Source organism: Pelecanus crispus, chromosome 9 (assembly GCF_030463565.1).
Source record: "Pelecanus crispus isolate bPelCri1 chromosome 9, bPelCri1.pri, whole genome shotgun sequence".
Classification (NCBI taxonomy): domain Eukaryota; kingdom Metazoa; phylum Chordata; class Aves; order Pelecaniformes; family Pelecanidae; genus Pelecanus; species Pelecanus crispus.
The window spans coordinates 26,041,181-26,183,549 of record NC_134651.1 but is presented as its reverse complement, the minus strand read 5'-3'; the positions used below and the strand labels follow the sequence as shown (position 1 = coordinate 26,183,549).

General features: G+C 43.7%; 4 protein-coding genes across 5 annotated transcripts; 3 read left to right on the top strand and 1 right to left on the bottom strand.

Annotated features, from left to right (window-relative positions):
• Nucleotides 1-9,925: 9,925 nt before the first annotated feature.
• On the top strand, nt 9,926-10,984 carry GPR148 (G protein-coupled receptor 148). Its single transcript, XM_009480701.1, has one exon. The coding sequence runs from the start codon at nt 9,926-9,928 to the stop codon at nt 10,982-10,984; it is 1,059 nt and encodes a 352-aa protein (XP_009478976.1).
• A 6,281-nt stretch (nt 10,985-17,265) lies between these two features.
• KLHL6 (kelch like family member 6) lies at nt 17,266-39,746 on the bottom strand. Its single transcript, XM_009480699.2, has 7 exons — nt 39,487-39,746; nt 34,253-34,418; nt 27,777-28,226; nt 25,125-25,362; nt 21,496-21,698; nt 20,349-20,562; nt 17,266-18,268 (listed from the first exon to the last, which is right to left on the bottom strand). The coding sequence occupies exons 1-7, from the start codon at nt 39,744-39,746 to the stop codon at nt 17,967-17,969; spliced, it is 1,833 nt and encodes a 610-aa protein (XP_009478974.1). The 3' UTR covers nt 17,266-17,966.
• A 22,931-nt stretch (nt 39,747-62,677) lies between these two features.
• On the top strand, nt 62,678-74,916 carry KLHL24 (kelch like family member 24). 2 transcript variants are annotated; one of them, XM_009479859.2, is made up of 6 exons: nt 62,678-63,663; nt 69,201-69,385; nt 70,581-70,699; nt 71,794-71,982; nt 72,415-72,603; nt 73,805-74,916. In XM_009479859.2, the coding sequence occupies exons 1-6, from the start codon at nt 62,744-62,746 to the stop codon at nt 74,003-74,005; spliced, it is 1,803 nt and encodes a 600-aa protein (XP_009478134.1). In that variant the 5' UTR covers nt 62,678-62,743; the 3' UTR covers nt 74,006-74,916. The 2 variants fall into 2 exon arrangements, with proteins under 2 accessions (XP_009478134.1, XP_075572061.1); XM_075715946.1 differs by lacking the exon at nt 71,794-71,982.
• Nucleotides 74,917-85,161: 10,245 nt separating this feature from the next.
• Nucleotides 85,162-135,535, top strand: YEATS2 (YEATS domain containing 2). Its single transcript, XM_075715945.1, has 30 exons — nt 85,162-85,261; nt 88,398-88,495; nt 88,607-88,699; nt 91,725-91,967; nt 94,181-94,296; nt 95,469-95,630; nt 97,367-97,478; nt 99,149-99,193; nt 100,246-100,432; nt 102,112-102,351; nt 104,263-104,421; nt 106,800-106,903; nt 109,502-109,609; nt 110,689-110,862; nt 112,069-112,327; nt 113,110-113,271; nt 114,825-114,940; nt 116,980-117,135; nt 117,858-118,031; nt 121,368-121,566; nt 124,539-124,670; nt 124,945-125,043; nt 126,090-126,201; nt 127,370-127,443; nt 129,067-129,146; nt 130,121-130,322; nt 131,681-131,907; nt 132,792-132,866; nt 134,306-134,379; nt 135,224-135,535. Exons 1-30 carry the CDS (start codon nt 85,162-85,164, stop codon nt 135,330-135,332), a joined length of 4,191 nt encoding a protein of 1,396 aa, XP_075572060.1. The 3' UTR covers nt 135,333-135,535.
• Nucleotides 135,536-142,369: the final 6,834 nt, after the last annotated feature.

Below are 142,369 nucleotides of genomic sequence, written 5' to 3'. Positions count from 1 at the left end.
CGAGAAGAGAAAAGGGATTGTCTGGAGGCAGAGGAAGGAAATTCCAGAGCGGATGAAAATGGAGAAAAACTTCCAGATTAGGAGGAGTCCTTAGGAAAATAAGGTGCATGACTGTAGGAACATGTTTCTTCCCACTCTTCAGCAGACTAGATGCTGCCTAACCTCTGATCGGCTCTCTGTCAGGTTAGAGATCTTCTTGTGCCTAAACAAAGAACACAGGCTGCTCGTTCCAAGGCTGCTATATTAACTAAAAACAAAACCACTGAATTACTTAGTAGTTCAGACCTGCTTTTATTGGGCCTCTTGCTGGCAATCAGTCCTGATTATGCATAAATTACCAGAGAAGCTGGTCATTTATAGTGTGCTAAAACCAGACAGGACAGTATGAAGGGTGGGTAGGAGGAGCTGATGCTTCTCCAGTTAATTTACAAAAACAAATACCTTTTTATAATTCTGTATCCCTGCAGACACCCTGTGAAGCTCCAAGGACCCTGCTTGAGTCAGACAAAGGGGGAGTTAACCCACTGCAAGCTGCTCTCTGGCAGGTTGAAAGACTTTGCTTGGTGGGGGGGAAGGTCCCCAAGCTGGTGGTTATTGATGGCTAATGATGGGACAGACCTCTCTCTATTTTGGGAACAGGATGGGTGGGCCTGGAATCTTGCCAGTAAGCGGCTTGGGGGTGTAGCCTCCAGGGCCCTTACCTTCCTCTGGTCTGTCCTTACATGCCATTTGTCTCACTTCAGGGCTGAGGTCACTGCTTCTGTAATGTTTTTAGCAAAGTGTCAAGGCAAGACACTTGCTGGGCAACCAAATGCAGACCACGTGGCAGGCAGCTCCTATGTCAGCCCAAGCAGACAGCAGGAGTTCAAGAACATTTGGTTTATGTGAAAAGCCTGTACTACCGGTAGTGCAGATTTGAGGCTATGGGAGCAGAGGGGCGTCCCCTTAGGCTGAGTCCTCAGCTTCTCAGGCTGCCAACAGCAGAAACAGCCTTAGATGCATGTTTGCTTTGACTAAAAGTGGGGCTTAGTGATGCATATCAGAAACTGCATCACAGAGGGTGTTGACAGGAGCTGAAGTGGTTCACATATAGACAGTGTAGGAGACTTTCGGGACAGATAGCTGAGGATGAAAAGCAGCATTATGTGCCTCGTTTTCACCATCACTTCAATCTCCAATAGCAGGCAGGAGAGAGAAATAAGTAGAGAGACAGTGGAAGATGTGGAAGAAATCAATGTGGAAGAAACTGGCGTGATACTTGGCAGGAAATGGAGGCACAAGTGGCAGGGGTTGAGGTGGCGTCCTGGGGGACAGCACACACAATTCCACAGCTGCTGCGCTAGAGCTGTAGCTGGCACTTGACGTAGCAGCGCTGGTTTGAATACAGCTTGGGCAATATCCAAAAACAAGAGAATATTGGGGGCTTCCCAGGGAAGCCAAGTGTTTGAAAGGGGAAGGAGTCGTGGGGCGCTCATGGGGTGACCACCAGAACATCCCATGGTGGTAGCACTTCCAGGAATGGGAGCTGCACAGGGCTGTGTGCCCCTAAACTGCCTCAAAGCATCGCTGGGGGACTTCAGTGGGTAACTGGTGCAGTTCTGATCTGGTTCAACTCACAGCTCATTAAAATGGCTCATTAAAATACGTTGGTAATTCATTTAAGTTTTCTTCCTGTATATGTTGTCTTGCAGCTTGTGTGATCTGTAGCAGTTTTGTGCATCTTTATATTCCTCTTGGTTGCTATCTGTTGTGGTGGGCTGGCACTGAAATGTTTTCTTCAAAGCAAGAAACTGCTGCTTCATGGGAGGAAAAAGCAGCTCAGTTAAAAGGACCTAGGAATTCCCGGGAAAATGCTGAGAATGGATTAAAAAAATTGTTTGTTTTCTAGTAGCCCCCAGTAGCTGTAAATATAATGAACTCTTACAGGATGGACATTTGCCTGCGGACAGATGAGCAATATCTGAACTACCCGGAGGAAGCTTGGAGCTGGCTACCATGCTAGTAGGTAGCAAAGCTTGTGAAAGTGTAGAGAGACTGAAAAGGGAGTGGGACATGTGTTGGCCCTGAACCAAGACTCAGGAAATGAAATTCTCATTTCTGGCTCTGCCGCTGCTTTTCAGTATGATTTGTGTTAAATTGCTGAAAATGCATCCGGCCTCAGTTCTTTATCAGATACCGTTGTACCTTTGTTCACAGAGCCTTTGCTGAGGACAGTAGTAAATGAAAAGAGAGGACATAACTTCTCTGGTGTTCCTCATGCACATCCTTTAATGAGCTGGAATTTGGACTGGAGAAGAAACAAGAAAATAATTAAACTAGAAATAAAATTGACTGTGTTTTAGTGAAGATCTCAGCCTTGCTGGCTGCCTTCAGCAATGTTCTCTCCATGCCTCAATCTCTCCCTGTTGTGACCTGTAATTCTGCCAGTTTGGTGAGAAGTTCCAGGCATATCAGGGGGTGATGTGCCCTCTGCCTTTTGCCTGTGGAGGTCACCAGGAGACTGAGACTGATGTAGGCTTATGTAACCCAAACACTTGTAGCCTTGCCTAAAAAAAAAAAAGAACAAAACTCTTTTCTTTACAAGTTCAGAGCATTTGTGTTCCAACATTTGTGTTCCTCCTTCCTCCTTAACATTGCTTTCCTGCCATGAAGTCTGAATCTCCCGCGTGGGAGGCCAGTGTATTGCTATGGAAATGAGTGGGAGCAGTACAAAGCCGCTGTTAGGAGAACAAGGCAGAGCAGGCCTCATGTGGAGAAAAATCTAATTTTTAAGCACCTGTGCTGCATAAGTAACAAAGGAGCTGCTGGGGAGGGACAACAGAGCTTGTGAATGGCACTGTGTATGTGACCCACAGCACATCCCCTGCTTGGCTAATAAGAGATTGTGACTCTGATATGGCACATGCTGGCAGTTAATCTCTCTGCCATATGGCAGCTGTGCCTGGCACCTGCTTCATCAGTGTGAGATAAGGTCAGCGTCTCCCTGTGGGCAGAGGTATTTCAGAGAATCAGTGTTGCTTCAGTGTCTTTGCCACCCGGGAATGACTGCCGTTCCTAGGTACAGTGCTGAGAGCTGGGAAGGAGGATCTTAACTTTGGCATCGAAGCGCCTCCATCCGCAGGATGGTGCTGTGCCTTGTGCTAGTCCATGCCATGTACAGATTGTATCCATTCATTCACAGTCTGTCATCAAAACGCATGAATAGGAAGAGATAACATGTATTGTCTTTCACACTTTTTTCCCCTCCCTTTTCTCTGTTTCTACTCCTAGCATGTTTTCTTCCATCTTGATTCCTATACTGTCTTTGCCCCCCAGCTTGTGCAGTGCAGGCCAACGCTTCCCAGCTGTCACGGAGGAACTGTGACACTGTACAGCTGTGGCTGGGGTCTTCCTGTCTGCTGCATCACCATTAAAGCCCCTGCCTGTCTGCCTGTATATGCCAACCTGTCTCTTCTATACTTTTTTCCTTTCATCTCTCTTCTGGTATTTCATTTTATCTTGTACTTCATGCTCTCCAGCCAGCTGTCTTCCTTCTCATCAAATCATCCTTCAAGGAAATACCATGCAAAACCTCTCCTGTACTGCCTGGCTTTTATATGAGACAAAACATGTTAAGACAGGGACATAGCCAGACAACTTCTGCTTCTGCCTGCCTACAGCAGTCCTTCCTAGGTGATGTCAGAGATCGTTGCTGATGAGACAGGACAGGGACAGAAAACTTTCAGTGCCAGCCACAACCATAAAGACAGACAGCCTGAGATGGAAGGATGCTCTTAGGAGGTTGGTGGATGTATGTAGCTTCCCCATTTGAGCAGCTTTCAGGAGAAGGAGCTTTCTCCCTGACTTAAAGGAGGACTCAAGGAGCCACAAATTCAGATGTGTGTTTCAAGTTCTGCTCATGATTCTGTGTGATATTGAATGTGGGTTTAATCTCTTCTGATAGTTGCTAAATCCTTAGATAAGTGATATGGTATTGTTCTTTACCTAAGGCCCTAGATTTCTGCAGGTAAATCCTGTTAGCGCCAATGTTGTGTAGTCTTTGAAGTTCTTTTAGAAAGGTTCCTTGCAAATTAAACTGCTTTAGGAAAGAAGGCTGATATTTTAAAAATAGGCCTTAATTAGTAGGTCATTTCTCCTCTTTCACAAATGCATTGTTGTGAAAAGTAGGTAGGCAGGAGAGATCATTAAATCTAAGAAACAGTCTGGGGTGGCTTCTCTTGGTGACCCATGAATCTGTCCCAAAAATGACCATGTAAACTAGCAGTTGTTTGCCATAAATCCTTGGTCATAACTGCAGCTTGTCACATGAAGACATGTTAGTGGATGAATCATGTAGGTCCTTTCAGCATGAAAGAGGCACTATGGCAGAGGAGGAAAACCTGTCTTGCTTTGCCTTGCCAGGCATAGGAAATGAAAATGGGTGAGTTCTGCTGGCTGCAGCTTGCAGCACTCAGGGCCAAGCAGTGACCTGCAGGAAAGCAGGTGGCATGTGGTACTTACAGGCACTTCTTTTTCTCAGGTTGTGTTACTTCTCTAACCTTTTGTTGAAATATTGTCAAATATTCCAAAATTCTGTTCTTTTGACATCCAGCTTAATTCTCAATATTGCACCTGCAAGGCAGATTTGGTACAAAATTTACCTTGGCTTTGTTATCACTGTGGCCTGATGGTATTTGGAAATAGAAAAAGTGATTCAGGGATTTAATGCTGAGTCCTCCCAGTCTCCCAATGTCCTCTCTTTTGTTTGGGAGCCTCATCAAAATGTCTTCAAACCAGCACTTTCTAATGCCTGTTTTCTTTTGTTGCAGGTTTCATTTGACCTTTAAAATCATTGTAATATGAGCTTAGTTTTCACACCCATTTCTTTACTTCCTTAACTTTAGTAATTGCTATGCCTAATTTGTGACCTTTGTACAGTTGCAAAAGCAACGCATATGTTTCTTATCTATAGCAAATAACAAGCAATGTGCTGAACAATAGTTCTGGAGCCAAGTGGAGACAGGTAGCTGAGGCGTGGAGACACTAAGACTAGGACAGTCAAGCTGTACCTCTCCCCTGTGGGTCCTGACCCTGAAGAGGCTTGCAGAAAACTTTAGAGGGAATCTTAAAGGTTTAGAAGAAAGTTTTCTTTTAATTGACTTTCTATTTAAAGGAGAAGAAAAAGGGAAAGCTCAACCAGAAAAACGATACAGTTAAACTGTTCTGATTACTTGGTTTTTGACTGATAGCAGCTCATTTCCCCCCGAGTGAGAATATGGATACAGGCAGGAAATAATTACAGCTGGTTCCCTGCCCTGCTGGGAGGATCTGGCCTGCTCATGGGCACTTGGCTATTCATGGCTGGGAGAGCTTCACCAGCAAGAGAGATGCCTTCTGGACCTAGATAAGCCCAGAAGGTGGGCATTCTTGAAGAAACAGCAATAGCATGTGAAGGCTTCTGAGCTCAAGGCTCTGTTACTAAACATGGCTGGAAATATGCCCATGAAACAACATTCCAGTGAAAATGTTGATTTGTTGGACCCAGCTGTCTCATCCAAAACACTTGTGTCCAAGGAGCTGTGATGGACTCTGAGGAGGCCTTTCTACGCTGCTCTCCCTGGGCTCCTGGCCAGGCAGATCAGTCTCTGGGGCAGACCCAAAGCACAGTATCATTTTCTAGGCTAGGACCTGGTGAGCGATGCTGGAACAGGCAGCCACATCAAAGACTCCATGCTCATACTGAGACAGTGATGTGAGGGCACCCAGGGAACCTCAGAGGCAAACGTGAGCATGCAATTTAGTCACACACTTCCTCTGGGTATCCCCTCCTAATGTCTTCCCTTGGGATGAAGGGCTGGGGAAATCTTAGCATTATTCTGGTTGGCTTCCCTTTCTTGTATGGTACTTCCCTGTCATGGCAGCAGTGTGCTTGTTGACTTGTTGAATCGGTTAGACTAAACTCTTTGTGAAATAGGAAGCTTCCCTATGTGTGTACACAGTTAAGTCCATACCAATTTTTGTAAGACAGTAATATTTCTGACCTTTTCTGTTCAATTTGACAATACCTGTTTATAGTCAGTAACAGAATATGATATAGCACAGTCTGCTGGACTTACAATGTTCAGTATGGCTGAATGCATGCTTTCTTATCCCAAACTCAACAGATAACTAAGCTTTTAGTGGGATGTTGATTGAAGCAGAAATGAATAAAGTAATTAAGAGTGTGTGGTTCAGTTTGAAAATCAATACAGACTGTACTGAGCCAGAAGAGGGGTTGCTAATACTGTGAGTCTGAATCAGCAAGATATATAAAAAGTGCATCCATCTAACATAAATTTACCAGAGAGCATTTTAAAAAAATCTATAACTAGAGCATTAAGGCCAGGCTTACAGGAAATTGCAGGAGAATCATTCAGATTGACACCACAAAATATTGAACACTGAGACACAATGGCAAGGAGCTGTCTAAGTTCAGTATCCTCAGGAGTGGTCTTCAGAGCTGCCATCCCCTTGCAAACGGTCCAGATGTGGAAATGCCTCCTAAGCTCAAGAAAATGAAAAGAGACAACAACCAGATATTCTCTAGAGCCACCTCTTCTGGGTGTATATTCTGGTGCCAAGACACCAACCTTTTAAATTTTTAAATCTAGCAGAACTATACTGAACAGTTATAAGACCCTGTGGAAATCTGAGAGCGGCTTTGGCTGGAGTTGCCCAGGTCTGATGGGGTTGAATCTGTCTTTCAGTTATTTGCTGTTTTCCATTTTTGTAAAACTAAAGCCTGCCTGTGCTCCTAAAATTTAACAGTAGCACAGTCAAAGCTGAACAAGCTCATGCCATAGGGCTTACTCTGCCATCACCGGCTGTAGCAGATGAATAGTTGAGCACAGGAAAAGCAAGGCTGTGAACTTGTGATGTCTCGTGGGCTCTGTGGTACTCTTTGCATGCGGACTAAATGAGAGAGAGTCATGAGCTACTTTGCATTTGTCATGAGGATCTCTGAGCTGAGAGAGAACCTGCAGCCAGCTACTGCAGAATAATTGGCAAGTTCAGACCTTTGCTTACCCTTCACATTATTTACCTTACATTATTCACATTTACACTTTTATGGCTGTAGAAGTGGATTTTTAAAAGGCGGTTAAGTTGAAGATTGCTAGAGTTACCACTTTTGCTTTGTACTTTTCAGTAGTGAGTGTGTCCGTGTTTGTTACCCTCCCAGATGTAGCCTGGACTTCTAGCCCATGATAACTAGCTCTTTTATCCAAGACAAAGAAATAGCTCTGCCATAAGGATGTTGTTTTCAGGCATCAAGAGAAAAATAATTAGCCTGAAAAAATAAAAACTACTTGTTAATTGAACAACTAGACATAAACAACAAGCCCTTGAGATATATCTTTTCAGAACTTACAGTGCTGTATAACATCACTCTGAAATAGTTGGCTGCATTAGACACTCCTATAAATGCCAGCAGATCATTGTATATTGTATTTGCATTTATTTTTCTATCAGCCAAAAGTCTGCCGCTGAGATGACAATGAACTCTTTTGTCTGTTCACATTTAATCCTAACTAGCTGGTGGAAAATACAGTTGTAGATTTATATGGAAATATGCGAATCTGCCCATTAATAGGACATCTTTGGAATGCCAAGAGCTGTGAGGCAGCAAACACTTCCACCATTAACAGAGGTCTGAAATGATAGGTGGAGGTGATTCATACACACTTGAGTTTTCATCGCTTCCCTTCCATTTTGTGATAATAGTATAATTCAACAGTTTGGGTGTTTGAGTGCTACCGTCTACTTAAGGTATTAACTGTGTTGTGACTCATTGATAGATGCAGGGCATGGTCCTGAAGCCAAATGTGTAATTGCATCAATATTGTTCACACGCTTTTCAGTGGATGCAGGATTGAGCAAAAAAAAATCACCACCTGTTTTGCCTGCCCAGGCACCATAGCAACTGAAATGCTGTGTTTAAAATTATCATTGGTTTTTCCTCCTACCCCTTTGTTCCATATGGTGCAGCTTGTCAAACTGTCTTAACATACAGCTCCATGGATGCCAGCTATCAGTGTGTAAGGAAATGAAATGTGCACAGGATTTGAGGACTGATGCTGAGTTTCATAAGCTGTCTGCTTTGTTACTTGGCATGCCCTGAGACAGCATGTCCATGGCACAGCACGACTTTCTGCAAGGTGAGACTATGCACTGTCTCCCATGGATGGAAGCATGCTGCATTGCTATATGCTGTCAAAGTGTTCAAGCATGCTGGTAGTGCTGGGGAAATAATGAATACAATAAATGCCATGTTAAGTAAGGAGCTGCGTTCCCTCTGCTCTTGTAGCGTCAGTAGTAGAATTCACATTACTTGAGAGGAGAAGGAAGGTCATACTTGAAACAATAATTAAAGATTTGACCATGCTGGTGAACATGGGAGGTCCTGGTAGACTTGTCAGAACTGCCGAAAGGGTTGTCTCAACTTAAACATTTTTATTTTTAGACACCTAAATAAATAATATAACTTCAAAACAGCTGAGCAGCCAGCAGATTTCATTGACTACTTATTCTGACTATTTTATTAGACTTTTGGCTTGTGCACACACTATTTTTCAAATACTGGGAGAAATCCTTTGATGTTTATCATTACTTAAGAAGCTCCAGGATACCCCTGCATCACTGGTGAGAAGAGCACCTAGAGCTCTTGACAAAGCTGCATATTCTGCAGATCTCTTGTCTTTGCTGCTTATATCCTGTGTAAACAGGAAAGTAATGTGATGTCATAGCAGTGGTGCACTGCTTTGTGTGGTGTACACAGGGGTAAGCAACTGCAGGAGGTGTAAGCCATGAAATAAAATAGTGCTGCTATGCCTACTTTGCATCACACAAGATGATGAACAACTGCATCAATACAGTCTCTTTGATTAAAACTAAAGCAATATTAGCCAGTGTTGAGCCTATTAAAAAAAAAATCAGCTTTTCTTCTGATCAGACCGTGCCTGGAAGAACTTGAAGATTTCCTTCTCCACAGTCCAGATCCTTCACAGTTCTCTCATTGCACCCTCAGCTCTGATACTGAGATTTGATGGTAAAAGCAGTGCAGTGCAGCAGCAGCAGCATGCTGGCCAGCAAGCCAAAATTTGGTCTCCAAATGGACATTGGAAATGCCAAGTCTGCTGTAGGGTATGCTGGTACATTATAGTGTATGTCACTCATCCCAGACAAGTCACAGATTGACTGTAAGCCTGCAATAGATGGGAATTCAGTATTTGTGCATCATGCATTAAAAAAAGGCAGGGGAAGGCTTATAATCTATAAATAACATGATTTGATTCACTGAAGCAAAAATGTCATCTATAAATAAGATAATTCCATTCACTAGAGCCACTGTGATACAATTTTACAACAGGATTGAGAGCCATTTTTATTGATCGCTTCAAACAGATTGAGTTATTGCGTACAAATTGGTACAAAACATCACCCAATCACATTTGTGACTCTCCTACATCAGTACACTTGGAATGTTGTTCTGTATCATTGCATATTTGTTTAATCAAGCTAATACTTCACCTGCCTCATTGGAGTGATAATGTGATGAGAACAAACTCAAATTACTGAAAACGATCAACCCATTCATTTCTGATTAAAGAACTAGCTGAAGGATTTAGACTTGTTTAAAGCACAGAAGGATTAATTCTCTTTTCCAAACATTAGATTTTGCAGAAAGAACAGAAAATCTCCACTTTAGGCAAAACCATTTTTTGTCACCACAGAATTCACTTACAAGTTTCACCTTTCTGTCCTTGAGAAGAGCTGGTAGAATTGGCTACGGAAATCACATTGCTTCCACAGGCTTTTTGCATCCTCTGCTTCATTTGCTGCCCTAAGGACTCAGTATAGAAGATCTTGCTTTCTCCAAGTCAGACAATCAACCCAAAATCCTGAGGAAATGGACTTCTCTGGCTGTGCTTTAGTAAAGAGAGCAAATGCAACTGCATGCTGCCACAGGGAGACAGAGTTCAACAGTTCCTCAAATTTGGATGACACTTCTTTGTACTATTTGCTGGAGGAATGGGCTCTCAACCCATCAGGCACAAACATGAAGATGTTTTTAATTCCTCCAGTTGTCTGCCTCGTGGCAGCTGTCCTCATCATTCCTACCATCTTGTTTGTGATCTTCTCCAGGTTTAGCATCCATCAGGAAACAAGGTACATGCTGCTGGGAAATGCTCTGCTTTCTGATCTGATATACCTTTTGTTCTACACCGTGTCAGCTGCTCTCAACACAGCACATGTACATCTCCCAAAGGAAGCCTGTGTTCTCCTGCTATTTTTGCTGGCAGTGGCTTACTGTGGAGGATTGTTCACAGCTGCTGCAATAGTCTTGGACACATACATAGCTATTTTGTTTCCTTTGCGCTACATTGCTATTTTGCCTCCTTCACAAACTAAAAAAAATATTGTATTACTATGGATGTGTTCTGGGGCTTTCCCTGGGATTTTCTTTTTGGTACTGTGGAGCACTCACAGCTTTGTGCCCTGTGCCCTGGAAATGTGCTCGGTTCCAGTAATACTAATATTAACTCTGAATGGGACTGATGCTGTGAAACTCTGTTTCTGGCTTTCTACCACAGTTATCTTTCTCTGCCTGTCTCTAATATTTTGTTGCTATGCTATTCTGTATTTTAAAACTAAACAATCAGGTATATGGGAGAGCATCTGCTCCAGAGCCAGTGTAACCTTCTTAATGCACAACATTGTGTTATTTTTTTACTTCTTTCCACTCTTGGCCCTTTTTGTAGGATCATTCTTGTGCATTAACTTTGTCGTCAGACTGCAGGCAGGAATCTGGGTCTCCCTGACAGTCTGCAATGTCCTGATGATCCTACCTAAAGTTTTGTTCCCTTTTCTGTATGGGCTTCGATACAGAGAGATCTCAGCATCTCTCAAATCCATTGTCAGAAGGAAGCAACTTCACCTGGTGTCACCTGCTCCATCACCATCCTGAGCCAACGCAGAGCACAGCCACAGCAGAGGAGTTGTCCTTACCTTGTTAGCACGCAAGCCTGACAGCAATCACTCAGCTTCTGAAGAAGTGATCAACCCATGTCGGAGAAGACATGGGTTGATCACTCTGCCTCCTTGGTGCCAGAAGGCCACAGATCTTTCATCACATCACAGCTGAGAATACAGCGAATGCTACCCTGGATGAAGTTCCAAGCTTTGTTCTGATGTGGGAGGGCAGTATCTTTTGGAGGAGATATTGAATCAAGACAATTTTCACCCACCTGTGGCAGATGCTTTTCTGGAAAATAGAAAATGAAAAATAGATGGTGCACAGCAAAGGGGTGCAAAACAAAGAGGGTAACCACAGGTCTCTTGACAGCATCACCTACAGCAGAGAGGATCCTTTAACCAAACATGCTGTGAACACAACAGCTATTTCTTTCACTCACAGTGTATTCTTGCAAGGTGGGTAGCCAATGTCCTGTTCTTTAAAACATACACTGAGAGGTGCCTCTGGAAACCGCTGTACTCAGTAAAACGCTGTGCTTCATCTTGTGCAGTGTGCTAGCATATCAGCTGCCTTACGGATTCTGTCTGACAATCTGCAAAACACTGAATTTTCATAAAATCTCAGTCTGATGGGAAGTCACCTTTCATCAGTGTCTGTTGGGCCGCCCAGCACATGATGCTGTCAGGGGGGAACAGAGATGGGCTGCTCCGTGAGGGAAAACGGGAGCAGTGGGTGGCAGTGACTCCCTGCAGGGCGCAGTCCCGCTGTGCCCGTGCTGGGTGAGCCAGGCGGGCGGCCGTGGGGGAGCCTGGGTCAGCCCAGAGCCCTGATTCCCTGCTGAGTCCATACTGATGCCACCAGGCCAAGGCTGAGCGCAGCAGCAGGGCAGGAGCAGCGAGGTGTGAGGCTGGGCACAAGTGCACCCATAGCACGGCTCAGACACGACCTGGGGTGATGGACTAAGTGTAAACAGTGTTCCTGAGTCCCTGCTGAGGCATTTCCCAGGTCTGTCTCACATAGATCTTCTCCAGCAGCTTGATCCCAGTTTATAGCTGCACCATATCAGGGCTGGTGTTAGGCACCTGCCACCAAACCCCTAGGAAGGTCAGAAGGAGAGGCTGCAGAGCCTGTTGATGTATTCAGGGGCAAGAAAGAGGGTATCTTGTAAGAGTATTTTAAGTTTTCTAGATCAGCCACCTACCTACAGAAGATTAGTGAAACGTATTTCTGATCTTTAAAGAAACCAAAATTTCATTAGATATAAATGTCAGTGTGGGAAATACAAATTGCAGTGCTGTTCCTTGGACTTGAGAAAGGAGCTTTTGTATTTCTGAAGATAATATTTTTAGAATTTGTTACGTTTTAAGCAAAAATACATTTGACTTAAAAAACACAGAGGCACTAGAAAATGACCCTTGATTTCACTCTGTGCAATATTTTGCTTGTGTGCAGAATTTCTCCACCTTCTGTTTGCTTAAAGCAATACAAGTGCTGAATGCAGTTTTTGGGTGTTTCACACTAATCTGAAGAATTCCACTAAGTGTGAGCCAGAAGAAGATCAGTGTCTGGTTGCATGGGGTGGTTTTTGGCAATGAAGCCTGTTTGAGAGGTTCCTGCTTATCTCTTTCTCTCCTCATTTCCAAACTGCTTTCTAACTCTCCTCATATTGTAGTGTCTGCTCTCCCCAGTTTGCTGATACAACTGCTTCTGGGGTTGCAGGGTAAAAAATATCCCTCCAGAGAGAAGTGGTGTTGTTTTCATTTTAACTGAGATTATCCCAGCGATCTGTTTTATAGCATGTTCTGCAAACAGCTGTGTCCGTACAATTGAGGGGGGTAACAAATTCCAGTTCAGAGGTGGCAATGAGCAGGGGCATCTTAGAGGTTGGGCTTCTAAGGGATACTTCTTGTGTAAAAGCGACTTTAAGGTAAAGTTGTTGCAGGTGAATAAACTGTATTATTGTGTATTTGCTTTAACCATGGTTCAGTGCTTCCCCTATTTTGACCCAAAAGAACACTAAACTACTGAGCAATGGCTTTGTTTTCCAGGAAAAAAACACATTCCTTCTCAATCCTCTTCAATAAAAAAATTAGGACCTAAAAGTTGCTTTTTACTGGGTGCTTTTATTTTTCTCCAAGATGAATGGACCATGGACACTCTGCACACAAGCTATGTTTGTGTAAAGACACTAGTTTCAGCCTATAACAGGGCTCTTCCATAACACCAGGAAGGATGGGGAAAGTGTCTGTATACTAGATGAGGTGCTTTCTGCTAAATCCCTTTAGCATGCAGTATGATCAAGGATGGAAGAGGTACTGATAACTCCTCAAGCCACTTGTATCCTGGGACAAATCTTTATGCCAGTGCCCATTGGCAAAGATGCCGATAACTTACAGGTTGTTTTGTCCATGCAAGATTCTTTCAAGCTTTATCACCTGAAGTTTGCCCATATTGTTAATTTTCATGCTAAGTAGTAAACATAACTGTGTAAATAGTATAAAGTAAGGTAGTTCTATATACAGCCATAGGTGACTTTGAATACCTGCAGATTAATAGCACTTGATCTTCCTGCTAACCTTTGTCAATTATGAAGTTAATCTCCAGGACAGACTCAGATAGGATTATATTGCCAATTCTGTAACTTTTTCTTACATATACATCCCCTGGATATATTTAGAGACAGCTAGAAGTTTGCTGACATAAAGGACACTGAAAGAAGGAAGAAGTGAGTTGGTGATCACGGCAAGTTTATGTATGTATGAAATCTGTCTACAGTGATATAAAAAACAAGCAAAAATAACACTGCTTTGTGGAAATGATCTTCTAAGAAAGATAACTAAAATAATCTTATTCACATCCCTGAAATTGTTCCTTAAAATGGGTGTTTGCCTAAGAAAGATTTTAGTTGAACTGAAATTAGTTAAGTTGAACAGAATTCTGAAAACGTCATCTGCATTGCAAGTTGATGACATTTTATTAATCCACTTTAAGGTGGTTTAACATTAGGTAGGTACATTTTTCTTAAGTGACTGCTTGTAGACAACTTCTTACCATGGAATATTACTGTCCTGTTTGGTACAAAAGCAGTATGTTACAGCATGTGTAGAAGAGACACACCATACACCTGAATCATTTGCCTTCGGGGATTTCCCCAATCTATCTGAATAGGACCAAAGGAGTCACCAGGGCAACGTCACAAGCACTAGGTTCTTAAAATAACCTTTTCATAAATGTCTTGAGTTTCATCTTAAAGATCGTTAGGCTTCTTTATTTGCCAGCACCTCATGGCTGTCGTGATTAGCAACCTTGTAAGGATGTCTCCAGATAAGCCCTGGAAATTCAAACTGAGACTATTTACTAGAGCCCGGCTATCGACCCCTCTGAGGTCACATAAGTGAACTTCTTGGATGTCACTCTGCCTGCCCAGCATTTTAATTTAAAGTGTGATGGAGAGCAGTTGACTTTATCATGTGATTTGGCAGCTGGGGGCAGTAATCCTTTAATAAATTGCAATAGCATGAATCACTAAAGGTATTCTAATTTATAGCCGAAATATATTCCTCGTCAGTTTTTCCCCTCTTTTCTTATGCCAATATTGTCACTTGGCTTACCACTGCTCTCCTCCCTCTCTCAGCTGGATTTACAGTGCAGTTGACTGCTGTCTGTAACCTTCAGACCGAAGGGAGTCAGACCTCATTCCCGGGGCTGGGTCTGTGCCATGCAGCACTGGAGAAATAACTAAATCTGCAGTTAAATCCGTGCCTCAGATGAGATCAGTTTCAGTGTCATGAGAGACGGAGAATCTCCAGGCAGGTAAACAAGCACACAACTTTGGATTTGGGGCTTCGTTCATTTGCAACCATTTGAGGAATTATTCAGTGAAATTAATTAACCTCCTGCAGTTTTAGTAATTAATATTGGAGTGTCTACTCTGGCTCCATCAGTTGGCTGTGTCATTTTCTAAGGGAAGTTTAATATAGTAATAGGTCAGAAGGAAAGTGGCTTTTGCCTGGTTGCACTCAAGGCGGCCCCGAGACCCCCAGGGCTGCGTCCCCCAGGGGAACAGCACCGGCTGCCCTGAGACAGGTCTCGCCGCTCCCGCAGGGAGTCGCCTGCTCTTTGCTTTGCTAGTCACTGGGTTTGTACACCGAGACACTGTACGTCCTTTGGACAGAAACCGTGATTGTGGCCATTCCCCGTGGGAGGTGGGTGTGTATGACAGATGAGAGAGAACCCGTGACAGGAAAAGGAAATTGCAAGTTTCCTTGAAACTTGATTTCTGTTGTCTCCTGTCTCCACCCCCACCTTGCTGCTGGTAACTGAGGGCACAGCACTGCCAGTTCTTGCCATTTTTTCACAAACCTCGTGACTTTTGGCATCTTGGTAAAACTACTGATCCTGAATGGTTTTGGTTTGCAATATGCCTGTAGTCCTCTAGACTGCAACCTATGAATCTGAAAGGTATGAAGAGAAGGGAGGCAAATAAAAACAACTCGACATGAACTCCTCTTAGAATGTCCGAATTTTCGAGAGACTCTCATGAGTTAGGAGAGGGAAAGGAGCCAAGCTGTGGTTGTGCCATCTCATGTTTGTCAATGAGAGATTGTCTGGCTCATGCTTGCCCAAGGTCTGCAGGTGTGGCTGGGGAACCGCCACAGGAGAGACAAGAGGCTGTTTTCTGTCTCTGCTATGAGGAGTTAAGATTATTTGTATTTAGAATTTTCTTTGGACAATGTTTTTCCAACTCAGTGGATTATCTTCTCTCAAGCAAAAAAATGTAAATTTTGCTACTGACATCGCAGGGAGAAAATTGGCAACCAGCTCCTGAGGGCTACTGGTTTTCAGGATGATTCCCAGTAGGAAGAACTGGTCAGCTTCAGCAGCCGCTATCATTACTTCTGGCAACAGGTGAAGATACAGAAGTGCAGCACCTCAAGGGGAAAGGGAGACCACCCCCATTCATCCACCTTCTCTGTCCCTGTAGACCAGCCAGTACTGCTAGCCAAGTCAAAGCTGGTAACTGCTCTTCACAAAAACCTTTTTAAATGAAATACTCTTTTTAGAGGGCATTTCTTCATGCCCTCTGAAAAGGAGAGCGGGATGGGATAATCTGGGCCAGTGGGGAAATGTAAGTGCTGCACCCTGCAGAACGACAGGAGCATTCCACCCCTGGAAGTGTTCAAAAAACAGGTAGATGTGGCACTTTGGGACATGGTTTAGTCCAGTCTGCCCTTGATTGGCTTAGAGTAGACTTGGTAGTGTAGGTTAATGGTTGGACTGGATGATCTTAAAGGTCTTTTCTAACCTAAACGATTCTATGATTCTATTCTATGATAAGAAGGAAGAGGACCAATTAAAAAAATAGTTGAAAATGGAAGGACTGTGGGAAGATTAGAGTAAGAAAATATGGAGATTGGCTGGAATCACAGAAGTGAGTTTCAGGGCATGGGGAAATTGCAGGAGACAGGATTTCTCGCAGTCCTTCTGAGGGAAGGGCACTGTGGAGGCCTGTTGAGGGGCATACACCTACCCCACGGTCTGCATCTGCCCTGCTCAGCCCACACAGTTGCAGCAGACTCACCAGTACGGTCTGAGGCCCCACCGTACCGCTGAGCACTCTGGCATTAGTGTGCCGAAATTCAGGAACCCGCGTTCTTTTCTCAGCCCAACATGAGAGAAATATTATTTTTAATACTGTATAAGGCAAAAGGAGACATTTCAGAGAGGGAGAGAAGCTGGAAGGAGTCACTGCTCTCTGCTTGGAGAGATTTGTTTTGCACAGTGTTTTCTGTCTTGATTTAATGGTGAGTTGGCTCTTTCCAGCAACTAGGCAGGGGAGGAGGGATGGGAATATGTTCCCAGCCTTTGGCCAAGAGTGTCCCAGGGCGTCCCGGGTTCGACCTCTTCAATGTTTATTTTTCTTTCTCTACAACTGACCCAGATGCTGGGACTTGAGACTGGGGCCCTCCTGGCCTGTTGAACATTTGCCCCTTCTGGTACAGCATGTGATGGTCCCAGGAATCAGGCTGGGAACAGTACCTGGAACTGTTTTTCTGTCCGTTTGCATTCCAGGAAATCAAAACCCGTGAGAAAAAGCCTGGGAGAGCACTGCCACCCAGCGGGGATGGCGGCAGGGATGCGAGCGGTCGGGGCACCGGTGCACCGCTTGTGTACAGCAGCAGAGAAAGAGCAACAGGAAAAAGCCCTTCAGGCAGAACAGTAAACCACCCCAGAATAGAACAAAAGGGAAATTAGGTTTTGGTCTGCTTTATTAGAAAACAGCTACAATGAATGTTCAGTGGAACCAGATTAGCGTTCATTTCTATTTGTAGCCTATACAGTCTCTTTCTTGGGAATGACGGCAAGGTTTGCAAACTGAGATGGATTTTCTTGGTCACGCAGAACTGAAAAACTAACAAAGTGTCTTCAAGCAAACAAACAAACAAACAAACAAACCAGTTTTAACTTAATCTAATGTGCCAACCACTGGAAAAAAAGCACAGCTTTGGAGGAAACGACATTATGTTTCACCAAAATTACACAAAATCTTTCATTCCAAAAAGCATCTTGTCTTTTTCACTAGTAGGTGCTGCAAATCCAGCTTAACACAATAAATAGTTGAACAAACTTCAGGACCAGGCTGAGCCAGTTCAAGCATGTTTCAGGGCAGATATAGCTGGGAAGTAAATTTCCCACCTACACATCACATTTCTTTGCCTGATTGGAGGTATTGTGTTGGCAGGAGTAAACTACAGCTGGTCCCTTTGTTTTTCTGTGGAGGGAAGGAATTAAGATAATTTAAGGATATACTGTACAGAGGAAATGCAAGGGCTGAGCATATATACAGATACTCCCCAGAGGACACTAGTGGTGGTATTTCCATCCATGGCTACCTGCAGCTAAAAAACATCATCATTGCAGTCTGTGCCACAGGGGCATGGAGGTATTGGGTTTCTTTGCAGTTCTCCTACTGTCAGACAGAAACTGCCCCAGGCACAATCCTACGGATGTGCGTGTAAGACTTCCTGAGGGTAACGCTCCCGTGATGAGACACCCCCCGAGGCAGGACACACTCCTCTGTCAGCTTCTGAGTTTCAGGGTCCCAGCACAGCACTGTTGCAATGACTTCGTTCTTTTCATCTCGGCCCCCGGTGATAAACAGCTTGTTGTTGCAAGGAGAAATCCCACAACTGGCTCTCTCATGGGTGAACTGAGTCACCAGGCACCATGTGTCTTCCTCGGGGCTGTAGGAGTAGAGTGCTTTCATTGCCCCACCTGGAAAGGAAATGGATATCAGTTTGCACCAGTTGTTCCTGTAAGAGATTTTAACTAAACCACCCACTTCAACAAGGCTCCGTTCCTGACATTCCTAAGAATGATTTATGCCTCAAAGCTAAGAAAAACCAGGGTCACAGGATACTTTATTGTTTTGAAAGCCAGATCTGCAGAAGGCCACTTATTGTTCATATGGCTGTGGAATTTAAGGCCAGAACAAACTGCTGTGGTCATGCAGTGTGAGCACAGTGCACCCAGCAACACACCTTTCTCATACCTGCCGCTTCAGCTAAGGACACAAATTTAGGAAAATACAATCTTGTTTAGAAGGGCTAAGATCATGAAGGACTAGGTGTGGTCAGCTGTCACTATTAAAAATGGGTACATGATTTCTTCACTGACTAACTTCAGTGTCCATCTACCCATTAAACCTTCTTCTGCCGGGAGCTGGCTATTTGCAAAATCCCATTCCTCGTTTACGAATGAACTCGTAATCTTCTTATGCATAAGCTAAACAGAGAATGACCTTCAGTTTCTCCATGTTTCCCAAATCTGCAGTGATTCTTGAAACTTTCTGTGCACATTTTCCAATTTTGCAGGGTCCTTTTCTTTCGAAAAATGGTCAGTACCTCAGTGCCCAAGAAAGCCTATGGAAATATATTTCCTCCTGAGAGTACCAACAGCTGAATGGTTCTTATTCTGAAATTTGCAGGGACTGGGTCTGTCTTCAACTGCATAGAGTAAGGCTGCAGAAACCTTAAGGCCATGGTCTTATTGATGAGTTGCAACAATGCTTGGGATGCTCCTACCTGTTGGCAAAGTGAGCATTTATGTATTGTAGTTATAATAAATATTGGTTTTGACAATACTAATCCAGTACTTCAGGGATGATCAAGTCACTGTCAGGTGACTTAAACAAGTTTTATTTCCCAATTGGAGCAGACTGAAAACATACATATTAGTTACAGTGATTCATCTGGCAGTTGGTAGTTCATCAGTCTGCGTAATTTGATTGCCTTGGATGCAGTAACCAAATGCTCTTTTATCTTTCAAACCTCAGGTGGGGCTGATTTCTATCCAGATTGAACTGGATTTGTTTCTCAGATAGGGAAACAATAGGTTTACTGCTGGAAAATGCTGAATTAATGTAACTGGAGTATCGTGTAAAATTTTATCAGGAGTTGTATCAGCTAGCCCGTAAGTTGTGCCTTCTCTTTCTGTCTCTCATCTTGTATGAACAGGGTGATGTCAATCTCTGTGCTGAGCAGAAACACAAGGTATTTACATACACACAAGGTGCATGCATATATATAGATATATATGTGCACACATATGCACCTTATAAATCTCCCTTCAGAACACCATTTACTATTTGGTGATACCTTGGCTCTATGCCAGCCCTCAGCACCTTATTGATTATACTGCAAGTGAGAAAATTTCTGTGCCAGGGCTGGGGTGAGGGAGGGAACTCTTCAGATCTCCTGTTTTGGAAACAAATGTTCCTCTTTCCTTCTTTTGGTTTTTCCAGCACCACCTGGAGATGTGTGCAGGCTTCCTCCTCCCTCCACAGTTCAGCTCACCACCATTAAACCCTCGTTCTTCCATCTTTGCTTCCAGTTATGGGAATTGACTGAATTAACCCCAAGCGCGATCTAGTGAAGAGGTCTGGGTCTTTGGGTATCAGTGGCTTTACTCCCATGAGCTGTTCATAGTACTCATATGCCTACATAAATCACGTATGCAGTGGACGGTATAATGCACCTAGAGAGAAGAGGGGTCATAATGTAGCCTTGAGATCATGCCCTTGCCACTATGAACTCACCAACTCACCTTTAGAGGCTTTAAGTTGTCTCTGGGCTAGCTCCAGCTTTCCAAGATACCTACCACGCTAACAGGGAGTTTGACTTGCTGACTCTTCACTACTGTTTGTGAATGTGCTGGATTCCCATCCCTCACTAAGCTCAACAGGAAGAGCCATCTGACCATTTGATTACAATCCATAGAGTTTGTGGGTAAAACTAACACACAGAAACAAGCCCTGCTGTGTCTAGACAAGAAGGAACATTAATGCTCCACCTACCCACAACGTAAATGTGATCACGAAAACTTGCAGCGTTGATGCATTTGGCTTCTACTGGCATGGCAGCTTTCAGGCTCCACGTGTTGGTCGCAGGGTCGTAGCACTGAGTCTTGTCCGTCGCCAGCTTCCCATTGGGTCCTCCTCCAATTACATAGAGTTTCTTCTTGTAGCTCGCTGCTGCAAAGGAGCTTACGTTGACCATGAGGGGAGCCGCCTGTGTGACCGTAAAAAATCATTAGTAACCATTTTGATTTCAGGTAGTTAGTCGGACTGATGCGTATGGGGTGGGAGCCTGTGGGTTAAGTCAGACATCCCTTTTAAGACGATCAGTAGGGTTCAGAAGATGACATTTCTAGGGATAAGGGAGAAGTATACTTCAGCTTTTTCTTAAGACTGTAAACCCCTTAATAAAAATATGCTCTGTTCAAATGGTGTTATTAAAATTACATTGTCAACAATTCAAAAGCTAGGAAATGTCAGAAATGCCCCAAATCTCCTTTACGTACTTATGTACATTGAAAAAACATGAGAAACTTGTTCATACTGATCTTTCTACTTGCAGCTGTGATTGTTAGATTCCTCTGCATTGCTTGGTATCATCTAAAAAGTAGGGTTTGTGTCTGCCATTATGATGCCTAATCTCATTAATTTCATGGATTAATTGGCTGCCTAATACTCTCCTCATTGCTTGAAGTACAGTTAGTAGAACTGGGTTTTTTCCATTCTGTTTACCTTGAAACCTATACCTTCAACTTAACTGTATAACCCATACCATATATAATGCACAGGTTGATAGACACATTATATATATATTACTTATCAGAGCAGTAGTTTTCAGCCTGTGCTCTGGTTCATGTGTACTATATTCTTACTGATTTATGGACTACTAGCTTTAAAAGCCAACTAAGAAAAGGAAAGTTACGCATTAGATATCTCACAGGCAATGATTGGTAGGAAATCCTGTGATTTTTTACTTTCTGAAGGATACATATTTCGATAGAAAAAATATTTAGGATTTTTACAGACCAGAAATACTTAAAAGAATTGTACTAGATCCTGTCTTGTTCATTTTTACGATTCAAAGCCCTAACATTTTCTGATTAAAATGTTCCAAATGAGTAAAATGTTATGTGATGCAGTATCTTACCTCTGACCAGCAGTTATGAAAGGGATCATATGCTTCCATGCTGTTGATTCTCTGCATGCCATCGAAGCCTCCAATGACATATACTTTGCCACCCAACACAGCCATTTTATGTCTCCATCGCCCAATATTTAGATACTCAATTTGTATCCATTTGTTGATGGAGGCGTTGTATTTCCAGACATCATGCTTTGTTTCTTTGCCACCTGCAGTGTACATGACACATGTAAATATAGCATATTTGTAAATAATCTAAATTATGTCAAATATGTAAATATAGCATAGTTTGTATTTACTCAAAATCTCCGACATGTTTAAGTTTAGAAGTGTTCTTTCACAACAGAAAATAAATCATTGGTCCTTATTATTAGCTTCTTAATTACCTATACCAATGGCCTGGCCCTGTTACACAAGACAACAATTTCTGCATTTAGTTTACTTAATAGCGAAGGAAACTCTGAACAATTTCTACAGCCAGATATTCAATAAAGATAAATCACTGTTCCCCACTTTACCAGACCACAACCACTTTCATTTTAATACTGAGTGAATGACCAACCACACACAACATTGTGATATGCAGGTGATTTTTGCGCACTACCAGAGCTTTGCAGGATGCTGGGAAGTGACAAATAAACTAACGTGATTTAAATAAGATAGTGGATGCTGCTGCTGTTGGTAGTGCCAAATCCCTCGAAGACAGGCCTGCACTGGGCAGCTGCCAGTTTGCACCGGGTAGATCCAGTCAGCTAGCCTAGTGGTTTACATCACAAAATAGAAGACCTGACTCTGAACTCTGAATCAATAGTAGTCCTGCGTGACATGTTAGAAGTTTTATTATTCAACCTTGGAACAATATGGCTGGGATCTTGTTTTTGTACCTCTCCTTCTGATCTCTGTCTCTACTGACTTGGATTTGCTTCATATTTATAAATTGAAGATCAGAATTTGGCCCAGCAAATTCATTCTAGAGCTGACTTGCAAGTGCATAAAGATTCATGCTAAAGTGGAAAGAAATGTTTTAAACAAGCACTTTTGTTTGCATATAATTTTTGGTGTAACTGCAATACAAATTGAACTAGTTAAGCCTGAAACCGCATTTACAGACTGAGTAACTTATTCCATCATCTGCAACCTGATTAAACATTTGCTTCACTGGTGAATATACTGAAAAGAGAATTCATATTCCATTGAGAAAGTGTCTGCCTTCATTGGTATTCTGTACTGCAGCCAGATCACTGCAAAGTGATGGAGCTCATCTCTGGGCCAAATAGCAGATTGAATAGGAGATAATTAGCATGCTAGAAAGAGTCGTTTGTAATGCTTTTGTCTCAGTATTTTTCACATGTATGCGTTGAATTTTATTTGCACTCAAATAGCTGAAGTGCCTGAAGGGCCTGAATGCAGCATTCACAGTTACAATGGGGCTGAGAGACTGCAGGTGTTCCCCTTGCCCTCCCTTGAAATTTCCCTTTTACATCAGCTTGTTCTTTCCTGCACAGGCTGAAACTCTGGCAGGAGCCTGAGCTGGACTGGGCGCGTGAATTTGCTGCACATCAGGGGGCAGGGAGAGATTTTTGAGAGAACTGGAGGTTTATTTTGTTTCTGTTCTTTCTCTAGACCACAGTTCTTTCTAATTTGAGGAAAAATTGTGACTAAATTCGTAAAAGTAACAGAATGGTGAGTGATAATTCAGGTCATTTTTAGTTACGCTACAAATGTAGTGTTTCAGTCCATCCAGTCAAAGCATTTAAACTGTTCAGGGAAATGGCAATCTAAAAGTAGTCATAATCTTGTGCAAAGAACTTTTCTATTGTTCAGATGCTAAAAGAGTAGGGAAGACTCCAAACTGTACCCAGATACCGAGGGAAATGAGCACATGGGAGGGGAGGTCAAGTTAGGAAAGAACCAAGTCACAAGAGCTAAAGGAAAGAAAACAAGAGTAGAAGGACACACAGTAGGAGGCAGATGTTTGATCGGGATTGAGCCACTAATAATTTGGTTTAGCTGGAAAGAAACAGACTTTGGTTGACTCAGCCCTCTGTTTGGGTGGGAAGGGTGAAAAGCAAATAGGAGAAAGGCTAAGAGGGAATGGAAGGAGGGAGTCAAAGACACGGAATTAGCAGAGAAGGAAGAAAGAGGACCTGTGAGAACAGCAGCAAGAGGAAAGCCAGCTCAGACTCACCGTAGCATGGAAGGTGCTAGCCTGGCCTGGAGTTAGCCTGGATAGGCATAAAAGAAAAGCGGAGAAGAGACACTGGAAAAGATGTCAAGAGTAAGAGGAAGCAAAAAGCCTGTGACCTTGAAAAAGAGGAAAGGGTAAGAGATTAAAGGCAAATGGAAAAGAGACCTCTCAACTCAAGGGTGTGAAGGTGTGAGGGATGTTCCCTAGTCGAGACATTTGACTTGGGTTCCCCTCTACAGCTAACTTTTAACAGAGGGTCTGCCGCCAGGGTAAAAAGAAACTCCCTTTGGTGGGCTGAAAGGAAAAACCTCCTTTATTTCTAACTAGGGAAGGAATAATCTAATCCTTATCCCAGGATACAGATTTAATAAACTTCAAATTGGAATGAGGTGATAAAAATATGTGTATTCCCAAAAAGGAGAATGCAATGGAAGATATTTGAATAAAGGCAATGGACCACTATTCATATTTAAGCGAAGCATTCACACTTTAGACCTCCCTCCTCCCTTCTACTGTCCCGTTTTAAATGAACATAGAATTTGGTGGATGATTTTGCGGGAAAAAGTGTCCTACCACGGAGGCATTGCTCTGTATCCTGGTCTGTAACGTGACAGTGATTATCAGCTTGCTATAACTTTTCCTTTGGAAAGCAGAATTAGATCATCAAACTTGTTTTGGACAGGCGATCAAAGCCAGCTGTCAAACTGACTAGCGAACTTGAGTTTAACCTTTTTGATTATCCAAGTAAAAACTCTGTAACTCCAGGACTCAGACCCCTGCACGGCACTCAACTGTATCTGTGTGGGAAGTTAAATGAGCCTCCTGAAGCTCACAGGATGAGGACCTGCAGATGGTACATTCAGACCCATGCTGTGTGCCTGGACCACTGGGTTTCATCTGGCTTTGACAGTTAATATTGCCATTAGCAAGTGGGCACTTCCACAGTCCTGTCTGATCCGCTGTTGAAGTGCTCCTGAAAGTGCAGTTTTCCGGTAGCAGCCAAGCAGCAGTGACTGTTCCCTGCTGGTTCTTGACTGATCCTTGCAGAATGAGTCAGATTCTGGCAGGATTTTGCTTATGCATGTGCAGCTGCAAATGGACTTGTCACAAGAAGATGCTGGGGCAATTATTCTTCGTTTTACGTTTGGTAAACTGTTGTCAGGGGCCCTTCTGTGACCACAGTCACTGGGTGTTTAGGGTGCCACACACAAGTAGCCATGCATATAGATTAAAATTGTTTGAAAAGGAATCCTGTGCTAAAACCAGGGCTAGGCTGTGTCCTCACGCATCCAGCACTTCTCTGGAGCCTGTTCAAAGCCAAAGCATTAGGAATACCTACAGTGCTTAATTCTCCCAAAGCAGCCTTGAGCATGCTCTCAATAAAAGCTGGAAATAAATGTGAGAACCCTCTGCTCCCCTCTTCCACTCCCACTGTCTTGTTCCTTACCTGATATGTAGACTTCATTTTTTAGAGTAATGCATGCAAACTCCACCCATTTTTTATTCTCATTCTCTGTCTCCTGCTCTGTGATGGGCAATTTTGCTACTTCCAGGCGGCTTCTCCTCAAAGGATCCAGGCAAGTCACTTCTGCTACAAACTTCTCATCTTTTGTACAGCCCCCTATGATCATAAACACCTCAGACTGGAACTCATGCATCCTGGGCTTGGTTCTTTCCGTAATAATCTAAATGCAAGCAAGACAGAGTGAGTACACAGGGCACTTACACCTACAATTACATAAAGGACTGGTGACCTTTTTTCTGATTACCTGTTTTGCAAATCACAACTGGCTTACATCACCTGAACCAATTATCAAATGCTGTCTAAGTTGAGAGCCTGGAAAGCACCCTAGAAGTATTCAGTAGAGGTTGCTGTATCCTTTCAGCAGGATTTCTCCAACACTGGACATAGTTGCTTTTGCCTAGGATCCTAGATTGCCTGCTAGGATCCTTTCAGATCCTCTTGGGAATTCCCAGGGTGGCACCAAGAGCTATGAAGGTGAGCACTAGTGTCAAGGCTGGGTGCATGTGAGGCAGCTGAAAAGGACAGGGTTTATGTGGGCTGAGTGAGGGCAAGGTTGGAGGGCCCTAAGGTTTGTGTGTGCCCTGGGGAGCTTGGAGAGAGCAAGACTGCAGTTAGCGCTAGCAGAAAATAAGTGCTCTCATTATTTGTCCTGAAGAGCTATGTTAACGTGTCAAAGCAATAACAATTCTCAACTGTGGGGGTTGGTTTTTTTTTATTTGTTTCTTTGTTTATAAGCCTTAATTTTAAGCCAAAATTAGAAGATTTACTTAAAGCCAGCACCAGGCTCTGAAACATGGTTAGCTCTAATTTACTGCCTCTTGGCTCATTTTATTGACCAGGTCTTTGTTTTCAGGGACACTGGTAAAAGTCACTTCCTGGGTAGATGTTCACCAGGACCAAAGAATGCAGGAGGTGCTTGGAAACTTGTGTTCTGCTTGGAGGAAATACTTGCAAGCAAGTGGAAATTAGTGTGTTAGTGTCCTGAGGTACACTGGCTCTATGCTGAAGGATAGAAGGAATAACCTTCTTTATCCTCCCCCACCCCAAAATTTTTCATACTGGAAGAAATGCAGTGTAAAAGGCATGGGGAGCACATAAAGTTGTTCCTCTGCTTATTCTGTATCACAGGGCATTTGCCAATTTGCAGACCCTCAAAGTCTGCTGGGAGAGGTCTTCACTCCTCTGCAGTAATTGCAGTTGTTACCTTCTGCATGCCCCAGAGAAGTACTCCATGGACCCACGGGTGAAATGCCGTGACAGTACATAGCTTGCTTACAGTTTTGCTTCTTTTTCTACTTTTAACAAGTTTCTATAAATTGGCATAATTTATCTATATTAAAAAATATTATTTAGACAGACATAAATCTTGTGTTTTCCCTATGTTTAGCAAATTATTAGGCAATTTTTTAAAAAAACATCTGTCCCAGAACTTGCAAGCTTTCAGAATTCTGTTTTTAACCTGTCTGTCACCATTGCCAGGCATCAGCCCCGGGGAGGAGAGCTGGCAGGGCTGCCTCTGACGGTTGCCCCTTTGAAGATGAGCGTTCAACCCTGAGCAACACTCCCTTTGTCTATCCCATGTGGACCTGACAGCACTGCTGAGTGGGGCAAGGCTTCCTTGAGGAGTTCTCACCAGGCTGCCTGGCACTGCCCCAGGTCATCGTGTACTGTCTTATGCAGTCACCGGCACAAAGAGCCCTTGGTCTCTCCCCGCCTGCCAGTGATGCATCCACTGCTAGCGATGGACCCACAACATGCTCCTGAGGCCTTCTGCCTTCCTCTGGCTCTCTGACTGAGGAGGCACACACGTTTCCTCACACGCTCACATACCTTTGCTCCTGTTGTGAAATCTGACCTCTGGTTGCTCTCCCCTCTACTACATATTTTGGGCCAGGAGATGTAACTAATACCTAACTTTCCAAACAGGACAGGCAATTGGAGAACTGGAGATCCACCCCTGCCTACATTGCACAGGCAGGACAGGACTCGACTGGATGTCAGGGTGAACCTGTCTCTTTGGGTGCAGGGACCTCTGCAAATGAGAAAGATAGGCAGACCTCTCCTCTGGGCAGAGACCGTCGTCTTCATGGGAGGTTCTCTCTTTCTGAAGCGTTTCCCCCCATAAGTAACAGATGGAGATGTTACGTATTCAGATTTGAAAGAGTCATTACAGATTGCGGCACAGTTTAGTGGGAAAATTATTCTTCCTGTCTTAGGCTTGAAATAATAGCTAAGAGGGTGAGGTGTCAGGAGTAACACCATTTGCTGTTTTACTAAGGAAGTCACCTGGGGTCTTTGTTTAGCTGTGCAAGTGTGTGTATGAAGGGTCAAGCTCAGATGTGCATAAGCAGGAAGCTGTACACTTTGTTTTAAAACAACCTACCAAAAGCTTCTAAACTCTAAATCAGCAGGATAACTGGTGAGGCCCACCTTGACTTTTCAGTAGCACCAGTTAGCGAAACTTCAGTGTAAGTACCTTTTTCTGCCTCATGATACTGCTCCTTCCGATGGGATTTTTGAGTAGAAGCATGAGACATTTAGAAAGAGCAGCAAATACCTTCCTTTTTTACTCACCTCATTGCCTGACAGATGGTACATTCTTGCTTCCTGGAGCAAAGGAAAGACATCTGGACACTGCCTAATGAGTTGATCAGCTTCAACAGTCTCTACAAAATACCAGGGGTCCAAGAGGGGCAACCGGACATTCTCCAGCACGTATGGCAGGAGAGGAAACCTTTCTGACTCCTTGTAACGAACCCAGTTCATTACAGTTTCGAACACCTGTGCCTCTTCTGTGACGTAGAGGTCATCACTCTTCAGCGTGCTGCAGAGAATGTCGGCCGGCAGTTCCAGGAACTCCTCATAGTTCAGGACCTGGGTGAAGTTCTGGATAATGTAGTTCTGCACTTGTTGTTTCAGGCTGTGCAGGGAGTGGGCATCAGCCAGCCTCAGGATGCCAACGCAGTTCTCTGGCTGGAGGGCTTCGGTAAGAAAACTGGCACAAGCATCTACCATGCGAAGGAACTGTGGACAGAAAAAGCATGTATAAGCGCAGAGCGGTTACTTGTATGACTGTATCACAGGAAAGCTGTAGAGCTTTGGGGCTGGGTCCCAACCAGCCATGCGCCGTACAGCAAAGAGCTGGGGGAGACGAGATCAGTCATATGAGGACAAGTATCTCCCAGAATCTGCAATCTGAAATGAAGATTTCTTCCTCACACTGTTTTTTCTCCCTCTGCATCCATATTGCTCCTTTTCCCTTTTGCAGGACACAGAAGACCCATGACAGTCATGAATTTTGTTTCACAAAAGTAAAGAGTTTTCTACCATTCCCCTTCCCTCCATGAGATATCAAAGCACTAGCAACCATGGAGTTACAAAGCACGGATAAGGTCCCCAGGCTTCATATGTGCTTACCCTCCTTCATCTTGCATGTCAGCTCAGATCAACTAGAAGGGAGTCTGGTTTTGGAGTGCAGGTGGCTCCACTGTCTGCATTTATGCTCCCAGTATACAAACTCTGAATGTGTCTGAGGCCTTGCAAAGGTGGTGGAAAATGAGTGCTGGGAGGTTTGGGCCAAAGCACGGCCCACCCAGAGTATATGGGCATGCTGTCCTGTTACTGGGGGACAAGGCAGGAAGAGATTGACCATCAGCAAATCTTTGAGTTGCCTGACAACCAGGATTGTCTGGCAAGTGTCTGTTGTGGGGAAGGCCTTCGGAGATTTTAGTGACCTTTATTTTCCTTGTCAACACCATTGGTTCAAAAAAACATGGATGTGCATTTTACACACTGAGTCTGCTTAATCGAAGAACTTATCATAGAATCATAGAATCATAGAATGCTTTGGGTTGGAAGGGACCTTCAGAGGTCATCTAGCCCAACCCCCCTGCAGTGAGCAGGGACAGCTTTAACCAGATCAGGTTGCTCACAGCCCCAGCCAACCTGACCTTCAATGTTTCCAGGGATGGGGCCTCTACCACCTCTCTGGGCAACCCCTTCCAGTGCTTGACCACCCTCATTGTAAAAAATTTCTTCCTTATATCCAGTCTAAATCTATTCTTCTTTAGTTTAAATCCATTATTCCTTGTCCTGTCACAACAGGCCTTGCTAAAAAGATTCTCCCCGTCCTTCCTATAGGCCCCCTTTAAGTACTGAAAGGCTGCAATAAGGTCTCCTCGCAGCCTTCTCTTCTGCAGGCCGAACAACCCCAACTCTCTCAGCCTGTCCTCGTAGGAGAGGTGCTCCAGCCCTTGGGTCATTTTGGTGGCCCTCTTCTGGAACTTCCCATGTTTGCATTCGATAGGGCATCACAACTACTCTTATTAATTCCCTTTGCACAACAGCCCCACCTGAGGGTCCCAAATGTGCAGATCCTGGACCACAGATGTCTGCAGGGCATTTGCCATGAACTATGATGTGAGCTGGGTTGCTGGTGATTATTCAGGAACTGGGAAACAGTTTTGGGTAGAACTGATAGGTTACAGTGCTTTATCCTGGGCTTTCCGTCACCTCTGTGATTTCAGATATGGATAGGGCATCAGTATTGTGTGTTGGTTTAGCCACTGAGCAGTGCAAACAGCAACATACAGAAAGATGGGTCAGAACTGATGCTGTGTGTTTCCGTCTATGCTTTTTGGGTCCTTTTTCCATCCAGCGTCAGCAAGCAAACCATTTTAACTCATTCTGTCCCACTGGGGAAAGTTGCACAACAGTAATTTAGGGGCAAAGAGGAAGCGAAACATTTTTAAACACTGTAGTATGTAGATTTGTTTCAGTAATTAGGGTAGAATCTTCCAGACCCGGCACTGTTGTGTTGACACATTTAGACTGTTTACCAGAGCTGAGCGATTGCAGACGCTGCGTACAGACTACCTGGTTCCTGTTTTACATTTAGATGTGGTCAAGAGTTTAGAGAAATGCAACTGACTGATGAACAAGGGTATGTGAGGTCTCAGAATATGTTGCTGCCGTTGTGATATAAATATGTCAGCGGCACGCTGTGGCACCACAGCAGAGCTCGGCTGCCCCTCAGTGCCTGCCACGCTCACGTTGCCTGTTGTCTGGGCTAGCACAAGGCTTGAACACTTTGAACTCATCAGTGCGTTTCCCTGCAGATCTGAAAGGACTCTGCCAACATCAGGTAGTCCTCAGACCCAAGACCGGTCAAGTATTAGCCCTTTAAAAGTTGGCAGTAACGAGATGCAAAAAAACAACTCTGGGATTTGTCAAGGTCATTCATCAAGTCATCCTCAAGTCTGGGAAAAGACACCAAAATGACATTCTCACCAGCCTACGGCCCAGCCACTGTACAGTGCTCTAATTATTTATACATGGCTTGTTAAGAGCGATACTCACGAGATGACGCCAGAGGGTTTTCTCCCCGGCGATGCACACTGGTCTAACGGCCATGCAGGCACTACTGATCGCACTGGGTAGCTGTGTCTATGGCCAGACAAATGTGGAACTGCAAGGTGTGGGTGTGAGAAATGGTCCCCACCAAGGGCTTAACGAGAGAGATTGGACTGCTCAAGGGCACACCAAGGGAGGACTTCCTCTGGCTGCTGTTCCTTGTCTCTGTCCTGCACTGTCTCCCCACCACTCCCTTCATTTAGAGATGAAACTTCCCCCAAAAACTCCCCCAAACTTGCTGGGCATGCTTCAGTCAGTCCCGTGAGAGCAGGTGACTCAGGAGAGCATCCAGGAGGAAGACACCCCTGAGCCTCTGCTTCATCTGCTCTGATTATTCTTGCAGAGCTCTAAATTTTCTTCTTTCCCTTCTGCGAGTACTCCTCCTAATGTCACCCTAGGCATTTTAAAAGCCCTGTTCCCTGGGAACAGTTTCGTCAGTAGCTGGGTCCTTCTCCTAATACCCCTTTGAATCCAGGTTCTTACTTGCTAGAGACACCCCATATGCTTACTTGGCCCTCACTTGGCCTTCTCTCTGAATAATAAAATTTATTCTCCCCATTCAAGTCCTTGCTTGTCCCGGCTTTGATTCAACTGTCTAGTGTAAGTGCCAGCAGCCCTGGCTCCTGCTATAACCCCCAGAAAGGGAAGGGAATGGTGGCTGAAAAGGCTCTTACTCATAATCCCTCTCTGTATGCAGTACACTTTGGGGTCAGACCCTGCACCCTGCAGCTGCGCTGCCCTTGGCCACCCGCTCTGCCCGTGGCTGCAGGGGCAGCCCATCCCGGCTCAGCAGTAACCCCTGCGTCCCAAGGGAGCCCCACAGCCTGGAGCCAGCCGGGCAGTGAAGGAGCACAGGGACCCTTGCGGGTGGCTTTCCAGAGAGCTGACAGCTCTACGAACCAATCTCCAACCTGGAGCTGCCAGAAGCCCTTAATCAGCAAACCATGCCTTCTTGGCCGGCATGGCTGGCCCTGCACAGTGGCTGCGGTGTAATTAGCACTGTCTGGCAACAGCCACTCTGGCCGTTTGCTGCTAAGTGGCGACAGGATGGTTTTCAGATAATTGGCACGGTATTTTCTTTATAGTGTTTTGTTCGTGAAAAGTGGAATAATATATGGATGAGAGGTGCTTTGGGAGTCAGTAAGGCCATCAGGCTGGTGGTGCTTCAGCTGTGCTCTGGTGGCAGAGGAGTCCTGCTCGGCTTAGAGCAGAGTGAGGCAGCTCGAGGGCATCTTCCGCTCTTTCCACTGCAGCAGGCATTTCTGTGGCAGTGGTCATCACAGCCCTTTGTGACAATACTGTTTCCTTTACATCGCTCAGGAGCTTGCTTCCCTCCCACCATCTCTTTGCTTCCACTAAAGCAGCTGACGTGACCCCTCACCCAAGCCATGCTGAGGGAGTGGGGTAATACAGAGGTTCCTGGGGGGGCAGGAGGTCACAAGGTTGTTGTTGAATTGCTGCGAGGAAAGCAGAGCTCTCTGCCGCAGCCCTGAGAAGCAGCTAAGATGTTGGCCCTACCAAGAGGTGAAAGGATGGGCTGCTCTGCAGGCAGTGTGGCTGCCAGAGGGTGCTGGGCTGGATCTAGGGTGGGCACCAGCCTTGCAAGCATGGTGGCTGGGCAGCCACCAGCCCAGACAGAGGAGGTGACTATTGAACTCATGTTGCAACTGCGCTCTAGGTGGAAAAAATTTGTCTGGGTTGCTTCAGGGTGAGGCTTAGCTGTTCAGCAGCTCCCTGTTCCAAACCCTTCACCTGCTTTCCCCAGGAGGAAATCTCTGTGCACAAAGCACACTGCAGCAGGGGCTTCTGCTCTCTCTGAATAGCCTTCCACCTCTTCCTGCTGTGAGTTTTGGCTGCATTTGGTCAAAACTTATTGGAAGGGACTAAGGGAAGGCATGATTATGTAAAACTTTTTCAAAAATAGTTTCTAGAGAAAAGTGGAGTATCTATATTGGAATATCTAGAACCATGCAAGTTATTTCTTATTTGGTTCTTTGTCAAGTCTGAGAGATTGAAAAGAGGCACTGCCAAAAATTGTTGCTAGTCAGATAAAAAAGTTCTATTTGGAATTTGGTTTTCTCATATGTCATTAATTGGAAAGGAAAGAATTTCCCAAATGAAAATGTTACAATAAATTGCAGAATTAATCTTTTCAGCTGTTGATACATTGAAATGAAACATTTTACTCTTTCAACTGTTTCTGTTTGTTCTTTGGCATAAATAGCAGAGACAAGCTGGCAGAACGCTAGTAGTTACTAAATCTTTTTTACACAAAACACATTTTCAGCCAAAAACCTCACCCGTGTATAATGTGAGGCTTTAAGGCCTTATAAATCTTGATAGGATCCAAGACCTTTGCAGTAAGACTTGGGATCACTGCTTTTAGTTGAACATTCCTGGTTTTCTAGGTTTTTGTAGTTTACTAGTCTTGCTCATGGCACCCTCACTATTTCATCGTTACTTTAACAGTGTTTGATAGTTTTCTTAAAGCGCTAGCCTCGGGAATCAAATTTAATCTTAGTTTTAATGAAAAATAAGGAAGAGAAAGGAAAAAACACGGGTTGATACTTTTGATGGTTTCAGGAAAAAAAAACCCCAAAACAAACTGAGGAATGATCCTAAGGAAAAAAGGTTCAGAGGAAAACAAAAAGAGCACAAAAAAGTGTCCTGAAAATGAACCAAAAGTAACCTTTGATTGCTACCAGTTTGCAGTATTGGTCTGCTGACAATGTCAATAGGTCACTGCACTCTAGCCCCGGACGACATAAAAGCTACACTACCTTTTCTGAGTTACCTTGGGGAGCTCTCTGTGATAACTTTCCCTTCTCTCCCCACAGCAAGTACCAGCTCCCATTACCCCAAAGGCCACAGGTTCATTTCAGAGCAAAACCTCCCGTGTAAGATTCAAGAATCTGAAGTTCATAATGAACCACGATGATTATGGAGTCAGGTGTTTCTTGCCTTCCTTAATGAAAAGACCAGACACACATACACACATAGGCACTTGGCAGGTTATGCTGGTCACAATTTGTTAGCAATTTGCAGCTTGGTACCAGGGACTGTAATTTGGTAGACCTCACAGGTGATTTACAGGACACGTGAATACCTCATGGACCAAAGGCTGAGCAACGCTGCTCAAGTCTGACTTCCCCCAAGTCCCAGGTCATGACTACAGCCCTTTACATCAAGAGTCCTACAAAGGAGGATGCTAACTTTGGCTGGTGAGCCTCCATCTCAAGGCAATGGAGAGGGAGAAACAAAGTTAGCTTCTTGCTCTGGCTGGCCATGCCAGCCACTGCCCACTAACTCTTTTGGGCTGGAGGGTGACTGGCCTTCACAGGCTGAGCTGAGCCTTGGGGAGCACTGTCCCAGCAACACAACCCTGCTGCCTGGCAGGCAGCGCACGGGAGCAGCTCTTGGAGGCAGAGCCTGGCTGTTTGCCTGTTTGCACAGCACCCAGCGCAGCAGCATTCCAGTATATGGCTGCGACTGCCATTTTTTACCACAATGTAAGTAGATACGAAGCAAAATGCTTCCAGAAGCCATGAAATCAGAGAAGTTTGCAGTGTGTTAACCAGGGTAAGACATGGTGTTACCAGAGCAACAAGAACGGATCAGTGCATTTGAGTTATCCATACCTGAAAGAGGCTAGCGGCTTCCAAGACTTTCTGTACGTTTTGCTTTGTGATGAGCATCTTGCTGGTGTAGGTGTAGTCCAAGAGTATATTCATGGTTTCTGCATCAACTCCTTTAAGTATGATCTTCTCTTCATATTTCTCTCTTAAATCATTGCAGAACATGGCCCTGAAAAGAAAGATTATTATCTTTTACTGCATCCCAGCCAGGATGAGGCATTCTGAAAACATTTGGTTATATAGATTTCAACACAGAATACTCGGATTGCTTCATATTTTATGCAGTTAGTCCTGTAGCAAAGTAACAAGGAAAATCCTTTTGTTGCTTTCATACCTCTTTACTCATGACTTTGATAAGGCATACGCACATGATAGATACCCCAGAGCTGGACTCTACAGTAGACCTGGAGCTCTGTGGCAGCAAAAGGCAGCTGGGACCTTCCCCGAGCAGTGCTCTGTGTCTGGACTGATGCTGCAGAGCAGTTGTGATGTCTCACCTGCTGGCCTCTTACAGACTCTTACTCTTTTTGTTTCTAGTACAGGCCCAGCTCAGTAAGCCCAATCCTCCAAGCCGCTGGCATTCTCTATACTTTGTTAACACCTAGCACATATACTTTATAACCCTTGGCAAGGTCAATACCCCTGCGCTTCCAAGCTGCAGAACACTGTTTAGACTGAACCCTGAGGGCCAGACCAGATCCACATGCCTGATAGCCTCACCTCTAAGCTTCCCAACATATCTTTGACCCCATTAATACCAGGGGTGGGACAGGAGAGAATGGCTTATGGATCTTCTAATTAAGAGGCTGACTTTTCCTCTACTAAATTTTAGGAGCTTCTGGTAGGATTGTAGAGTTGGTACCTCTTGGCTAGAGAAGTACTTGAATAATCATGAATTGGAACTACTGTTAGCCAGAAAGTGCAGTGACTCCATGCATGTTGATACCACCTCTTCTTTGGTGGGTAAAACTGCATTTGGAAGGCAACCGCCACACACACCTTTGGCACTAGTCAGATATTTCACATGGGATATAAATCAGAAATTTCTCTAAAAGCTATTTAAATCCACTTTGCATTGTGATAGCTGCAAGGCAAACACACGCATCTTCATCTGTATTTTTAATTCATAGTTTTAAGTATAACTTCCAATGCTTTTGCTTTTATTTAGAAGTTTGATCAGTCCTGTCTTGTTCACTGCATTCAGAGAGTGAGATTTCACATCATTTGGAATCTGTCTCAGCAGATTAGAAGTATGTGAGTCCACTTGTAGCTGCATTGGTGAAATACATGTGCAGATCTAAAGTGTAATTAGAAGCGCTCTTTACCCTGCATACCAAGCCCTCCTTTATTAGTCATGTACAATGTTGACAGGACAGTGCAACCTGGGAAGTGGCTAGAGGTCCAGAGTGTTAGGCCATGCTTTTCTTGTAAAAGCGGTACCAGAATAAAGCTGTCTGATTGACACATCTTACTGGAACCAAGATGTAAACAGTTTTTATTGCAAAGCAGTTAGGCATGGTGAATGGCAAATGGCTGGAAGATACCGGCTGCTCGTTGCTCTAAGAGCTACCTATTCCTTGCCTCAGCAGAGATTTTATAGCAAGAGAGAACTGGTATTAGTTATCTCAGTGTATAAAACTGCCTTTTGGATAGAGAGACCTAACTTTTGAGCAGGAAACTTGGGCAGAGAAGTTATTGTCAGAAAAGATGTTCAGCCAAAATTCTCATTTTCCCTTTGCTTGTCTCAGCTCGTTAGAGGTTTTTGATTCAGTGCTCTGCTCTGTGGTCCAGTTTCTGCTGCCACTGAACTCAGAGTATTTGAAAGGCATTAAGACAAAATGGTCCTTAACTTCAGTGAGCACAAGACTGGGATTCTCCTTAGCTTCTCTCCCTTCTGGCAGTGTCGAATGTTGTACATCTGGGGCATGCAGGCAGGTGGCCATTTGAAAACAACAGTCCTCAGTACCCACTTCTCCCTGGGAATGGGGTTTCAAACGCAGAGAGGGAGGTTTGTACAAAACAGCCCTTTCAATTGCACAGGACTGATAGGTGCCGAATGCTTCATCTGAATGAGAAATAGGCCGTTGTAGGACGCAGGTGTTGTCTGCTCTTGTTCCTTTCATGTCTTAAACTGGTGACTCCAGTCTCGTATTTAACTATCCCTGTCAGGGAGGTGAGAGCTCTCACCTCCTTCCCGCAAAGACGGAGTGTTTGATGGAGGTCAGTTAGAGATACTTAGTGTTACACCATTGCAAGGCTGCTCAGAAACCAGCCTTGGGATTCTGGTGGAGGCTTTGCACAGGGATCTTGTCCAAGTGCTTTCACCTATCTGTCTCCTAATCTGTGAAATTGTGTTAGAGCTGCCATCCACTCCCGATCTTGTAGGGTACAGAGTCATGTAACATGGCTGCAACCTGCAGAAATCACACATCTAAAACACTGCGCTCTCCCGCCAGTACGCCTCTCTAGAAGGCGGTGGGGCTGAATAGGGCTGTACTATCCAGGAGAGCTGACTCCTGCAGTGGCCTTCCTTCTGCTCAGATGGAGCACATCTCATTCCAACCCTGTGTGCCGACCAGAGGGAACACCCTGACACCACTCAGGACCGATCAGGCTGAGCTTCTCTCCTACGGATTAAAATGCTGCTTCTGAACCTTTCTGTACTTATCCAGAGAGGAGTATGATTACTTTCTCTAGGGCTCTACATCCTTCAGATGGGGCTACTAATTTCATTGTCTGTTTCCCTGGTTCCTGTCCCTGTGAACCAGTCTTTGAACCAACATTTACTCTAAGAAATGCACATCTGAAGTGAGGGCCCAGGGCCAAATTTAGATACCTAAAACTGGGTAAATTTAGAAAGAAGAGGGAGAAATCTCAATGAAATAAATGAGAGGTTGCAGTTTGTGAAGCACCTTTTAAGCACCCACCCACACTGGAGTGTTTGTGCTTGGAATTATGAACCTGACTTCAAACAACCATGCTGGAGTTTGAGGATGCTCTGGAAAATATTGCTTCAACCTCTCCCAGCCCCATTCTCCCACTACCTTGGGCAGTGCAGGAGTAAAGAACTACTGCTCCACCTTGATCAGCTTGTATTTCTCCTCTCTGCTTTGTTATCTTCATCCAGGTAAATGGAGAGTTAATGCTTTTATGTCTGTAGATGCAGGATGTGTCAGAAGTACTAGTCTATCTACTTTCAAGCAGTGCTGAAAGGAGGACTAGAAGTTGTTAGCTTTAACTGTAAGTCAGCTGCTACGGATTGCTTGCATTGTGGCACCCAACGTTCAGGAAGGGGGTTGTGTAACATGCTGTTGCAGGGGAATGAAGCCCATGACTCACAGGGTCCCTTCGCTTTGCTCCTGTGCACTGGTGTTAGAGGCCCTGTAATAGCACGGAAAGTACTCACAGGAATAGTGTGATTTAAGAATTTCTTCTTTCCTTGGGCCCATGCAGCTTCCAGTAAATTATGGCAAGATGAAACAAGCCGCCTTGTGAGTAGCACAACTTGTGAAGCTCAGTTCCCTGCAGACTTATGTCCTCCTTTCCCTCTTCACAGCAACCTCAGCTTCCCCTTCCTGAGCCTTCCATTCTCTCTCGTTATGCCTCTCACACATATTTTGCCGTCCCTCTCGGGACACTCGGCTGTGTGCTGGCTGCCCGTGTCCAGCCAAGCAAGGGCAGCGTGTGCTTTGGCTGGTTCTGGGCGCTGTGTGTGTTGGCTGGCCGGGACATGGTGCTCGTTACCCAGCTGAGCACCATGGGGTCCCAGTCCCGGCATCTCTCCTCTGCCTAGCTACTGATTTTCATCAAACTATTGGGAACGTCAGTTTTGAGATTTCCACCCTCCGCCAAATGTGATTGAAACTAACCCAAAGCGTCATGACAAGGGGCACTGACAGGCAGGCAGGCAGTGTGATATAATAACTCTCAACTCCATGGGCAGCCAGGCCAAACACAAGTGCCCAGGGGGGCAGACCCTACACATGTGTGCAATTGCCTTGGGATGGAGCTAGGTATCCCCCTTCCTTCAAAGGCACAGGCTGTAGCTCAGGGCTCGGTGGAAAACAGGCCAACAGTAGTTATCAGAAAACTGTCTTGCCTGTTTTCAGCTGTGGGAGTCCCTTCTGATTGCAGCACCTTTCCTCATAGTGGAAGAGGAATTATTTTTTTGTCAAAGTATCATTATGGTAATTCTAAGTTGTGCATCTCCTCTCCTTCCTGCATACAATGCTGAAATATTTGGCCATCTCTGCTTTTAGTGGCACATTTTCACATATGCGCTATATATAGTCTATCTGTAGAAATAATACCTATCTCCATATATTCACAGACACAATCTCTATTATGAGATGATAAAAGCAGAACTGTTCTTCCAGGCACTATCAGCAAAGCTTACTAGACTCCATTAAAATTAGTTTTCTGCTCATGTCACAAGTGGTCACAGGTTCTTTTTTCTCATGTTTCCTCTGTAGCTATTCAGTCATCTGACCACTTTAGCAGTAAAAGAGAAGAAAAAAAAAAATCCCAGCCATGCAAATGTGATCGTCTAAACGATAATGGAAAATCTGTGTTAAAACTGATACCAAGTTCCTCTGTGTGTGTAAAATTTATTCTTGCTGGCCAGTAGTCTCAGATAGACTATCTGTTGTAGGACTGAAAGAATGAAAAATTCAAGAGGACCAAAAGGAGGGGGTGAAATGGTAAAATTGCTTTCAAGGAGATATTTCCCATTGCGATTGATTTTCGGTAACCCTAGGAAAGATGGAAAACTCCTTCTCTTTCCTCCTCAACAATTTTATGCAATATATATTTTTACCACAGAATAGTAATGGGAAAAATTATCAAGTTCCAGAAACCCACTCCTATCTCAATAAAAATACTGTGTGATCTGAATGGATATTCCTCTTTGCCTGAATCCCAAAGGGACAATAGAAGGGTCTACAGATACTTGGTTAAAACACCATTTTCTCATCCACTTGCCTGCCAACCATTCTCCGTTTCTTTGCATGCCTCCAGCGGACTTGCTGAGTGCTGGTGTCAGAACTCTGGCAAATCCACAACTTGGCACCTGCCCTATTTAAGTCTCCAACTTTAAAAAAAGAGCTGAAAGGTGTCAGGAATTACAGACTCACTGCAAATTTGCAGAGTTTAGCACCCAGTTTACACTCCTTGGAGATCTACAGTTCAAGCCGAAGAAGCAAAGTAAGTTTATTGGGTTTGTTTCTTATACGCCTTACCTGAAATAATTGCTTGCTGCAGCAAGGACCACTCGGTGACAGGAGAATTCTCTGCTGTCCACACACAGGACGACATCTGTAAGGGAATTTTCAAGTCGAAGGTTCTCCAGGCCATTCTGGAGCACCAGAGAGAGACCCGTATCATCAAACTTGACCTTTTCACCACTTGAGACTTCCACCAGGTCCCCCATTTTCGTCGAACACTCATTGTCCAAAGAGATCTCGGGCTCCTCAGAGCTCTTCTCCAGCGTGTCCCCCATTTTCTGGCCAGCACCGTCTCATTCTGTTGGTGCTTCAATCTAAAAAGAGCTCCTAAGCTTCAGACGAGTCAGACTGCAGAAGTTGGGCGGATTTCCTGTCCAGAGGTCTCTGCTTATCTATAGCTGTCACACACACATAACAGGAAGCCTTGCACTTTCTCATCCTGTTAACACAAACAAAGGCTGGTTTTTTTTTCCGTGAATTTCAGGCAGTATCAACGTGTTTAGAAAGGACTTAAGATGCCTCTGGATGTGAGAAGATTACAAGGAAGGACTGCTTCCCACCCTCAAGCCAGTCCCTCGCTGTTATCCTGATCTGCTGGTTGTAGTGATAGGTGCACCATATGGCTATCCAGTCACTCCTGGCAGACTGGGCTGATAAGGGGAAGAGGGTATGATTTTAAATTTCTTTTTCCAGGTATGTGCTTATTAATCACTGAGCTGGTTTGGGGTTTGTTTTTGGTTTTTAATAATATGATCACATACTCAGAAAGCCCTCCAAGTGGCTGTTTCTGTCCCTTGTGACATGTTGGCTGACAAACATTGGATGGCTTTTCCTTAAGCCTACATCAGCGCAGCTCTCTCCAGGCCATGGAGCAGCATCAAAGACCTCATGTCTGATGGTCTTCAGGCCACGCTGCTGGGCACAGTGATGTCCCGCATGGGTCCATGCAGCCAGGGCCATGCCACCAACTCTGGCTAATAGCGGAAGGTAAAGGAGAGAGCCTAGGGAGCAGTGTGTGCGAGCTCATCCCCACCATCCCCACTGCTGGAAGTAGCTTGAGTCACATCTACATCTAACTTGAAGTCCCCAAGATAAACATGGGTGGTGGTGGGACTGTGGACTGAGCACCTGACAGTGAGGATGCTGCAGGGGAGCACTGAGGCTGACCCTTCAGCATGACAGGAGTACACAGAGCACAGGGCTGAATTTTTCACTTTCACCTAAGACTGAGTTGGATTTACTTGGACCTTGCCTAGATGAGAAGCTGACCCAACCTGACTGAGATAATAAGCCACACAGCCTATTGAAAGTAAGAAAGTAAATCCCCTGGCTCGCTTAGAAAACTCTCACGCTGTGGAGTTAGAAAATCACACCCCCTCTTTCTCCCCCTGAGAGGAATGCAGGGCTGACCTCTAACCTTGGTAGTTTGAGTACTAACCGACCTTGCCTTTGTGATACTTACTTCTAGGAATCCTTGTTTGGCCAATCCTCATGTTTTTATTGTGTGTTTGGTTTCCTCTTTTGTCTCCAGCTTGTATAGCTGAACTCACAGTGTTAAGGGAAGCTTCGCTTAGAAGAGGGAGGTGAAAGCGGCATTCAGAGAGCGCCAGATTTAGAGGGTTCTTGTATAGGATAAGATGATCAAGAGGAAGGAAAGCAAAAAATCTCCCTCCTGCTTTCCCCTACGTCCTTGTAATGGGTTTTTCTTCATTTTGTGTAGTCAGTGCAGCGCTTTGGCTTTTTCCTTTCCCAGCTGATGTAAATGTGTTCCTGCTGCCTTTTGTGCTAACTTTTGGTAACTAACGCTTCCTTTTTTAAAGCTAGTCCCATCTTTCCACCAAGTACTCCTCCAGGAATACAACCAGAAAATGAAGGAGACCCCTCAAAAATATCAGGTGTGCTTTTAAAATCACAATATTTTAACCCTACCTTGGGTTAGGTTCTCTTTGTTTATTATCATGACTTTTGACCTTAGGGAATTCATCTTATCAGGCTTTTCTCTGATGGTGAGAAGTTTCATATTTTCTTTATCTGTTTAAGTGAAAGCTGAGATTCAGCAGTGACCACTTGATTCCAGTTGCTGAAGCTTTAAACAAAGCATTAATAGTTGTGAAAGTTGAAGTAAGAGAGTATTGGCTGTGAGTGCTGGGAACGGAAACCCTGCAGTAACTGGGTCGGTTGATAGCTGTGGTATTGTCAGCGTGCTACCCATTAACTGCACTGTAGAAAGGACCTTAGTAGCTCAAGCAAGTGTTGACTAGTAGTAGCAGTGATCACTGTCTGCAGTCTGTCTCCTGCTGTGCCATTGCCAACCCATATGATGTATTTTTAACCTTAAAATTATTTTTTTTTCTGCCAAGGACCTCCCTTCATTTCTTCTTCTGTCGGTCTGTTTTTATAGGGCTGCCTAATATTTACAGAATCCCTTGCTCAGGGGTGAATCCGCAAATGTCGTAGCTAGTTTCATTATTTGGACAAGCACCAGGGCAGCACTGAGGTGCATTTTGTGTCTTTGCAAGTATAAGGGAACAAACCCAACATCAGGGAGCTGCTTGCCTGAGCTGCTCCGTCGCCCAAGACTGCGGCAGCAACTGTTATTTAATCCTGGGGCAAATCCAGCCTGTTACTTTATGGTAGCAGCTTCCAAATACATTCTTTTTTTTGGCCTTTGGAAACTTGTTCTGGCTTCACTCCTACTGTTTTCATTAAAGAATTACCTGCTAGCTAAATGAACCACTTAATCTGGTAAGAGCTGAAGGCTTGTCTGTTCATGATGTGTTTGTCAATTGTCTTTAGCTTACACATAATGAATTGACCTATATCAATTCTGTACCCACTTGGGAGAACTGGTTGGAATTACTGGCTAAATTATGTATATCCACCACTTCTGTCAAATAGTAAGTTTACAGAGCTATGTAACATCACAGACTACTGCTGGTACGTATGTATCTCTGTTTTGTACATGTTTGGTGAGCTGAGTTCAGCGACTGCTTTGCATCCTCCCCTGACCTCCTTACCTCTGCATCCTGTTACCCATTCATCATGCTCCCTGCTTAAATGTTGATCTGTAGCAAACACCAGACCATTTTCAACTGTCTGTTCCTGAAACCAGCATCTCATCACTGTGGCATTTCAGTACTGTAAAGCTTGGCCATGCCAGGTGGATCTGCCCAGACTGGCCAGGGGTCCTGGTTCCCATCTTGGAGAGTGAAAGATTCAGGCAGTCCCTGGGAAAAGTCATGGCCATGGGGACATGATTAAGAGGAGGTCCAGAAGAAATCACACCTGGGATACCCACCAACAATGGATCAAGAGCAAGGAGCTGAGGCATTCTTAAAACAAAGGCAGAAACATAGAAACCTATTTCTGACAGTTCTTGTTACTTGTTTTGCTTCCCACAGTCCTTGCACTTCAGCTAACAGAGCCCTTATGAACCTAGTGAGTCTGAGAAGGACCAGCAAGGAAGCACGAGAGCATGTGGCTGCCTCAAGGAAGAGGCCAGATGAAGACTGGCAGGAGGTTTTCCAGACTGAAAAAGAAGATGCTGAGCCAGCCTGATACCACACTGGGATCTGGAAAGTTCCTACTCTAGGTAATGAGCAGGTTGCTGAACTTGCAGATGGCAATGACTTCATATTTCTGACCTGGAAGGGAACTCTCCTGTGAGTGTCCTGTCACTGCAGAGCTCCCACAAAGCGCATCCTTGCTGTTTGTCTTCTTCCTCTTATTCCAGACCATGTCCATTTCGTGACCACCAGTGTTGCTCCAGGCATGTGCGATCCATGACCAAGTGGCTATTCCACCTTATACTTCCCCCAGTGCTGTAAAAATCATCACCAGAGCTGCCTAGGAGCAAGCAGATAACTTGCAAAGCTGAAGCCACCCAGCAATGTATTGACAGCTACATCTTCAGACCTCAGCACGCTTCCTGATGGTTGTGGGAGGGAGCATTCTTTCATCTGAGGTGGCCTGTTTGAAGGTGCTAGCCTCCAACAGGAGGAGGACACAACAGCAGAAGAGGAGTCTTGGGAAGTTTTTGAGTTCTGCCTGAAGACCCAACACTGCAATCACTTCCACTGTGCAACCCGATAAATACTGCAGAAAAAGCCCTACAATGCAGAGGACCCTGCTGAGGGGGCACACAGACGACTGCTTAATGTCAGTTCCTTTGGAAGGAGAGACGGGGACTGCAGCTGGACAGCTGGACACACATATCAGGGCTCATCTAACCATGAGCTATTTTCTAGCACAGTGCAAAATAAGATAGCTGAGGCCCAAGGTAATCTTGCCAACCCTGGAAAGCTGCTGGATTTTTTGTTTGTGTTTTCAGTACATGGGGATAATGTTCACTAGCTTAAAATAGCATGTTCATATTTTAGCTATGGGGAAACAAATGTGATTTTTGTTTTTGAAAATACATCCAGAATTTGTGGATCAGATTTTCTGTAAACTGCAAGTCTTTGTTTTATCACTTGTAGTCTCTCTTCTGAACCAGCACCACCTTCCATTTCAAAACCTGCTCCTTGAGCCTTCTCATACCCCTCCCTCTGGGCAGCTGCAGTTGTTCGAAGTCAGCAAACCACTGTGATTTTGTGAGGTTGGCCTGTCTCATCCCCTCACTCTTGAAAAGCACCTTCTATTTTGAGAGTATCGCAATATTACTCTGCTAGTGCTGCATTTATTATCTTCCTAACTTTTGCTCTCAGACTGTTTTTGCTTTTAAGTCACTGGGATGTTTCTAGGATAACTGCCGCTTCCATGTATTGTTTTCTTAGGGGTAGTGGGATAGTCAAGCATTCTGCTAACCATCCAGATGAGTGACTCCAAACTGTGCTTTCACCTTGTATAAAAGAGAGGTACCAGCTGACCAAACGGTTAATGTCCAATTATTTAGGTTCAGTATTTGACAGTCTGGTTGTTATCCTAATCGTATTACTCCCATGTGTATTATTGGCTATAGAGGTCAGTAAGCCTTAACCCTGACATGTGGATGGGCCAGCTGAGCTTGAGAAATCTTTGATCCCCTGCTCATAGGCGTTTGAGGGAGTGGTGGAGGAAGACTACTATTTAAATAAGTGTTTATTCTACTTGAAGAAGCTGAATTGCAGTCTGGGGGTGCAGTATGGTCACTCCCAAAGCTGCAGGCAGAACAAGCTGAGACATCACTTAGCGCTGTATTTTAAGACCTTATAGCCCAAGATGAGATGCACCCAAATGAAACTGGAAGGACTGAAGCCTAGGAATGGGGCTGAAGGTAAGACTCATAAGAAATGCAGTAGGTGCAGGCCATGGTAGTTGATGAGCACTGTAACCAGCCTTCCGCCTTCAGAATAGTCTTTTCCTTCTCCCTGGAAGGATGTTCTTTCCTCAACACTTTACACTACTACAGGTTTTTCAAGAGAACAGGCAAGTGCTTCCCCTTTTCTGCCCTCAAGATAATCAGGTTTTGAAACAAAATAGCAGCAGTTATTTCCATTCCCTGTTGTATGCAAACAGGGAAAGAAATGCGATTCTTAAAGTCAGTTTCTACTAGAAGTGCCCCATTTTCTTTTAACTTAGTCCTGAATTGCTCTCTAAAAGATTTTGCCAGTGTTACTCACAAAGAGGTTTTGTCATCAGCATCAGACTCCCTCCTGCTTCAGTTTATGTAAGTAACAAGATGCTTGGGTCACTTGTCTAGTGCTGGCTGCTGTGCCACCCATTTGAATTTAAAAGCATCTTCTCTGTATTATTAGTTAATGGCTGTTTATGCACAAATAATTCTTCCTCTAAGTAAATTACACCTTTGATCTCCATAAGTGGACACAAGGAACTAGGCCCATGCTAGAAGAAGTAGAGGCCTGTTGTCCTCAGTGGTATTTTGATCTTGTATTCTTCATGCACCTCCGCCTTCTGCTGCAGCCAGGCTGGGGCGTCCAGCATGCCAAGGTAAGAAACGCAGCCTCGCTAAGAAGTAACAGCTTTATAGTTCAGGCACTTGTTCCACAGCTTTATAAAACGTGACCACCAAAGTTGCTCTTGAAATGAAGGAGAGCTGTTCTGCTTGGCAAAAGCTGGAAAACGGAGGAAACTGCCATTTATAGTGAATTATGTGGAGGTCTGTTGTTTAGTGCGTGCTTGATGTTAATGAACGGTAGGGACATCGGTTAGACTGAAACTTCAGTTCTTGAGTTTCTTCACAGAACATGCTAAGTGGCCGTGTGAAATGCCGACAGTGTGACCCCAAACCATGGGAAATAAACCTAGTCTCAGGTCTTATTGAAGTCTAAAGCAATGCTGACTTCTATTTTTCATTAAGGCTTGTCGATCTCAGCCAGTTCTGTGCATACATACCTAACTGATGAGTTCACACTCCGAGTGATGCTCCAGAGCTGTGACCAAATTTTGTTTTGGTTTTTTTGGACTGCCTGAAGCCTAGAAATGCTGGCCCCAGAATCAGTGTGGTCCTTAACGTTCCTTGTGATGGGCTTTTGCTAGTTTGCAACACAGCTTTCTTTCTCGGGTCGTAAAGACTCTCAACCTATTACTTGTGAAGACCATAAGAGGAAAAGCCAATGCGACGATGTGTGTGCCCTGTATCCACACCACTTGCTGACTAGCCTGAGGCTCCTTTGTTTCCTTCTCTGCAGGACTAAGTCTATCAGACTAGAAACCCGCATGGACCCAGAGCAAAAGAAAATGTTCAAGTGAAGCCCAATCTAAACAGACTAAAGCCAAAAGCGATTTTTTTTGCCACAGATGGTAACAGGGGAAGGGAGCAGGACGCTTTGCAAGAGGGGGTTGACATTTTGTGTGGTGCACACAGCAGCTCACAGAATCAGTCATTTCTTTTGACCACCGTACGAGAGAGTTCCTGCTGCTGGCTGACGTGGGGTCATTTACTAGCTTGTCTAATTACCCAAAAAATAAGGATGCCATTGGCAAATATTGCTACTCTTGGAACATGAGTTTTTCGCTGGAAACCCCAAATTTATGTAATTAATTCTTGTGTCTCCTTTTCTGACATAATGTAGGGCAGAATCAGTCAGCTCCCTGGCAGCTGACTGCTGAAAGCTCAGCCCTGCTTGGTCTGGGGGAAAGAAGCAAACTGGAAAGAAGCAGAAATTTAATTTACATGTTTTCAGTAAATAAATACATAACTTCTGGTCAAAGTGCAATTTGACTTAATACACCTCTGCACACATGCTCTCAAAAAAAAAAGCTAGTACATGTGTCTGTCTGATTTCCAGTTTATTTTTTTCCTCCACAGCTATTTTGTTTAGCTCACAGCTAACCTTTAAACTTCCAGTTTGATGGTGAGAAGAATGGTGAACGTCTGATGAACCTGAACATTAGTTTAAAAAAATTAGTTATAGTGCTCAGCTAGTTCTGCATCATTGTTACAGCAGCTGAAGTTTCAGCAGGTTTTAAAATACTGTTAAAAAATGGAGCTTTTTGCAATTTTTCAGCAGGGTGTCTTAATTGTCTCTTTTGCAAGAAATCTAAACTTGTGTGAAACTGGTCTTTAGGCAGCGTTGTTAGGAAGCTTTCAAGACAATTCGACATTAGTTATATAGGAAGGGTCTTTAATCTTAACTCCGTATGGTGTGAGCCAGGGAGCTCAGGAACGTGAACGAGCCCTACTTCCCAGCTTCCAGCTGCCTGCAGCCTGTGGAGGAATGAAGTTGACAGATTGTAGCTAACTAGCTGAGCAGCTGGAAAAATATTAATCTGAGCAGAGATTATGCTGTAGAAATGTACATTTTGCTAATTATTACCAGTAGTAAAAATCGTTACTGTATTTTACGTAACTGAATTGTGAATGACCTAAAGTTAGAGTAGGTGAGTTGTTGTGAGAGTTGTTAATATCCCTATGCAAATAAAGGTATTGCATGAAGTGCAATGATTTAAAATATAAAAAGAGGAAGTGCAGAAAAGGTTGTAGTATTTTCTAATGAGGAAGGGAAATTATCTGAGTATGCTTTAACTGCCTGTGTATCTAATTTGAAGGTGTTATGCCGTTAGGAGCCTGTGCCTTTGCTAGTTCGTTGTTTAAACCTATCGGAGTAATCTTAGCTTAAGACAGCCAGACCTTTCTGTCTATGAATACAGCAGATTCCTGGCAGCTGTGGCCAGAAAAGCACATTACAATTTTCTAGACCGAGTCCTCCTTCTCCCATGCAATGAAGGCCAGGCAGTCCCACACTCTGTAAGAATATGTGCCCCAGGCTCTGCTGTCCCCAGCCCCCTGCCCAGGCTGGCCCTCCTGCAGTCGCCGGCGCTGCGTGGGCTCCCACTCACCACCCTGCAGGTGGGCACCCAAGCGTGGCCAAAAGCTCCTCAGCTGGTGTCCTGGTTTCGGCTGGGATAGAGTTAATTTTCTTCCTAGTAGCAGGCACAGTGCTGTGTTCTGGATTTAGGATGAGAAGAATGCTGATAACACGCTGATGTTTTAGTTGTTGCTAAGTACTGCTTATGCTAGTCAAGGACTTTTCAGCTTCCCATGCTCTGCCAGGTACACAAGAAACTGGGAGGGGGCACAGCCAGGATAGTTGATCCAAACTGCCCAAAGGGCTATTCCATACCATGTGATGTCATGCTCAGTATATAAACTGGGGGGGTTGGCCGGGGAGCAGCGATCACTGCTTGGGAACTGTCTGGGTATCGGTCGGCGGGTGGTGAGCAATTGCATTGTGCATCACTTGCTTTGGATATCATTATTATTATTACTATTATTATTATATTGTTATTATTATTATTTTACTTTATTTTATTTCAATTATTAAACTGTTCTTATCTCAACCCAGGAGTGTTTCTCACTCTTACTCCTCCGATTCTCTCCCCCATCCCATGGGGGTAGGGGGAGTGAGCAAGCGGCTGCGTGGTGCTTAGTTGCTGGCTGGGGCTAAACCACGACAGCTGGACACACCAAGACTCACGTATGAATCATAGAATCATAGAATCATAGAATCGTTTAGGTTGGAAAAGACCTTTAAGATCATCCAGTCCAACCATTAACCCACACTACCAAGTCTACTCTAAGCCAATCAAGGGTAGACTAGACTAAACCATGTCCCCAAGTGCCACATCTACCCGTTTTTTAAACACTTCCAGGGATGGGGACTCCACCACCTCTCTGGGCAGCCTGTTACAATTCTTGACCACCCTTTCCGTAAAGAAATTTTTCCTAATTTCCAACCTAAACCTCCCCTGGCGCAGCTTAAGCCCATTTCCTCTCGTCCTAAGCATCCTCGTATGCTTTGGCTTCACTCGCCAGCAGGCAGCCCAAAGAGCCCAGGGAGCCAGTGCTGGCCGTGCCATGCTGCTGGTGAGCTGTGGTTTACCTAGGACAGGAGCGCGCAGGGAAAGCTCCGAGAGCACGGGGCAAGATGTGCTTACACAAGCTCGCAGGCTGTGGTACGCTGGCACTATTGGCGTACCCTGAGAGTCTCAAGCGCCGCTGCTGCAGACCTTGGTAGCTGGCAGGAGCGACGAGCCTGGGGAGGTGCTGTGAAAGCTCCTTGGTAGCGGTCAGGTCCAGGGCTGTGCAATCCGTCAGGGAAACTGTCTGGAATGTAGGGCATTGGGACAGCTGCACCAGGCCAGGCGAGGAGCTCGGGAGCGCCGCAGTGCTTTGAATTTGGAAACCGTGACAGATACTTGTGCTGGCTGGTATCAGGGCCAGGAGGTGGAGCCCAGCTTGCCGGCTGTGTTAAGTGTTACTGAGCATCGGGGAAGGAGCCGAGGTGCATCTGACTACATGTGAAATTTTGGAGGTGTGACATTGGAGAAAGAGGGGACCAAAGTCATCTTAGACTTAAGAAAGCAGGTAACTTTTAAAACTTTGTCACTTCTAATTTTAGAGTTTTAACTTCAGGAATGCTATTTTATTTTTTCTGCCAATCAATATTGATTTTAAAGATATTATTTTCCTATTAAAAGGAGAATGGAGAGTTTTAATTTTCCAGTGCAATTTCCATTTTCATGATATCTGCCCCAGGGAAAGACAGAAGAGCTTCAGAATTTCATACTCTTGTTGGTGTGTTTCTGTGTTAGAAAAAAAGATGGGCATTATTATGTTTATTTAATTTTAGGCAAAAAATATAAATAATATAAATATAGCACACATCTAAAGAAATGAGATGTGTATTTGGCTTTTTATTGCTTCCTGCCTACAGTAATGACCTGTTCCTCATTTCAGTTTTCCTCCCATTTTAAAATTACAGAATATTGTCTCCTATGCATAAAAATGTTAATAAAAAAGGCCAAGAAAGCCTATCATACCATAGGTAGTATTTTACACCTTCAATTTTTTCTTCAAGGTCCAGTACCATATTGATGTATGCCAGAAAAGTCTAGTAGCTGGCCATGACGTGACAGAACAATCTGTTTATTATCAGAAGCTCACCGGCTAACCAATCTTAGTTTTACAATCATTTCTGTCTAATGATACTGCTTATGAATAGATGGGTGGGAAGGCTTAGGATCAAAGAGTAAACAGCAGGTTTCACAATGTTTTCTTGGCAAAACAACATGTTGATTTAGCTACTACACTGGAATCTGCAAACCTTCATTAAGTGTGTTTTTCCTGTGATTACTTTGGCTACCCCATTTTCTTTCCTGTCTTCATATGACAAATCTTTGTCCAGGACCAGTGATCTGAAGTTGCTTTATTCTGGCTTAGCATTTTAATAGAGCTGAGAGCATTCCTTAGACAAGCATGCAACTCTTTTCCATGGGAGTGTTTCAGGTCCAGAAACAGTCCCATTTTAGACCTCAGAGCAGGTGCTCAAAAGCTTGTTTACAAAGGAGCGGGTGACCAGGGTGTTGATCTGGGCTGGGATTTTGGTTGCTGCTCCAAAGCAGCTGTATCGGCACAGCAGCTGTTTCCAAACCCCTCTCCGACCGTCCATGCCCAAGGCAGCCACCACTTTTGGACAAGGCAGCAGCATTCAGGCTGGGAATGCCGGGCTGGTGAGTCGCACCAGTGATCTCTGGATAGCAAAGGACTTTTTTCTGTGCTTCTCTGCTGCATGCAGGAAGCCTGGGATTTGAGGACAGACTTGCCAATTGTCCTTCTGGCATCCCATGATTCCTCCATCCTTTGAGAGCCAAGTTCTGTCAGTCAGCTTGGAGAGAAATTGCTTTGCACCACAGTGCCGGTAATGGAGAAGCGGTTGCATGTGTCTTAGAAAACTGGTGCTGTGCCATTCAGCATATCTGGCTGCAAGCAGAGGAGGAAGAAATCGTGGGGCTCCTGGTGAACTAACTCTTCCTGGATTAACTTTACCTGATGAAGCTTTGTTGATGACCAAAGCGAAGGGGTAGCCGAAATTGTAAGATGGCAAAAGTCATCTAGAGATTTGCCCAAGGGTCACCCCTAAGGCACAGCAGCAGCACACCAGTGTGAGGACCTCCTCAGCACGCAGGATGGCTGGTCCTGCAGCCTGAAGCTTGCTGTCCCACAGTCGCTACTAGGGGTAGCAAGGGTATTAGTCCAAGCTAACCAATTTGTAAACTTAGGATCTATTTCTCAGCCTATTGCCAGAGGGGTGTGTACTGCACCAGAAGTAGCTGGTGGCGTGGATCTACAAGTGTGGAGGTCACTGGTAGCTTCGCAAGTCTGAGGTTCCCAAATCTGGGAGAGTGGCATGCACATGCCAATTCAAAATAATGTTTATTTGAAACCTGCCTTGTTTTCTGCTTCACTGGCAGACAAAGCTTTACACGGTCACTTGGGTTGGAGAAAGGATTTATTTAACTTGTGAAATGCCTGAAGGTCTCAGAGATGAAGAGGTGCAATGCTCCTGCCCATTAATTGGTCCTGGCATTGGCAAACGGTTTGAGGAGAGAGCTATTAAGTGTGGCTGAAGGGCAGAGCTGGAGTTCTGCAGTAGGGCGCTCTGCAGCAGCAGGGCATAAAGGGAAGGCCTGTGGTGTAGAGATGTGTGAAAAAACACTGTTGTGAGAATACTTGATGCAAACAATTGTGGTTGGGCTTGAGGTTATGGGGCTGGGTAGGAACATGGCAATAACACCACATCAGCTTGGGGAACTGTTTTTTCAGGTACCTACCTCACTCTTTTGCTAGGTTAGTGATTGCACATGTTGTCTGTCTGCCATTCTGCAACAACAACTTCCTTCAAGTCTTTACCTGTGTGGCCAACAAGAACTCAAACAACTTTTATTTCTTTGCTTCTTATTTCTCCCTGAAGAGAAGAACCAGACAAACACCAGCAGACTCTCCCTTGGTTAGGCACTGGTTTCATGGTGTCTCGATACTGTAAGTGCTGTAAAAAAAGTTCAGTGTTTACAGCGGCAGTGATGCAATGTTCATTCTTAGCTCTGCAATTACACTCCCATAGTCGTCTCCCAGGCTTGGGAGATGGGAGATACTGGGCGGAAAAATTAGACACGCACTTTCTGCACAGGAGCACCACTGGCATGGGCCTTGCTTTGAGGCGCTTACAGTGCTGAATGGCTACTGGGATGAGCGGGAAGAGAGGGGATTTGCATGGGCTAGGAACATGGGCTGGCCAAGCGAGGACTGGAGTGTACAGGGGGATATGCAATACTAATTGCAGGGCCAAATCAGTAAACATGTTATTGATGTTTTGCCAGGTGGCTTTTGCGCATAAGTCAAGTACACACTCTCTGTAACCCCAGTGTCTCCCCAGCTGAGCGGGAGTGAGCACCGAGCGTGCAGGCGGTGGGATGGCACCCAGCCCCGGCACTGGGCATGCAGGGGTGAGCTGTAGAGGCTGGCTGTAGAGGATGCCCCATTTCATTCCCTGCGGCAGGGCCTGCACTCATCCTGCCACCCCACCGCTGCAGATGGACGCCCAGGGAAGCATTGCCAGCCTGAGCAAAGATTTCGGATGTGGAGCGTGTGGGGCCAGAGGAAAGGGGGATCTACAGAGTCAGCCAGAGGGCAGTGAAAATGGAAAAGACAAATAAGGGGTGGCTGGGGAGAGGGAGTACTGGTAAGTACTGGGGCCCTGGCAAGGCCCTTCACTGTTCAACCACCAGCACAGCAATCTCTGTTGCAGATGGCATTTCCTGGTGAGGTTGCCATTTGAAACAGCTGATGGGAAGAGGAGAGGCTGAAAGGGACCGGTTCTGGAAAAGTGCCTTCTACCCTAAATGCTTGTACCTGCCGATTATCCCAGCAGACCAGCTCAAGTCAATGTAACCCGTAGGCTTTTGGCAGGATGATGGTGAAAGTCTATTCACAGTCAAGGGAAGGACTTTAGCAAGTTTTGGTGTGTTGTCTGTATTTCTTTGAGAGGTCTTTTATCATGTGAAGAGACTTTGCTGTACTTTCATCCTCATCTAAATCCAGCCTCTTCTTTCTAATGCTATTTCCATACACCTCTTCCTTTTCACTTACGCCACCTTAGTGCCTTTTCCTGGCATGCCCAAAAAGCAAATTCCTCAATAGTTACTGAACTATTCTCCTCTTCCTTACAAATTTCTATTAACGTCATCTTTCCTTTTGCTCAGTACTGACTATTGTTTGTATCCTGCTGAATGGCTTCTGTCATTATGTTTTGTGCCTACTTGCGTCAGGATCTGCAACGATGTTGTCACTCAACAACACCTCTTTCTTTTTGAAGCTTTCTGTCCACTAAAACTTTTTCTAGCAATGTCAGAATCTGCTCTCCTTGTGCTGAGAACGATTTGTTTCACCTCTGCTCCCTTCGTTCCACAGCTCTTCGTAATGTTCCTTATGTTGCTTATTCGTTGTCAGTCATTAGGCTGCACTCATCCTCGTCTTAACTCAAATGTCTAAATTCAGGGTTTTTAATGTTGTTCACCGCTTAATGTTGCTCTCTTCTCCCTGATCAGTGATCAGGGTAAGGGACATGGTGCTTAGACTGTCCTCTCCCTTCGTATTCTTCTTCAGCTTCCTGCTCTCAGTTGCTGCAGCTCACCTTCATCTCTTCCTTCATTCAGCTCCAAGCCCTTTCCCAGACTGGTTAGGATAGGTGGCCACTGGCAGTAAATAGCTACTGAAAGAAATCATGGACTTTCTTTGGTTTTGTTTTCTGTGTGTATGAACTACTCAAAAACCACCTGGGTTTTGCTTAATTTTAGAAAAATCCAGTAAGGAGTTAAGATACTCGCCACAGCAGAGGAAAATTCTCAGGAGCATGCTGGCACATGACTTCCCAAAATAGTTAATGTCTTTATTTGGAGGAATGCACTGACCCATTTAGGTGGCACACCACATCATTGAAATGTGTCTGAAAAGTGCCCGATGGTGGTGGTACTCAAATTCGACACCACCAGAAAAACACATAAACATCAGTGGATGCATGCCAAAATTTTCACACAGGCTTCTAATTTTAGGTTTTAACCTTTCGAGTGCCCTGAAGATGCCTTCAAAATCTCCAAAATCACTGACCTCTTCAGAAAATATTGGCCTAAATGCTTTACAAGTACTTTACATTGTTAAAAAAGTATTAACGAAGCTTTATAGAAATGAGTAATCTTTAATAATTGGCTTCAGCTTCTCAGGCAGCGTGCAACTGCTTATTTTGAGAGAAATGCTCGGCGCAGCTTGAGAAAGAACAGCCAATCCCCCTGCTAGCAGAGGAATGAAGACCAGTAGGATGTAGGAGCAACTCAAGTATCCTTAATTTCAGACATCCTCAGTGACGTTGGCTTTCAGAACTGGAAGTGCCTGGATGTGACTGCATGCATACATGTGCACATGAAACATGTGCATTATGAAACAACTGATTCCTCAATGAGTATTTTTAATTAGTATTTTCCTTTTAAATGCTCCATTTACCCTCTTCACACCAGGTATTTTTGCCACATGCATTTTTTATTGGAGTAAACATACTTCCTTCAGACAGCTCCTTCAAGCCAATTCAGAGATATCTTGACCCTCTTTTAATTTTTTTTCTTCCCATGACTCATTTCTTTCATCCCACTTAGGTTTTCTGAAGTGAACTCTACACAAGTCGTATTGACCCCAAGAGTTACAGACTCAAAGGACTTGGGCAGACGAGAGGATATATCAGATAACAGATCTATTTTAAGCAAAACATTTTTCTTAGGTTATGTGCTTTTTAGATGTAATGACTTCGTAACAAGTTAACACTTCAGGATATTAGTCTTCTTTATATTGAGTGGGTGAAATTTGCAACACAACTGTACTATACAAGGTGAACCATCTGTTGATTTTCTCTTTGCTGTTTATGTTGTTTGGGGTGCTTTTTGGTTTTCCAGCCAGAGGATGAAAAATTGACTGAATGGTCTCGGTTCTAATTAGATCTGTTAAGCAGTTCCGAGTTTTAGCTCAGCAGGAAAATGGTTGAAGGTTTCGATTTTTTAAGATCTCGTGAAACCAATTTACACACCAAAATCAATTGACGTTTTTGGTCTGTTTTCAGAAACTTAGCCTTTTAATTAGTAATTCTAACTGTTTTGCAAAGCTGCAATTTACCTCACCCTGGGGAAAAGTGGAGCTTGTTTAGCCTGTGAAAATCTGAGACTGGTTTGCTCTAGAGAGGATCAATCCTGGAGTCTTAAGCAAATGCTGCTCTTCTAATAGTTTCAGCGAAGGAGCACCATCAGCTACTGCAAAGAGTGCAAGGCTCTGTACGCTTCCCGGGGAGGGCCTAAGGAAGCAAAAGGAGGAATGTCCTGAGGTCGGAAGATTGTGCAGGTTCACTACAAGGCGCATTATGCCTGGGATTGATATCTAACGTTTAGGACAGCAAAGTAGGTGGCAGCTAACAGAAGGACTGATATTTCTTCCTTTTGCTCGGCAGTAAGGGGCAGGAGGGAGAGGTCATCCTTCTAGGAAGGAGAACGCAGGCAGTTACCTGCCTACATCAGCTCCATGGCGTTGCACAAGGCCTCATTTAGTACCTGATAATGAACTTAATTTAAGCATGCATGTCCCTGGCCTTGCCTTGCTACTCTGCATTATGGACTTGCAAGTTTGCTTATGCTAAAGGGCAGAGCAAAAATAAATTTCCATACTCCCAGGCATGTTCCATCAGCCTGTGTCGGAGCGTGGGCTGGTGTCCAAATAGTTTGGATATGAAGTGAATTTGGGCTCCAGGACAGGCTCAGACCTGCTCTTGAAATTGCACGGCGATGACACCAGGGTCCTGCTTTTCTATTTGCAGTTGTCTGGCTGCCACCGCTACGACCTCCAGCTGCAACAGCAGCGCTCTTTGTCTCCCAGCTTAAAATTAACCTTGCCTTTCTCCGGTTAGCAAGGAATGGGGCACCTTATTTTGTGTTACCGTTGACCAGGAACTGGTGAAGAGCTTTGTCACTTGGAAATTCGGTATTAATTAGGCGAGGCTGTCGGGTAAACGAAGATCCGCTGTTGATTGATTTTTTTTGTGTGCGTACACTCATGGTTTCTATTTTCATCGTGCAGCCTGAAAAGCTACACGGGCACCTGGAGTTTTAGTCCTTCGTCTGGGAGATGGCTCTCGTGGAGCGTTTTTGGTTGGGCTCCCCCGAGCTGGCGCAAAGGAGCGTCTCCGTGAAAGGTGCCATCATCCCGGTGCACCACGTCCTCCTCCCCTTAAACTTTCCGCACGCTCGCCGTGAGGGCCCGGCCGGGAATGCCGGGGCGCCTGCACTCCCCCGCGGTCCCCGCCAAGGGAAGCCTCATGGCAGGGGCTGGCAGCGACAGGAGCCGGGGGCTCTGCCATCCCCGCTCCCTGCCGGGACGCTGCCGCGGACGCCGCCCGGCGCGGACCCCGGCCCCTCCGGCCGCCCGGCAGCGGGAGCGCAGCCGGCGGCGGGGCGCGGGGCCGGGCGGGGCGGCGGGACTACAGCTCCCAGGGCCGCGCGAGCCGCCGTGACATCATGTGCGGTGGCTCGCAGGTCACATGCCCCGCCGGCCCCTTTGTTTTGAGCGGCGCTGGCAGCGCGACCGGCGGCGGCAGAGGGGCCCGAGCGCACCGGATCGCACCGCTCCGCTCCGCTCCCCACCCGACCCCAGCCCCCGGGCGGCAGCTCCCGCGGGGGCGCAGCGCAGCGCGGCGGGGTCCGCTCCCGGCTGTGAGTGCGGGGCCGCGCTGCGGGCGCGGGGCTCGGGGCTCGGGCGGCGGCGGGGCCCCCGCGGCGGGGCGGGAGCCCCCGGGGCGGGCGCGGGGCCCCGCCGAGGCGCGGCTGTTGCGGGGCGCGGGGCCGGCCGGGACCGTTAGGCGCCGCGGTGGGGACAGCGCGTCTCCGGCCCTGCCGGGCAGCGCGGGGCGGTCGCCGCGGCGGTGCCACGGCGGGGAAGGGCCGTTGGCAGCGCCGGTGCCGCGGGACCCGTCGGCTGCGTGTGCCGTGTGCCCCCCCCCGCCCCGCCAGCGGGCAGCGGGGCCCGGCGGTGCGGAGCGGAGCGGCGCGCCCGGCCCGGCCCTGCCGGCGGAGCGGGGCTGGGGGCGCCCGCTGCCCCCCGCCCTCCCGCGGCGGTTTCGTAACGCGGGTCTCCCCCGCGCCCCTCCGTGCCCCCCCGGGCAGCGGCGGCGGCGGCGGCGGCGGGGGGGGGAGCCCTGCGGCCGCGGATTGGGCGGGCAGGCGGGGGGAGGCGGGGCCTCGGCGCGGCACCGCCCGCGGATTGGGCAGGGCGCGGGTGGGGGGGGCTGTCGCTAGGGCGGCTCGGGGTGAAGGTGAGCTGGAGGGCGCGCGTGCGCGCGGCGGTTCCGTGCATGCGCAGCGGGGAGGGCGGCGGGGAGCGGAGCGGAGCGGAGCGCTCTGCCGCGGCGGGGTCCCCGCACCCCGGCGGGGGTGGGTCCCGGCCTGCGCCCTCTCCGGGGCTCTGGGCCGCGGGTGCGGAGCGCCCGGGTTCCCCGGCGGCCGCGGGGCCGGCCCGCTGCAGCGCAGGGGTTAAACCCCGGCCTCACCGGCACCTGCCGCGGGGGGCTTGCCCGCGGGAGGCGGTGTTTTTCCGTGTGTTTTGCCGTGCTCGGCGCGGATGATTCCGCCGGGCTGGGAACGGCGCCCGCTCGCGCCAGGCGCTGCCATTTTGTGCTGGTGCAGCCGCCTCCAGCCCCGCGAGTAAACAAGCGGCGAGCGGGCCCTCCGCACCGACCTTTTCCTGAACTCGTTTGTTTGGCTGGCTTGGCTTGGGCTGTGCTTTGTTTTTTTGAGGTTGAATGACGCTTCCTTCCCTTATATAGCAGAAAGGGGCAGGCGCAGCTTTGGGGTGTGTGGGGATGGAGCCGTGCGTGGGCCGCTGCCGCGGGGTCCGTCCCCCGCCCCCCTGCCCAGGGCGTTTGGCGTCGCCGTGCCCGGCGGGGCCCCCGGTAACGCGCGGGCTTTCAGGTGCACGCAGCTACCTACCAGCCCCGTTTTCACAGCGTCAAAATTCCTGTTCCTTTAGGTAAACGTAGGCGCACTGGGTTGCGGTATCAGCCTGGCTGTTGCTGCGCTCTGCGATTTGTTTTCAAATTTACAGGCATTTGGCTGAACCCCCTGGAAGTCCTTAAAACACATAATCAGGATGTGTGCGATGGCTGGGGCTTTTGTTCCCTTTGGTTTGGTTTTTTTTTTTTTTTTAATCGAAATCTGAATATGTGTAAAATAATGAAATCGAGGTGGACGAATGTTGACTCTTTCACAATCGCTTCCCCATAGATTGATGACAGTATGCAATGCCTTTTTTTTTTTTCTTCCCCTCCAGTGGGTGTGTGCCCTTTTAGGTGACCTTTTCTCTGACAAAAAGATTACCTAAAGACTTCTGCACAGTTAAAGGTGTTCGTTTTTGCTGGTTGTTTTTGTTTTGTTTTACTTGGCAATTGTGAGTCTCATGTCCGAATCTGTTCCTGTTTTTGCTGGGTGATTTTTGAGGGCACTTAAGGCCTTTTTTTTTTGTGTCATTAGATTGATTACTATTGAATTTTGGCATTCAGAGTATATTTTTTTAATTCTAATGTAAGACACTATTTTGATAAAACTTCTACAGCGCAACCAACTCCTTACCATGTCAGTCAGCTTGCTCACTTTGAATACTTGTTTACTTGTTACTCAGTATTCTTAAAGACTTCATTCATCTTAAAGGCATTCAAATCCTCAATTTCTATTGCAAAACAATTTTTTTTTTCTCAAAGTCCTTTAAAACCAACAACTTTTTGGTCTTGTTTTTATATCACGAAGAAAGGAGGAGGAAATAAAAACCGCCGTGTTTGTTTTTTGGTGGAGGGAAAGGTTATGCTTTTCTTTGTCTTGGTCCCCTCTCTCTTCCTTTAAAAGAAAAAAAATAAAGCACGTGTTGTGATTTAGCCAGTGTGGTGCGGTAGGTACAACTGGGAGTTTTTCTCTGCCTCTTGTGGTAACCAGACAGCTGAGATGAAGCACATCTGCAGATCACATTAGCTGAAGTCACAAGTAACTAGAATCGGCCAAGCCTGAGTTACAGTTCCCACGCTTCAGAATGAAAATAGCGTTTATTTTATGCAGTTTGGTTGTATGACCTTGGGGTGCCGTTGCTAGTACGGTGGTACCAGGCGATGGTAGATGCGGGCGGTTGGCGAGCTCTGGCTGCCCGGCCGGGCCTCCGCCGGCGGCGCTGGGGCCGTGCTGGTGGCTCCTGCCCTTCCCCAGGGCAGCTGCCTCCTTCCAGCGCCTCCTTTTCTCCCTTCACAGACGGTGACCGGTCCGGCCGCTCCAGGTGAGCGCTGGTGCTGACGCGGCAGCGGCCACGGGCGCAGGGTGGAAGCCACCTCCACTGGCGGCAGCAGAAGCCCAGCTCAGCTTCAGGTATTCTTGAAACTACACCCTGAGGGCGAGCTTTGGAGGTAGAGCTCGGGCACACCTGATGACTAGGTGTTACGGAAGGGCCTCGCCCCGACACTGGCTGCCTGTTTCCTCTCCTGCTTTCCGTCAGTTCTGCTAACGGACCAAAGGAGTTCTGTGACGCAGAAGTGACAGAAAAACCGCTCTACCAGAAAGTCGCTAGCTGTTGCCAGAGCTGCCAAGGAAGGGAGAGGGGTAAAGTACATGAGGATGTTGGCAGTGGAGGAAGGAGGAGTTCAGTGCAACGTAAAAGCAATTTGCATAGGAGGATTTGCTGCTAGAAGGTGTCAGGGCAAACGTTTTATACACCTCATTTACCAGCCTCTGAATTGGGCTCTTAGATGATTTCTGAGGAACATCTTGTGTACACAAGCCTACAAACAATGTAGATTAAGGAAATAGAGGAACCTGATCTTCTGGTGAACTTAGGGTTGCGCGTGTGCGGGTAACATCCATGTCAGAGCCGCGTCTGTAAAGCATTTTTAAAACCTGTTGACAGAAAGTGTGGTTTGTTTTTCCTTTCCAGTTTTTTGAATGGGTAGACTCTGATTTGCTTAAGGTCTGTCCTTGTTGACCCTTGCTCAGGCAAACAATCCAATGCATTTTGTTTTGTTTTTTTTTTTAACATAATAATTTCCAATAGTTGCCTCTGGGAAAAATTTCTTTTGTTTTTCTTTTGCTTTGTTTAAACTTACTGAAGACATCTCAATGTTGAAATTTTCTGAATGATTGGTGCTTTATAACGTAGAGTCTGTAGGCATGTGTAAGTACGGTGCAGACAGGTTTATCTTCTTGTGTTTCCCTCCTTTGCGCACTAAACAGCTGAGTTTCAGGCATGGGTTCCCTTCTGCCTTTCTGGCTTTGGGGCTGAAACATGGGGCAGGCGGCTGGAAGTGGTGACATTTTAAAAGTGTCAGAGCAAGATTTGCAAGAAGGCCGTATGTACATGTGATGGTGCTACTGGTAGTCTTATAAAATTACTTTGCTTAAGCAAACCTACAGAAGTAATTAACTGGATAGAAATTGAAGCACAGTATATTCAAAAGCAGTAATTTCTGCAGTGGAGTGTAATTCTTTTTCCTTTCTGTTCTCTTACTTGTGAATTTGTAGTATTTGTCTGCTTGATCAGTTTTTGCTCTGTGGATTTTTTTTTTTTAGTCTTCCCAGTTCTGTAAGCCATTGGGACATTTAAAAAAAAATTGCTGACTGCTAATTTTGTGTTGTTCCAAGCATAAGGAAGACATTGCTTCCTTCAGTGAGCAGTCTTAACCCAGAGCCCGTATTTCCATTTATTAGTGATTGCATAATGTAGTGTCTTCTTAAGTCTTAACTTCTCACATAATGAGAAAGATTTAATCTTGAAGCTTTTTTTTTTTACTTAGTTGCCATGTTTTGCCCTTTCATGTGACATGCCAGTGTCTTGTTTCTGATTGCAGGCTAACTTTGCTTTGGAAAAGCTCCGTTGGCTTTAGTGAAATTATTCTGATTTAAATCTGTGACATTGGAATCAAGCCTTTAGGGTTTATATTTTCATTGTTACATTTCCCTTTTCTACTGCTGATGCTTCATTTCTGCCCACCTTCTCATGCTGAGTTGTGTGGAATTAATTGCAGATAAAGTTCAATATATGGGTTAGGGTGTTGGTAACAGAGCTGGTGAGGTGGTGGTGGTGGTAGTTGTTGGTTTTGTTTTTTTTATCCAGCCTGTGTCATTACAGGGTGACATGGTTGTGAAATATATCGGATAGAATATCGGCTACAGATTAGAGTGTACATTTATGCCTCATTAAAATCTCTCTGAAGCCTTTGGGTATTAGATAGGCTCATTGCAACAGTGTTTTTCAGGCATCCAAGTGACAACTGATCCTATTTTAATTCCAAGTAAAATTAAATGTGTTTTAGGGTAAATGAGCCATACCAAGAATCTACCATGTAAATATGTGTAAAAACATATGGAAAATGATAGTTTTAAAACCTCTTTTCTCAGTGAGTAAATGTACAACATACATTCTCTTCTTGTTCTTTGTTAAGATGGTGCCTTTTAAAGGTGGTGTGTAAAAAGCCTGTTTAAAAAAAGCATATTCATTGTGTTCTATATTAAGCGATGATGTAGTCAGACTTGGATTGGGTAATTGCAGCTCTAAAGATGCTGGCACGTCAGGAAATGAAATTGCTGTGAGGAGCGGACGTTTACTGACTATGTAAGTGGGGAATGAGGGAAACTGAATATAACCTCTTGGAAGCATGAAAAAAATTTCCATAAACTTTAAAGTAATTCAGTGCATGTCCTTCTAGACATACAAATAAATATTACAAGCATTCAAAATTATACCTATGTCAGACCCAAAAGGGCGTTTTGCCCAGCCTCTTGCTGCCTCAGTATATTTTGGTGGACATTCATCCAGTTCATTTTAAAGCTCAGGAGTGGCAAAAAGCTGTATTGCTGCTAGGTTGGTTGATCACATTACCTCTAATGTGCACTATCTGCAAAGTCAGCTGCATTCTCTTCACCTACAAACTTTAATATTGGAATATGGTAACATTTGAGTACTTGATTTTTGCAACTTCAGTGCTCTGATAACATGAGTGTGTGTTTGCATGCTGGGGGCAAGATCATACACTATGTGTTTGAAACTGGTAAGTGTTTGAGCAAAAAATTTTGCCAATAATTTTTTTTTCTAGTAGTACTTTGGAAAATAGAACATCTCCCTCTCCTCAGTAAAGTTGCCCATGATTCTTGTTTTCAGTAGTTTTACACACGCAAATGTAATTCCTTCTTCATTCTGTTTTGTGTGCTAGCAGTTTACGTTATTTTTTAATTGTATCTTAGCTTATCAGTGAAGTAATTTTTATTTAATTGCTAGGAGTGAATAGGTAAACTTACGGTCAGTGAGATAACTGAATGTTATTAAACACTAGTATGATAAGACTACATTATGATAGACCTTAGAATGAAAATGGAGTGATTTCTCAACTTTTATTTTTAAAAGTTTGGTGTTCCCCCCCCCCCCCCTTTTTTTTTTTTTTTTGACTAGTGCTGTTGTAGTAGTACTTGGAGGCTGCAGCTGAAATGAGGATTACACTGAAAAATGAGAAAAGCCCAAGTTCTGGATCTTTATCCAGGACATCTTTGGCTTCTGTCAGTCAGGTGATTTGCTGAAGCCAAGATCTCTGGTTTTTTTTATCTTGAACACTAATGCAGTGCTAGTGGTGCTGGGACATTCAGAACATGCCATCCATGACACCTGTTCTTTGGGTGTATTTTGTATTTAACGTGTAACAGATAATGCTGCATTGCGCTGCACAAGGTGCACAGTAACTTGCCCTGTAATACTGTGTCACCTCTAGTAAAGGTCAAAAATTGTACCAATTCTTAGAGTAACGAAACAAGTATCTTGTCTAATTTACGTGATGAAATTAAGAATATACCAGACTGAATACTGAAGTGTTTTAATTTTTCAGACCGTAGCGCTGTGAAGGAGAAACTCTGCAAACTTTTCTCAATGACTCTATAGCCAACTGATGTAACAATGGTACTAATATTGGGACGCAGACTGAATAGAGAGGATAGTGGGATACGAGATTCCCCTGCAACCAAGCGGAAAGTTTTTGAAATGGACCCAAAATCGTTGTCAGGCCCAGAGTTTTTCGACTTCTCCTCAGGATCTTCCCATGCTGAAAGCATTCTCCAGATCTTCAATGAATTTCGAGACAGTCGGTTGTTCACAGATGTTATTATCTGTGTGGAAGGAAGGGAGTTTCCCTGCCATCGAGCGGTTCTCTCGGCCTGCAGCAGCTACTTCAGAGCTATGTTCTGCAACGATCATAGAGAAAGCAGAGAGATGTTAGTGGAGATCAATGGCATTTTTGCTGAAGCTATGGATTGCTTTCTACAGTATGTATACACTGGCAAGGTGAAAATCACTACAGAGAACGTGCAGTATCTCTTTGAAACATCAAGTCTCTTTCAGATTAGTGTTTTGCGTGACGCCTGTGCCAAGTTCCTGGAAGAACAGCTGGATCCTTGCAATTGCCTGGGAATCCAGCGCTTTGCAGATACGCACTCACTCAAGACACTGTTCACCAAGTGCAGGAATTTTGCGCTGCAGACGTTTGAGGATGTGTCCCAGCATGAAGAATTCCTTGAACTGGGGAAAGATGAGCTTATTGATTACATTTGCAGTGACGAACTGGTGATCAGTAAGGAAGAGATGGTGTTTGAAGCTGTCATGCGCTGGGTGTACCGGGCAGTTGAGTTGCGAAGACCAGTGTTACATGAACTTCTGACACACGTCAGGCTCCCGTTGTTACACCCAAACTACTTTGTTCAGACTGTGGAAGTGGACCAGCTGATTCAGAACTCCCCCGAGTGCTATCAGCTGCTGCATGAAGCCAGGCGATACCATATCCTTGGAAATGAGATGATGTCTCCTAGAACTAGGCCACGCAGGTGAGGAAATCTCTTTTCTCTCCTTGTTTCTGTAGGAGAAGGACATAGTTGTATGTATATTTGATATACACATGCCCAGAAAAAAAATCTCTTGCAGATTATTTATTTTGTATTCTGGAACCACTACAGTTACACTTCTATACTTCCCCACAACACATGAAGCTCACATGTCCTGAAAATGTACATGAGTCTTTTTGTACAGATCGCCTTACTGCTGTGAAATAAATGACATCTCAGGTAAGTGAAGTTATGTTATCTTGCAAGTAAAATATTTTCTAACAGTTAATGTTTGCTAGGCGAGATCTTAAGTTATTTCATACAATAGCAGCATCTCGAAAAGAAGTCGCTGTGCTATAGCAGGTAAACCATTCCATTTCCCAACCTTCTTTCTTTTTATAACAAAGTCGTATGAGTGTACAGCACACTGTAAGAGATGTGGATGGGGATATACATTCAGAGCATTCACTTGCTACATCACAAATACTTTACAGATGGAGTAGTACACAGAACTGTAATAGACAATAGACAGCAGAACAGGTTCTTAACTGTAAAGAAACTGAATCTTGCATTTTTAAAGAACTATGCACCAGTTCCTGAAGTATTTCATACTTATTCTGTGACACTTTAATAATTCAGAATTGCTGCTGCTTAATAATGTGTTACACGAATAGGTGACTGAAGGTGCAAGAAGAAATGAGGAAGAGTCCATTAGTGTTGTTTATGGGCAATGGTGGTTAATTTTTTTTTCCTGAAAATATTTTCCCGGTAAAAGCCATACCTCCACATCATAGTTGACATGATAATTTATTGTCAGCTCCAGCTGATATAAGCTGTAGTTTTTAAAACCATGTGTTATGTTGAGGTGATGCAATGATCTGGCCTGGATAAACAGATTGTGTTAGGAGTTACTCCTCTTTGTTTACTCTTAGTCATATGTTGTTGCTGTACAGTGACTGTGCAGGGAACCTTTTTTTTTTTTTTTTTGGCATGTGTTAAAGGCTTGCTTATAGCAGCGGGGGGGGAAATACTTGGTAAGCATTTGCCCCATTAGTGGCTTTCCAGTCTTCAATCCTGCTGTGAGAGATGAAATTCTTCTTGAAGTTATTCTTAAAATCCTTGCAGCCCCGCTGCCAGGTTTTCTAAGCTGTACACTGCCACAGAGGGTCTTTGGAAACTTTTGGTTCCTGGCAGTTTGGAAACTGGTACAATGATAGTTTCTGAGGCATTTCATATCCTGAGTCTGGGCCTGAGGGAGGGACCATGGAATTCAGACCAAAGACTACCTAGTTTTGTGAGCGAGTTGGGAAGGGGCTATGTCATGTGGTATTTGGTGTTGTGTTTGGTGTGTGTTTATTACTCAATTTGATAAAGAAAGCAGATGCGCTCAGACCTAGCAGTTCTGTCGGAGTGCATGGCATGTAGGTACTTGAGAATCTGAATAGCCTCAGTGTACCATTCCACTTTGTAAATGAAGTACCTTGCCTAATAAAGGTGATATCTGGGGTTGGGGGGGGTTGGGATTTTGTGGGTTTTGTTGGTTGTACTGCTGAGCTTACTAAACTTCATGGTGAATTTGAGTAGGCAGGAACCAGAGGAGTAATTTACAACGAGGAAAAAACCGGCTGGCCTCCCAGCAGGATATTTTTCCCCTTTTCTATATTACATTCATGGAATAGTTCTTTGTCACTTGTTTCTGTTGCCTATAGCAAAAAGAGATCACGTTTTAAAATAGTTACCAGGTCCCCCTTCCCCCATGTTTTCATCACAACTTTTCTGGGCATTTCTGAGGGTTTGGAGAGGAGAGGGTGCTGGGGAGCTCTTTTCCATCTTTCTTGCCTTCCTTCAATTTCTTTTTTTATATAAACTGTTTCTAAAGGGAGGCGGGCTGCAGGATCAGAAATTCCCACGCCAGTGTTCTTATTGAAACTTCTGGAAATTAATTGCGATTCCTTGTATGGGTATGCATGCACATATGGCAGAAGTGGGTTCTACCCATTTTTTTTAAAAGAACAGTGTGGATTGCAATTTGCAGTTTTGTTTTGTTTGGGTTTTTTTTTTTTTTTTTCTTTTTGAAGCCAGTGATGAGTTACCTAGAGTAAATAAAAGTTTAAAAGGTTGGGTAAGGGTTGCCTGCTTGCTCTGTGTGTTGTATGCCACTGGGCATTGTTGACAAATGCAGAACGTCTTTCTGAAAGAGCTTTTCAGTTACGTACTTGCAAAGACATAGTGACATCTTGAGGTTGTCTCCCGTGCTCCTTTTAAGTCTCTCTTGTCCCCTGCTGGTTGTGTTGCACAGCAAATCTCCAAGCTGAGATCAAGCAATAATACATTTCCATATACAAAACAAAACAGGCTCTTCCTACTGTATGCTTTGAATTATCTTCTGATTTTCATATACGTGTGAATTCTTCAATCGCACAGTTCCTGTTAAGCTGTCTGGTTACAATATATGAGTGTCCTCTCGAGTTAGTTAGAAGCTATTCCATTTATACATTTTAACACATCCTTTTTGGTTGCCTTTATAGAAAGCTTTAATGCAGTCCCTTATTTTTATCCCAAGGAGATGAGTTTCTGTTTCACTTTACATTTGTCTGTTACCCATTTGCTACCCAAAAGTAAATTAACAGGGGAAAAAGGGAGTAGTAATTTACCAGAATCCTGGTAATTTGTCTCCAAAACTTAAAATATTTTTGATTGTAATGTTTGAACTACTGAAAGTTCTTCTGTCCAGCTGACACTGTGCTGGTTGGTGTTCTCACCTTGTCTAGAGGTCTGTGTGTAACTCAGGACCCCTTGGAAACCTGCTCTTGGGAATGTATGAGATTATATGATACTCTGTCAGTTGTCTTCTGCTCCCCCTTTTCTATTTTGTGTACCTTTTCCTGACAAGAGTCTCCTGGAATCTCTTTAGTGCCTTTTTTAGTTCACCTCTGTTGCTCTGCTCACACCCTTTCTTCTGAGGGCTACAAGGAGGACTTTCTCTACCACTGATGGAGATCACAGCTTTTTCTAATCTCTATTCAAATATATCTTTAGTTCTTTTCTGGAATTAGTCTTTGTATGTTCCTTTTGTGTACTCCCCACTTGTTTTTGGTTTGGTTTTTTTTTTTTAAACTGATGTGTTCTCCATTTTTTTGTAAAAAATGTTTTGGAACTAACCTTGAAAACTCTACAGTGCAAGACTCCTTCAAGAAAATGTAACAGAGAAAATGTTTCTTAACCGAAGAAAGGATATGTGGTCCTAAAATATAGATGTGTGTATATATAGTGTGTGTATATATACCCATATATATAGATATATAGGTACTAAAATGTTGGGAAAAATTTTACGTTTACATGGATTTGAAATACTGTATTAAATTAAGATTTCCTTTAAAGAGCAAAATTCCATCATAGCAATTCATAAAGAGCTCTCTCCAATCAAAGATTTTGGTTCATTTAATTTTAAAATAAAGATTGATAATCTGGTACATTAAGCTTTTCGGTAAGTAAGTGGGGAACTTGATTCTAATCTAGAAGGTAATCAACAGACAAACCTCTTCCGTGCATATGGTTAGTTGATATATTTGGGCTTGCTTCTAAGGCAAATTATGAGATGAGTTGCTTGCTTATAAGGAAATTCTCTTTCTGGGTAATGCTTTGCTCGCACAGGAACTTCCCCTCTCTTATCCTTTGAGAGAGATTCTTTTCAGAGTTGTTCCTCAAAAAAGAAAAAAAACAGTAACAGTAAATACATAGACACCAGGAACGAGCATCACCTCAAAGCTGAGCAGTTGAAGAGAGTGTTTCTTCTCTGGCAGTGTTCAAAAAAACAGGTAGACGTGGCACTTTGGGACATGGTTTAGTGGGCGTGGTGGTGTTGGGTTGATGGTTGGACTGATGATCTTAGAGGTCCTTTCCAACCTTAATGATTCCTAGTTTTTACTTTCATTAAAAAATAATCCAGCCACCAAGCCAGGAAACATGAATTTACTACTTGACCCTTAATTGGTTTAGTGGTGGACTTGGTAGTGTTAGGTTAATGGTTGGACTGGATGATCTGAAAGGTCTTTTCCAACCTAAACGATTCTATGATTCTGACTAGTTCAGGTGTGTAAATATGCTTCCTCAGATGCATATCTTCATTATATAATCTTACAGTACATTATCATTTAGCATTGCTTTTGCCTGTTCAGAATATTCTGAGTAGAAAGATACATCGTATATTTAAATTGTGGTGTGTGGTGACAAGAAGATAGAAGGGCTAAACTAGTTTTATTCCTGGTTTTTCAAAATAGGGAAAATGTCATCAGGATTTATAAGCTAGTATATGCATAAGTTCACATGTTAAGAAATTTGGGGACAGATCATGCAGCTTTTATCTCAAATGCAGTCATAAGGCAATTGTTTGTTTGTTTTGTTTTGTTTTTTTTAGAGAGAGGACTGCAGTACACAGCAATGGTATGAATGAGATGCCTGTTCATACCAGGATTGAAGTTAAATCGCAACAGAACAGAAAGGCTTACTAAAAATAAAATTGATCTTGTATTCAGTTTTACATGATCAATAGACAGCAGTCCTTGAAATAACTATACAAGTGCAAAATCCTTTAATCTAAAAATGCCCTGAGAAGAAAGGATTTTGACAAATGCTTACAAGAAATTATAAATTTCAGAGAAGGAATAAAAGTCATAGTTTGATTTGCACATTGAAGGTGGTTGGTTGATTCTCTACATTCAAATGTGGATTAACATGTAAGAAGTTTTGTTATTGCTCTGAATATAGAATATAATGCAGAAGCATCAGGTTAGTAGAAGGAGAATGAGAATGTGGAATAGAATTTAAAGACTTGTGTTGCAGACGTTGCAGGCTGTCTAATGCTTAATTTTTTCACACTGAGTTCTAGTTTTTAGTTTAAGTTTGAATTTTTATTTCAGCATTCCTTGATGTTTCCTTCTGTAGCTACACTTGTTTTTCACCTTTTTTAACTGTGCATTGGCTTTAACGTCTCTTTCTTTTCCCTTATGCTGGTGACTATATGCCTTCAGCTTTTTTTTTTCTTTTTTTTCAGAAGTAACTTGAAATATTTTAAACTTTTTGAATATTTAAGCAAAATAAAGTACTATGAATTTTGTAAAATTCCAGGGGGGACATGGGGACTGGTTTCAGTGTGAAACAGATTGCTCATCTCATTGTCTCAGGCCTCGCTTGAACTCCGTTTCTGATATATCTACCTACACAGTCAAAGGAAAAATATTACTAGAGTAAGAGCTTTTTGTATTTTTTAATGATTTGATTTTCACATAGAACGTTATGCGGTGAGACTCGACCACTTACACAGAACGCCTGTTGGTGTGGTAACCTGCTACGTAATGAGACAGCTGGAAACAGGGAAAACCTCTATTTGCTAAATGACTCTTCTGTTTTCTTTGCTATAGAAGTTAATACCAAATACTAAATTTTCCAGTTTTCACACAGTTTTGAAGACAACGTTGTTTGGCCTCGATGTACTAATAAATATTTTCTACATCTTTGTTTTCTGTGTTCCCTTTTTTTAGATCAACTGGTTATTCTGAGGTGATTGTTGTTGTTGGAGGCTGTGAACGAGTTGGAGGGTTTAATTTGCCGTACACTGAGTGCTACGATCCTGTAACAGGAGAGTGGAAGTCACTGGCTAAACTTCCAGAGTTTACCAAGTCTGAGTATGCAGTGTGTGCTCTACGGAATGATATTCTTGTTTCAGGTGAATAATCCTAAAAAATTTAAGAATTTTTTTCTTTTCTTTGTTGCTTTGGCCTGGTTTTCTTGGTTTTGGGGTTTGTTTGGTTTGTGTGTGTGTTTGGTTTTTTTTTTATGTATTGTGAACTTCCAGAAGCTCAATTGAAAGTCACTTTCTGATGTAAATGGTAAACACCAGTGCCAAACCAATCTTACTGTAGACAAAAGTGTTTTCTGTGATTTTTGTTTTGTATTAATTGGCAGGTTTTTTACAGCTGATTCCAGGCTATCAATTGTATTTAAACAGACTAGCTTATGCTCATTAAGTATGCTGCTTTCAAATACAGTAGTGGCCTGTTTGCAGCAACAGTTGGAAAAAGTACAAGCAAAAAATCTCAAGCAGTTTTTTCCTAGCAGCATTTTCTCTGCTACAAAACGTGCTGTGTGCTGGTTAAAAACACCAGTTGCTTAGGAGCACTGCAGCACTGGTACATTTCTGGTGACTTGTTTCTATCGTATGGCTGCCTAGACTGCAAAGGAAAAACAGTAAAGCTTCTTCTCATTGTGGGAATGTAAAATGGAAACAAATTTCTTCTAGCGCCTGAGTTGGGGATCTGTTTATACCAGCCTTTTACAGTGAAATGAGCAATAGCTATAGGTTTTTAACCACTTCTCATTCAGCCTTTTAGCAAGAGTGAATGATAGGGTACAGTTGACAGTTTGGACACCAAGCCCCATGTATTAGTTTAACCAAAGAAACTGTCTCCTCAGATTTGTAGTACCCATGTCATTTGAAAAAAACGTAAAACAAGATGTGTGCACGAACCAAATAGGGGAATAGCGAGTGTTAGGGATATGCCGTGAGGCACATAAACGGTTAAGAAATTGAGCATCTCATCCAGATAGTGACACTGAAGGGAATCTGAAGAGCATGGGGCAAAAGCCATTGAAATGCATTCCAATCTCAAGAAATAATCTAATGTGACCTCAGCATGTTACTAGGAAAGGCACACATAAACAAAATAACTTACTGTATGTTTTCATGTTTGAAATCCACTGAAGTGGACTTTTTCTGTCTAATGTATAAATATAGATAGGTCTTTATTTCACCTAAAAAGGATGTAAAGTTTTCATTGCCCACTGTAGAGGGGCATGTTAATAGCTAACATTTCTCATTCAATAGTGAATTTATTCATATTGGCATATTTTTATTTTTAAAGGTGGAAGAATCAATAGCCGGGATGTTTGGATTTATAACTCTCAACTTAACATTTGGATCAGAGTTGCCTCCTTAAATAAAGGCAGATGGCGTCACAAAATGGCTGTTCTTCTTGGTAAAGTAAGAGAAGTATATTTATAATCCTTTTTATAGTGGGGATGTTTGATGTATATAAGAAAACACTGCAGAAAACTTCTGTCCATATTTAGTATTACTTCGACTTTCCTATCAAACAATTTTAAAAATACATATTTTCAAATAAAATAATACTTTAAACAATTAGGCTCTTCTTCAGTCAGACACTATCCATGGACATGAAAATCATGTTACTCATAAGTTATATTTTTGTGCGTTTTTGTCACTGAAGTGTCTTATCCCCAAGAAGCAATTTTTTGGGGAGGCAAAGAAGCATCTGGATTTGCCTATGCTTCAAAAGTGCTGTCAAAACTTTTGACAGTTTATGCAGTTATTAACAGAAACTTGTACTGCTCTGAATGTCAGCTCTGTGCTCTTTTATTTAATGTTTTATATTGAAGTTAATCAAATATATGCTGTGGGGAAGTGGGAGGTTTTGCTGTATTTTGAAGGCATATATGCCTTAACATAAAAACAGTAGTTGGGATCAACTGCCTGTGAGGATTCCATTAATGAAAGTTAGGGAAGATGTGCATGTGGTGTCCCTTGGAGTGAGTAACTTCTTGGAGACGAGACTTGCAGCTGGAGCAAATAGAGGGGAAAAAGGTAGACATAAGTAATACTGAGCTCTGCTACTTACATATGAGAGAAGCAACAGGAAAGTAAAGAAGACTTACAAACTGAGAGAAAGAAATATTTTTGTAAGCAAGTGGGAAAAAGTAAAACAGAAGAGTAAAGGTAAATGCACATGGACTTTTGCTGCTGCTGTTGCTGAATGTAATCTGTAAAAAGAAACGCAGAGAAGTGCCTTTTTTAACAAATGCCATTCAAATATTTGGACGTGTGTTTGTAGTGAGGAATGCCTCGTGTGACTGAATGGAACTCTCCAGAGAGTCTTTACAGACTGTTTTTAGACCATATTCTTCTCCTCCTATGTATAAATTAAAAATTTGAGGAAAGTATCACTTCACAAACCTAGCAAATTAGGATTCTTGCAGCTTTAAATGAATTTAATTTCTATTTAAATGTAACAACTACTCTAAAAATGAAATGATGATAGTTTTCACCACTTTGCATAGGTATATGTTGTTGGAGGATATGATGGGCAAAACCGCCTCAGCAGTGTAGAGTGTTACGACTCATTTTCCAATCGATGGACAGAGGTGGCTCCCCTTAAGGAAGCTGTGAGCTCTCCAGCAGTCACCAGCTGTGTTGGCAAACTGTTTGTGATCGGGGGTGGTCCTGATGACAACACATGTTCTGACAAGGTCAGTTAATTGTATTTGATTGCATCTTCTATGCATGGTAAACAGTATTGCTGGTTTAAAAACAGATCATACAAGAGATCTGTTTTAGCTGTTTTGCTGAATGGAGTATGGAATTACTATAATACAAAAAATACAGAGTAGAAAATGTTAACTCAATAATATACTGTTACTGTGGTCTTTCTCATGGATACTGTCATTGGTTTTACAAGTTCTGTGAAGTTTTAAACCTGAGTTTTGGGAAAATAACATTGACTATAGTGCATATATAGACATATTGATATGTGGACCTATGTTTATATTGACTTCATTTTCTTGGTGAGATATTGCCCACCAGGTATTGCTGCTTTGGCTCTCCTTGTATAACCTGTGTGGGTGTGCCAGGTTATTATTTCAGTTAGGCTTTTAACCTGAAACGCATGTATTTGTTTTCAGGTTCAGTCTTACGATCCCGATACTAATTCTTGGTTGCTCCGTGCAACTATCCCTATCGCAAAAAGATGTATTACGGCTGTGTCTTTAAACAATCTGATCTATGTTGCTGGTGGGCTTACCAAAGCAATATACTGCTACGATCCAGTTGAGGACTACTGGATGCATGTACAGAATACATTCAGCAGACAGGTAATTAAAACTAAAAGGCCTGTAGACATCTGAAAGGTATTTCTTTACATTAGTATCTTGGCATGAAATGAGTATACACTTGATTAACCCTGTTAAAATTGCATCTCTGATTCCATTCTTGCTTTACTACTTCATCTATATAATTCAAAACCTCACAGAAGAAGTAGTTTCTAAACCAGTTGCTTTTCAGCTGGGTGTCACTCTTAGCCAGTCCAGTCTTTTTGTTTGAGAGCAGTTACTGTTGGGGAACAGTGTAATGGTATAATGGATGATGTTTTAATTGTATAGAAATTGATTTCTGTCAAGTTCTGCTGCATGTTTTTATTTAGACTGAAGATAGTTGTTTCCTTATAACTGATTAAAACTTTTCAATGTAACAGAAATACCGATGACTGTTTTTACAGTGTGAAAAAACCCCACTGTATAGCACAGAAAGTATCTGACTTAAGCAGCAAGAGCTGTTACCACTTCCACTTAAGGAGCACTGAGCAGAATTTAACAATGTGTCCCCTCGGTCATGAAGTGTGTGTATATCAGTTCATTTTCCCTATGTTTTTAAAACATCAGTCACATACTCTACAGTATCTGCCTAAGCAGAAATTTGTTCTTATTCCTGGCCTTCCCTCTATTCCTCTGTTCTGATATGCGTTCTCTATTTAACTGAATTTTTTTTTCCATGCCTGCTTTTAAGGAAGAAATAAAATCCTATCTCTCTTGTTTTGAAGTAAGACATAGTGCTGTCTTTCTCATGCACTCTTTTCTTAGTCACGGCTTTTTTCCTCTCCCCTGTTTACATCCCTTTTCATTGTCTGTTACTCCTCTAAGGTGCTTCTCCTTGTTCCCATTTTTTGCATTAATGGTACCTACTGTGGTCCCTCTTCTGAAAACCTTTGTTCTCTCCTCCTTTCCTTGTCTCAGATGTTTAAATGGTAAGTACAGTGTTCAGCTGTATCCCATTGTATCCCTTGTCTGAGCTTTGTGTAGTGAAGGCTTAGACCTGAAATAGTCTTTCTGTAGGATTGTGCTGCTGCTTTCCCCAATTCTGGTGCTTTCTGCATTGGCCCTTTCAGGAGGGAATAGTATAGGCCAGTCTGTTTACAGACGTAGTCACAATGCTGTCCTTCTGCACTGGGGTAGACGTGCAGGAATTGAGGTCTTGTCTTTTAAATAATCATGGGTTACTTTGTGTATTTTGAAACAGGAGAATTGTGGCATGTCTGTGTGTAATGGAAAAATCTACATCCTTGGTGGAAGACGAGAAAATGGTGAAGCCACAGACACTATTCTTTGTTATGACCCTGCAACGGGCATTATCACAGGAGTAGCAGCCATGCCCAGGCCAGTATCATATCACGGCTGTGTGACGATTCATAGATACAATGAAAAAGGCTTTAAACTGTAGTTTTTTCTTGAAAAAAGAAGAAGATGGCATGAAAGAATCCAGTGGTCTGCTGCAAGACAGGCTTTTTAAAGATTCCTGAAGCAGGAAAATGCCCTTTCCCTACCTAAGTGTCATACGAAAATTATATCCTGTGCCTTTAGAAAAAGGGTTAATTTAACTTACAAAACAAGTCTACAAATCTCTCCAGTAACCAGAGTTCGGTTATATCTGCTGTGGGCTCTGATAATGAGAGCAGTAATAGTATGTTGTACTAGTGCTCAGAAGGTTTGCCCTCTGTGTGATTAGTAATTAAAATCTTGGAAGCTTTGTGGGGAAAGTGCCTTCACAAGCATTTGTGCCTCTGTCCTAAGAAGTGATATCTGCAAGGTGTTTCAGGTTCTGCTAATTGGAAAAATACATAGGCAAGTAAATACCAAGGAGTCATCTAGGATAATTACCAACAATTTTAAAAAGCTTACACAATTATAATTCACATGCACAGCATTCTTACAAGCAGATTACTTGGCTTAACCAAGTAGATTTTATGTCAGATCATGCATGGTTTGGAATTAAAAAAGACAAACAAAACAAGCTGCATAGGACAAATATTAGAATCTTTGAGGGATGCTTTTTTCTGAAGGAGAAACTGGTTGTTTAGTGAGCCACTGCAACAGACTGCAGTGACGATTGTGGACCTTAACGCTATGGACCTTATTCATAGTGTTGCTAAATGTTTATCAGAAGTACAAGGCTCCATGACATGGAAAACTAGTGATCACTGGAGTGTAGGCATCCATCTGTGAAGCAGATTTTGAATCCCAGTTCTTAACTTTTTGAATAGTATGGCTGAAGTCTGAAAGTTACTGGGTTCACTCTTTGCTCACTGCAGTGTATCTCTAAACTATGCAAGGAATAAAGGATGATGAACTCTCGATTCTTCCCCTTTTCTGAATCACATTATAAATTACCTGATAGTAGAGGTAGGGACATGGGTTGCACCATACAGCTTGTAAATTGCTGTTTTGGATATCTCATCTGCAGAGATGGCACCCACCAAGTATTTCTTGGCCTTTCTTCAGACAATCACTTACTCTAGCACAGTTAAACTGCTGTATAAGCTGCTTGGCCACAGGTGAAGAAGTTCTGGAAAGGTCCCTCCTGTCACCAGAAAAATATCTGTGCACCAGTCTGTGTAGCCATATGAGGTAATTCCCACACAACATGTTTTGGCTAATTTTGGAGTCTAGGAGGCACCTGTATTTTGACCTGGTGTATGTTTTATTTTGAAGTCCTCCCTAGACTTCTGTACTAGGTCTCTTTTATTTCCAGTACACAGTTGTATAACTGAGGCACAAGTTCATAAAAACTGAAGTAGCACTTGAGAGTTGGAAAATGAATAGGACTGTCTGTGTACCAATTTCCTGTTAATCACCAAAAACCCCAGGAACTGCCTTGTAAAGGAACTCTGAGGACAGCAGCCAGTAGGGAAGTTGGTCAGTGCCAGGGCAGAAAATAAAAAATTCCGAGGCCCCTGCAGAGACAGCCCTGGCCTCGGGGTTCTGGTCTCCGTGCTTGCTCAGGAGGGTGAAAACAAGCACCATCTCTGGAACATCATTTGTTCCACTGGACTTTCTTCATCTGTTTTCCCAGAGTATTTCTTCATGAGATGGAAATTCTGACCCTCAGTGAAGCTATGCCAAACTGGGAGTCATCATTTTCACTAATATACAGTCATGACTTTTAAAGAGCACTGGGAGCTGCACTTTGTGATGCATTAACTTGTAACCTCAGGAAAGGACACAACCTTCAGTTTCTGGCTGAATACCAAACACTGCTTTGTATATGCTAAGAATACTAATAAAATACAAGTCTCTTGTGTATCAGTGATGTAATTAGGAAGTCAGTCCCTGAGCATGTACATTCACATTGCCCTAAAAAGAAAGTCCCTTGGTAATGTAAAGACAAATGAATCAGATAAATTAATCCTTTTCTAAGTTTCTTGTGTTTCTGCTCGCCAAGTGTTACTTTGAAAAGGTAATTTCAGTACCTGTGAATAAGGTCCGTTGATAGCAATGGTAATTGCCCAGTAACTGATATTATATACTAACACTGTATATAACTTGTGCCATCATTGTAAATGAAAATGTAAAAAATGATAGGAGCACTTCATTAGAGATGCAATTTTAAAAATATTCTCCTTTCCTTTGATTTCCTTCTTGTTTGTTTTCAGACTTGTAATATCGATTGTCATGCTAAACTGTTTTTAGACATTCTTTATTCTTTAGGTGTAGTACAATGTTATTTATGTATAGTATCTTTTAATCTGTGTTTATAATACTGCACTACTCTGTAAATAACAAGATACTGCATTCTATGGTTTTGAAGATTCATTTTATAGTTTAGTTGTCTTTTCTTAACAATTTACGTACTGTTACCTATTATTTTGAAAATGACAGTGTTTAATGAACCAGTAAATGCAGAAATGTAGATGTAGAAGAAGACTTCTGCTTATAATTCTTGAGAACCTGTATTCAATGCTGAACAGTTACATGTGTGGAGCATTGCTAAAATGGCAGTTATTCATGCAATGATTTCCTTAAAACAAGCAGTGAATTTTTTTTTTTGCTTGTTAACTCTGTAAATAATTGGCACTTATGGTCTGCTCTGTTAGAACATTATTTTTAGATGTACTAGAAAAGAACAATTCAACTTTGTTTAATGAAAACATACCATTTTTCTAGAAGGATGCATTAATTTGGAAGTCGCATTCCTGAGCCACCTGTTCTCCAATGCATTTCACTTAGGTATACATGAATTCAAAGATTTAAACTCTCACTGTTATGCATATCTAGCTGCTTGCAGTTTAGGGGCTTGAGCAGCAAGTTGGGGTGGTTTTTTTTGTCTCAGCTAGGAGAGAAAATTATTAATGTTGTCTGGTATAATCAAAAGATTTCCATCATAAATGGTAATAGGTTTGGCAGCTCCAAGGTAAACGCTTGCACAAAGATGTAACTTCAGTCTAACCATACATGGAAAGAGGGCTCAAGTATCTCCAAAGTCACACCTAAAAAAAATCCTGAGAGTTGTCTAATATTTCCCTCCACTAAACAGATTATTACCTTCTAAGTATTTCACTTTTAAAAAGAAACGAGAGTAAATGTTTTTCTTCTCCATTTTGATGTCTGCTTCGTGAGTTTACATCCTTCGGTTCTTAGCAATATATTAATTGAAAAGAAAGCTGATGCTTCCTTGCAGCCTGGCTTCCAGAAGGTTCTGAATAGGTAACTTCAGTACTGCATTATAGTGCAGCCTATAGTCTTCCGCTTTTAGATACACCATGCCATTCCCTCATTTTACAGCCATCAAGCATGTAACATTGCCTGGTAACGCATTTAGTTTTACCTGTAGGCTCCCTTATACTGGTACTGCTTAAGAAGGCATAATTTGTGGAATCTCTCTCATTTGTACCTTCAGATGATTCATTTTATACTCTGTGCCTGGTATGCATTTTGAGGATTAGGCACTGTGCTTTCCACTCTAGCACCAAGGGTCTAGAGTTGTACTGACATTTTTTTATTTTAATTGGCACCAACGCAGTTCTCATCAAAGATTACTTTTGTTTCTACTCTCTGAAGCACAGATATCTTTAATGCAGATTATGTTGATATGGACCCTTATCCTAATTTTCTCAAGCTTTTTAAGTGGTATTTTTAACACTGCAAATTTTTTGAGAGAGGCTGATGATATAGGAAGAGAAGGTGCTCACCTTGACAGAGGTTCAGAGAAAGCTTTGGTCACTTGTGCTTGAAAGCAAGGACACTGCTGACTGTTCCAGCTTCTTCCTCAAAATAGTTGAGTTCACCACATTATCTTAGATTATTACTCAGTTTATCCTGCTTTTGTTTTATTTGAGTTACAAGCACAAAACAAGAAGCAGTCCCACTCTCTGTGACTTCAGGCTTCCCTCCTGCCCGAGGCATGGTGATGTGCTGGAGCTGCCACTCTCAGTGGGTAGGCAGAGCTGTGAACTTAGTCCAGCTCCAGAGAGACAAGATAGAAACTCGGCAGGGAGAAATGGCAGGAGGAAATGCAGTGCATTTGGGGTTTGTGCGTTTGGCTGGGCTTGCTGAAACCAAGACCTTCTGGATGCTCCTAAGTTTGCAATTCCAGATGCTGAAACTCAGGTGGTGAAAATATTTTATGTTTGCAAATTCGTTGAACTCAGTTGGAGCGATAAAGGTGCATATATGGTCATAGTCTTCTAGCAGCAACATTCAAGAAAAGCCAAAGGTTCATTTTTCCTAATTGCCCAACTGGGCAAATATATGTGGGTGTTTTCCTACCACTGAAAATGGCAAAAGCCAATTCAAGAGCATTAAGAAACTCACAAGACTTGATCACTGTGAGACAAAATGAATGTTTTTATCTGAATGTAGCCTCATGCACACAAGAAAGTACAAATTAAATGGTTTATTGTGCCTGGTTAAAAAAATCAGCAATATATACTCAGAGGAGTCGTCTACAAGGTAAGATGAGATTTTTGAGCAGAAATTTGCTATCTGGTTGGGGGCCAAGCAGTGATTATTACACACCCCCCCCCCAGTATGCCTAGCACACAAGTTTCCTTGGTGTTGAATTATTTCAGGTGGTGTTAATCAAAATGGATCTTACTGTCAGTTTATCGTGATTGTGTCAGTGCTATGAGCACTGCCACAAAATGGTAAGCAGCCGCCTACCAGCCCCAAACCAGATGTGTGAATCACATGTGCTCTGCATGCTGGCCTTGCGTCAGCTGTCTTCCATAACCAATGTTACACATAAACTTATGTTACTCAAAGTATATAGCCCTGATAACATTACTGTCTAAGAACTTGTATTTACAGGAACATGTCTTTTTTTCTACTGTAGTGCTCCAGTCTATGCTGATATGTGTGCACATCTGTGCATGTGAATAATTTTGTGATCATTTTCTGATAATGCTGTTACAAGTAATGCACATAAAAGCCCCTGTGCAGAGCATGTCGATAATGTAATTATGGCTTACTTTGTATTATTAGTTCCAAAGAAAATAATGTGTGTTAATTTTGAAAATACCTGTGCCTTGAATTCATTTGTAACTTTATCTATTGTGAGAAAAGAGCCTGGATTACTTCTCCCAGTTTGTTATCTTTATTAGGATCAGCCTTACTGTCCAGACTGTTGATATCCTTCTAAGAAATAAGCCTTGCCATTCATTAACTAGAATAGTTAAACCTCTTGTTTAGAATATGCCTAGAATGTTTCCATTATTACAATGCTATGGCAGATTTAGTCTAGGGAAATCAGTATTTTTTTTTTTCCTATGTTTTGTTTCCAGCACTCCTCAGTGACAAAGGATTTGAGTTTAGTCTTTGACTTCCTGTCCTTAACCTGTACAGTTTCTTGTTTCAGTCAATAGCCTCTACGGTATTTCTGAACGCTCCAACTTGTCAGTCATGAACCTCTTGTTCAATAGACATAATGTAAAGCAATAATATGGCACAGCATGGCAATAAGCAAAATCAAGAGACTTGAGTGTAATGTACTGTTACTAATTTCATCTGTGTAAATGCTGGACCTATGAGTCATTCTCCTTTCGGTACACCTGTAGCAACTTGGAGTCAGATTAATAGGAGCTACTTGGCCATGGAAAGAGAGTTTACCTCCTGAACTTGTTATTCATAGGATATTTTATCTTCACCTGAAATCATGTTTTGATTTTCCTTTTTTGCTGAGGAAAGCAGCAGTTCATGTTATTCCTTGCCAGTTCCTTTATTTACTGAAACATGAAAGGCATAGTTCTGCAAAAAGCTGATCTTGTCTTCAAGAACAACCTGGTGCAGCACAAATGACATTTGAACAAAAAAAAGTGCAGACCACTTACTGTGTGCCAGAGTCAGTGTAATGTTATCTTGCATATAACATTAAAGTCTTCAGATCGTGCTGACAATAGAAAAGTTTTGTAATGTAGAGCAATTGCAATAACACCTGTTATTTAAACATATTTCTTGCATAATTCTTTGAAAGTTTTTTAAAGTTCAGTGTACCTAATAAACATTTGCCTTTTGAATAGTTCACTGTGTTTTATTTAGGTTATGAGAAGTTCCAGGGTGGGGCTTGGTGGTGCAAGGAGGAAACTCCTTCCTCTTTTTTTTTTTTTTTTTTTTTCTGGGTCATTTAACTTGTTGGATTCTGCCCCTTTGTAGTCTCTATATCCATCCATCGATCCATTCTTCTGTCTCCCAGTCTAGGTGTTCTCCCTGCTCGTCTTTCTGTCTTCATCATGGAACTTACTATTGACATGAATAAAGGCAAGCTGGAGGCTGTGCAGAAGGGTAAACTTAGGGGGGTAAATAAAAAAAAAAAAAAAAAAGAATTACAAAGCAGGGGGTGGGATGTGAACTACTGGTTAGTCCTGGGTATTGCGATGGGAAAAGGATGTGAATGGACTTGGAAGACAAAACCAGCATGTGAAATGAGGAAAAGGTAACATAATGCTAAGGAGCAACAATACAGGTTGGAAAGAATCCCATAGAACATTTATTGTCCTAAAATTGGCTGCTACTTGGCCATCTCGAGGTCCTACCTGGCACGGTAAGGGGCTCCGACTGAGGGGGTGGTACTACTGCAGTTGAACTGATAGTATTTGGTTTAATACCCCATTTTTTTTACAGATTATATCCATCTTTCATATATTTTCTAGTGGAATATTGGCTGTACTCCTGGTTTCCTCTTCCCCAGTATGTGCATTCTGGACCTCAGACTTGAAACTTGCCTTTCACATTAATCCTAGTCTTCCCTTCTTCCCAAAATCATCTTTTAGGTATTGTGGCAATCAAATACAGCTTCCATAGCTTTGCCCTGTAGTCCACTGAGATCTAATCTGTATCACAAGTCTATACTCTGTGGGGTGTTCTGGATATACCAAAATAAAGCCCAAGGCACTGGGGCCCTGATATTCAATATACTCTGTGTGTCTCTGACACAGAGAAGTATAAAGAGAGAGAATCTCTTTGCAGAAGAGGTGCCAGACATTCTGCATTTTAATATAACTTACTTAAATGGACATGATGATACTGCTGCATCTTTCATGGGTTTTTTTCTGCAGCTTTGAGCTGCAGAAAACTGAAGTAGCTGCACTAATTTCAACAGTTTTGAACCTACCCCCACAGATCTGAGAGAGTCGTCTCTGTTGTACTATTGAGAGACGTAGTGGTTTTCAAATACCTTCTAACATTAACTAAAACTTGGCAAGCCAACAGCGTCTGCTGCAGTTCCGCAATGTGGCCAGGCTCGTTTACAGCAACCAAGTGGCTCTTGCTGTGGTGCCAAAAGTAAATTATGACCAAGTTCAATGCTTGCAGAAGTTTACTTTCCTGAAAGAAGTAACATTGCCTGAAAGGGAATCCACAGACTGCAAAGCAATGGAAATATTTTTGAGGGCTGGAAGCCCATTTTAAAATATTTTAAACATAGTCAAGTGGCAGCAATATTTTAACAGCAGCCTCTTCCTCTTTCCATTAAGTGGGAAAAAGGAAGAAAATAAAATTGAACTACATTATATATGTACTTTTCCTGATGAATATGATACAAATTCGAGTATAAGAACAGTCTCAATTGATTTGCTATAGTTCAGGTTAGTTCCTTGGTAAGAAGTCAGAAAGCTGTTGTAGCAGTGGTCCTGAAATCAGAAAAAAAAGAGGACTTTAAGGGCTAAGCCTTCAGCATTCAGCATACGTGGCCTCATAAATAAGTTTGCAAATACATGTATGAGCAGGACATTAATTGATGGTTAGCAGCTCACTGCATGAACCATGGGACTACCACAGACCAAAGCACTATTTGCCATTAGCCGCACCTGACAGAGGTATTACAATCTGGCCCAAACCAAACATGAACTGTGTGCTAACTACACTACTTCGGACAGTTTTAGTCCCGATTTTCGAGACTATGAAATACAGTGAGTAGTAAGTACGGTGTAAAGAGTTTTTTGAAGCCTAGCCGTAAGGAGTGCAAAAGCCTTGGGCGCCCAACAGGCAAGGGCAGGAGGTGACGCTGCGCTTGTGGGCTTTTGGTGTCTTACATCTCAGTCAGGCCGCGCCTCATTTCTTGGGGTTTGGTTTTTTTTTTTTCCTAACCATCCTCCTTTCGCTGATTATTAAAATATCTTCTTCAACAAGCTTTTGGTGTCTTACATCTCCGTCAGGCCGCGCCTCATTTCTTGGGGTTTGGTTATTATTTTCTAACCATCCTCCTTTCGCTGATTATTAAAATACCTTCTTCAACAAGCTTTTGGTGTCTTACATCTCCGTCAGGCCACACCTCATTTCTCGGGATTTGGGGGTTTTTTTCTAATCATCCTCCTTTCGCTGATTATTAAGATATCTTCTTCAACAAGCTTTTGGTGTCTTACATCTCCGTCAGGCCACGCCTCATTTCTCGGGATTTGGGTTTTTTTTTTCTAATCATCCTCCTTTCGCTGATTATTAAAATATCTTCTTCAACAAGCTTTTGGTGTCTTACATCTCCGTCAGGCCGCGCCTCATTTCTCGGGATTTGGGTTTTTTTTTTCTAACCATCCTCCTTTCGCTGATTATTAAAATATCTTCTTCAACAAGCTTTTGGTGTCTTACATCTCCGTCAGGCCGCGCCTCATTTCTTGGGGTTTGGTTTTTATTTTCTAACCATCCTCCTTTCGCTGATTATTAAAATATCTTCTTCAACAAGCTTTCGGTGTCTTACATCTCTGTCAGGCCACACCTCATTTCTCGGGATTTGGGTTTTTTTTTTCTAACCATCCTCCTTTCGCTGATTATTAAAATATCTTCTTCAACAAGCTTTTGGTGTCTTACATCTCCGTCAGGCCGCGCCTCATTTCTTGGGGTTTGGTTTTTATTTTCTAACCATCCTCCTTTCGCTGATTATTAAAATATCTTCTTCAACAAGCTTTCGGTGTCTTACATCTCCGTCAGGCCACACCTCATTTCTCGGGATTTGGGGGTTTTTTTCTAATCATCCTCCTTTCGCTGATTATTAAGATATCTTCTTCAACAAGCTTTTGGTGTCTTACATCTCCGTCAGGCCACGCCTCATTTCTCGGGATTTGGGTTTTTTTTTTCTAATCATCCTCCTTTCGCTGATTATTAAAATATCTTCTTCAACAAGCTTTTGGTGTCTTACATCTCCGTCAGGCCGCGCCTCATTTCTTGGGGTTTGGTTATTATTTTCTAACCATCCTCCTTTCGCTGATTATTAAAATACCTTCTTCAACAAGCTTTTGGTGTCTTACATCTCCGTCAGGCCGCGCCTCATTTCTTGGGGTTTGGGTTTTTTTTTCCTAACCATCCTCCTTTCGCTGATTATTAAAATATCTTCTTCAACTTTGATCACTTAATAAAATAAGGTCGCTTCAGCCAGGAAGGCGGGGTTAGGCCGATACATGAACATACCTAAACAGAAACACGACAGCGTCGCTAATCGCGGGGCTTTTTTCTGGTGCGGAGGGTCGGTCCCCGCCCACCACCCCCTGGTTGCCGCCGCGCTCGGGTCCGCACCACAGCGGCGGCGGCAGCTCGGCCGCTGCCCCCGAGGGCCCTCCCCGCTGCCCCCGAGGGGCCCTCCCCGCTGCCCCCGAGGGGCCCTCCCCGCTGCCCCCGAGGGGCCCTCCCCGCTGCCCCTGAGGGCCCTCCCCGCTGCCCCCGAGGGCCCGCCCCGCTGCCCCCGAGGGCCCGCCCCGCTGCCCCCGAGGGGCCCTCCCCGCTGCCCCCGAGGGCCCGCCCCGCTGCCCCCGAGGGCCCGCCCCGCTGCCGGCTCCTTGGCTGGGGACCGGCCCGGCCCCACGCGGCCTGGGGGCTGGCGGCAGAGGGCCGCCCCCCGCCCGCCGCCGAGGCGGCACCTGCCCGCGGCGGCAGGTGCGGGGCCCCCCGGGGCGGTCGCCGGCCCCGTCCCGCCCCCTCGCCGCTGTCCGCCTGCGCGGGCCCCGCCCCAGCCGCTGACGGGCAGCCAGGCGCACGGCCCGGCGCTCATGGCGGCGGCGGCGCTGCTGGCGGTGGCGGCGGCGGGACGGGGCGGCGGGGGCCGGCGCTGAGCGCCCCGGGGCGGCGGGCGGGGGCGGCCGGTGCAGGCGGCGGCGGCGGGGCCGGGCGGCGCGCGGCGGAGCGCGGGTGAGCGGCGGGGCGGGCGGGGGAGGGGGAGGAGCGCGCGGCGGCGGCGGCGGCGGCTTTGTGTGCGCGGGCGGGGGAGGGGAGCGGCGCCGGCCGCGCACGTGGGCCCGGCCGCGCGGGCACTGCCCCGCCCCCAGCGCCCCCAGGGCGTCCCGGCACCGCCCCCGGTACCGGCACCGCCACCGCCCGGGCCCGGCCCGGCCCGGCCCGGCCCGGCCCTGCCGCCGCGCGGCTCCCCGGAGCGCCGCGCCTGGCGCGGCCTCGGCTTTGCCTCGCGCCTCCGGGTCCTGCCCCGCGGCGGCCTGAGGCGGGGGTCGGGGCCGGCGGCCCTGCGGGGGGCGGACGGGCCGCGCCCGGGGCCTCCCGCCCCAGAGGGGCCGCGCAGGCGGCGGGGAGGCGCCGGCCCTGCCCCGGGGAAGGGTCGCGGCTGGCGTCAAGCAGCTCTCAGAGGGCGCCCGGCGCGGTGGCCGAGGGCGGGGGTTCGTGCTGAGGCACCTGCGCGAGCCTCCGTGCCGCCGCGGGTGTTTGGGGTCGGTGGAGCTCCCAGCTCGGCGGTGCCGCGCCTTCCCCGGTGCGAGTGCCCGGCGCACGGCGGCGGTGCCGGCGCTGAGGGAAGCCCGGCTGTCGGAGGTCCCCAGCGGGCCGCAGCTGGCTGGCCTCTGCCATCCCGGCGCGGCGGGCTGCGCGCTTTGCTTCAGCAGGGGCGGATGGCCATTGCGGCACGGCCGTGGCCGTACGCACGGGCTGTGGCGAGCTGTGGCGAGCTGTGGCGAGCAGGAGGCCGTTCGAGCTCCCGGGGGCTGCAGAATGGGAGCAGCTCTGAGCTCTGCAGCTCTGGCTTGATCCGTAGCAACCGGGGAAGGAGGTGTCCCAGCTCTTTCGGGAGGTCCCCACGGTGACTCCTACGGCTGCAGGAGGTTTGAAGCCTGCCCGGAAGGTCGCTGTGGGTGATGCTAATGCTTTTATTTTTCCTCTTGGTGGAGTAGCGGGGAGAACATGTCTGGGATCAAGAGAGTGATCGCCGAGAAGGACCCCGACTATGAGGAGATCACTGTCACACATCCCAACAAGCGTCACAAAGCAGCTGAACAGTCAGGTAGGAGCGGTCTGAGCTGAAGGGATTTTTCTCCCGAGTGCAATTAGAAATGCCGTGGATGTGCATGCTGTCTGCAGGCAGGTCAGGAAGGGACTGGAGTAGCAGCTAAGGGGTCAAAGGGCAGAAATTGAGCAAGGGAGCTAGTGATACCTCTGTATCGCCAAATGAAGATGTGATTGTCGTACATGGAGCCATTCCTACCTGCTGGCTGAACCGAGCTTCAGTAAGGCGTGAGGATGCAGACTTCGGTGCGTGATAGCAGCTAGAGCACAAGCTCTCCAGGGCCGCAGCCATGCACTTTGCTTCCTGTTGCTTGCTGAATTATTTTCCAGTGCATCTTCCTAAGCAGTTACCCATGCTGAGATGTGCTCCAACCCATGCATCTCTTTTGCAGTTGAAGTCTGCTTCCAGAAAGATTGGCAGTTTCTTTACATTTTGCGGGATACAGGTCGCGCTACAGCATGGGGGAGGAGAAAGAAATCCATGACCCTGCAGTAGGGTTAAAAGAGATACATGACCCTGCAGTAGGTGGGCTGGCTCTTGGAAAAGACAAATGTTTGCAAGAGTAGGCAGATAAAGTGAAATGGAGCAGTGTAGAAGGGATAAGTTAGGGAGAAGGAAGGGACTTTGAAAGATGCAAGGGAGGAGGAGGAGGAGGAGCGGCTACCTGACTGACGGAAGGGTGGATAAAGAAGCGTAGTGGAGAGTAGCTGGATGAGTAGGCTTGCATTTGGCACGCTTGGATATGCTTGCTTTGGGAACCAGCCTGTTGGCAGGGTGGCCTGGGACAGGTTGCAGTCGTCTCTGGGCAAACAAGAGTAGAGCTTCTTGCCCCTGGGACAGGGAGTAGGCTAGTGATTTTTGGCATTCCACAGCTAGTAAGAGGATCGTGATGGGAGGAGCTGACGAACAGGGAGGTGAGAAAACCAATGCTGGCTGTGGGATCTGAAGAAGATCCAGGAACAGAGCAGGATGCCGGAGCTGCCAGTTGGAGAGCGACAGATGATGGCTTTGTGGGTGATGTTTTGGAGGATGGTGTACAGCTGGACAAGTCTGAGGAGGCTGAACTCCGGGTTGAATGTTGCTGGGCAAGTCCTGTCTGCCAGGTCAGTTAGGGAGCCTGACAGTGGAGCTGTGCTGGAGCTGGCCATGGCAGAAGAGCGTCACCACTCCCAGCTGCCTGCCCTGCCTGGCTGCCAGAAGTCGCCACCCTCTGTGGTGGAGTGTCCCGGGGACTGCAGATGGGTTTTTAATCTGCTTCTGAAGCAACTTTTCAGAAGGTCTTAATAACTAGCAGGCAAAGTCTCAGGGCCTTGGAAAACTGTCCTTGCCAAAGTGAACTTTCTGTTCAGGTGATTCCTCCAAACTGGCTTCTTTCTTCCTCTCGTGGAAGATCTTCAACTTTAGGTACAAAAATTCCTTAAGTTTACAAATTTCACTAACATGATCTTAATTAGGGACTGTGGTTGACACGAATGCTGGGAAAAACATGAAAATAAAGTGTTCTTAAAAGCCTCTGTAATATAACCACAAATCCTAAAGTGCTTTAATTGCCATAATGCCGGTGTTGCATGGCATCAGTTTTGGGAAGAGATGCATTTGTCCCTGTCTGAACTGTACATCTCATACCTTAATCTGTTTAGGTTTATTTTAAGTGTAGCCTTACATGTGAATTTCCTAGGCATGATGTTCATGGTTTGAGGAAAATTATATCCCTCTGGTTTTTTAGTTTTGCATTACTCATACAGATTCAACCATAATTCTGTTTTAATGTAGGCCTGAACTGTTTCTGGTCCTAGAATATATATACATATATGCACACGGATATCTGGAAATGAGTAAAAATATTTAGGATACCCCTGTTGCAAATGGAGCATCAGTTGCCTTAGTCCTGTTGTAGGTACCTGATCAGACACTAAAATTACGTATGCTAGCTGGAACATACCAGCAAAGTTTTGAGTTGCTTTTGATTTATTTACTCTTTCTGTTGGGATATTAGAAACCTCTTCAAACAGATATGTACCCTTTAGTCAAACAAATGCTTCTTCTGAAGCTCAAACCGAAGTCTTGGTGCTGTTGTCTCCTATTCCATGCAGAAACAATGTGAGAGTTTTTTTTTTTTTTTTTTAGAGGAATCCAGGCTGTTTCTCTGATCTGCTTTGCAGTGGGGTTGCTGTACTTCTGATACAGGCTGGAGGACCTTTTCCAGGCTTTCTTCTAGAAATACAACTCCTGCTTTTCCAAGTTCTTGCTTAGAACCTGCTACAAACAGGTGTTGTTTGAATCCCCATGATATAATGGAGGTGACTTAAAGGAAGGACAATATTAAAGTCTATGGTAGATCTAGGGAAAAAAGAATTGTTCTTCCTATGTTTATACATGTTCTAGAAAAGCACAATAAGATACCAATTTAGTTCTTAGCTGCTAATTTGCAGTAAGCTATTTGCACAGTTTGAAATATTAAACTACATGCTTTCCACCAAGGTCAATAAACTCTGGCTGAAAGGCTAAAATTTTTTGACTGCCGTGCTGGAATAGGATTTTGTAAGAGGTGGACCAGCTTTTGATAATGTAGTTTCCTTTGTGGGTAATAAAAGGCTTGTAGACACGCCAGAGCAGGCTGCACTTCATGCCAGTGCTGAACATATAAAGTGTTAGTTTGCTTTATTATTGCTGCATGATGTGGTGTAAATTTCCTGGATATAAATCAGGCCAAAGAGAGAAGAAAAATGTATGTAGTGTTCCAGCGTACTCCTGCACAATCGCAGCAGTAACTGCACTTGGCTGTAGCACATTTGAGTTTTCTGTTTACTGTTTACAGCTTTACTGAGCTAGAAGTAAACAAATTGCTCCTGCTCTTCCTATCTTCTGTTTTTTGTCATCTCAGACCTAAAAAGGAAAAAAATAGCCCTCCACATAAACCAGCTTTTAAAGATACATGTGGTTTTTGTTAAGACAAATTACTTTCTTTTGCAGAAAAATGGTCCTTCCCTTTTTTTGTGTGTATGCTGAACTTCTTATCCCTTCAATTCTTGCTCCATAATGATTTCTGATCTTTATTTTTTCAAACAGAGCCTCAAAAATAGAAATATAAATACTTCCTTCTTGTTTATTTTCCATGTGCGGCCTTGTACAGCTAGAGATGTTGCTGTGCAGAAGATTGAGACAATTATAAAAGAACAGTTTGCGGTCGAAATGAAGAGTAAAGAACATGAAATTGAAGTTATAGACCAGGTATAAAGGTTTTGTTCTTAAAAATACGTAGGATCCTGGTGTGTGGGGTTTGGGGGGGGGGAATTGCTGCAGTAGTTACCTGTTACTATATGTTACCTCTTCTTTTCGTAGCGCCTGATTGAAGCAAGAAGGATGATGGATAAGCTGCGTGCCTGTATTGTGGCTAACTATTATGCATCTGCTGGTCTCCTTAAAGCTGGAGAGGTAAAAATTACTTTGGTAATAGTAAGACTTTAGGGCATATTTGCTAAGGAAGATGCGTAGTTTACTGGATGTTCAGCTCATGTTTGGTTTTGAGAAGCGGTTTTCTGAAATGGTGGAATACAATCTGCTAGTGAGGTGGCAGTGGGAGAGGAGACCTGTGCATCACCAGCTGGGCCTCAGGTACTCAGCAGCTGAACAGTTGAGAAGTCGTTCAGCAGCACTTGGTTCTGGTTTGTGAAATACTCTCTGCTTTTTTCATCAGTTCTTGCATGAGACCTCCTTGCTTCTCACACACTGCACAGTTTATCCTTGCAGAGCCCTGAAAAGTGGAGAACATGCTTTCCCGTTTCACGGGAGGAGAGTGGAAGCAGATGGGTTTTGAAACTTCTCAGGGGGAAAAAAAAAAAAAAAAAGATTTCTTGAGTCTCAGGCAGTGCCGTGAAACCATCCTTCCTTTACCCTGGTAGCCAATCTGTTAATTGTTTGGTGAACAGACTGATGGCAGCAGTAAAGCAGGAGGTAAATCAAAGAGATATCACAAAGAGATTAAAAATTCACAAGGAGATTAAAAAAACCCCAAGCCCTACTAGTTAAACCCCAGTTCCGAGTACTCACAGGTTGTTCATGACTCATGCAGCCTCCCAATTGACATGCAGTTCGCTCCCGGTTTAGGTATTTTAGTTACCGTCTATTCAATTCAGGCAGTTGATCTAATTTCCGGTAAAGAATTTTGGAGAACTGTAGATGGGTTGAAGCAAACCTGGGCTTCACTCTAGTACAATGAGAATTTCTCTTCCAAGCAGTGACTTGCCCTGCTGCTCTGTTTTCCTATTGTGATTTCCAGAAGAATTGGAGGGGGGTAAAACCAAAAAGGTCCAGCTTGTTCTTTCCCTCACTGAACTTGAGTTGAGCGACTGGAGTTGAGAAGGATTTTGGTAATATTGGGAGGCTTGGAGGTCCCTTCTCTCGCCTTGATTTTTGTGTAGGCAGCTGAAGAATGTGAGCTGGATTCTGATCTTTGAAAGTGCTTTTATCCAATGTCATGTGTCAGCAAGAGTTTGCACTGTCTCCTGTTCTTTACTTGTTCTGCCATGCAAGGTGTTTGTTTTTTCCTTGCTGATTTTCACACTTGCCAGAAAAATAATAACTTTTGTCATTGTTTCGAAGTGTCCACAAAACTTTCTGGTGCATCCTTGCTTTGTTTAGTTTTCCTGTAGTTTTTATGAGCTTATGGCTAGTGTAGCTGTATCTTTGATTGCATTTTTAATTTTTTCTAAAAATCCTGATTTGCATGCAGGCTAAATCAGTTCTCTTTTTATTTTGAAATTGTTACTGTTTTCAGTTTTCTTTGTTGTCTGTTTTTAATGTGTGGTTAATGTATGTTTGACTCGGCAGTGAATGATTGTCTTGTTTCTGCTTCTGGTAGAATGGGTATCTTTGGAGTTTAATTCAGAACTTCTAGGAAGATGATTTGCAAATTCCTAACCTGTTCTCGTAAATATATACAGTTCTTCAACCTACTGCTGCTGGGTTTTTGAGGCTTATGATTCCATACGATTACAGTTTTATTACATTTTCCCACAAATTAGTGGACAAGGTGTTGGTCAGTTTACTTGACTGGAGGTAAAAAAAAAAAGGGGTTCTTGGCAGTGGTTTGTTTTGGTTTTGGGGGTTTTTTTGGTCATGTTGTGTGTGTCCCTCTGCCATTCGATATATGGCTATAACTCTCAAGTGGATAATTGAGAGTTGGTAATTGCTTCACTCACATACCATACGGACAATTGGAAAGAAAGCTCTCAAATGAACCTCTAAAGTCCAAGGTGGATCAGTGTTTAACTCCACTCCTGCTACCACCTCTCAAGGGCAGTTCTGTTGCTCCATGGTGGCACTGGTATCTCTCCCCATGCCACCCCCTCCATCACGTTGGCAGAATTTTGGATCAGGGAACGTCATGTGGATTAAAAATAACTCTGCAAAGGAAAAAAAAACTCCAAACAAAACAAACAAACAAAAAAGTCCAAATCAGTTTCTTGATTGTTTTTTCTTTGTAACCTGTCTCCTCGCCCTGAGTGATTGTGCCAGCCTGGCTGACCCAGCTGGTTTGGGCAGGGAAGAAGAAAGCCTCTTTCAGCTGGTACTGACTGCAAGAAAAGCTGTCAGTGCAACTCTAGTGTGGGTCTGTGGCTTCAGGAGCTGGAGTGAGCTTATGTGTCGTGCTCTGCTGCTGGCAGAGGGGTGTTTCTGCTGCCTTCAGTTGATTCATCATCAAACCAAGGTGACAGGGAGGACTGATGCCTGGGAGAAGTGGCTGAGGGACACTTGCCTTGAGTGATGGGTGTTTTCCTTGCTACTTCTGAGGTTAAAAGCAAATGCAGGAAAAAAATACATTGGGCCTTTGTCACAGTAATTAAAAAAACCCAAGATATTTAAATGCACACTTACACACACCCCCTGTCCTCCCCCTTGCAGGTTTAGGAGGATCTAAGCTCTTAGCTCTAAGACGTCCATTTTGAGGAGAGTTTGCAAGCACGTCTAAGCGCATTATTCTTTATCCTCCATTAAGCTTTGGGAGCAGACAGGGGGCTAATATGTGTAGCTTGCCTCATAGGCATTGGCAAGACTGCCAGGCAGTATAAAAAATGAAGAGCCTGATGCATTTGCGTACCCTGCTTGCCTGCGGGAATTGGGCAGCTGTGGTCTTTCGTATGGTATAAGACAGTAGGTGTCTGCACAGGAAGGGAAGCCGTTGTTTTCAAAGTGACAGTAGGCTGCAGTCCTCCCTTCCAAAACCAGGTGGGTTTCTGAGATCAAAATGTCTAGAGGAACAGATTCAATTTGCGGTCCTGTTTCTGTAGAACTGTTGTAAGCTTTTGTCTTCTGCGGCATATGTTTTTCCTGCAAGGCAGCTGATTAAATATTTGCTCTTTCTTCATAAGTTAACATTTTGCCCTGCTTCTGACACAGCTTCGTTTTGATCTGGGCTGCAGGGAAATAGTGACAGATCTGCCTGACTTCTTTGTTGCAGGGGACCAGGTCATGTGATGCGACAATACTTAATCACCCATCAATCAAGAAATTCTTGGAATCGCCCTCCAGATCGTCATCTCCAGCTAACCAGGGCTCAGACACGCCATCTGCCAACCACTCCGAGAGTGACTCACTCTCTCAGCACAATGACTTTCTCCTGGACAAAGACAATGGCAACTTGGATGCAGACGAGCGGCTGACAAACAGCCTGGACCAGAGACAGAGCAGAAATACTGGCCGGGTAAAGTAAAACTCGAGTGGTGGTCAAGTTGTTGGAGGTGTGTGCTCTGTTTGGACTCAGTGCTGGCACCAGGAGCTCTTCATGCTTTCACCCACCTTGCTGAAGATCTGTTTCTTACCCTCTCCAACCGCTTGCTCCCACTCTCTCAGCTGGGCTTTGCTGTAAGGCTAACTGAAGTGTATGTAACTTGGGTAACTCCTCTTAACTCAGTCTTGGCCAACAGAGAGGTCAGCCAGGCAGCGGTGATAGTGTTCATGTTAGCCCAGCTATCTGCTGCTGCCTTGGTTGGTAGCCTCTGGGGAAGGAGGTGTTTCACAGCTTGAGCAAACAGCTTCGCCCTGCAGATGAAAGTCAGGTTAGGAAGGGCAGAGCCTGGAGAGAAGAGCAAGGTGTGTCATTCTCAGCAGTGTTTTTAAGAAACAATGCTGCTGCCCGGCCCCGAGTGCCTATGGGGACTGCATTGCTTAGAGTGGTTTAACCACTGGAGTTTGGGGTTTGGCCTCCTCAGCAGCCTGTGGAGAAAACATAGTGATACCGGTGGATTAGCTCTCCCTGGGACCATAAGCTGATAGAGCCTGGGTGCGTAGTTTGAGTTGTTTTTCCCTTGGTGGCGCTTGCTTGCTGTTGTGCTGATATCACTGTTTGCTTAATTGAACCAGACTGACCCAGGTTAAAAATACCTTCTTTCATTGTTCCCCCATACTTTTTTCTGGGTTATTTTTGACCTGGAACCATTTATGGCTTGCCATGCAGCTACAGAAATACTTCACCTGTCAGCTGCAGTTAGCTCTGCTGGGGAGGCTCTCTCACAGGCTGCAGGTGAAATGCAGCTTGCTGGGTGAGATGAAACTCTTCAGTTTCCTTTCAGTTCCTTTAAGCTGTCAGGACTGTCAGAGTACAGCGTCCAACCCAAACTGGAAATGGGTATATGTCATTACATATGACTACGTTCTGCAACTGAACAAGTTGCAATAATACGTGGCAGAAAGAGCAATGATTCTGCCTCCCTTGAGCAGCATAACACCGTGGATAACAGGGCTGCAGTTTACTGAAGCCCTGCCTAGGGTCTGTAGCAGAAGGCAGATATAGAATATGTAATGTGGACCCACCTATATCATAAACCACCGGACCAATATAACCTGTTTCTGCACTGGGGGCACTGATGGAGCAGTTGTATTGCTTGGGTGTAGCATGTTGGTACATCTTCGACCAACGCAGCCTGTCACCCAGAGGTGGCTAAGGGAATGATGAGGTGCAGGAGCCATCCCAACCTTCTGTGGCTCCTTGCTCCAGTTTGGGGCATCACTGACTTAACAGAGGAGGTGTAGCGGTTCCCAGTGAATCCACTGCTCCCCACACTGACCCTCATCTGACGAGTGCTCAGTGGAGTACGCTCCAGGAAGCTGCAGCACCAACTCTGTTGATCATAAGAGGATGGCAGTCCCTTATTCGATGGACAGCCGCTTTATCCAACAGAATTGTAGAAAAGCCTCTCATTCCCGTGCAAACGACAGTGCGGCATACATTGGCACTGTGGGTGGTCATGGCATCATTTTACCAGGGAGTTTTGGCCACTACTTAATAGCTGAGGTTATGTTATAAGGTTGCTTAAGCTGGATTTATTATGCCCAAGAATTGCAGTGGGTTTGTAGGCTTATCTAGATGTCGGTGATGTGGTACGGCTGACTGCTATCCCTGTTGAGTTGGAGCTGAATTCTTGTCTCAAGCCCAGCCTCCATTCTTCACTGTGAAGCCACACTGGAGTCCCTCAAAGCAGCAGAGGCTGGGAATGAGAAAGATTTAGAATTTCAGAAGTCACTTGTGGGAGATTTATCTTTGTTTCTGATTGGTGGCCAACATGATGCCACTCTAGCAATGCTTAATTTTTTTTCAGATAGTGCAGTGGCAGTGCTTTTGAAATCCAAGCTGAAATCATGGCTCAGATCCATGGTATGTCACATAATGTACGCTCAGTTAAGCCATGCGGCGTACACTTGGTTAGGTAGTATATCATTGTTGCATGCTTGAGTTGCTTAAACATGCCTATATAGCAATTTAAGTATTTTTAGGGGTGATTCATTGTTGGTGTCTCATTTAACTATGCAGGTTTACTTTTTTTAACAACACCTGACTTTCCTAGTGCCAAACAAAATGATGTTTAAGAGGAATGTTTGGGTTTTTGTTTGCCTTTTTTTTTCTTCCCCTACCCTCAGGACAGTTCGGGTGTTTCCAGCTCTCAAAAACCAGGACAACGAAATGCCGGACTGTCAAGTGATGAGACTTCACGGCTTTATGTGAAGAAAACAATTGTGGTTGGCAACGTCTCCAAGTTAGTATCCAGAGTCTGAGGGATGGGCCTTTATTTCAGGATCAAATGGAATAGTAGGTTAAAATTAGGAGACAAATAAAATTGCTGGGCTGTCACAATGTGAGGTACTGCCCTTGAATAGTCACTGTCCCCAAGGCTGCCCTCCTTGAGTGTCTGCATGAGGTTTTTTTGTGGGAGGAACAGATGTTTAGTAGTTGTTTTGGGTTTTTATTTATATATATATATATATACACACACCTAGGGGTTTTAAGATCTGTTTCTTTCAAGGGGAGTCTTTCAGCCTTTTCTGACCAGTTTTTTCAAGTTTTTCCATGAAAATATGGAAAAGCAAGTTGTCCTAATGGCTAATTCAGTGGGTCCATAGGGACAATGTGGGTTTTTTAAAACAAAAAAACCCCCAAAAACCCAAACCACCAGAATGAGGAAAATTGTGAAAGTCCAGCATAGTCTGAAGAAATTAATTTGTACAGTTTTTATTTGTAATTTTTTTCAAAAATTTTAAAGACAGGTAAATATACATAACTTTGAACTTTGAGGAAATCAGTGAAGAAAGGCATTCATTTTAGGAAACTGTGGACAAGCCCAGGTTTTAACTCTCCACCCTCGCACTGCTCAAGTCAGTCTTTTCCTCTTGCACAGAAAGCAGCAAACATTTGCTGGTGAGACTTAATGGTGTTAGAAATGCATCTTGAAAGTCTACCTAAGCCTGGACCCAGAACCAAGTATTGACTATGAAGCTTCTTAAAAATCTATAAGGATTGTTATTTTTTATATTTATGGTAGCAGAGTTGCTGATGTTGTGATCTGGAGTGATTTGACTTCTTGATATCTCAGAAAAGAGGGGGAAAGAGATTTGACAGTGGTAGAATGTTAAAATTAAGCCTGATTAAGAAGCACCTGTTTAAATGGACAGATTTCATGTGACAGTTGTGCACTGAAGTTGAGGAAATGTATTAGAAGCATAGAGTAGATTATGGGACCTTTTTCTGTTTCTGGAGTTCTTCTGAAGAGCTGGATGAACTGTCAGATGGGTGAACAGCAGAACCATACAGGGTGCAAGGTGCACCTAAGCATTTTACCGTCTCTAGTTTTTTTGCCTAAGTTTTCCTGAAGTACTTCTTGTGGTATTTATCTATTTGGGATTTCTGTTTGTTTTTTAATTTCTTTGGCAGGTACATTCCCCCTGACAAGAGAGAAGAAAATGATCAGTCGACCCATAAATGGATGGTGTATGTCCGGGGCTCTCGGAGAGAACCCAGCATAAATCACTTTGTCAAGAAAGTTTGGTTCTTCCTCCATCCCAGTTACAAACCTAATGACCTGGTAGAAGTGAGGTAATAAGGAATTATTCCAGTTTTTATGCTTGTCAGGCTTACTATGCCAAGTTTCTTAGAAAGTTAGCAACTTCTTTCCTGATTTTGTATTCCATGTCTGTCTTTAACCTCTGGCTTGGCTTGACTTACTCCAAAATAATAGAAAAAATACATTAGGTTTTATGCAGCAAATGTGCCAAATGGTGGTGTGTTTAGTTTTTGGGGGTTTTTTTTAGTTTATTTATTTTTGTACTGGAAAAAAACATTTAATTGTTGCATCTTGTGTTACTCCTGTGAGTTTCTGCGTCTCCTGTATGTGTTACAGTCTGCTGTGCAGGTTAGACTTCTGTTCTTAAAGGAGGTGTTCTCTACCTCCCGCCCTGTCCAGTGTGGAAAAGAAAGAGGAGCCTCAGAAAGCTCTTTTGCCCTTAGTTTTAATGATACATGTGCATTTGGGCAAGAAGTTTTATTCTTCTCCCAAATATTTCTCTACTGTAGTGAGATCAGTGGCATTGGCTGCATGCTTCAAGAAATTTCCCATTAGTGTAATGGTGTTGGTGCTACAGAAACAGGGCAGCTTCTCTGTCCTCTCCCAAACCTGTATTCAAAGCTGTGACCCTAATGAGATGAACAGGGTCGGTTCTCTGTTGGCTGCTGCGGGGAAATGCCCTGTCAGTCTTTCATTCTTGCTCTTTTGGAGAAGACAGCAGGAGCATGCCTTCAAACTACTTTGTGTCTTCCTGAAGAAATTATTCACATGACGTTCAGCTGCCTGCCTGGAGGAAGGTGGGGAGATTACCTAGGTGCAGATTGGCAACTCAATTCTGGCAAAATTAAGCTGACTGAAAGGCAACTACATAAAGACATATCTGAAATAGAAGTGTTGGTAAGGCTCACTGATGTTTCTGAGAAGGCAACCCTGAGCAGGACAAAAGCAAACTCCTTTGTATTTCTTGTATAATATACTAAATTACGTTTGACTGCTGTCTTTTTGTGCCTTTCTCAGTTTCCAGTATCTGACATCAGTGCTGTTTGTCTTCTGTTTTAATCCCATCTAGTTAATTGATTTCTTCTTGTTGCACAGTCCTGGTCATTATATAGTGAACATTAATGTTCTGGACTAAAAATAGCCTTTAAACCTCTTGCATTTTGTTTAATTGCAAAACTACATTTGGGATTTACGATAACAACAAGTTGAAATACCAAAAAAGTAACCATAAATGTTAGATATAAATATGTTTCTTTTTTTCAGTGGTTGAGTTAGCTTTTCCTTGTTGTCTGTATGTTGTTCTTTCGGCGTTACATGAGGCATGCACCTTCTTGCTACTAGACAGGGAATAGCAGAACGTGATTGCAAAATGCTGCATTAAAAACTCACCTTGCAGCTGTGTCCTTGAGCTGACTTGGGGTTTTTTGAAACAAGTATTTTTCATTTGGCATTACACACAGTCTTTTCTTCTCCACGTGCCCCCCTCCCCCCTCCTCCCCCCCACCCCTGACATTTGTTTCACATGTTCTATCATCCAGCAGTGTTTTACCATTTTCTTCCCTGTCTCCTTGTGCAAAATAAATATGTTTTCAGCTGTCCAAACCCATAAGATTCTTATTTCTGTGACTGAATTCTCTCTGTGGTGAAGAGCAGGCCTGAAGATAGCTTTAGTTGTCAGTTAGAAAAGCAGCCTTTAGCTTTCTGAAAAAGAGGCAGGTGAAAGGTATACCACTTCTGCATCCAAAATGTGATCACCATTTGTTTCCAGAGAACCTCCATTTCACCTGACCAGGAGAGGCTGGGGAGAATTCCCTGTGAGAGTCCAGATACACTTCAAGGATAGCCAGAACAAGAGGATCGATATCATACACAATTTGAAGGTATTTGAACAAAATATTTGAGAGAAAGGCAATTAAATGAGCTCTCCTGCATAATCTAGAAGATGCTCTGCTTGTGTGTGTGCTTCTGCCTCTTTCTGTTGTGTGTATGTCCTGCTGTTTTTTTGCACATGAATAGCTGAGCTGGAGAATCAAAAAAGATCCAGGAAAGCCTCTTACCGTGGCTATATTGGAGGTGATGCTGTAGGCAAGGAACCCAGCCTTGCAGAAGCTGGAACTGATTCTGCTCAGAGCAGCAAAGTATTTACCTGTTGTTTCCCTAAAATTTGAGATATTTATCGTGCTATCACTGTCTTTAACTTGACAGGGTGCTGCAGGGCTATCTTTCTGTTGGTGAAGTGATTGCTCTATTTGTTCTGTTCTTCAGCACTTGCATGTATCAGCTAGAGACTATCTCTGTTGGTAGAATGGGCAGGGCAGGGCTGAGATTCCCTGTTCATTCTTCCTTTTGAAGAGAGCTTTCTTTTTCAACTCATTCACCTGTCCTGTGACACTCAGCAGGATTTATTGTATGCAGCAGTCCTGCAAAACTAGACCATTGCTCTTATTTTCCTTTTAATTAGTAGTTGCTAGTATTAGTGGAGTTAAGTCCTGAGCTGGTTTAGTTTCCTGTTTCTTTGAGCAGTATGATCAGTTTTATTTCAACCCTGCGTGCATTAATGAATTCCCTGCTAATGTAGATACCTTATTACAACCCTAAATGTAGACAGTAGAGAAGGTTGGAAATGTTCCCCTGGAACTTAGGGACATTTAATGTAGATGAGTAAAATACATTTGGAGAGAGAGAACTTGGGGAGAAATTGGTAACAGTATGATGGACATTGTGTAGTGAGGAAGCCCAGCCTACAGAAGAAAACGAGCCAGTCCGTGACACACAAGAACTCAAATCAGCAAATCTTTACTGTTTGCATACTGAGCCTGTGGCAGCTGTGAGGTGATGTGAATGAGCTGAGGCTTCCTCTGTGGCTGGCAGCCTCTCTGCCCCTGAGCTCTGGAGCACCAGGAGCCTGTCAAACCCAACTTCTCTCTATAGGTATCTTAATAGATGCCTCTGGGATTTTCTGCCTCTTCATCATCTGATACTCAGTGTGAACAGTTATTTAATCAGAAGTATAGTGCAAACGTAGCCTTTGTGCGGGTTAGTTTAAATCTCTCTGATTTTTTTCTCATTATTATTTCCTTATATTGACTTGAGGAATAAAAAGGACACTCCTCAAAGGCTTCTCTTAGAATAAAATAATAATTGCCCCATCCCTGGAAACACTGAAGGTCACATTGGACAGGGCTCCAAGCAACCTGTTTTGTTGAAGATGTCCCTGCTCATTGCAGGGGGGGTTGGACTAAATGACCTTTAAAGGTCCCCTCCAACCCAAACCATTCTATGATTCTATCTCCCCAACGATCTCATTTCCTTCAGTTTTTTTGCTGCTTTCTGCTTTAGTGTAGGCTTTGGGTTGTAGCTGGCTTTTTTGCAGAAGAGAGGATACTAAACAGAGCACACAGATTTCTGACCCTGTGGCCTCAAAATAGTTGATGCACCGCTGCTCAACTTACATAGTTTCATACCCCTTTCAAACAAATTGTATTGTAAATTCTAGTTAATACATGGGTTTGCCCTGGTTAATATGAATATATTGTATTGTTTTACCCAGTTGGACAGGACCTACACAGGCCTGCAGACGCTTGGCGCAGAAACGGTGAGTCAATGGGTCACGGGATGGATGTTGTACTTTGATTCCCTTAAGGGTGTTTAAAAAGAAAAAGATACATGGGACTAAGCACAGAGTCAGACCCACTTGATTTCACAATTTCTGAAATGTAGATTTTGCTCTCTTGTTAAATGAAATGATTATGACACCTTGTCACTATTCATGACAACAGTAATTTTTTCCCCTTTCCAGTTCAGGGGAGACTGTTTCCAGCTTTTCTTTCATAAAGAACTTAACTTGTACTACAGTTTTAATTTTTATTTCTTTGTGGAGCTTCTGGTACCAAATGTCTTGATTTGCATTCTGATGTGCTGTAGATCTCATACATAAAGAATTTAAGTTAAAGGGATCACCCAACTGTCCTGCTGAAGTTTTGCACTATTTAAGTAATTCTAAGTTTCTGCATCTGTCAAGATTCAGTATCTCGATGGAAAATGAACTCTTAAAACTTACAATAAAATAAATGAATTAATAAGTCATAGTTTGCTATATCCCTAAAGTTTTTTTTGTATTATTTTCCCCTTGTTATACTATAATGAATGGAAATTTTTATGGTGAAATTGCATTACTTCAGCTTTGCAGTCTGTGGAGAAAACATTAACGTGAGATGTCTACTACTGTGATTAAAGGACATTTTGAAGAGTAGATCATATGTGTTTCTCAAGGCCTTATCAAAAAAGGCAAGCTGCAGTTTTGCGCCTGTCCCTAAGCGGGTATGCAGTCTCCTCTCCTGAGTGGCATGCTTGCAGCTGGGCTCTGTATTCCTTACAGTGTTCACTATTCAGATTTCCCCATGGACTCGGAGATGTGCTATTTTACCATGGCGGTTAAATGTTGCAAGATTTTTGTCTTAGCTCAGGTGCTGCTGGACCTCTGGGAAGTCTTCCTGAAACAAATGGAAGTTTTATGCAGAGGTGGGGGGAGGAGAGGGAGAAGTTTCCAGACATTAAAATAAAAAGAAAAGGCATCGTTGTTTTCACTTTTTGTATCTTTACCTAGCTATCAAATATTAATGTCATCCTTTCTCCTATTTCTGGAAGGTAGTGGATGTGGAGCTACATAGGCATTCCCTTGGCGAGGAATATCTCTTCTCCCAGTCTTCGGAGTCTGACCTTTCTGACGTTCCTACATCTTTACCACTGCCACTGAGTATCCCAGCACCGGTCAAAGCTTCTTCGCCAATTAAACAGTTGCGGGACTCCAGCCCAGATGCTTCTGTGGACAAAGGTAAAGCGAATGGGTATTAGTGAAATTCGAGTTCTTGGAACTTCAGCTTTTCTGGATACCTCCTCTTAATTGCTCTCTTGGCTTAAAGGTTGCCAGTGCTACCTGCTCCTTGTTCACCCCAGGTTGTTATTTCTTCGTGTACTCCAAAATGCAGTTCAGAAATTGTTACGGTTTATTTGGGTTTTGCGGTTTTGTTTTGTATTTTTTTTTAAATCTGGAGTTTGTGAGTGGGCTCTGTTTTGCTAAACATAGTGAATATGGAGCTTTATGCAGCGATGTAGTTGGAAAAATGGTTGTTGAATAGCACTTGTAGTTTTGTTCCTGGCAGACTGTTTTCAGAGGGTTTTTTAGGTTTCTGAATGTTTTGGGGACTGTGTATAGATTTAAGAAATTGGTCTAGTGGTGTGTTCAGTTATATACATTGGTGCCTAAAATGAGTTGACTGCGGGAGAAAAAAAAAAGACTGCATAACAGTGATGATGAAAATGGAAAGTGAAAAAGACATAGTGTACGTTTGTCTGAGGGATGACATCTGTGCATGTCGTGGTCTCATTCTCACCTTCCTCTGTAAGATCAGGAAATGTGGTGCCTGTTGCAGTGGGCCAGCAGTTGATGCCTTAGGATCATTTGAGTTGCCTGAAACAAGCTGGTGCTGTCCACTTGGGCACACTGTTCTGATTTTTAGTTTGTGTGAAGTAAGTAAAACTGTGCCTCTGTTACCATTTAGCTTTATTTTCTGAAATATACGGTGTCAAGGCTTACATGATAGACCTTGGTTAACTGGGCTGAGAAACAAGCATGTCTTTTATGGTTTGCACGTTTTAGTGCGAGAAACTTGCTGGAAACAGCAACTTTATATTTCAAAATATGGTCACATGTAATGTGATCTGATGCCTTTCTTGATTTATCCTGACACTCCTGTGTTCAAGGAATGGCTTTAAGCTGGTATCTTGCATGGTGCACTTTCTGGTAGGTGCGGTAGGGCCACTGGCGGTGTTCTGGCTCAGCAAGAAGAATGTCCACTGTTTAAATGCGGTGTGTTCTTGTGGCCAAAAAAGGAGAAACACAACCACATTTTAAATGCACAGGCTTTTTATTCAAACAGGAAGATATGCAGCACCTTTAGGTGAGCAGTGCTACAGCAAACAGGAAGGAAGTAAACCTGCCTCTTTCTTACACTGACAGGCAGTGGCTTCTCTTGTCAGCTCCAGGTTAACTGATCTCCTTCTACATCAGATCAGGTGGATTCCTCAACCCAGGTCAAAAGGTGGTCTCCTTGTGCTCTTACTCCAAAAAAATGCACTGCAAGATTCTCTGCAAAGGAGGTCCAGCCTTAGTCCTGTGAAGCCCTAACCGAGGACACTCAACTACCAGCAGCTTTTGGTCAATGGAAGGGTCATTCCAAGAAAATGTGTGAGAAGTGGCTGGTCACCTGCCGCAGCTGAACAGGCTGTGCACGGTAGCATTCTATTCTTCTGTTCAGGGACAAATCCAACAGGCTTGCACAGGAGGAAACCCCTACCCCACTTTCTCCCCGTTCAGCGCTGCCCACCAGTTGCTTTTCCTTCCTTCAAGAGCATGTTTGTCATACCTGAGTTTTGTTTGTGTAGAGAAGCACAGTAAGGAAATAGATGTCTCAGCCTAAGAACTATTTCTCTTCTTTTCCCTGTTTTAATCAGGATTCCCTGGGAATGCTGAAACCGAAAGACATGCCACGTTTTATTCCCTGCCATCTTCGATAGAACGGACTCCCACCAAGTTAGCCACACAGAAAGTTGCCTTTGGCTCTCATGGAAATTCAGCTTTTCAACCTATTGCAGCTAGCTGTAAAATAGTGCCTCAAGGTCAGAGTCCAAGCCCTGCAGAGTCGCCAGGAAAATCCTTCCAGCCTATCACCATGAGTTGCAAGATTGTATCAGGTGAATGTTAGTTTACCTATCCGAGTGCTTCACACTGGAAAAAAGAGAGTGAACCAGCTGGACTTGTTTTGTGTCCTTCCCCTGATTTCCTGCCAGTGTTTGAATGTCAGGCAGTAGGAAACTCTAGAAGAAGGAGCTAAACACACTTCTTCACGTTCAAGGAAAAAAAATACAGGTGTGAAATGCTTCACATCAGATCAAAAGCAGGATGAGAGCTCTTCTCTCCCTGTTCACCAATGCTTTTAAGTATGAAAATGATAGTCTTTAACTGGACTGCTACCCACAGAAAGGCCTAGGCAAGGACACATCTTCCATGTGGGGTACTTGCATGTGGGAAGAAGCCATTCTTCTCCCTCCCACTTTCAGACAACTGGGATGGATTAAGAAGATTTTTTTTTTTTTTCTGATTATTGGGCAAATAATTAGGTTCAACCTTGTAGACTCAAATGGTCCCTCTTGTACTTGTGATATCTCCTCAAATGGAACAGCTTTGGTCTTCCTCTTCCAAAAGTTCACCCTCTGTTGGATTCAATTGTCAGCTGACTGCAGTGAGCAACGTGATACTCTTTTGATAGTTTCTGAACTAAACATGTTCAAGGTGCTGTTTGGTCATTTCACTTATAGTCCCTTCCCTGCCTGGGCATGATGACATCCACTGGATGATGTTTTACATCAGAAAGTTTTAATGTGCAGCTCACCATGTCACGTGTGAGCTGAAAGATGACCTGTTACATCCCTCATTTTCTGGTGTTCAGGGTAGAGAGGATGAAGCACCAGCTATCAGTCTGTGTGATTTCTGATGATCTGCTCCCAAATAATTTTCCTCAAATGTATCTGGTTTATTGTTGGGTTTTTTTTAATTAAGATGTCAAGGAAAAATATTGAAACTTAAAACTGTATTCAGGCTGATTTACATTTGAACATATGCCAAGTGCTTTCTTCTTTCTTGATAAGCTCTTCTCTTGATCTTCTTTTCCCAAGGCTTCCCAGAAAGCAAGAATTACAGGGGCCATCCTATCTTTCTTAAAATCCTTTGACTGTTCTCTGTTGATATTTGCTAATTAAATGTTTCTCTGCTAAATATTTTTCCAAGGCTCTGCTGTCTGCTGAGAAGTGTCACCCCTTTCAGTTTTCAAAAGCAGTTTATAAGACATGGCAATTTTATTTGACCAGCATTTATGTTCCATTTTAATTGTCAATCACTGCCAAGAAAGCAGAGCCAACAGGCAGTTGAAGATTAGTGTGCTTGCTGCCATCTCTTTCTCTGATCACTTCTTTGCCTGTCCTTTTCTCTGCTTTCTTGTTTACCCCCTCATGCAGCTTTTTTCTTCTCTAGCTTTTCTCTTTCCTGGTCCTCTTACCCAGAAGTTGCACACTTTAGAGTTTGCTTTCAAGGACTCCTGCTGTAGTGAGAGCAGTGAAGAGACAAGAGCGTCCATGCCTGTCTGATGGCTGCTGCATTGCACAGCTTTTCTACATGAACTGCTTGGTTCCTGGCTCTGAATGCCTGTAATGTGGGCTCCACGAGGAAAAGAGGGCATCCGTCAAGGAGCTCAGCTCTCTTTCTTCATCTCCTTGGGTGGACTGGTCTTGGCAGTGAGAATGATTTAGGTAGTGTCCTCAGGATTCAAGGATGGACTAGATGGCTTCTCAAGGTCCCTTTGAACCCTGCTTGTCCTGATAGGCAGAGAATGTCCAGGGTGTAGGTATAAGCCATAGTGCTTAACATGCCTCTTTCTTTCCTTCTGTCTCCTCTTTCCTTTTCCAAGTCCTGTGATCTCGCTCAGGCTGGGAATTGCATCCTCAAAAAAATGTTCCTTCTCTAAGCCATTTAAATAAGTACTACTATTGCTATATTTTTATGTTCTGACAACATTTACAAGACAGAAGCATTGGACTTTTTTTCTTAAGGTTCTCCAATATCGACCCCTAGTCCATCTCCGCTACCTCGTACCCCAACCTCCACTCCGGTGCACATGAAGCAAGGCTCTGCTAGTTCAGTCATTAATAATCCGTATATTATTGTGGACAAGCCTGGACAGATGGTTGGAGCAGCAGCCACAAGCACAGGTGTGTAGTGTGATCATACAAGGCAGTGGCTTAGTCTTACCCATTCAAGTTTATTCTCCCTTTAAAATGATTAGTATAATAACAGTATTTCAGCTTGCAAAGACGGAAGAGCACTCGGCAAAGAAAGAGGGAGGTATTACTGGTTTGTACAACTGGCTGGTGTAACATGGTTAAGGGTATCTCAGACTTTAACATAACTTGCTTTAGGAAACGGCACATAATGTAAGGCTGAACTGAATTCAGGCAAAAAGGGAAGAGGAGAAAGTAAAGTAGACTGGTGCACAGAGATTTAAACGGAAACAGTGCACCCATGGTTGGGTGAGGACTGTATTGCAGATATGGGTAAAAAGCATGGAGAGCTTGCAACGACTTGCAGATCTTAAGTTCCAGTGTACGGTGCTCTAGATGTGTTGAAGTGGTTGAGTAGACCCATGTGAGTTTCTGTTACTGCTCTCAACTTCTAGCTGGCCTGATTCCAGACCGTTTGGATTCCTCTAACTGGATTCCCTCAGTGCTTCAGTTGGTGACATAAGCCTAGGGTCGGGGGGAGGACTGAGCTGCAGGAGACGGGTGATAGGTATGGGAGTCAACTGGTAATCTTTGTGTCGGGGTTGGAGGAAAGGTCACTCAAAAGTCATTTATTTGTTGTGATTTGTGGCCAAGAACTGCTGTCTGTTTAAAACCACAGTTGTTTGTGTATGTGTAAGTGCTTGCCAGCATCTCAGGAGGATGCTTAGAGCCATGTAGTCAACTGCAGCATCCATGTAACACACAAACCATTCACTGGGCGTCGTTGAAAAGTGCAATAATTCTTCTCTTAATAATGGTTCCTCCTTTTATCTGAGGGAACGCAGCTGTCATGTTCATTTTAACTCCATCACAGAGGGAATTGGTAGGGGGAGCGTAGTCGTAGATGAATTTTTTGTATGTTTTGTATGTTTTGGGGCTTTCTTGGTAACACTGAAGCTGTTTCACCAATAGTTTGTTTGGTTTGGTTTTTGTTGGCTGTGCTTTTCCTGCCTTTTTTCTTTTCTGTTTCTTCTTTACCTCCAGCCTGATGGCTACTCTGCATATGCGGTGTATCATGGTTTGGGTAACTTTTGTGTTCTCCTAGTAGAGATTTGTACATGGAGGATAGGATCTGTAGATGCACCAGATGGTTTAGACATAGAAGTCTTAATGCCACTCAGTGTGCAGTTTCCCACCACATTAGTGCGATGTAAGTACAGACTGGCCTGGAAGAAACTGCTGCCTCTCCCTCCCCTGCACTCCTGCCACTTCCTCCATATCCTGCACGAGTCAGATCAGTGGCAGAGCAGAAGATTAATACCATCCCCTCCCCAAACTGAGTTTTGTCAGATAGCCTCGTCACCAGATCCCCCCGTATGAGGGAGCAAGAGAGAATGTGGAACTGGCTTTTTGGCAACAGCAGCCAGGCTGGATTGAGTATAATGTGATATTACAGACAAAATCACAGATCATATTTAAAAAGAGGGGTGAGATCTGAAACTTCATGCTCTGTGAAAACCAGCCTTCCCAAACCCCATTATTGTGAGAAATGGCTGCTCATTTACTTCTAAATTTAAGTGCAGATTGCAGTACAACTCTATGAAGACTATTACTGTGTTTTCATGTGTGTAATCCATGGCTTTGGCATCTCTCAAAAGCTAAACAAAACTAACAAACGAAACCAACAGCAGTAACAAAACTGCTGCTGAGCAAGTGTTGTTTATGTGCTCTGATAACGCAGGGTAAGTTTACCACTGAACCCCTGTCTATCTCGGGGCCAGGAGAGTGCTGTGGCACACGTCTCTGTATGATGAGTTTGCAAGAGCAGTCTTGCACAGACAGAGGAGCCTATGCCTTCATTCCCTATTTCTGTTTCTTCCTTTTCCCTCCCTCACTCTGTCCCTTCCTCTTGTTACTTTTCACTTTGTTTGCCTCCTTTTCTGGCCTTCCTTTTCCCTCCCACTCCAGCCTCCTTCAAGCCTTTCCCCATGCCAGTGTCCAAGGCTAGCATAGGTTCAGAGGGCTTCTGGGCAGTGGAGGACGTTACATCTGCAGCAGCAAGTTCTGACCAGCAGCTCACTTCCTGTCCTAATTTCACATAGTCACACCTGTAGCTGATATCCTCAGTGTCCCAGGAAGGTGCCTGACCGTTTGCTTGCAGTGGAGAGTACCTTCTCTGGGGCATGGATTCTGCAGGTGGAAATTCGGTAGTGGATCTGTTTTGTGCCCATGCCGACTCCCACTGATGTACCTCGTGGAGAATACAGTCAAAATGAAATGCCATGTTTCTTGTTAGAAGAGGTTTCATGTGTTAAGTGGCACTGCTCCCTGCCCCTCACCTGACATCTGCTTTATTTCCCGATATACAGGGAGCCCAACCAGCAAACTGACCAGTGTTTGTCAGGCCTCTCACGGAACTGGATCTCCTGTATCAAAGACCCATGGGACCAGTTTTGTTACCTCAGTTGTCAAGGTAATGTTCTCATTAGGTGCGTACTTTCCATTTAAAATCCAGCTTCCTATTAAATAGGGCTCTTTAGTATTATAAATTCTGCATTTTGGGCAAGTTCTTTTGGTTTTCATTTCATATGAAGGTTTACTGTGTCTAACAAATGGAGCCATATGAGAACGTGGTGGTTTTACAAGATAATAGTGTCACTTGGTGCAGCTCTAATTAGACTTGCCTACACCTCTGTTAAAGGCACTGCTCTTTTGCTTTTCTACAAGCAAATCCATGGAGGGCATAGCTGTCAAAGTGTCTTACCTTTCAAAAAAGCTCTTATGTAGCTGACTTTGATCTTCCACTTCGTTAGTGTCAGTGTTAGTGTCACCAGAGGTGCCTACCTCAAAACCTTTACTCCGTTCATTATTTTTGTACAGCAGCTGCTTGTAGCAGCCTGAAAATAGCTCATTTAGTGGTTTTACAACTGCCTTCATTTAGAAAAATGTTGTGTAAACAGTGGAGTAACCAAATGTGTAAACAAACAGTGATAAATAGGGTTCATGCATCTGATCTGCAAAGCCCAAAAGGTACGGAGCTGATCTGTCTCACGTAAAATCTCTCCCACATCTTGTGCTAGGAAGGATATTTCTGGCAGGCGAGTGGTGTCAGTGAGGCTCTTTCTGAAAGCAGCTGATGGGCGTCCTGCTGAAAACAGGAGTGCTTCCTTGTCTCTGAGTCACAAGAATATTAATTCTGGATATGGTTGGGGGGGAGAAGGTTTGCAAGTCAGCCTGCAGAGAGCAAATCACTTTACATTTGGAACTGAAATGCTTCCTATGTCTGTTAGTGGAAAAGTGTTGAAGATTTCTGTCTGAAGCCTTTAGTTTGGAGTAGCATTTTAAGTGTCAGGTGTGCAGCTAGCTATTCAGCTTTTAAGAGTCTGTCTGCTCAGATGGATTTCACTTAACTACATTGAAAACCACTCATTAGTCTTTATTTTTCACTGATTTGAGACAGTTCTTTCTGAAACGTTTTCAATGAGTCAAAATAGGCTCATGTCATTAGTAACAGTTGAATTCTGTATTTCCAGGGCAAAGTTAAAAACTGAAGATATTTTTTAAAATATATATAAAAATCATAGCTCTGTAAACAGAAATTTATTTTGATTTATGTCTTCGGGTTGGTGGAAAAGCTGTGATTTTATGTTTTCTTTAAAGAGGAGGGGGTGTCCCATAGTTCATTGTGATGTTACAGATTGTGTTTAACTCACCACTTTTCATCTCTTCACTATGTGCTAGTTTTCTTTGCATTTTTTTTAATGACTTAAGGCTGTGTTTCTTCAACCATTTCTTTAAAATGACCGATATGCAGCCTGCTGTTATGAGGACTGGTTATACCTCTAGCCTTGTCTTCGCACCTCCCCCTGTTTGCTACCAGTTGTGCAGCGATGTGGTGAACCAGAGCAGACAACCAATCTGGTTGAAAAAGAATCTGTTTTCAACCATGTGTGTCAGTACAAAGAAGATGGCAGGAGTATGAGGTTAGAGTCTGAGGGCTTGCTTTCTGGGTCATAATCCAACCCAAGCGATTGTGAAACCATGGCTTTGGAGTTCACATTGATTGTGAAGAAGTACAATTATTTCACTTAAAACAGAACTGTAACAAACTTCCTCAAATGCATTTGACTTCTCTACCAGCCTCAGATCCAGAAATGCCAGGTGCATGATTTTGCAGTTGTGGAAATTTTTTTTTTACTCCATTTAGTTATATTGCCTCACTGTTTCTGCCAAGTGGTGAGTTCTGCCTGGGAAGACTATGTGCCATTAGGTCTTTCTGGTTACAGGAGAGCAAAAATTCATCTGAGAGAATTTTGCTTGCAGACTTAAATTGAACATTTTTTTCCCCCTCTGTAACTTGTTTCTTCTTAGTGTCTTCTCTCTCTGAGATTGTGTACAGAATCACAGAATGTTTCAGGTTGGCAGGGACCTCTGGAGATCACCCAGTCCGACTCAGCTGCTCAAAGCAGGGTGAACTAGAGCAGGTTCCTCAGGCATGTGTCCAGTCGGATTTTGAGTATCTCCAAGGCTGCAGAGTCCACAAACTCTCTGAGCAACCTGTTCCAGTGTTTGATCACCATTAAAATTAAAAAAAAAAAAAATTCTTTTATTTAAACAGAATTTCCTGTGTTTCAATTTGTGCCCATTGACTCTTGTCCTTTCATTGGATGCTATTGAGCGTTGTCTGGCTCAGTCTTCTTTACACTTTCCCATCAGGTATTTATACACGTTGACAAAATCCTCAGCTTACTTGAATTTTACAGGTCTGAAATGCTTTGTGTAAAAAGCTGGTGGGGGAACATGAGTTGATTTCTTTCACCTGTGTGTGATATGGTAAGAAACCGTTACTGCTGTTGGAGATGTAACGTTCCAAATAAAACTTGCTTCATAGGTTGTATTGAGTATGTTACACTCCTTTTATTAAGTGTTGACCGATTTTGGAAATGGCTTACTTGTACAGGTAATTTGGGACTGCCCAGATGGTCCATGCTACCCTTTATTAGCAGTCACTTGGTTTGTTTCTTGTATTGGACATTTCACCAATTTTTGCGCCATGCCTTTCTGTTCGCAGCAGGAGGATTCTCTGTTTGCCACCATGCCACCCCTTTGTCCCATCGGGAGTCATTCCAAGGTGCAAAGCCCCAAATCAGTCACTGGAGGACTTGGAGCTTTTACAAAGGTATTCCTCTCAGCTTTTGTGCTGGGACAAGGAGTGCAGTAATGCCATTCCGTGTTAACTTGTGCCACAAACTGTATAACTTGCAATGCATGTAAAACTGTTACTGGAACCAATATGTGTTCCGTGCCAAGGGCTCTCTAGCTCCTCTCAAAAAATGTCTTGTTTTCTCTTCTTTTCCTGTGGCTCTGCTGTTTCTGTGATCTTTCTTTTTATCTCCTCTTTCATCCTTTCTTGTTTTTCTTTGAATCACTGTCGTATTGAGGCTGACTTTTTAAAGCTATTTTTTAGTGGGATCCAGTAAAAGTAAACTGCAGTAGATTTATCAGGAGCTTCTTAAAAAATGCTATAGTGATTTCTGAATGTCAGATGTTGCCACTTGTGAGTACGTTTCCTTAAATATTACCAACCGGAATTTAAAGTTGTTTCTGGCAATATTAGGTGATCCAAGTAAAAGGTGGAAGAATGCTTCCTACTGGTTACAGTACCTACAGCAGTCTAACGCAAAAAAACCCAGACTTTCTTGAGTTGCTGATCTTAGCAATTAGATTTAGGGCCTGTTGCAGGGAAACGTAAAACATATACACAAGAAAATAATGTCAGCTATAATAATTTACAATATCTATAGCTGTAATATCAGTTGTAATTTTGCAGGATAGGAAAAGAATTGAGGTTTAGAACGTGTTCTGAACAGGAAGGTGATTACAAAGTTGAAACCTTAAAGTGTTCTGGCTCCTTTCTGAGAGGCGGGGCCTGAAGGAGTCAGGTCTGGCCAAGTCCATCGTTAGTATTACTAGTAGTTGCATTATTACTAGCGATTTCTGTGATTCTCTATTTTCTATGAGCACCTCTCAAACCTGGAGTGCTTTGTAAATAGACACCCCCCTCACACACTTGTGTGTTGGGAGTAGCCCTCATCTTGGAGCTGAGTTAGAGAGTCCACCTGGTGGTGTGTAAGAACCATGTCTGAGTTTACTGGCTGTTGCCTGACCTTTCTTGCAGACGGGCTCTTCCAGAAATGATCCCCAGTGATTTAAGGTGCTTGCTTTTCTTATTATTTATTATTTCTTCCTATTGAAAAGGTGATAATAAAGCAGGAGCCGGGAGAGCTGCCCCAGCAATCCCAACCACCGGTGACAGGGACAGCCACGCAGACCTCTGTGCAGCAGTATGTCACTGTAAAAGGGAGCCACATGTTAGCCTTGTCACCACAGAAGCCAGTCGTGAGCGCAGGCGAGGGGACGGTGCAGTCTAAGGTACGAGGCACTTGGGCATCTTTGGTGTGGTGTAAGCTTTCTTGTGGTTTCATTGCAACACATCATGCTTCTCTCAAGGGTGTAGGGTTTCTTCTGTCTCAGACACAGGCAGCAGCACCACCATGGGTAGCTAGTTTCCCCATGTGCATGGAGTGGCTCATACCATGCTTACCTGTAGTCCCTCAGAAGGGAGCAGGGTAGGAAGGTGCTATTGCACTTTGTCGTGTACAGGGAACATCTCCCACTTCTGTCTAACCCATTGCAACAGTGGGGTGGGGGTGGTTTTCAACTGGAGCCTGTCAACCCATCAGCTGCCATCGTCACCTCTTGCTGAAACTCGTCCAAGTCTTTCTGTAGGAGGAGGCAAATTCTTTCTTTGGACTGCAGGCCTGCAACAAAAAAGAACAGGACAAATAGGGAGTGGGGTGGAGGCTGAGCCAGCACTAGCATGAGGTGGAAGCAGTCCTACCTGAGTGGCAACTCAAGGGTTTTATTATAGGAGTCTGTGCCAATGCAGTGCTGCTATGACAGGGGTGACACAGCTTCTGAGAAGGCACGGTAACTGCAGTGACGAGATGACAGATGTGTCAGAAACTGCCTCCATTCTTGCCTGTTTCCATTGTGAATAGAGTCAAATCATGTGCCAAGCACAAGAGACTACATGGGGAGCTTTCACTTTTGCATAAGTACATATTTGTATTTGCAACAGTTCATTGTCCTTTTTAACTGCCTTATTTGCCTGTTTGAGCAGGTACGCAAACTCGTGTTTGCCTGCAGTTACTGTCAACACATAAAATTGAAGCACTTTGTGGATTCTGCTTTGAGGCCATAGTTTTCCCAGGGAGTCTGTTCCCATGAATGTGTTGAAACTAAATTTCTGGATCTCTGTGCTTTGCCAAGGCAAGCTTTATCTTCAGCTGGAATTAAGCCATTGCTTGTATATCAGAAAAAAATAGAAGTGCCCTGTAATTTGAATGTGCTTAATCTTGTGGGTGCTCTGAAATCCCAGTTGTGTTTAACAGTTTATCTATTCACTGGGGATTGGCCTCTTGCCAATTTAATTTTGTTTCCAAATGAGTAGCTTTTATATGTGACTAGACATGTATAAAGTGTCCTGAAATGTCTAGAGATGGAGGAAGTGTATGAGCTAGAATTCACATGATTGCTTTTGCCAGCAGCACATCGTGCAATATTTATTTGTTGCAGGTTGTTGGCGTTCCAGTTGGTTCTGCTTTACAGTCGACAGTGAAACAAGCGGTGGCTATCAGTGGTGGCCAGATACTTGTGGCAAAATCTAGCTCTTCGGTAGCGAAGGCTGTTGGTCCAAAGCAGGTCGTGACTCAAGGTGTAGCCAAAGCCATCGTGAGTGGAGGTGGAGGGACAATTGTTGCTCAGCCTGTGCAGACTATAACAAAGGCACAAGTTTCTTCCACAGGTGCTCAGAAGAGTACATCTCAAGGCTCAGGTAGAGTAATTTTACACCTTGTTAATAGCTCATGATGGGTAGACTTTGGGGCACTATAGTGATTTCTTCAACTGCAAAATAATTATGTGTGATTGAGAAACTTCAAAATGAGTAGAGAAGTCTGTAGGGAAATTCAGGCTGACTGAGATTAGTAATAAAGATGTTAACTCGTTATCTGCAAGGGGGGAAGAGGGAGCACAAGTACTTTAAAACATGCAGTCTTCTGTGAGTGGATATCAGACATATGCTGGGGAATGTGCTAGAGACTCAGTCAACTTTCATGGCGCCAGGTCTCATATTTTGCCCAACATTGTGGGTCTTAGATGCTCAAAGGGCTCCACATAAATCCAACCAACAAGAGCCAAACTGTCCTTATTGCATCTTCACTTCTTCCTCAGTGCTTACAGTTACGGGATTGTGGGCAGAAGCACCCTGCCTGCTTCTGCACACAGCTGTCTTTAGCTGAGCATGTTAGCTCATGTTAGACTGTTTGAAAGGTGTTGTGTGGCCTCCAGACTGGAGTAAGCCTGTAGACTCCATGGCTGTGCTGCTTTGGCCTGCAGCTGCAAGTGGTACTGCATGCAGAGAGATTTTTTTCTTTCAGACCTATTCAAAAAAGTGTTTGTGCGTCACTGGTGAAATTAATCTGCGGTTAGGCCAGCTAAGTATGGATTATCAAAGGCTAGCTGCATGTCACTCCTAGTACTTTCATCCTGTGCAGATTTCGTGCATAGTACCTTCTGCAAGCAGTGGTTTTATTTCTTTTTATTCTTTCTTTCTAGTGATGGCCACGCTGCAGTTACCAGCCACCAACCTGGCAAACTTGGCAAACTTGCCACCAGGCACCAAACTGTACCTCACCACCAACAGCAAGAATCCTTCTGGGAAAGGAAAACTGCTTCTGATACCCCAAGGAGCCATACTGCGAGCCACAAATAATGCTAGTTAGTCTTGCAGGGAAATCTAATGAGTTAAATAATGTAATCACTGCATAATTAATGTTTGGCATTTTTGCTATAAAGCATCCTGGTACTGTGGAAGTCAGTAATGGGATGGGGTTTCTTTGTTCACAACACAGTATGTGGTACTTTTTAAGACTGAGATCTCACAAGTGCCTTCTGTTTTGGATGAAACTGCATTTCATGCAGTGCTCTCAACATCTTTCTCTCTGTGCTAAAAGCAGTGTAATTCTCATCAAAATTCAGCAAAGGGTTGTCTTTAACTCTTCATTGTGATCTGTAGGAAGGCAGCTGTATTTTCTGATGTAGAACTGAGGTGGATTTGAACACAGTTGTGAAAGCTATTAATAAGTCATGGAATGACACCCTGGAGAAACTAAAAACATAAGAAACTAACTTTGAAAAGGACAAGATACTGTATCTGGAATGAGGGAAAGAAATAATTTTCAATATTGATACAAGGTTTGGCCCTAAGCCTTTGAGCCCAGCAGAAACACTTTGTTGCTAATGGGCTTGTGAATCGAACTTGCTGTGAAATACCTGGAGAATAACATTGCTAAAAGAGTTCCAGTGGGTGATACTTTGTTTATAGCGTGCTATTGCTGTTGGGAAAGAATACTGCAGGTTTTGGACTGTGTAGATGCAGAGTTTTGTTGTGAGCCTTCTCCAGAATACTCCTTTTGAGGCTGGGGGTTGGTATGGGAGATGAATTGGGTGTAAACTTCTTGCTCCCAGTTCTGATACTGGCAGTGAGTATCTGGCAGGTATTATTCAGTTGAATATATAAGGCTGTAAATACCGGCAACATGGCAATAGAGTATATGTCACTGAGAAAGTATTTTTGGGCTGCAGAGCTTGTGATGGCAGCCCCATTGCTTGAGATTTAGAGAGGCAGCTGGGGCAGTCCAGCCTTGACAAGGAAGTAATCTGACAGACTTCAAGGAAGAGCAAATACTTGTGATTTTTATGGCAGAGCCATAAGTATTCTTTTTACCCTTGTTTCTTAATGAGAGACTGCAAAAAAGCCTATGTCTAGGCTGTTGTTTCTGGAGGCAGAGCAATATCAAAGTGTCGCTGCAAATTACCACTGCTCGGTATCCACGATCTAATACTCTGTTAACAAAATTGTATTGGAACAGCCAACAAAAGTAAAATTAAGAAGCCAGTGGGATTCAGAGTGTTTCTAGGGCTTTTGCTGCAGATTTATAACCTGCAAAAGACTGATGAAGACTGTTCATCTGTTGGACAGCATCTTCTTTTGATAGAAAACTTAAAACAGCCTGAAATGAGCTTTGCTTGCCCACCAGTCCTCCTTATTTTCCCCCATAGCCCCTTTCGTTCATGGCATTTGCTGAGCTGTAAGGGAGGACAGCAGCACATCTGAACTGTGCTGTACTGGCTAATAATATTATTCAGCTGCAAAACATGTGGCAGCAAGCATCTTGCAATGTGTTTTCAATTACTTGTATATACAGGGATGCTTTAGCAGCTGACAGTGTCTGGTTACCAAAGGGTCAAGCTTTTTCTTCTGGTTACAGGTCTCCAGTCTGGTTCTTCTACAAATAGTGGAGGAGGAGCAACAACCCAAAGCACAAGCAGTAACTTGTCGCAGCACCTCACCTATACATCCTACATCCTGAAGCAGACACCCCAGGTCAGTGGTGTAAGCATCTTAACTGAAGTAGATTGACAGTGATAGTATGTGGATATCCTGTGGTTCTGTAGTAACGTGAAACATTGTTGGACTATGGGGACTAGATCCTCTCTAACAGCTCTTGCCTTTCTCCCCTTTGCCAGGCACCTGCTTTACTACTTGCTGTTGCTATTGGCACATCTCTGCCCCTCACCTCCCCTTGCAGGGTGGTACCCTCACGGCTCCTTGCGGGCTAAGAAAGCAGCACTGAGTAAGACCAGGGCAAGCAGTGGGTGGAGAAGAGGCAGAGTCTCCAAAGGGTCTCCAAAACAAGAGAGGTGATATGACAGAGATGAAGAGTTACCTTACACAGTAGGAAGTATAAGAGTTGGAGGAAGACAGTAGAAATATGAGAATGAAGGAAGAGTGGGGTAACAAAACCTTATGAAGTTCAACAAAGACAAATGTAAGGTCTTGCACCTGGGAAAACATAATCCAGGAGTGCAGCACAGGCTGGGATCTACCCAGTTGTGGAGTAGCTCTGTGGAAAAGGACCTGGGGGTCCTGGTGGACAACAAGCTCAATATGAGGTCCTTTCCAATCTTAATGATTCCTAGTTTTTACTTTCATTATAAATAATCCAGCCACCAAGCCAGGAAACATGAAATGCTACTCTACCCTTAATTGGTTTAGTGGTGGACTTGGTAATGTTAGGTTAATGGTTGGACTGGATGATCTTAAAGGTCTTTTCCAACCTAAACGATTCTATGATTCTATGAGTGAACAGTGTGCTGCTGCAGCAAAGAAAGCAAACAGGATGCTGGGTTGCATCGACAAGGGCATCACCAGCAGAGATAAAGAAGTTATTATCCCACTCTGCTCAGCCCTTGTCAGGCCACACCTGGAATACTGTGTTCAGTTTTGGTCCCCTTGGTCCCCATATACAAAAAAAGATGTGGACAGGCTGGAGAGGGTCCAGAAAAGGGCCACAATGATCAAAGGACTGGGAAGCCTCCCATATGAGGAAAGGCTGAGAGAACTGGGTTTGTTCAGCCTTGAGGAAAGAAGGCTTATGGGAGACCTTATCACCATGTTCCAGTATTTAAGGGTGGCTACAAAGAAGATGGAGACTACCTTTTACAAGGAGTCATGTGGAAAAGACAGGGGTAGCAGGTACAAGTTACTCCTGGGGAGATTCCAGTTGGACACAAGAGGAAGATTTTTCACAGTGAGAACAATCAGCCATTGGAATAATTTCCCCAGGGAAGTGGTGGATTCCCCAACATTGGACACTTTTAAGACTCAGCTGGACAGGGTGCTGGACCATCTTGTCTAGACTGTGCTTTTGCCAAGAAATGTTGGACCAGATGATCCTTGAGGGTCTCTTCCAACCTGTTATTCTATGATTCTATAATTATTGTAGAGAAATGGCAAGGCTGAGTCAAGTAAGGAAGAAAAATGAGAAAACAGAAGATTGTGTGAAGGCGTCCATATGTGATAGGGAGTGAATGAAACCTCTGAAGGGTAGCAACTGAACACTGGTGAGAAGCAGGCAGGGTCTCAGGTGGTAGGCTATTAGAGTGCACACTTCCAGTTGTCACTGATTTCTGTATGCTGAGCTCTGAATATATAGCCTTTGTGGGTGGGACTAAATACGTTTTGAAGTGAGAAGGTCAGAGAATGTCTTGATTTCTCCTTTTTTGCCTAGCCCAGCAATAGCTTCTCTGATCTTGCATGCTAAGCAGCATTTGTCACAAAGAATAAACTTAAAGAGCATAAAGTGTGTTAAATTGTAGTGGATGCCTCTGACAAGACAGGAAACTGGCTTTTTCACCCCTTAGCTTGCATCAGAAAGTGGTGTTCTGCACCAAGAAGAGAAGGCTGTGTCCAGCTCTTAGTGCAGAAGGTTCCACTGTAATTAGCAGTGCTTTGTTTTAGAAGATTAAATGTTGTTGTTCATTACAGCTACAAGCTTGTATCCTGTATCGAGACTCCTAGATTTCTGTTGACTTTTAACTGCATTTCAAAGTGCTAACTTCCCTAACTTACTTCTGGAGCAGGGCACCTTTCTGGTCGGCCAGCCTTCTCCTCAGAGTTCTGGGAAGCAGCTGACTCCAGCTTCAGTTGTTCAGAGCAATGTAGGAGTCGGAGCATCTTCCACACAAGGACAAGCACTAAAAGTCATAACTGGACAGAAAACAGCTCTATTTACACAGGTAACGTGCAAATGATTTGTTTCTCTTACCAGTCAGCATTTTGTCAGATAAAGTATAGGAACCACAGCCACACATTATGAAAGGTTTTCCTTTTGTACTTGTTTGGTTTGTTTTGGTTTTTGTACAGTTATGATGCTGGCTGTACTATGATAAGGAAAGCGCACGAAGGCCTACTTTCATATGCAGATATTGGGCCACGGTTTTTCAGCTTTATTTCTGTTCTCAAAGTGGGTCATGTGTAAGCTTGGGTTGCTAGTTAGTAAATGTGTTATGGGATTTCTTAGTGAAATGGAATTAGAAAAGTGAATACAGTCAGGTGCAAAAATGTGCTTAAATATTTGAACCTTAGAAATGGGTCACCCGCTAAAGTTCTTAAAAAAATTTTTGGTTTGGTATCTGTCAAAGGTCTGTCTTTTAAACACTACAAAGTGGGTCCCTATGAAATTCAGACCCCCAAGAGTACTTGTAATTGATCATCCAAAGTTCAAGATTGAGAGGCATATTTTTGCAAAGTCAACAGTTTGATGAAGTTGATGTCTGAGGTTGTAATTTTGTTCTATTGCCACAATTTTCCTTTTTCAAAAGTCTTTTGAAAATATTTTTCAGTAACATAAAATGCATTTGTCTTGTTTGTTTTGGTTATGTTGGGTTTTTTTTAAGTAATTTTTAAAAAAATCCAAACAAATATACCTTTTTTCCTTATGCTGAATTCTTTTTCAAAGGCTGCACCCAGTGGACAGACATCACTGATGAAAATATCAGATGGGTCTATAAAATCAGTGCCTGCCTCATCCCAGCTGTCCAAACCTGGCACCACTGTGCTGAGAGTATCAGGAGGCGTTATCACCACGGCTGCTGCTCCTGCCATGGCCCTTCCCACAAATGGGGTGGCCCAGGTGAGAAACAACTTGGCCAATATTCTGTAATGTAACTTTTGCACTCTAACCAGTATAATCCCCAGGAAAGGACTTCTGCTCTGCTGCTTTTTTTCCCTGTTGATATTCTTCTTTTCAGACAGCTTTGCTGGTGGGTGTGTTCTTATTTGTGTTCCAGCACGATGCACGCAACTCTTTCTGTTGGCTTCTTTGTTTGGCACAAAGTAATATCTGTGAAGAAACAAGGGGAGAGAGAAACTAAAACTTGTGCTTTCTTGCTTTTAATGTTGTTAAAATTCAGGTAGGCAGGAAAGGCTTTATCTGGAACAGCTTTTGCAGTCATACAGATCAGATTTTTGGGTACACAGCCTTTAAGCACCAAATCTGTTGCTGGCACAACAGTTTGCAGAAGAATGTGAAATGCATGAAGCTCTGTATCCAGCAAGCCAGTGAAAGCCAGCAGTAACTAGCCTGTAGGTTGCTCCTCTGAGATCACAGGCTGTCCATGATGCTTAGTGCCCAATTTGCCATCAATAGATTTCAGAGGCTGGCAGTCGCCAGGGTTCGTGGTCCTTGGGTCCTGAGTGTGCTCAAAGGATGTCACTCTTCTCCACCCCAGGGAAGTTGTAACCAAGTCCAGCCTTGGAACAAGGTGCTTGGACATAGAGTGAGGTTGGAAGTCCCCAGAGTCCTGAGAGAATTGGCTGATGTAGTTGCCAAGCCACTCTCCATGATATTTGAAAAGTCATGGCAGTCAGGTGAAGTCCCTGGTGACTGGAAGAAGGGGAATGTTGTGCCCATTTTTAAAGAGGGAAGAAAGGAGGACCCTGGGAACTACTGACCTGTCAGCCTCACCTCTGTGCCTGGGAAGATCATGGAACAGATCCTCCTAGAAGCTATGCTCAAGCATATGGAAGACAGGGAGGTGATTCGAGACAGCCAGCATGGATTCACCAAGGGCAAGTCCTGCCTGACCAACCTAGTGGCTTTCTATGAAGGAGTGACTGCATCAGTGGACAAAGGAAAAGCAATGGATGTCATCTATTTGGACTTCTGTAAAGCCTTCAACACAGTCCTCCACCTCTCTAAACTGGGGAGATATGGATTTGATGGGTGGACTGTTCGGTGGATAAGGAATTGGCTGGGTGGTCACATCCAGAGGGTCGTGGTCAATGGCTTGATGTCCACATGGAGACCGGTGACAAGTGGTGTCCCTCAGGGGTCCGTACTGGGACCAGTGCTGTTTAACATCTTCATCAATGACATAGACAGTGGGATCGAGTGCACCCTCAGCAAGTTTGCAGACGACACCAAGCTGAGTGGTGCGGTTGACATGCCAGAAGGACGAGACGTCATCCAAAGGGACCTGGACAAGCTGGAGAGGTGGGCCTGTGTGAACCTCATGAGGTTCAACAAGGCCAAGTGCAAGGTCCTGCACCTTGGTCGGGGGAACCCCTGATATCAATACAGGCTGGGGGATGAAGAGATTGAGAGCAGCCCTGCGGAGAAGGACTTGGGGGTACTGGTGGATGAAAAGCTGGACACGAGCTGGCAATGTGCGCTTGCAGCCCAGAAAGCCAACCGTATCCTGGGCTGCATCAAAAGAAGCGTGGCCAGCAGGTCGAGGGAGGTGATTCTGCCCCTCTACTCTGTTCTGGTGAGACCTCACCTGGAGTACTGCGTCCAGCTCTGGGGCCCTCAGCACAAGAAGGACATGGACCTGTTGGAGCGGGTCCAGAAGAGGGCCACAAAAATGATCCGAGGGCTGGAGCACCTCTCCTACAAGGACAGGCTGAGAGAGTTGGGGTTGTTCAGCCTGGAGAAGGCTGTGAGGAGACCTTATTGCAGCCTTTCAGTATTTAAAGGGGGCCTATAAGAAGGATGGGGCAATCTTTTTTAGCAAGGCCTGTTGCGACAGGAGAAGGAATAATGGATTTAAACTAAAGAAGAATAGATTTAGACTGGATATAAGGAAGAAATGTTTTACAATGAGGGTGGTGAAGCCCTGGAACAGGTTGCCCAGAGAGGTGGTGGAGGCCCCATCCCTAGAAACATTGAAGGTCAGGTTGGCTGGGGCTGTGAGCAACCTGATCTGGTTAAAGCTGTCCCTGCTCACTGCAGGGGTGTTGGGCTAGATGACCTCTGAAGGTCCCTTCCAACCCAAAGCATTCTGTGATTCTAAGTAAAACATTCGCGTTCCTAGAGTGAACGCTCTTGTGTGTGGATGCAGCCATGTATCCAATTGATGCAGGTTTTCCACCTGGAATGGACTTAGAGTTCACAGGGTGGGGAGGAGGCAGCGAAAAGGATGTATCTAGCTCACTGGAAGGGTTCCCCCAGCCTTGCGGCTTTTGCATGTGGAGAGGCAAAGATTAAACAAGTGGAGAGTTGACACCATGCTTCCCTCAGAGGGCTGAATGCTGGCATATGCAGCATATGATTCTTATATTGATGGGATGAGAGGAAATGGCCTCAAGTTGCATCAGGGGAGGTTTAGATTGGACAGTAGGAAAAATTTCTTCACAGAAAGAGTGGTCAAGTGTTGGAACAGGCTGCCCAGAGAGGTGGTGGAGTCACCAAGCCTGGAGGTGTTCAAAACAGGTAGACATGGCACTCTGGAACGTGGTTTAGTCACCATGGTGGTGTTGGGCTGACGGTTGGACTGATGATCTTAGAGGTCCTTTCCAACCTTAATGATTCCTAGTTTTACTTTCATTAAAAAATAATCCAGCCACCAAGCCAGGAAACATGAAATTAATTATTACTCTACCCTTCATTGGTTTATTGGTGGACTTGGTAGAGTTAGGTTAACAGTTGGACTTGATGATCTTAAAGGTCTTTTCCAATCTAAACGATTCTATGATTCTATGTGTAGGTGAAGATGCTAAAATTTGTGTTAAATGCTAGTCACTGTTTTTACAGCTCTCATTGAAGCTGCAAAGATAGACATTTTTTTGTCCAGCCTCGTTATCCCAAACTTTTTTCCCATTTCTCTGCTGATACCTCTGGAGTTTTGACCAGCAGGGAAACATGAAACATTCCTGGGTCAAATTCTTCATCTGGAGGCCTAGCTGCTTGCTGAAGTTAAGGGACCTGGCTCAGACACTGTCAAAGCAGTTGTGGTAACAGTTCCTGTGTACACAGTTTCACTTTGTCTGCTTGAAACAGCCTCCGTTCTATATGTACCATCACTGTATATGGGGTTTTGGATATGTGCTTGAGAACCTCTTGCTTCTTAATGATAGATAAATAGACATTTGCTTTTGCTACTTCTAGATACTTCCTCGTTGTACTTATTGTTGAATCATCTATGACATGAAAAGGAATTTGTTACCCCTCTCTGCCTCTTTTATGCAGCAAATAGATAATGCGGGTTCCAGTTCATCATCTTCTGGAGCTCCTACAGGGAAGACATCTGGACAGCAACACCAAATCTGTGTAAGCCAGAGCCAGTCTACTTCATCAGTAGTGAATAAGACTGCTACTTCTACTGTTGTAAGTGTTGCGTCTCTGGTGACTACACCAACGCCTGTGACTGGAAAAGCTGCTGTATCAGGTATTAAACTCCCTTCATGCCGTTCCTATAGAAAGTTAGAATCCAGGTGTGAGTTCTCTAGATATCTTCACTGTAAATGGAAGAACATAGTCACCTGCATTTGTGAATGTGTAAAAGCCAAGTCATGCTTTCTAAAGCATACCTTATTAGCATAACTTTTGGCTTAGCCAAAGAGATGTGTAAATAATTTGACATTCTATCACATGAGTGCATTCGCTGTATCTGTTACAAATAACAGTGCAAGTTGCCCATTGGTATTGGGGAGGGATTTTAGTTTTCATGCCAGGTTCTTATTAAAAGATGCATTCTGCCTGTTGAAGAGCACAGTGTGCCACTTAATGCTGAAACTATCAAGGTATTGGCGATACTACAGACTTGGATTAGTTTGTGAAAGTGAAACTCCACTAAAGTCGGAGAAGCTGCATGAGCAGAATTTGGCTTCAAGGCTTTGCATCTGCTCTGTTTGGCTTGGAAAAGAAAGGGATGTTGATTAGGGGGAACTGAAGGCTTTGAAGTCAAAATCCATTAAGTACAGTGAGGTAGATTGGATCTGGAATGTTTCAAGTTAATAAAGAAGAGGTAATAAAGATGGACTGCCCTTATGTAGAGGATATTTTTCCTTATTTAGTTTTATTGTCCTCCAGTATCTTTTGTATCATGGAGAGCAAATATAGCAGGTTTAATTTGAGTATTATGGGTTAAAATAAGAAATTTTCATTTTGACTCCTAATTTACCTGCTGGCATGTTCTGTTCATTTGAACTGACTTCTTACTAAGTGGAAACAGAGTACAAATACCGAAAAGAGAAAGTAAGTGACACTGAGCCCATCTGACAGTGTCTTTTTAAAGCAGTTCTTCTTGTTTCCTACGCACAGTCTTCCAGACTCTTCCTTTTTTCATGACTGTGTTTCACAGAGCTTGAAAGTAAGTAACAGAGTCTGTTAAGACCACCACAATTCTGCAATAAGCAGTTGAGTATTTTCCTCTTTGCGAACAAAGCAGCAGGGTTGGTTGTTTTTTTTTTTTTAAGGAAATATGCCATTCTAAACTTTCAGATTGAGACTGCCATTTAGGTATGAGAGTATCATCTAGATTTCTTTTTTTGTAACCTGAGGCACTGACTTCATCATGAATCCCAGAAGAAGTAGTTATTTTTAAGTTTTAAAAAAACCACCACAAAGCAAACAAACAAAACAAAACAAAACCCTTACAATTCTGGAGATTCATATTTTTAAAGGCAACTTTTTGAAAAGAGTCTCAGAATTTCCCATTGTTTTGCAACGAACAGTGTCTCCCACCCATCAGGCTTAATAGGGTTAGTTGAAAATGTCCCTTCTTACTTACCTTGCTGTTTGTGTCCCTTGCTGTGGTATCCTGGCACATCTGTGCATCACATACATGGGACATCCCCCAAGGCACACTTTTAAATGAGGCACTCTCTCAAAGTGTGGTAACTGTTCTGGGAAGAGACTTGTAAAGCCAAGAGTATTTAATTGCTTGCTGGAGACTGACTCTGTGCCTAAAGAGACCTTTGGTTCACCATTTAACATCCCCAGAAGAACTGCTGGAGGTCAGTGGATCAAAAGGAGCCAGCCACCACCACGGAGCTTGGCCATCCTGGGGCTGTGTGTTTGAGAAGGCTGGAGGTGGAAGAAAAGGTTTTGCTAAGATGTGTAGCAGTCAGATTTTTAATTCTAAAAATGTGGGCTTTTATTTGAATGAGTCTTAAATAGACTAAAATGTTTAAAAAATGAATAGGTAATACTAGGTTAGCCTTCTTGCCTGGTGGTGAAAGCCTAACCAACCAGTGCTATACATCTTCCAAACCAAGAGATATCTTCACCAGACCTTGTATGTCTAGTACTTGGAAGGCAGTTATGTTTTTTACATGAGAATAATAAATTGTGAGGAAAATGGAAATTTTATCTTGAAACAAATCGTGAGTATAAAATTACCATCGTGAAACTAAGAAATGTATTGTTGGCAATGTTATAAAATAGAAGCCTATTAAATTTCCAAAATCTGAATAAAAGCTAGGTATGGATTGAATACAGTTACACTGAAAGTAGCCAGTTTAGCAGTAGAAAGGACAGACATAGGCCCAAATCAGTGTTAGAGTGCTGGCTGTGGTAGCTTGAGGTGTCATCACTGTGGAGGAGAAAGCTGGTGGACAGGTGATGAGTGCTCCTCGCCCATGGCACTGTGGCACAGCTTGGAGTCGTGCTGGTTTCCACCAAAGTCACTGAGTGCTGCCATTGATAATGCTTTTAATATCTGAATGTCCTGCTTGTTCTTTTAGCCTTTATTAAAATCAGTGATTTCATTCAGTCCCCGCTTGAATATGCTTCATAGCTTGATTAGCCATCCTTATGGATGTATTCAGTGCATGTTACAGAAAGACACAGGACACTCAGTTTAAGTATGTCCTTCACCAGACTTGCTGCACAGCCTTGGGCTTGTCACTTAGTTAAAACATGGTTGATTGTGCTCTGCTGACTGCAGTGGATGCTGCTAAGCTGAATTGCAGAGGTGTGTGCGGCACTTGGGTACCTCAGTGAGAGTGGCCGTGTAAGTACAACAGAGCTGTCGGCCACTGGCTTCCCAGACCCTTGAGCACAAGGTCTTGTTCTGACAAGAGCGTTTTACTCTGTGCCGAGCCTGCTTCAGTTGAAGGCTTTGTGTTACATCAACTTCTACTTAAGGTGACTTACATAATTAGGAAACCTGCCTCACAAATATCAGTGCTGTGCAGCATGTAATACTGCGCACACTGTGGTGCAGCACTCCAGTATTTTAGCGATCATTTGTGTCAGTAAAAACTCGTCTGACACTTCACTGAACTGTGGCTTATTAAGAGGGTGGCAGTGCTAGCTTACATGCCATCTTGGTTCAGGCAGAAAGGGAGAGAAGTAGCTGGAGATAAACAAAATGGTGTGTTTTATTTAACATTTTGTCTTCCGTTCTTCTTGCAGGGTTGCTAAAAATCCACTCAAATCAGTCTAGTCCACAGCAGGCTGTTCTGACAGTTCCCAGCCAGCTTAAACAGCTCGGTGTAAACACAGCTTCTGGAGGTGTTCAGACAATACTCATGCCTATGAACAAAGGTAAAGGGCAGAGGAGGATGACAGATGGTGTTTGAAAATCCCCTTTGACACAGGGTAGCTCTTGGTCACTGGTGGCATACATGGTCCAAAGTTAGAGATAGAAGAAAATGTAGCAAGGAAATTCATCCCTAAACTTTGTGCTGCAAACACTGTGTTGCTTCTGAACATGGTTATTTGTCAAAGTGTGTGAAGTTTGATTTTTTTTTTTCCCTTTTCTTTGTTGTGTTTGGTTTGGTTTTGTTTTGTTTTGGTCTTTTTTGCTGTTCCTCTCCAGTGATACAGTCACTTTCTACCAGCAAAGTTTCAGCTGTTACAGCTGTCACAGCAGCAAGTACGGTTGTCCCTAGTCCCTCTGCAGCATCCATCACTAAAGGTAACAAGGAATTTCTCAGTAAGCCAAGTAGTAGAAACAAGCTGGTGCAGCTTTATGCAAGTGGCCTGACTATGAAAGTAGACCCTGAGACTGTGGGTTCCTTTATTTCCGTTGTTAGTAGGGTTTAAATCAAGTAAAAATAGCATCTGGGGACTAGGAAATTAACAGTGACTTCCCCCTCAACAAATCCGAAAGCATAGGCAAGCATAGAGAGAAACGAGGATGTTCTAGAAAGCTGCTATGAGTTCCTTAAACGTTCACTGTTTCAATCCATCATTGCAGAAATGCGTAGAGCAGCATGTATTTAATCACAGTTACTGCTGTCCTCAGAATAGTGACTATGGTGAAATGTACTGGAGAATGCTTTCCAGCAGCACTAGACGTAGACGGCATGCGTGTGTGTGCAGGCACACGCGCAGGGGAAAGATGTACGTACAGTACTTCCCAGAGTAATGCATAGGCCAGAGCTGAGATACTCAAAAGTCCAGTTCTTGCAGAACTGTCATGTGTCTCTCCCATCCCAGATGAATGACCAGACTGCCTGGCTGTTCTGAGTTGGGAAACTCTCTGTCTCTCCTGCTCCTGTCTCACCGGAGTTGTGTCCTAGATGTGAGAAAGTTCACTGATGTCAAAATCAGTGATGTCTTCAAAAAAAGTTCTCACTTTGAAATGTCACTTCTTGCTAAAACTGTTAGTACATTTCTATACAGCTCTTAGTTTACCGAAAGGCCAACGTACATTATCAGACAGGTCTATTCAGATCAGGCAGTAATATGCAGAATATCAGCAGTTGATTATGCAAATACAAATTTTCTAAGAAGGATAAGCATGTTGAGATTTGAGGGTGGGGGGACGTGACACATGTTCTGGTGGCTTGCTTTCAGCAGAATTGAAGGCTAGGTATTTTCATGCTTAACAATCAGAATGCAAACAACAAATTAAGTGATGTTATGTAAGACCATTAGTCTTACTGGAGTCTTGCAAGACATTTTTATCAAGCTGACTGGTACTTTTTGTCTCTTAAAATGTGTTCAATTTCTCTGAAGTTAAGATGGAGCCTGATTCAACGGGACAAAACTGCAGTTCTGTGGGTACCCAAGAAGGCCAAGCAGCAGTAAAAACAGAAGAGAGCTCCGAACTTGGGAATTACGTTATCAAGTAATTGTTGATTTCTCTATAAGGATTTCTGATCTTTGAAATACTGGGGGAAAGGAGGAGGTTCTAGGGATATGTGCAATATTTTCTTTGTAAATGGATTTGTATGCAGGGCTCATGAAAGGGGAAAAAAATTGTTTGAAGATTTTGCAGTTGTTTTGGGGTTTGCTAAAATCTCGAGCTACTAAAACTTCTTTATCGTTCACTGCGTGTATAATTCCCACTGCAATTGTGTGTCCTTAGTGAGGTCAAACTGCCCAGTGAAACACAGGTCAAAAAAGGGGCATCAGAAATAAGTAGAACTGTCTCTCTTCTTGCCTCTCTAGTCTTGTAAGGCTCATAGACTTCTGTAATTACTTAGTATGAGGGCTGCGTTGGTTCAGAATTGGAATTAAATAATAAAGATCATTGGAGTATTTGTTCACTGGATGCTGTGAAATCCAGTGCCTTGTTTGTGATGCTTGTTAGTGTTTTTTCACCAGAAATCAGTTTGCAGAATTTTCTCTGCATATTTCATTATAATGTGTAGGATGTTTTTCCTGCTCTTGATTCCTCCAGTGGCTGACTTTTCTGCCTCCATGTTTTGAAAAATTTTTTTATTCCAACATATCCCTGCAGACATCACCCTGATGGAGAGTATGTGTAGGAGACATGAATAAATCTTAAGTCACTACAGACTGGAAATTATCTTAGGTATAAAATAACTAATGGAAAATACAGTTCTTGCCAGTTAAATACAGTGTGGCTGGTTAAGTAAAATTTACCTAAACTCCTGCAAGTACAAAGCTTCCCGTGCAGTATCCCATGTTCCTATTGGGATAGCCTGCACTAATAGGTGTGTCTTATCCCTCAGGGAGCGTTGCAGATTGTGAGATGATGCAGGGATTTCTTCCAAGCCTGCCCAAAAAAGCCTGTCTTCAGTTTCTTCATCGTGACAAATGCAGCTTCAGATGTGGACACTTAAGCAAGTGTCCCAGCCTTTCCCAGCAAGGAAAGGCTATTTGAAATACCTTCTCCAGATATGGGCATAACAGTTTATCCTCATACTAGTATAATGTTATAATGCCTTGGGGCTAAGGACTTTAAACCATGCAGTGATTTTGAAAGCTTTTGCATCTGATTCATTGCTTTCAACAGTATTCTTCATTGTGATTCTTTTTATCCCTTGCAGCATAGAATATTTGGAGAACATCCAGCAGCTTTTAACAGCAATAGTGAAGAAGGTTCCATTAATTGCTGAAAAAAGTAAGTAGTAAATGAAAAGCCTTTGCTTTCTATTTTCAATGTATCAACAGAATGCCTTGCATACTCTGTAGCCACAAAAATTATTAAGAGGTGGAATGAAATTAAGCCATTCTCCAGGAGAGCTTCTAATGATGCTTAGAATGAGATTCTTCCAACAAAGCCAAGTATGTTGTCAGCAGTGTCCTGGTTTCGGCTGGGTAGAGTTAATTTTCTTCCTAGTAGCTGGCATAGTGCTGTGGTTTGGATTTACACACTGATGTTTTAGTTGTTGCTAAGTACTGCTTATGCTAGCCAAGCACTTTTCAGCTTCCCATGCTCTGCCAGGCGCACAAGAAACTGGGAGTGGGGGACAGCCAGAATAGTTGATCCAAACTTACCAAAGGGCTATTCCATACCATATGACGTCATGCTTAGTATATAAACTGGGGGGAGTTGGCTGGGGAGCTGCAGTTGCTGCTCAGGGACTGGCTGGGCGTCGGTCGGCAGGTGGTGAGCAATTGCATTGTGCATCACTTGCTTTGTATATTATTATTATATTGTTATTATTATAATTACTATTTTACTTTATTTCAATTATTAAACTGTTCTTGTCTCAACCCAGGAGTGTTTCTCACTCTCACTCCTCCGATTCTCTCCCCCATCCCATCGGGGTAGGGGAGTGAGCGAGTGGCTGCGTGGTGCTTAGTTGCTGGCTGGGGCTAAACCACGACAGCAGTTATTAACTTTCACCTGATTTTTGGTTAGAAATAGATTGTATTTCCTCACATAATGGCTGCAAGTAGGTCTTCTTTTCACTGGTTTGTCCTCAATAGATGTGCGCTTTTTTTTTTTTTTTTTTAATTTAATGCCAGGGTTTCAGAAATGCTTGCAAATATGATAACATAGCTCAGCATTGGAATGTGTTTGTTGTTGGGGGTTTGGGTTTGGTTTTTTTTTTTTAAACGAAAGGTGTTAGTTTGCAGAGAAATGTTTTAATCTTTTCTGGTACTTTATAATTGCATACCTCTTACTCATGTACATAGCTGAAAACGTGACAACTTTCTCTGGTAACTAATGCACTTTGAACAAGTGGCCCTGGAGACTGGGTAGAGCAGACCCTCTCAAGATAAGCACAGTGAGCAAAGTAGGAGTGGGTGGCACAGTAAAGCTTTCATTACACAGCTCTCTGGTATACAGTAGCATTCATGAATCCGTTGCTTAGGATTCATATCCCTTCCACATGTTTTTGCCAGGAAACCTTTTCACTGTTTCATTTTTATATTGCAGTTTGTTTGCAAAAAAAAATGTTTTGCAAAGGAAGAGACTTTGTCCAGTAAGACAGACTTACAGGTCTACATCATTACAGTTTTTGGGAGAAGAGGCTTAAAACAGCCCATAGCCACAGATGTCTGTATGTCCTGACCAAGACGGATGCTGATTTTGCATTCAAAAAACAAACTGTCTGCTACATGTATCTGTGCTGTGCTCTGCGAGAGCACAGCATTTGTAAAAATTACAGTCCTTGATCCTATGAGCATCAACCACATTTCCCTCTTGTTCTCCACTAAATAACTAAATAAAACCAGAATTTATCTTACTTCATATATTAAAATTTAATACTGGTTTTGGCTTTGTGTTTTCCAGGTGAAGATGCAAGCTCTTTTTGTGCCAGTTCAGTGGAACAGTATTACAGCTGGAATATTGGGAAGAGGAGGGCAGCTGAGGTAATCCTCTCCTCTGTGTTTCATAAGCAGTCATTAGGGACACAAGAAGGATTTCTGAAGTGTGGAACCTTCCTTGGTTTTGGCTGATTTGTTTTCTGAAGCAGTCTGTTGCATTTTAAATGGAAGCATTCCTTACTGCAAGACGCACTGATTTGTGTCCAGGTGGTGATCCAGTTTATTGTTCAGAGGCTTTCAAAAGCAGAAGGGACTCTAAAGGTCATTTTTCAGTTGGTTCAAAGTAAGATGTTTCTGAAGCATTTCCAAAATCAGAATTTTTGCAAGCTGTCTGGTTAACACTTTATCCTCATCACCCCTCTGTGGCATACTACAGTCATGGGAATTTTATCCAGCATACTCTGTCCATCTTTTCATGGGATTGTGTCTGATTTTGTAGGAAGAGAATTGAGAGATCTGACATAAGCAATGCTAGTGCTGAAATAGATTGTCAGTTCACTAAAGATAAGTATTTCAGTTAATCTGGACCTTTTTGTGTTGTGGTTGTTATATTTCCCCCTATTTCTTCATAGTTTTGTCATCTTGCTATGGAGTTTTTCGAGGAAGATGTTAAAACTGATTAGACCCCCTGCTGTTGCCGACTTAAATTATTAAAGAGTTCAACCAAAATTTTGAGCAGCATGTTTTGCTCTACTGGATCTCTTGCACTATGCCTTCTTAGGTGTTACCTGGGAGATGAGGCAGTTCAAGTCAAGACAAATATGTCTAGGCCCCTGTAAATGTGTGTCCCTTTCTATTGAGGTTTTGTTTGGATGAGAAAGCAGACTTTAAATGACCTGCCTGCAGCTGCCTAATCAGGATTAGGATCATCTTCCACATTTGTTTTTCCTTGTCATTCTGACTTCTGAGAAAATCGCATTCCTTTTGTTTTCCTTGCAACCTGGATTATTGTTCTGGGCCATAGTCTAGCCTTAGAAGTTTTAGCCAGTGCGATGAGCTTTCCCTTTGGTTTGTCACAGTGGCAACGAGCAATGACAGTGAGAAAGATCCTACAAGAAATCATAGAGAAGCACCCCAGGTTTCACAACATTACACCCCTGAAAACAAAGCATGTGGTGCACTGGTGTCGATGCCATGGCTACACTCCGCCTGACCCAGAGACCTTGCGAAACGATGAGGACTCTATTGAAGACGTGCTGACACAGATAGACAGTGAGCCAGGTGAGTATGAAGGGACAGAAAGCTCCTTTTTGCCAAAGATGCAGTTTGTTAAATGGCTCGAGACTGTATGCACACACATGTGCTGCTTCTTCAGGAGAAGGGGATTCTTTCTTACTTTGGTTTTTAACTTGATTCACTCTGGAATAACAGAAGTTGGAGATCTTAATGGCAAGCCTACAAGTGAGGCTGCCCCTTGTCCCTACCAGTCCTGATGTTCTCTGGGGCCTCTTGGGTTTTATTGTGCTTTGGGGCCTCTGGAGGCCCAGTGTAGATAAATCTTACGAGAGATGATTCTTGCCCCACAGTGTAATCATTTATAAATGGGCACACAGACAAAGCATAGGGAGTAATGACAGTTCTGCCCTTGGGTAAGCTTAGCCTCTGTTAGAAGACTTGCTGTGCAAACAGTATGAATGAGTTCAGGTACAAAAAAAACCCCAAAACTGGCAGTGGCAGTGTGGAGCTCAGTGGGTGTTAATTTACCTCCAAAAGTGAAGTGAATTGGCCTGTGTGAAGCTTCATGTTGTATTATTACTGCTGCTACATTATTGTACTAGGCATAGCTCTGGGATCTCCACAGTCCATGTTAGTATGTATTAAACATACATCTTTAATTTCATCCATTCTTCACAGTTAAGATCCTTTGTTTCACCTTCAGATAATCCCTTTCCCAAAGCTGTTTCTGTTCTGATCATACAGGGATTTAAGGCACTTCACAGAAGTGTATGTATTTGATTATTCTTTGCTAAGTCTGGCCCTGCATTGCAGTCGTTGAAGGTGGAAGGGAAACCTACATCCACCTTTTAATATGTGTATCTAAATAACTAGATTTGTGTTTGTCTTTGAAGAAAAGCATCTGTTCATGGTGTAGCTAGTAAAACCTTTAGTGAAAAGCTCATGTCGAGCATGAAGAGAAGAGGTTACCCTTTTGTAAAGTCTTCTGATTTTTCTTAAAAAGCATAATAATACTTGTCACAAAGATGATTTAGTGCTACATGGTGCCTACATAGTAAAAATTCTATTTCTCCAAGCAAGTTGAAGAGCATCAGACTGCTTTGCCAGTTGTCAAAAAACTTATGTGAGAATGTTTGCGAGACTCATATTGGCCTGGTTTTGTTTGAAATGCAGCCTTCATGATTGGTGTAGGGGCAGATGAGGGAGAGGACCATGAGTGTCATGAAGGTATGAGTAGAAGGCTCTCAGTGACTGTTTGCATTTCTGTTCATCCTTATGTTTGGTAGGAACTAGGAAAAAAAACTTCCAATTACCTTAATTTCTTGCCATATTTTGAGTGTGCATCTGTTTATAAACAGCTTTCTGTAATCTATCATGTATTTAATTGATTGCTTCTTTTTCAGAATGCCCTTCATCTTACAGCAGTGGTGAGGAGCTGTGCCGAAAACTAGAGGAACTACAGCAATTTCTAAAACGAGAACCAGAACACGAAGAGGAAGTAGATATTCTCAACTTTAGCGAGCCATTAAAAATAAACATTAAGAAAGAACAGGAGGAGAAACAAGAGGAGATGAAGTTCTACTTGGCTTCCTTGCCTGCATCAGAGTTTGTGAGGGACACTGCGGAGAAGGTAAATAAGTGAATCATAAAGCTAGCAAGAACTGCTGTTAAGCTAGTTGTGGTCTTACATTTATTTAGTTGCCCTTCTTTCATCTATATGGGCCTCTGGATGCTTTATGACAGTTTTGTGTAAATGCACTGAAGAAAAATTGGACCTTCTGACTCATGACACTCAGCTGGCCAGTGCTGGCAGGAGTAAGTGAAGCTTGCTTCAGAGAGGGGGGGTCTTCTCTCACAGCAGCTGGAAGAGAGGAGACTGACTCAGCTTATAGGAAAGAGTGCTTGCTGTTGTAGCAGCAGACACAGGAGCAGCAGCAGGGGTTTGCATGCAGAGGCTGTGGGAGAAAGAAAGGATCTCTGTCTCCACCTCAAATGCTGCCATCAAGGGACAAAACTTTGGTTCTTGCTACATAGGTGGCAAGGGCACAGGCATGATGAGAGTGTGACTGGGGGATGAAACACTCTTTTGATGTGGAACTTTTCTGCCAGGAGTACTGTTCAAAGTGGTTTCAGTTGCCATAGTTAGGTGCAGGGAAGATTATGAATAGATGGATTGAATGTATGTACAGTTTTAAAATGGAGCTTCCATTCTCAATCCAGAGATACCCAGTGCAGCCTGTTTTTTGTGTGGACTTTCTGAAACAAAAATTAAAACCTGCTTTTGTTTCTTTTGTGTTTTAGAGGCATTTCTGCAGGCTGTTCTAATGGTCAAGCTTCATTTTCTCCAATTTTTTTATTTAAATGAAGCCTGAGAGTTGTGCAGTGTCTGCTTGCTTGTTTTTTAACTACCTTTTGTAATAGATTGTTTCTGTTATCTCATTCTTAACTCATCAGTATCAAAACATAGGTTATGTTATTTGATGTATTAATTTTTTTCTCTCTCATATTTTATAGATAGGGATTTCTTTTCAGCCTGCTGAGGTACAAAAGAATGTTTATGCATCGGTAATAGAAGATATGATTTTAAAGGTAAGAAATTACTCACATTAAGAACTATTCTGTGACTGTATTAACCCAGTAATGTAGGAAAAAAAGATTTAATATCCTTATTAATATGCATTTATCAAATCAGGAGATGCAGAATCTGATGTTCATCTTTGCGCGTGTATAGAAAGATCTATAGCTGACTAAAGAGTGTCATATACTTCTGGGTGTGTCTCCAGCTTTCTAACTCATTTGTTAGCTTGGACACAGAGTAGTGATTTGCAGATTCTCGCCTCCAGCAAGATACTGACTCATTCTGTAACTTTGAAAGTACCCCTTACTTTGTCCTACCCTTCAGAATTCGGGGGGGGGAATCTGCCAGAGTTCTGTAAGACTTGATTATTTTATAAGAGGTTAGCTATTTTTTCCTAAATACTGTTCAGTTCCTTTCTGCCTGGGTTGTCTCTACTGGGAGACTGCTGAATTCCTGCTGACAGCAGCAATTCTGCCTTGTACAAGAAACCATTTATCATAATCAATTTTGGAAAAACAGAGACTGTTTCTTACCAAAGCTTTGAACAGCATGGAACTAAAGTTCTTGTGTTTGGACTGAAGGCTAACACAGATTATTTTTAGCAGTGCTCTGCTGTGTTTCAAGCCAAAGACAATTTTGGGGGTTGTTTATACAGACTACCGCTTATCAGAAGATCAGTTTTACAAAAGCTAATTAATTCCAGGTCACACATGCACATGCATGCACACTTCTGCTGTGCTTTCTGTTACTTATCATAGTTGAACTCAGATACAGATACATCCATTTGTAGACAGAGATTGTAACCATCAGATTGCTCCATTACAATTGTAGAGTTATGCCAGCTTTCCTGACTGAACGTCCCAGAAAACTCTGCTCTAGTCTTGATACAGGCACAGAAAGCCAAGATCCTTAATTAGCTTTTGATTGAACCTTGATTAAGCCAACTGTGTAGGACATACGGCTGCAGTCTGCTTGCTGTCCAGGCTGGGAGGTTTTTGTGAAAGTGTCTTGACATAGGCCTGGTGACCACAGGGAGTGGCTAACTAGCATATACCAGCTCCCAGGAGAATATCTGGGATCTGCCATGTACAAAACAAGCTCTGGTGTATGAGAGGCAGGGCCCTAAAATGGTCGTTGAGGCACAGGCTCTGGAACATTGGATCCACCCTGCTGTGCACACACTGCTGTGCAGGTCCAGATAGAAACCAGACTGGGTAGTTGCAGGCTGAGCTCTGTGCATCTATAGCTCACTTTCTTTCTGTTAAATATTCTCAGTTCTTAACTACTGTGCCAGTAAAACTCACTCGGGCATCTTGAACTGCCCCCTGCTGATCGAATACAGGATTGAAGTGAGACAGAATTTTAGCTGCTCTTCACTGATACTCGAGCAAATAGCATGTTCCTTTCCTCTGTTCATAATACTGTATCCTAATGTTGTCTTTTGTCACAGGCCACTGAACAGCTTATGAGTGATATCCTACGGCAAGCACTGGCTGTGGCATACCAGACAGCTCCTCACAACAGGTACAGCAGCTTGTTTCTGCTTAGACCACTTATGCCAGCACTAAGGGCTGAACAGCTTGAGGAATTTAGTCAGTTTAGCTCAGGCCATGTGAGTGAGGGAATTTATGAACTATATTCTGGGAAGATCCAAGCCTTAGGAGGGGGCTTGTCATCTCTTAGCTCCATAGTGGCAAAGGAGCGATAACACAGACAACATTAAAAACTGGGCAGGATTCTCTGGTGTTGCCATGCTCAAAGGCAGATGACCTGTTTCTACAGAGCCATGTTGGAAGAACCTTCTCACTCTTGTCCATCTCTGGTTACCATATAGATAACTTACCTATGGCCAGACAGAACTTAAACAACCTAAATAATCTCTTCTTTATTTTACTGATACACTCTTTTCTGGCTCAGATTAGGCCACATCTTGATTTCTGTTCAGCACCATGATTGGGATAGCTTGAAATTGGGGGGGGGAGGAACACCACTATGAGAAAATGCTTAGTTTAAATATTTACTTGTATGAAATATTTATATATTTATATAATATATATTAAACATATGTATATATGTTATATAGAAAAATATATACACATAGTCTGTGCTATAGCAGTTCAGGAATTAATACTTCACTTGGTTTTCCTGTCCCAGTGCCCAAGATGTTTCCCCCAGCCATCTGAGAGTGGCTTTTTTGTGCTGTGACATTTTAATGCTTTTCCTGTGTTGCTCTAACACCTGATCTTTTATCCTTTTTTTTGATTGATCTCTTTTCTTGCCCGCCTGTTAGTAAATTTATTGACTTGCTGCTTTATGGACACGTGTCTTTTTATGTATTACAATAGCATCTCTGATGCATTCCCTGCAGGACTCCAAGAGAGATCACAGTGATGAATATTCACAAAGCCATCTGTAGTATTCCTTTTCTTGACTTCCTCACAAACAAACATATGAAGATACTAAATGAGGAACAATGAAATAGAGCAGAGAAGATGCTACAGGAAAGGTGGATTTATGACTGAAGTTGGGTTGACAAATCCAGTATTTCTGTAGGATACTACTATATACATTTATAACATTGGGCTACTAGATTGTTACCTCCAATTAAAGATGCACCTTAATGCAACAAAATGATGCTCTGTTCCAAATCAAGTTGTTAAATGTCAGTGTTTACTTGGTAAGTGTATGTTCAGTGGCTGAACAAACATTGTCAGTTTGCATCACGTTGCTAGCTGTGAGAGACTCCACAGGCCTGGTCCCTCTGAGACAGCTGTATTGATGAGATTGAAATTTTTTTTTAAGAAAAGAAATTATGCTTTTTGATGCAGTCTGCATACAAGTTGATTTCCCGATGTAGTGGGCAGAACAGTTGCTTTGGCACTCTGAATATGAGAAAAGTCAAAGGCAGCTTTTAAAGGTGGGCCATTTGAGTAGATGGGTGGGTTGATTAGTTAGGTTTGGAAGTGGGGGAGCAGAAGGCTGATGGCTGCAACAAATTCTGCCAGTCCTGCTTGAGCATGATGTGTGTGACTGAGAACACAGCTGGCTAGGCTTATCATTACCTTATTCAGCTAAGTGTCACCTAACCAAATTCCTTGCCTCTCTAGAGGAGGTGTCAGATGTCACCTTTCATAGTCACCTCAGAAAGGGTAGACTGGCACATGCTCAGTCAAGATGAACAACCCGTGGTCAGGCTCAGTAAGATTTGGCTGACCACTTTCCTGCATGGGAAAGGAGAGAAGCAAGGACAGTGTTCAGTGTTTGTTTGGACTGGCTGAAACCCTTTGCTTGCTCAGCGAGTTCCTCCCCAGGCTGCCAGAAGATTTGGCATGTGCTGGAGGGCAGGTGACCAGCTGTGTTGTACAAGTCTTAATGTCTTGACAGCATTCACATAATGATCAGCTTGGACTGTGAAGTGCTGTGGGAGCAGCACCGCTTTGGCTTAAGTTCTGCTCAACACAGAGAGGCCTGATAGGATCAAAAAATCAGAGATTTGCTGCTTGTGGGGAGCTCCTCTGATGTCTTGCCTGCAGGAAGAAGTTCTGCTACTAACCTCAGCACTTACCTGTCTCAGGAACATCACTGCTGTAGGAGACATGTCTGCAGCCTGGCTATCAACACCTTGCTGAAGAAGGCTTCGCTGACAACATCCTGACCACCCTGCATCCACCAACCCTTTGTCCTGCCCCATGGGTGCTTGCTAGTAGTGTGAATCAGCCATGGTAGAGTTGGTGGGACTCCTGGTGGACTGTCATGTCATGCTTTCAGCGTGCTTGTTTTGTGAGGCAGTGCTGTCTTGTGGGTGGAGCATGGGTCAAACAGCCAGAACCTCCAATGCACTGATCTCAGCTGGGTCTCTGATCTGCTGCATGGCCTTTGATTTAATCACTCTGTGCCTCAGTTTCCCCATCTCTGAGCATGGGGAGCAGGATACCTACCTCACAGGGGTGTACTGAGGCCTCGCTCTTTTTGGTGCCGTGCTTTGACAATACAAAGCCTTTTATAAACATTAAACTACAGTTATCTTTCCTGGCCTGGGGTAGGAACACAAATCTTCAAAATGTTATCTTTTGGTGCTTTTTTTGGGCTAGAAGACAGGTCATGGTAACTCCAGTAGTGTGCAGGAACTGTGGAAGACTGTTCAGTTAGAGGGTGGTTTCAGGCTTCCAAGGAGAGTAGCGTAGGTTTGATGCAGTTCTTTAAGTGAAGAAGGCACTGCGTATCTCAGATGAAATGCTGCCTGTCTCCTCCACCTTAAATAAAACTCGGGTCTGCAGATAAGCCCCCCTCAGTTCATCAGAGCTAACAGGGAGTTACAGTTTGCTTGAGTAAGAGTGGCAGAACCTGGCCCTTGAATCTAGGAAATGGGACCAATGGATGAAATCCAAACAGCATTCAGAGAAAGACTTAAATGCCCCCTAGAAAGGGTGTTTCAGATGCTCTGGATTCAGAAGATAATCCTGGCTTGTTTGGGTGAGCTGAGTGCAGGATTGCCAGCACAAGTAAAGTGCACAGCTTAGCCCTGACAGTGGTTTTTCAGCTGAGGTCAGTGTGAGGGAGTCGAGCAGTGATGATGATGTTTGAGCTCAGTGTTGAGAGTTGGGAAGAATCCAGGTAGCTGGGGAACTGCAGGCCCCACACTTTGTTTGTAGGCTGTAGTGAACTCAAAGTCCACACACTGCTTTCAGGCACCCCTGTGCACAGCTTTTACAAAGAAGGGCATTTTCAAGATATCTGTCACTATCGCTATGACAGCCTGCAGGTTGTGTGGGAACAGCCTTTTGGGCAAACTCAGTCGTGCTGTGATCTTCTGCAATGACACATGCATTTCCAGCCCCCATCTCTTGTGGGCTTAGTTTCTGGGATTTTGATACTCCCAGAGCAGCTCTTGAGGATGCAGGAGCTCATCTTTGGGCATCTGTTTGCAAACTGTGGCTTCCTTGCCTGTGTCCTTCTTTTCTGTGAGGAACGGAGTTTCAGAATGAGTCCTGAACCTGGCCCTGAAGCAGGCAGGTAAATGCCCCTTGTTCTTAATGGGGCTCTTGCAGTGGAGATATGTTGCTACATTTCTGAGCAACCACAGGTTATTCTCCTAGGAGAGGCTATATTAATAATACATTAAGTTTGCTGAAGAAAAATAAAATCTGTTAAAAGCAGATAGAAAATAACACATTTGTTTAGTCCTTCAGATGTAGGAAACGTTTGCAACAAATTCTTTGAATTTTGAAAAGTGGTGGGAGAAAAATGTGTTGGCGAGAAGTTCCTGTGGGAATTGCTTGGAGATAAGTTAGAGGTTGTGGAATTTCATGCACCCATTCAGGTGTGCGTGGAACGCTACAGATGATACGGTGTGTTGAAATGTTACGGTATATTTCTTTGGCTTTCTAAAAAGTCTTGATACCAGTTAAAGATCTCTTTACAAATATTGCGCCTATTTGTAATGCTGAGTGTTTAAATCCTTCATGTTATCTGTATTATACTGTATAATTGTGTAAGATAAGTATGTTTGCAATAAATTCTTTTATTAGCTGTGATAGGATTGTCTTGACTGTCACCTGTCACTCGAAGTAGTTTCTCTAAATCCACAGGCTTTTGTGTGCTCTGTGTACTCAGAATGTTTTAGTTCTGGATAAAAATTGGTAGTTGTGGAATTGATCTGAGGGGAAAAAGTAATTTTTCCCTTTTCTAGTTATTTTAAAAAGCTCTTGGTTTTGGAGGTTGGGGGAAGGGAAGCCAGGAGTTCAGCAAGCTTAGCTCCTCCAACTTTTCATTCTCCAGAACAGCCTATTTAAACAGCAGCAAGTAATTGGTTTGTGTGGAAGATTGAAAAGCACGGTGGGTTGATGTGGGCTGGCTGCCAGACCCCCACCCAGCTGCTCTCTCACTCTCCTTCAGCAGAACAGGGGGAGAAAATAAGATGAAAAAGCTTGTGGGTCAAGATAAAAACAGGGACATCACATACCAATTACCGTCGTAGGCAAAACAGACTCGTCTTGGGGAAAATTAGTTGAACTTCTTGCCAATTAGAATAGAGTTGGATGGTAAGAAACAAAGAGAAAAAGCCCCCACCTTTCCCCCCCACCCCTTTTTTCCTAAGACTCTACTTCAGTCCTTCATTCCTGACTCCCACCTTCTCTCCCCCGCCACCCCTTGCGAGAGGTGCAGGGGCGTGGGGGGTTGCCCTTAACAGTGCAGGTCCTTCCCTTTCCGAGGCGTGCCCTCGAGGGGTGCCGGCGCTGGTTCAGCTCCCTCAGCTGCCCTGGGCAGCGGGAACCGCTGGAACCCACTGCGTCCAGCACCGGGCAGCCCCGGCCTTTCCTCACTGAGGCCCTGCTGCCGCCACCTGGGCACAGCACTTGGTACAAAAAGAAATGGAAAAAAGTAAGAAAAGCTAACTTCTCCGTTTTCCCCAGGCTGCGGGGAGGAATCATAGGTGTCTGCGAGCAGACTTAACGCTCCATTGTCTTTCAAAGTACTGCACAACTCGTTCTTGTTAGTACTAAACCCCACGCAAGTGCCTCCTCTAACTGAGCAACGCTGCGCTGCCTTTGCGCTGCCAGCGCCAAACAGACGACGACGACGACGTGGCCAAGGCAGGCTGGCTGCGCCCGTGACGCTCACCACGATGCCTTCCCCTCCTGGCCGCCGCAGCCCTGCCCTTCGCGTTCGTGAACGCGTCTCCAGGATGTGGTGGTCGGGTGCAGCGTGCCCAGAAGGCGCCGGACCATCTGCTTTAGAAATGAAGTCACTTGTACAAAGAGCTGGCACAGGAGCAAGCGCTGTGTCTGGGTCCCTGGCTGCACTCCTGGTGACACCAAAGCCTGTGCCACCAGGAGTGAGGGATCGTCCACCCCTTCTGTGCCATCTCTGCCCTGAAAACAAACACAGCCTCTCTGGGCTATGCGGCGCCAACATCCGTTTGTGGTAAACCGGGCTGGTCCTTAGGGTTGTGCGTTACTGCTGTGACCAAGATGGAGAAAATCAGTATGAATAAGGCAGAGGTGATAGGTTTGCAGCTGATTGTTCACCCTCCAAGAAATCAGTGCAATGCAAAGAGAAATGTGCAGTGTATAAAAGGCAAATCATTAATGTGCTGCTTGTGAACTTTCAAGTTCAGGTAATGAGAACTGTCCTGAGTAACGGAGTATTTCCCACACCGGAGCATGTGGCAGTGCAGGTGTTCACAGCTCCCTGGCATAGTGGATGCAGCTGGCACAAAACTCACTCTCAGCATCCCAACAGGCAATGTGTCAGCAAGATGGATTGGAACAAGCATGTTCAGTGTCATCCTATAGGTAGTAAATTATAATGCTTCAGGTGTGAACCCTTCCTTTTAACGGACGTTTCATTATGTGTCAAATAACCCTGGTTTGCAGTGTGGTTCACAGTTGGAAAGCCTTGATTGACTTCTATATGAACCTAGAGCAATTGGGAAGACAAATACTAGTGTGAGAGCAGCGCTGGAAGCAGTCCCAGCATCGTGACTCCCTGGAGCCTGCAAAACCTGTGTAAATTTGCCCTCTTCAGAGGAACTTGGTGTGATGCCTTTCGATTTGGCTGAGGCAGGCACTTCCTATGCAAAATCAGGTATGTTGCAGACATCAGCAGCCAGTTGCATCACGCTGTCCCTTGCAGTGGTAAGTACCTGCTTGGTTTTCCTTCTATTCCTCCCTCCTGTAGCTGGAGCCAGGCAACAGCTCAGGAGCCTTTGGCTTTCTCCTGGCAGTCTTCTAAGGCATAGCTAGAAGAGCTGGGGAAGCTGGTTGTACCTTTGGCACCTTTACTCACTAAAATGTTCTTGGGAGCAATTGTAAAGTGATGGTCTCTGTTAAAATTCAAAGCTATCACCATTTTCCCATGATCTGTGTGTGAGATGGCAGAGTGAAAGTGAGGTGAAACTTTAAGTTGCTTGTCCCTTTCTGTTAACAGGGCACACTGTGGGCACTGCTGAAAGGAGGTGTTGAGAGCACAGCACCTGCATCAGAGTAGATCTAACCTCTGTGTCCCCAATAGTGAATGCAGCAAGTTGGTATCATTGGTTCATCCCCTTTTGCCCTTCATGTTGATGGACTACTTGCTATATAGGTTGCTTTCCCTTTGAAAATGTCTGGGAAGAATCCTGTGATTGTGAATCTGCAGAGCAACAGCTTTCCTTTGGAAAGCAGTTGCGCTTTCAAATCAGCAGTCAGGCCGCAGCTTCAAATGTGCCTTGGAAGCCATTCTTGCTGTGGGTCTGTGCCTGCAGATAAGCTTGAGGAGTAAGGAATTGACTGTTGATGGCTGCGAGTGCAGTCGGGCATCTCCACGACGCCTCGCTTGGTGTCCCGCGTGCTGTGCTGTCCTGCGCGTGCAGCTGTGCAAGAGAGAAATGCAGTGACAAATTGTCCTGCGAGGTTGAATACTGAAGGGTTATATTTTACAACAAAAAAAAATTGGGAAAGAACCAATAGCCAAAATACATTTTAATTTATTAAATCAAATCCAGTCCATTTGGTAAAATACAAGCTTATTATATTACCAGTTTGTTTAGAACTGGGTTGGTTTTGTTTTGTTTTAAGAAATACAGTGAATTAAGAACAGAGACTGAATAGACAATTTATCCTTTTTTCTTTTTTTCTTTTTTTTTTTTTTTTCTGTTAATAAAGTCCAGGATTGAAATGAACTTAAATAGTTCAAACAAAACTGTTAAAAACATTATAAAGGGATTAAACAAGCAGATTGAATTCTTAGAAACATCTAACATGCAAAACCTTCAGTACAGTTTGAATGTTTCAAATTAATTTCCTGAAAAGAATCTCCTGAAAAATTATTTTGGCAAGCACTGGTATTACTGTAGGTTCCTCTGGGTCCAAGGATGAGTGTGGGAAGTGCCATCCCTTGTCCCAACCAAACGCAGCTTACTGCAGATGTTACCTATTCTCATGGTTGTGTTCGGTCCTGCTAGTGTAAAGAACAGAGGTGGCACTCTTAAATTCTCACATAATGCAGTGAGAAGATGCTGTCTGCATGTATTCCAAATACAATCCACATGCCAACAGTTCAAAAATTGTTCTTATGGGAATTACCAGAAATGCATACATGTTTGCAGAGTCCTCAAAGTTCATTAAATTTGCTTTCAACTTCAGCTAGTAGGAAGGTTAAGAAAAAATTCCTCCTGTGTTAAAGTCCATTTCATTACAGATGAATGAATATTTGATCACTGTTCAAGTCTGAGGATAGTTTCCTTTCGTTCTAGCCAACACATTTGTGTGTTTCAAACACATAAAGCAAAAGTTTTCCAGTTGGTTTTTTTTCCCCAAAGTAATTAGCAAAACCATGAAAGAAGCAGTAGACTAATTATCTTGCATAAGTCTTTGAGATGGAAACTGTAAACCCCCACTACAGTCTCAATGAACAAAGGCTAAAACATGGTTTCTCAAAACATGTGTACCTCAGCAAAAGTTAAATGCACACCAATCTAAAAAAATCAGCTTTAGAATAACGACACTTAAAATGGCCTATCTGGAAAAATGAA

Coding starts and splice junctions, on each gene's coding strand:
- GPR148 (XM_009480701.1), top strand. CDS start 9,926: ATGGACTTCTCTGGCTGTGCTTTAGTAAAGAGAGCAAATGCAACTGCA.
- KLHL6 (XM_009480699.2), bottom strand. CDS start 39,746: ATGGGGGACACGCTGGAGAAGAGCTCTGAGGAGCCCGAGATCTCTTTG. Junction 28,227..34,252: donor AAGCCGCTAGCCTCTTTCAG/GTATGGATAACT, acceptor TTCTGTCCACAG/TTCCTTCGCATGGTAGATGC. Junction 20,563..21,495: donor TTCATAACTGCTGGTCAGAG/GTAAGATACTGC, acceptor ACGGTCACACAG/GCGGCTCCCCTCATGGTCAA.
- KLHL24 (XM_009479859.2), top strand. CDS start 62,744: ATGGTACTAATATTGGGACGCAGACTGAATAGAGAGGATAGTGGGATA. Junction 70,700..71,793: donor TGGCTGTTCTTCTTGGTAAA/GTAAGAGAAGTA, acceptor CACTTTGCATAG/GTATATGTTGTTGGAGGATA. Junction 72,604..73,804: donor AGAATACATTCAGCAGACAG/GTAATTAAAACT, acceptor ATTTTGAAACAG/GAGAATTGTGGCATGTCTGT.
- YEATS2 (XM_075715945.1), top strand. CDS start 85,162: ATGTCTGGGATCAAGAGAGTGATCGCCGAGAAGGACCCCGACTATGAG. Junction 109,610..110,688: donor GACTTGGAGCTTTTACAAAG/GTATTCCTCTCA, acceptor CCTATTGAAAAG/GTGATAATAAAGCAGGAGCC. Junction 129,147..130,120: donor GGAAGAGGAGGGCAGCTGAG/GTAATCCTCTCC, acceptor GGTTTGTCACAG/TGGCAACGAGCAATGACAGT.